Source organism: Pipistrellus kuhlii, unplaced genomic scaffold (assembly GCF_014108245.1).
Source record: "Pipistrellus kuhlii isolate mPipKuh1 unplaced genomic scaffold, mPipKuh1.p scaffold_m20_p_11, whole genome shotgun sequence".
NCBI lineage: Eukaryota > Metazoa > Chordata > Mammalia > Chiroptera > Vespertilionidae > Pipistrellus > Pipistrellus kuhlii.
This window is the reverse complement of record NW_023425416.1, coordinates 23,877,015-23,990,590: the sequence shown is the minus strand read 5'-3', so window position 1 is coordinate 23,990,590 and position 113,576 is coordinate 23,877,015. Positions and strand designations below refer to the sequence as shown.

Below are 113,576 nucleotides of genomic sequence, written 5' to 3'. Positions count from 1 at the left end.
ACCTTCTTGCAAGAATGGGCCTTCCTTCCCCTGACTGCAGGCACTGCCTTCGCTCAGGCCAGAGCCACCTTTCCGCCTTCGTTCCAGTCCCAAGCCGGGAGCCGCCTTTCCGCCTTCCCACCCTACCCAGCAGCAGGAGCAGTGCATGCAAATTAACTCACCATCTTTGTTGGGCTAATTTGCGTACTCCTGATTGGCTGGTGGGTGTCTCGGATTTGTATCTTTTTTATTAGTGTAGACCCTAATACTCCGGTATGGTGAGGATATAATCATACCTTAGGATGAGCATTGCCATTTTCAAGTTGTATGTTAGGCTTCTATCTGCTAGGCCTGGTGAAATCTCTGCAAATCAAAAGGTCAAAGAATCAAACTCATAGTTCAGAAAGAAATTTCTGTTCCACATTTTACACAGGTGTATTGATCTTTAAGTCCTGTACTTTTTAAATATGCAGTTTGCAAAGAACATCTGAGAAATTGAAGAAAGATTGTTATTTGTTTAATACCTTCCTAGGATTTAATGTGTGTGTTTTTATTAGTAGCTTTTTTTGTTTGTTTTAGTTCCAGCTTTTAGGAAAGCTAAGGTATTTAAAAGTAAAAAGCTGGAAATTTGTTTAGAATAACAAAATGAATTTACATGTGATAATACAAGTGACACAGGTATGTTTTATGTAGGTACCTACCTACCCACTTTATGTTTTATCCAAGTTTTCCCAAATCATAGCCACCATGAAACATCACTCAGTTTCGTAGGTGAGGAAACCTGGACAAATTTGTCATGTTCATTTCTGAAAGTTACATAAAGCTGAAATTGTTTAGCCTTAACAGTACTTTCCACTGAAGACTGAAATACTGGGTACAGTGAAGACATTGGCAAAATAATGGTTGAGGTTGGTATGACAGCTCAAGGGTCCCAAGTTTAAATTGTATGTATGTGTTCATTACTGAATATCGGGAGCTGCGAGTTTACTATTTCTTAAGGTTCAGGTGTGACGTCTCTGTACAACTGATAAAACTTAACTAAGCAGACAATTGTAGCTAAATTATTTCCTTTATTTTTTGCATTGCACAGACCACTGAGCTACCTTTATACAGTCAGTCCAGTAATTTAAATTCATATAGTGCTATGTGTATACAGTGATTTCATGGGCTCTCCCAACAGCCTTCATAGATCTTTGAGGAACATGCCAAATATTGGTCTAACTTTGGGTGAATAGACAAGTGATACTTACAGGGATATTAGTCACAACTGGGCCTTTATCGGATGTTCTGAGTGTTATTCCTTTATTTATACTAGGTTTTTCATCAACACTTAGGATGACATTGAGATGATTTTTTTTAAAAAAAACCACCTTTTCATTCAAAGGAAAGATCTGTGTGGATCTGCCCAGAATAAAACATTGGGAAGTAATGAGAAGTGGAGATGTGGATGTAAACTGGAATAGCATGAAGTATTTTTGAAGCTGATCTATACAGAACTTAGCTTTTATCCTGGTGCTACTGAGGAACCACTGATTCCTGCCCCCCCCCCCCCCCCCCCCCGCTTAAAGCATCACTGTGACATCATAGAAAGTCATCTTCACATCAGGTTCAGTTTGTCCTATGTGAGCTGCTCTTAAGTCTCCCTTTGAGCCTCAGGGATGTCCCGTGTTCTCTGGAAGAGTTGTGAGTAATTCAGGAAAATCTAGAATGGTTGCCTGGAGAAGACAGTATTTTTTAAAATATATTTTTATTGATTTTGGGGCCGGAGAGAGAGAGACAAATGATGAGAATCATCGATGGGCTGCCACCTGCATGCCCCCTACTGGGGGTTAAGCCTGCAACCCAGTCATATGCCCTGATCAGGAATCAAACCGTGACCTGGTTCATAGGTCAACGTTCAACCACTGAGCCACACCAGCCAGATAAAAATAGTATTTTAACCAGGTTCTGATGCGGCGATAGAAATTTGAAGGACTGATACAGAGACGAACGTTCCTTGTTGAAGCAAAGATAAAAGTGTAGCAGCTCATCAGGAGAAATAACATCTTTTTCTATTCTGGGACTTGACAACACTGATTTGAGATTTATTAATAAAACCAGTTGGTAGGCCCAGGATTCCAAACCTAGTCTCATTCAAAGGAACTCATTACATTCAGCCCAACAAAATTTAGTGCCAAACCTCCGTTCTAGGTTCCTACTCTCCAGAACACCTTATATCTCCTGAGTCTTTTATTGTCAAGGTAAATAGCCAGTTTTCAATCACTGCTTCTGAATCCTAGCTTTCACAACTGTCTAATAGATTGATCTCCACTGTATAGACTTACTGAGCTGTTTGAGTGGCCTAGCTTATATGATCTGCACTTCCTAGATTATATGCTGGTTTTGGATTTTTTATATCTCTCTCACCTCCAATAACTGTGCTAGATAGAGAAAGTGGACATCAATAGGATAAAAATGAACCATTATCTCACCAAGTATGCAAAAAACTGAATGATAAAGTTAAAAATTAAAATTGCAAATGCAGAAGAAAACAGTATCTTTGCAACCTTGGAGTAGGCAAGGATTAATGCACTAAACATTTTTTAAAAAGTAAAAAGACATTAAAAGTAAAAAGCCACAGACTAGGAGAAAATACAATATATTTTACAGAATATATAATAAAATACATAAAAAAGCAAAGAACTGAACAGTCTCTACAAAAATATAAGCAAAGACTTCCTACAAGTACCACAGATACTGAAAGGCTAATTTAAAAAGATGAAAAGTGCATGCCAATAAATGCAACAATTTAGATAAAGTGAATAAATTCCTTGAAACAGGCATCTGTGTGATGCATTCTCCTGCCATTAGTCTACTCTAGGGGTGTCGAACTCAATCAGAGAAGGGGCCAAAATCTAAAATCCAGCCTAAATCACGGGCCGAATGGTTTACTGAACAGTCATAAACTGTCATTATGATGGAAACACAGCGGAGTGCAGTGATGACAGCGCGGTGCGGGCCACATTGCAAGGCCTGGCGGGATGGATTTCGCCCGCGGGCCTTGTGTTTGACACATGTGGTCTACTCAGTGCCCTGCAGCTCCAGAATGCCAGTGAGCTGCCCTTGCTGGGGAAATCTCAGGAGGAAGGTTATGAGGTCACAGCCCCAAGCACTTCTTGGGAGATGAAACTAATACTCATCCCTCTCCTGTTCCACTATCCGTTCTAGATAGCCCTCGCTCCCAAGCCATGCTTTTATTGGTCTCAGTGGCACGTGGTGGCATGGTTCAGACTCTCATCTCTGAGGGGTCTGCATTCTGGTCACCATAACCTTCTCAGGAGTTTGCATCACTTGTCCAGTTACCATCAAAGTTGACGCCCAAGTGGATCTTCTGGGTCCCCCTCCTATTACTCCCTGGCCTCACTGTGCACCAGAAACCCTAACTTTCTCCTAATGACAGGGCATATTGCCCTTAAATTCATCTACTTAAAAGTGAAATTTCTTTTAAAATCAGGAACAAGTCAAGAAAAGTGTCATTACTACTTTTACTCAATATTGTACTTAACAATCCTAGCCAAAAATGATTAGAAAGAGGAAATTGCGCTATTGATTACCAATGTGGAAAACTCAAAAGAATCTATAGATAAATTATTAAAGTTAACATGTTTAACAATATTAGATATAAAGAAATGATTGTGCTTTATAGCAGCAATAAACTGTAAATTTTAAATAATACCATTTACAGTAGCAATAGCAAAAAATAACGATCTAAAGTCCAGAAAAATAAGAAGAAAATAATAAGACTCTTAGAAAACTATAAAAATTCCAAATAATTGGAGAGGTACAACATATAATGGATAGAAAAGTAATATTTAGAATACTAATTGCCTCCAGTGTAGACCTATGGACTCCATAAAATTAAAACTTAGCAGCATTTTTCTTGGAATTTAGTTAAAATAATTGCAAAATGTACATGATGAAACAGAATAACCTGGATGTGTCTAAAGAAGGATAAGGTAAGGTGACATTATTATGAAGTTAGACGAATTAAGATGTATGGTATTGGTAAAGGGATATATAACTAGAACAATGAAACATAAGACAGAACCCAGAAGCAGACATACACTTATGCAGAGACTTAACAGTGTCAGAGAGAGCATTGCAAATCAGAACTGGCTGGACCATCCAACAAGGTTTTCCATATGAATGATTAATGAGCTTGAATAGTCACATTTAATTGGTGGATGCCTTACACAATACTAAGAATCCATTTAAATGTGAGAGGCCAAACTTTTGCAATGTTAAGGAGAAAGTCTTTTTAAACTAATGGGAGAAGGAAGTTTTCTAAAGGAAGACACAGTGCATTTCATACAGGAAATGATTAATAAATTAGACTACATTAAACTTCATAATGCCTTTTCTTCAAAACACTTCAAAAGTAATGAAAAGATAATTCCAAAGCTAGGAGAATGTATTTAAAACATAAATATATAGCTGACAAGGTATAGTCTCAGAATATATAAAGAACTCCTGTAAGACAACCCAATAAAAACCTAGACGAAAGTCATAAATATTTCACAAGAGAATAAAACTTAATACACAATAATGTGAAAAAATGTTCATCTTGCAAATCAAAATCTTGACATCATTTTATGGCCATCAAAAAGGCAAAAATGAATAAATCCGACAATCTCAGATGTAGAACAAAGGAATTCTTATGCACTCCCAGCTGGGAGTGTAAAGAAGTATCGTATGACACTGGAAAATACTGTGCCTTATGTTATAAAGTTGAAGATGGCTATACCATATAAGCTGGCACTTCCACCCCAGGGTGGATACCCCTGAGGAACCTTGGCTCATATGTTCCAGGAGTCATGCACAGAAACGTCCATAGCAGCCTGGTTGCCATAGCAAAACACTGAAAACATTCTACGTGTCCAAGGACAGGAGATGGAGAAATTCACATCAGTGAAAATGAATGAACCATATGATCAACATGGCTCCGTCACAGGAATTTCGTTTTGGATGTTAAAAAAGGAAGTGGCAGAAGCATTTATAGAGAGTGACTGTTCGTATAAAGCTCTAAAACCTGCAAAAGTCAATACAATTTGTTTAGGCAATCATACAGGGGTTCAAATACTAAGGAAAAGCCAGGGGGTGATAAACGCAACATTCGGGAGGGAGGTTACCTCTGGCGGGAGAAAGGGGGTGAGGGAGGGTAAAGGAAGGCTGACCCGGGAGGCTTTGAAGCTCTTATTTTTTCAAGCAGCTGGTGGGTCAATTTTTTTTTTAATTTCTTTTTAGATATACTGCATAACAAATTACCCCAAAACTTAAGAATTTAAAGCGGCAAATCATGTACCGCATCTCACAGCTTCCGTGGGCCTGAGCCTCCACTTCAGGGTCTCACAGAGGCTGCGAGCTGTTGGCTGGGGCTGCGATGCACTCAAGGCCGAACGAGAGATCTGCCCTCAGCCGCCCTGGCGGGGTTGTCAGCCTCATTGTTGTTGCACTGAGGGCCCCGGGTCCCTGCAGTCTGCAGTCTGCAGCCTGGCGAATGCTCCATCGGAGGGAGTGGGTGAGTGAGGGGAAGCCAGAGCGCTTATAAAGGGATCTGGAGAGTGACAGCTCCAGACCTTGGCCGGATTCTATTCCTTAGAAGCGAGTCCCAGGACTAGCCCGCACTCAGGCTGGGGCGAGGGATGGGGACCCACACCAGCGTGTAGGAGGCAGGAATCACTGGCATCCCACCTAAAAGCTGCCCACCGCATGTATTTGCGGGCTCATGTGTTCTCTTATTCAATATTCCGAAACAAAAATCCCTCCGGTGGCTTCTCAGGGACTTCCGGATCAAGGTAGTTTCCTTACTGAGAAGTCTCTTCCATGGCCTGGCCTCTGCCCCGCAACCTCCCTGCCCCTCGGATCAGGACTTGACTTGCTCTCACAGGCCCTCGCTCTGGCTGGTCTCCACCCGCTTTCCAATAAGCATCCCCTCCTCCCAAAGCCATCTGTGCTCCCGGCCCTCGGTCCTCCCCTGCTGGCCCTGGGGCTGAGTGCTGCTGGCCTCACAGTAGCTGGGTGGCCTGGGCGTTTGCTCTGTTGAGCTCTGGGCGCTGCCTCCCCGATCTGCCTCCCAGGACCTTCCAGCCTGGCCTGTGGGGCTGCCCCGGAGGCGGGGCGGAGGGGGTGGAGGGTGGTGACGAGCAAGCAGCACAGCGGGGCATACGGAGCGGCTGTGAGGGCCTCCAGAAGGTTCAGGCGGAGTTTTGAAACCAAAGAGGTCCGTTTCAGAGCTTTCGAATTTCAGAGGAGGGATTGTGCATTCTCGCTACTTAGAACATCCAGCACTGTTGTAAGGAGGGACCTTTTTAAAGTTAAATTTTATATTTTGAAAAAATTTCAAATCCCAAAAGACTATTACAATTAGCTTCTACATATCATCTATTGTTAACTTGTTTTTTTTTGTGTGTGTGTGGGGAGGGGGTGTCTTTTTAATTAAGTTGATTGGGGTGACATTGGTTAACAGGAACATAGAGGTTTCAGGTGCATATTGTTAACTTGTTATCATCTTAACACATTGTTTTATTTTTCTTTCGGGGTGTGTGTGTGTGTGTGTGTGTGTGTGTGTGTGTGTGTGTGTTACAAAGAGTAATGGCCCCCGAGATGCCCAAATCCTAATCCCTGGCGCCTATAAATATGGTACATGACGTGGCAGGGGGAATTAAGGTTGCAGACAAACTTAAGGTTGCAAATCAGCTGAAGTATCCTGGCTTATCCAGGTGGGTCCAATGTAAGCACAAGAATCCTTGTAAATGAGAAAAAGGGAGACAGAAGAGTCAGAACCAAAGAAATGGCATCATGACAAAGACTCGACTGGCCATCCCAGGCTGTGAGGATGGAAGGGTGCCATGAGCCAAGGAATGTGAGGCGATTCCAGAGCTGGAAAAGGAAACAAACAAACAAAACAAAAAAACAACAACAACATAAACCCACCCCACATTCTCCCCCAGATGCTCCAAAAATGAATATAGTCCTGCAGACAGCTCGATTTCAGCCCAATAAGACCCATTTTTAAACTTCACTTCCAAAATGGAAAGATAATGAAATTGTGTTACTTAAAAGCCATTAAGTTTGTGGTAAATTGTTGAAGCAATCAAAGGAAACTAATACAGTGTGCATATTATATGCATATTCTCATTCAATTTTGTTTTAGTTTCGTTGTGTGGTTTTTTTTGTGTTTTTTTTCCAGTTAAGATTAAGTTTTAGAGATCAAGGGCATTCTCTTATAACACAGCAGTGCAATTAATCCCATTCAAGGAAAGCAGCATTGACAAGCACTGTGTTTTGAAGGACAGTGCCATGTCCAAATACCGCTGGAGGCTTCAGGCAAGTCCTTTGTAGCAAAAAGATCCGTCCGAATCACACGTGGCACTTTGTTGTCATGTCTCCTCCAATTGGGAGCAATTCTCAGCTTTTCACGCTCACGGCACTAATATTTGTCAGAGCACAGACCAGTTTTTTGGCAAAATGACCTGCAATTTGGTTTTGTCTTAGTTTGTACTCGTGAGTAGATGGAAGTTATGCAGTTTGGGAGGGAAGACCATAGTGATACTGTGTGGTCACACTGCATTTGAAGAGCTGATCATTCTACTCCTGAAACAGCTGGAGATGAGTACCCGTGCAACCCAACCCTTAATTTACATGAAAAACAGGGGGGAAATCTGCCCAACATCTTTCCACCTAAACATATTCCTAATTGAAAAGGCCTTAGGGCTCTAGCTGGTTTGGCTCAGTGGATCTCTATCCTGAAAGTTCCCAGGTTCGATTCCGGTAAAGGGCATGTACCTTGGTTATGGGCACATCCCCAGTAGGGGGTGTGCAGGAGACAGCTGATAGATGTTTCTCTCTCATTGATGTTTCTAACTTTCTAACCCTCTCTCTTCCTGTCTGTAAAAATCAAAAATATACATTTTTTTAAAGAAAAGAAAAGGAAAGGAAAGGTCAGGCCAGGCCTTGGGGACAGAATTAGCTTGAGGCTTACATAGAAATAAGATGTCCTGCCCCTTCAGAAGCCCTAGGGGGCACCCAGCAGCTGCTGTGGGGCTTGTCACCTCCTCTGACTCCCGGGTTCGGGTTCCGCAGCCGGCTCTTCCCCTCCTGAGCTGGGCCAGAGCCCTCGGAGCCTAGAAGCAGCATTCACCCCCAGAGGAGCACCCCCAGAAACTCATCACAGTCACCTTTTGGGAAAACATGGGAGATCCCCGAGGGCCTGATCAATTGCAGATGTTAAACTAGGGGTGTCGAACTCAATCAGAGAAGGGGCCAAAATCTAAAATCCAGCTTAAATCACGGGCCGAATGGTTTACTGAACAGTCATAAACTGTCATTGTGATGGAAACGCAGCGGAGTGCAGTGATGACAGTGCGGTGCGGGCCACATTGCAAGGCCTGGCGGGACGGATTTGGCCCGCGGGCCTTGTGTTTGACACATGTGTGTTAAACCATGGAGAGAGCCGAAAGAGCCGAAACCGGTTTGGCTCAATGGATGGAACACCAGTCTATGGACTGAAGGGTCCCAGGTTCGATTCTGGTCAAGGGCAAGTAGCTTGGTTGCGGGCACATCCCCAGTGGAGGGTGTGTGTGTGTGTGTGCAGGAGGCAGCTGATCGATGTTTCTCTTTCATCGATGTTTCTGACTCTCTATCCCTCTCTCTTCCTCTCTGTAAAAAAATCAATAAAATATATCTTTAAAAAAGTATGGAGAGAAGTAAACCATAGTCTTCTGGGATGACACAGGGCGAATGAAATGTAATTTGAGTAAATATATTCACCATTAAGTACTTGTCCTCCAAGGTACCAGTTGCTCCTCTTGTCTATGTGCCAACGTGGGCTGCATATTATGAGTTAACAGCATCATTTAGCCAGAATGAGATTATGAAGTTAAAAATAGCAGCTGGGTGCTCCCAGGCTCTCCGCCACACAGGGGACTAGTCTGCAAAATATTGACACTGTATCTTTAAAACAATTTGGTGCTGAGCCTAATTACAGTTGTGACAAATGCCCTCCTTTCTCTGTCTCGCCTCTCTCTTTTGGGGGGATGAGGTTTCGTGCTGACTCGAGTAGGCATTAGAGCAAATGCTCTGCTCTGTCACAGAGGAAATCAAGGACATAAAGTAATATCGTGTTTATTGGGGCAATTTCCTCTCTGTTCCTGGAGGGCTTCCCTTTAAAGCAACCGGGAGAGGAGCCGAGCCAATGGCTGCAGCAGGCCGGTACCAGCCGTATAACTGGGAATGTGTTCTCAGTCCACGGAAGCATGGGGTACATTCACCAGTTTTCTTGTTTATTCATTTATCAGAGGCCCGGTGCATGGAATTTGTAAACTGTTAGGGTCTTTGGGCCTTTCCCTGCTGCCAGCTGCCGGCCGGGGCCTTTCTTTGTTCTGCACTTCCCCCTTGGTGGTCAGCGCTCATCATGGTGAGCAATCGAACTCCCAGTCTCCCGGTCGAACTCCCAGGGGGACACTTTGCATATTAGCCTTTTGTATATATATAGATTGCTATTCAGTAAACGTTTACTGAGTTACAGAGCAATCCTGGCAGAGCTCCTGGAATTGACAACTTCCTTCAACAGTTCTTCACAGGGAGAGACCAGTAGAGTTGTACTCAGTTGTATTTGTGGGAGAGATGGAACTCCAAGGGGAGAGAGCTACTTTGCAAAGGACTTTGTGGGTAGAATCTCCATGTACAGTTTCAGCCCTGGAGTTCCAGGTTTGGGGACTCAGACAGGTTCAGAGGGCAGGAAGTCCAGCTCATTGTGCCACAGAACGAACGATGCCGGGATGGGCAGAGAACACCTGGCCCCCTGTGCAGTGGCGAGGAGGGCAAAGCTGCTCAAGCTGGTAAATTTCAAAGGGTGGCATAGACTCGCCATGGTTTCCTTGTTCAGACACATCAGTATTTCAGAACCCAACTCTGGCGCCTGCCCTGGGAACCTGAGCAAGCCATCCTCTCTTCTTTTCCCATCTGTAAGTGAGCATGGTGATGCCCACCCGAGCAGGGCGGCCCTGAGCATTACATTTGTTTTTTGTTTTTTTAATATATTTTTATTGATTTTGTACAGAGAGGAAGGAAGAGAGATAGAGAGTTAGAAACATCGATGAGAGAGAGTCATCGATCAGCTGCCTCTTGCACACCCTCTACTGGGGATATGCCCGCAACCAAGGTACATGCCCTTGACCAGAATCGAACCCAGGACTCTTCAGTCCCCAAGCTGACGCTCTATCCATTGAGCCAAACCGGTCTTGGCTGAGCATTACATTTGATAAACACGTGTGAGAAGGCCCATAAGGGCAGTATCCTTCGGGCCCTCCCTTTGCCCAGTCAGAGGGAGGCAACTGCACTTTCCTGGAAACCTTTGTCTGCCCGATCTATGCTTCAAGGAATTTCTGCCCGCCTGTCTCTGCTATTTCAAGGAAAAAGCAAAAACCTGTGTAAAGAAAGCATTTTTTTTTTTTTTTTTTTACTTTAAAATGAAAAATGGATGTGGAAACATGGAGAGGGACAGGTGGGAAAGTTGAGTGTCCACCCTGTGCAGATGGAGGGGAGGAGAGAAACCACCATGGAATTCACCATGCCCAAAGACCGGTGATGCCAATCTGGTGTTGATAGATGAACAAAAACACTGGCCGGGTGTTATTGGGGTTCCTTGTAGGAGGCGTATGAATTTTTGCGTTTTGTATTGATTCCGCTCATGTCGCCGTTCTTGGGAACTCCTTTTTTTTTTTTTTTTTTTATCAATCTTTATTGTTCATATTATTACAAAGGTTCCTCGTTTCTTCCCCCTTCCACCAGGTTGGGAACCCCTTTAATAGCGTTCCTCTTGCCGCTGGGTATCAGCCACTGGCTGGCTGCAGGACTGTGGGTCTAAAGGAGCTCCTGCTCATCCCTGTCCCATTCGGGCCGAGTGATTGATGGTTGGCAGAAATGGGCCACAGGGGCATGTTCTCTCTATCTCTGCGGCATCACTGGGTTATAATTCCACGTTATCCAGGAATGAATTAGCCAGCCCAGAGCCATGGGCAAGTGCCCTCAGAAAAATGTGCAGGCTGGCCGGGTGTCTGCTTACAAAGCAGAGAGCGGTGTGGGCGGTTATTCTCCCTCCTCCTTTGTTAGGTGGGAGGTCTGGAACGGAAGTGTCGAGGGCACCGCTCCTTTAGCTCAGTGATTGCCCAGCGTCTTCTGCTTCTCCGTCTGGCAAATGGGGACCAGGATGCCTGAGCCCAGCGTCGCCCTTGGCATCAGGAAGGAGCAGGAAGGAGAAGCACCACTCTCATTTTGGCGGCCGGCTTTGCTCTCCTGGAACTAACTGCACAAGTTCAAGTCTGCGTTTCCAAAGGTGTGCTCTGCCAGCAATTTTCAGTGAGGACACTGGGGGGCGCTTGGGAAGTTGCAGAAGTGCTCTTCGTGCTCAGGTTGACTGGAGGGGAGTCCTGGCAGGTGCGGGGTCCATTGAGGGGCGATCTCATGTAACTAAGCTGCCCTGCACCCCACTTGAATTCTCGGTGTCCTGCCAGTTGTTCATGTAGGTGAAAAACCTGTTTGCAATGAGCTCCTCCTAGAACTTTCTGTTTCACATGTAAACACAAAGTATTTGTATGTATGTGTGCACCCAAAGCATTTTTGTTTTATATTTACTCACAAATTATTTTTTGTGTGGTTTAATGTCACGTGTTCCAGAAATGCACCCACTGTGTAAACCAGGGTAAGGTGATGCTTTGTTTCCATAGGACTGAAACTTCGCTGAGGGCTGTTTGTTTGCCTTTTCAGAAAGTCACACCCCAAGGACAACACCACTCCTGTGTCTGAGTCACTACTAACCCCCCAGGGGGCCTGCATCGCAAGTGGTCACACGCACGGCGATGGTACGTGTAGGTGCTGGCATCTGACTGCTTTATTGTGTCTGCTGGTGTCATTGAGCCCCAGCATTTATATATTAAAATATACTTTTTTTTTTTTTTTTTTTTTACAAATTACTTCCATTTTTCCTTTATATTAGAATAATGATCTCGGAAGAATTTTGTATTGATTTGGATATATTACATGCGAATTGGAATCAGGATGATAAAGAGAGCCTTGCAAAATATTTATCACAAAAGAGAGAGTTTTATCAGGAAGGCTGAGAGCCTCCAAGGGAGGGCATCGGTGAAGAGGCAGAATCCCGTCCTGCCTGTGTTTGAGGTTGCCGTTTATAACAATGCGGATTAGACCCATCTGCCCTGAACGAAACACCCACATGAGGGCCTCACACTGCACAGAGATCTCTTTCTCTCCCATCAATGAAGCCCAAAGACAGATGTCAAAGAACCAAACTATGACATGTTAATGATAGTAGTAAGGAAGGCTCTGTCCAAAGGCGGCCACCACAACGGGGTCCTGTAGACGGGGAGAGAGATCAGGCTGCACGGATCACACAAGGACAAGGCAGCGAAGGGAGCAGGGTGCCGGTGGAGGCGCTCAGGGGGTAGAAAGTTCCTGAGGGCAGACATGGGGGGGAAGGGAGGGTTCTGGCTGACCTGGCCTCACAGGCTCTCGCTGAAGGCGGCCAGGGTGGTCTGGCATCGCCTGGAGGGTGGTGGAGGATGAGTAAGCCGATCCTGTGCCCAGGGCAGTCAGGTGCTGAGGGTGGGGGGTTTCTGGTGAAACTGATTTAGCAGGGTTCTTGCTAAAATTGGACAGTGCAGAGAGAAACGTGGAAACTCAAAAGTCAGGGCCTAGTTGAAAAGAGAGTTCAGGGGAGTCTGGTCAGATGTGATCAAGGAGAGAGAGTCTTGGCTATGGGCAGTCACCGGCATGGCCATTACTCTGCCATCAAGGACCCAGGCTCTTTCTGTCTGTCCCCTTGCTCTTAGTGCCTTCCATTTTTAAAGCTGTTTTTACAATTCAAGATGGCAGTGGAGTCCAATCATCTTGGCAGAAATGTAAGCAGGAAGCTAGGAATGAAAAGAGGGCAACGGGGTACTCTGCAGCTATTGTTCCCCGAGTGAGGAGCTTACCCAGAAGTCCCATCCAGCAACTTTGCTTACATCTCATTGGCTGCCCTGAACTGCAAGGGAGGCTGGGAAATTAATATTGGAGAAGTGGAGTGGCATTTAGCAATTTCAGTCACTGCTGCTGGCTGCTTTTGTTTTGTTTTGTTTTGTTTTGTTGTGTGTGTGTGTGTGTGTGTGTGTGTGTGTAAAATATGCTTTTATTGATTTCAGAGAGAGGAAGAGAGAGAGAAACATCAATGAGAGAGAGCCATCCATTGGCTGTCTCCTGCACTCCTCCATACTCAGGATCAAGCCTGCAACCCAGGCATGTATTATTTGAGATTGTAACAGTGCCCCCTTGCCCAGGCTTAGAGAGCTTCATCACTGTGAAGCCTCAGGTCCTCTTATATGATGTCCTTGTGTGGCCCATCCTCTTACTTATATGATGGCCTTAGGTGTGTGTTTTCTTTGCAGTCACACATGGAGGCACACCACATGTGGTGATGTTAAAATCGATCAGGGCTGAGGTCTCAGCGGATGTATCCCTCCTAAAACACCCTCCCCTCCCACCTCATGGTTTTAGCAGCGTTGATGATTGTGGCTTAGATCCATGATTTCCACCGGGGCTGAGTGACTTCGTGTCTTTGAACCTCATTTTCCTCCTCTGAACAGTGAGGACAGGAATGGTCCCAGCTCCTCCGGTGGTTGTGAGGCTTCTAACTGTTGGAAAGCCCCTCCCCAGAGCCCTCAGGAGCATCCTCTGCTCCTCCGCACACACAGCTCCGCAGAGCTCGGGGCCGCGGGGAGGAAGCGGCCGCTTTGTCTCAGACACCAGCTCGGAGCGCGGAGGAAGCAGGTCTCCAGGAAGCCGCCGCCTCACACCTGTCAGCTCTTGGCCAGAGGCTGGGCGGCGGGAAGGATGCGAAGACAGCTGGGCCTGGTTTTTCTGGGCTTCTCTCCACCGTCCTTTCCGGCAGGGCCAGCCAGAGGCCAACATCTTGAATGCAGGGAGGCGGCTCTGCAGCGTCTGCCTCCCCGGCCGCCCAGAAAAGATCGCGCCGGCGATTGTGGGCACGGGCTTGTCTGCCTCACTTCCACAGGGGAAGGGCCTGGGAAACCATGGTGTTGTTTTAAGCGTCCTTCCCCACCGAGAGGAACCAGGGCTCCGGGGCGGGGCCGGACACGGACAAGATAAGCCTGGGACACCTGCAAGGAAGGCAAGGAAGCTACGAGCCCGGTCCTGGGGGAGACGCAGAGGGCAGCGTCCAGGGCTCTCAGTGGCCGAAGAGGAGACACTTGTAAGGTGACCAGACATCCTGCTTTTGGCGGGACTGATTGGGACTTATATATATATATATATATATATATATATAATTGATTTTTTTACAGAGAGGAAGGGAGAGGGATAGAGAGTTAGAAACATTGATGAGAGAGGAACATCGACCAGCTGCCTTCTGCAGCCCCCCACTGGGGATGTGCCCGCAACCAAGGTACTTGCCCTTGACCAAAATCAAACCTGGGACCCTTCAGTTCGCAGGCTGAAGCTAGACAAATTGTTGGAAATTGGAACTATCCTGTCAAAAGCGGGACGTCTGCTCACCTTAACTTAGAGCATCAAAACGAATAATGATTATAACGTATTCAAATATTACATGTACTTGAACCCCCCCTTTAAATAATACGCGTTTAAAAACTGTGGGGGTTTTGTTTAAGTTTGATAGGAAATAAGTCATTGTCCTGGAAACAGGGAAATAAGAGGAAATAAAATGAAAATAAATAAACATTCCATTCTGTCTTTGCCAGATGGACTATATTTCAGAGATATCCAATAGTCAATGGGGAAAAGGGTATCTTTATGAAAGAATTATGGTTATAATAAGAGCAAAAATCATAACAATCAGAAAACCGCCATTTGTAACCCCTGTGGGAATCACGGATCTAAGCCACAATCATTGATGCTGCTAAAACCATGAGGTGGGAGGGGAGGGTGCTTTAGGAGGGATACATCGGGCTGAGACCTCAGCCCTGGTCAACTTTAACATCACCACATGTGACATGCCTCCACGTGTGATTGCATAGGAAACACACAGCACCGCGGTGAAGTGCTCTCGCCCAAGAGAAAGGAACCTGAATCAAACCGCATCTCCAGGTCTTCCTGTACTTTAGAGAACACACAAGGGATGGAGGGACATGGTAAGAAACACGGTGGCCTGGCCGGTGTGGCTCAGTGGTGGAGCATCCATTTCTGAACCAGGAGGTCACAGTTCGATTCCTGGTCAGGGCACATGCCCACGTTGCAGGCTTGATCCCCCTTGTGGGGTGTGCAGGAGGCAGCCGATCAATGATTCTCTTTCATCATTGATGTTTCTATCTCTCCCTCTCCCTTTCTTACTGAAATAAATAACAATATGTTAAAAACAAACAAACAAACAAAAAACACAAACACAACACTGTAAACATGCAATCCTTCAAGGCCAGACTGTTGGAAATTCTGCAGGATAAATTTCTGTTTCCCCAAGAAATAAATAATGTGGGTTAAGAATGACAGGGGCTATTACTATAGAGAAAAATAAACATAAATGGCATTTAGACACAGAAGCCGTATGCAAAAGGAGCATAAATTGGATTCTGATCAGAACAAACTGATTACAAAAAGACATTTTAAGACAATTGGGGAAACATGAGCATGGATTGGGTAGTGAATGATTTTAAGACTTTATCATAGTTTTGTTAGCTGTGATAATGGTATTGTGATAGTGTTGTTGTTGTTGTTTTTTAAAAGACCTTATCAGAGGGTGAAATGATAAGATGTCTAGAATTTCCTTTGGGAGAATCCAGGAAAAGTGGAAAGAGTGGATGGAGAGTAAATGGGATGGTTGAAAGAAGAGCGAGAACCCTGTCACGTTCGCCGCGAGCTGCAAGGGAGGCTGGGAAGTCTGGTCTCCCCGGGTGCCCATCCTCCGCCCGGGGGGCCCTCCAGTGACTAATCAGGACGGAGCATGGCTGAGCAAGACGTTCAGCTCCACCATCTGTGCGGGGAATTAAGGGGAAGCCAGCAGCAGAAGGAAACCAATGGATTTAATCAAAGCTGGGCATTGCTTTGCTCATAGACCTGAGACCCCGGGATTGGGTCTCACTCATCTCCTGCTCCGACTCCCGACGGCTCCGTCTCAGGAAGGCTCTGACTCCACACGTCCCTCACCTCTGAGGCCACCCACCCCTCCATCTGGCCAACGACAGAGGGGTCCTCGTTCCCAGGCGGCCACCCGGCCCCAGGACCAAGTCGCTTTGACTGACTTGAGTCACCTGCACCCTCCGGACCCAATCACTGCATCCTGGGGATCGAATATGGGGGAGCGGCCGAACCCCAGTGGGCTGTGAGTGGGGCAAGGGAACAGGCATGGCCTTTGCCAGGAGAAGGGGGGACTTCTCACTTCCTCACCTGTACGATGGAGACGATGCTGACTCCCCAGGAGCCCCGGGGGTCGGTGAAACCTGGCACTCAGTGGGACTGCTCTCCCCTCCCCGCTCCGGGATGGCTCTGCTTCTCTGCCTCCTGCCCCCTCCTGTCCTTCCTCCTCCTGGTCCCAGGGAGCCTCACGGTGGCAAAGCCTCAGGGAGGGTGACCCCTGGCAGAGCTGTGGGCCGCCTCCAGATGCGGGAGCCCGCAGTGCTTGAGAAGGGTCGTGCTGCAGCGCATCTGTGTGTGGTCCCAAAGTCTCTCCTTTTCAGAGCGATGATTGTAAACATCTGAAGGCACATTTTATTGTGGCGAGAATACCTCTAGTCTTCGGCATCTCGACCCATTTGTCCCCACTGAGAATTCCCCGGCTCGGCATAGCACGGGCTCGGGGAATGTGAGAGCTTTGTCTTCTGACCTTGGCCAGGCGTGGCGTGCAGGAGGCCGGGCGCTCGGGGCTCACCGTGGCGGAAACGTGGGCGGAGTGAGTGGGTCAGGACCGCGGGCGCCGGGAACGGGCCGCCTGCCTGACTTCCTGACGCGTAACCCAGTTTTCTGGTCTGCAAAGCGGGAGTTGGGATTTGGCTGTGAAAGTCGCATGGCCGCTCTCTTCACACACACACACACACACACACACCCCAGTCACGATGCTCGGAGGGGCAGCTCCTGTCTGTCTGAGGCAGCCAGCCGGCCCTGGTGGGGGCTGCCCCGTGCCTCTGCCTCCTTTGTGTGCCCCTTTGTTCGCCATCTGTCTGGCCGGAGGGTGCCGCCTGCCGTCTGAGCCCCACCTGCTCCCCTTCTCTCCCCCCCGCCCCCCACCCCTGGCCTGGGGGCTGTGCGGGGCCTCCCTCGGAACAATGCAGGGCCGCCTTCTGGGGGCCGGGGTCAGCCTCCCTTTGTGTCCGCCTGGCCGCCTCTCACTCTCACGGCCAAGCCCAGATGGGCCCGGGGTCCAGGCCCTCGCCAAGGATTCAAAGAGGGGCTTTGTGGGCGAGAATGTGGGGACAGAAGACAGGGCTGGCCCCCGGACTCTCCCCCTGTTCCCCTCAGGCCGTGGTCTCCTGCGCAAGGAGGGCTCTGAGTGTGGGGGGACGGATCAGGCCCAGAGGCACCAGGGTGTCCGTGTGTCTGAGAGCTTTATGCCAAGCCCATCCTGCCTCCTGTGAGGTAGTCTCCTTCTCCCTCCCATTTGTTAGAAAGTTCTCTCTCGTATAGTTTTTTTTTCTTCAATGACCGGGGTCTTATCTTTTTTCTTATCCAGCTTTACTGAGATATTGACCTATATGTAAGTTTAAGGTGTACTACGTGATGATCGGATACACATATATATTGCAAAATATTTGCCACAATTAGATTAGTGAATACTTCCATCCTCTCGCATAATTACCATTTTTTGTGTGTGGTGATAACATATATAGGATCTACTGTCTTAAAAACTATCAATTGTACAACACAGTATTTTTAATTGTAGTCACCATGCTATACATTAGATCCCCCAGAATTTATTCATCTTATTATCTGAGAATTTGTACCCTTTAACCAAAATCTTCCCCATGACCACCCCCCACACAGCCCCTGGTAACCACCATTCTACTATCTACTCTCTATTTCTGTCAGTTCAGCTTTTTTAGATTCCACATATAATTGAGATCATAAAGGATTTGTCTTTCTCTGTCTGACTTATTTTATTTAGCATATGTCCTCAAAGTCCATCCATGTTGCTACAAGTGGCAAGGTTGTCTTCTTTTCTTATGGCTGATTATATATATAATTGTTATATATGTTATATAATAATATATTGTTAATATATTAATACATTAATATACATAATAATATATATTATTAATACATAGTGCCCCCCAAAATGTGTACAGACTTTAACAGCTAAATTTTCACTCCTTTTCAGATTTAACTGATTTGAAATAATGGGTGTCGCCAAACTAAGCTTTGAACAAAGAAAATTTATCCCGAAGTGCCACTAGACTATTTTTAATGGGGATACATAAAAGAGAAAGTTTACAGTTCAAAACCCGCCACAGTCGACAAATGGAGGGCACACAAATACTGAACAAAATGATTCTTGCTGTTTGCAATTCCATTGCTTCAGTTATCAGCAGTGCCTGGGCCAGAACGGTTATCAGTCTGAAAACAGGCATTGACAAAAAGGATTAATCAGTTCTTTATAATCATCCCAAATGCGTTTATATATTTTTTTGGATTCTCTCTCCCTCTCTCTCTCTCTCTCCTCTCTCTCCCTCTCTCTCTCTCCTCTCTCTCTCTCCCTCTCTCTCTCTCTCTCTCCCCTCCCTCCCTCTCCCTCCCTCCCTCCCCCTCCCCCTCCCTCCCCCTCCCTCCCCCTCCCCCCCCCTCCCCCTCCCCCTCCCCCTTCCTCTCCCTCTCCCTCTCTCTCCTCCCCTCTCTCTCTTGGCCCAGTGCATGAAATTTGTGTGCTGGTAGGGTCCCTAGTGGCTGCCGGCTGCTAGCTGGGGCCTCCCTCTTGCCCCCCCTCCCCCATCAGCCCCATCCTCTAGCTGAACTTCAGGACAACCTCCTGGTCAAGGAGATAATCTGCATCCTACGCTTTTATTATGAAGGGTAGACATTTTCTTTCTCCATTTGCTGATGGACACTTAGGTTGTTTCCGGGTCTTGGCCATTGTAAACAGCACATGAACATGGCAGTGCCGACAGCTCTTTGAGATAGTGGTTTCATAGCTTTCAGATATGTTCCCAGAAGTGGAATTGCTAGATCTTATGTTAGTTCCATTTTTAATTGTTTTAAGGAGCCCCCGTACTGTTCTTCACAGTGGCCACACTGGTTTCCTCTCCCCAGCAGCGCCTAAGGGCCCCCTTTCCTTCTGTCCATCTTTTCTGGGTGAGAACAGGGAGAACGCCTGGGCCAAGGGTGTGTGATTATGATTAGGGAGCCAGGGGGAGGGAAGAGAAAAGGGGAAGCAGGAAAAATGGAGAAGAATAGTTGCAAATAACTGGGGGGAAATAGTTCCATTTTTATGTAGATACGTAACAGGAGGCTTCCACTGTGTAGGCTTTCATATTTCAAAATAAAGGAAGTGAGGACAGACACAAAGAAAAGCCACTGGTAAGCAGGTTTGTCTTCACTGAAAAAGAAATTAAATGAGCTCCTTATACAAGAACTTTATGTTCCTGTGCATTTGGTCATCACTAATAACTCTGAGAGGCGGTGGTGTTCTCACCGCGGAGCACGGGAAGGGAAGCTCAGAGGAGGTACAGGACTTGTCCAGTGTTACACAGCGGGCAAGTGGGAGGCCAGCTCAGACCTGAGTTTCTCTGGCTGCCAAGCCGGTTCAGCTCAGCACCCACCAGCCTCTGGTGAGACGGGGCACTCCGTGAGCAGGCGGCTCGCCTTGTTCGCTCCTTCTGACGGCCTGGCCGTGGCAAGGCCCCGGGTCTCCTCCCTGTGAAGAGAGGATGTTACTCACCCCATCACACAAGGCCCTGCTGAGGCTCAGGGAGACACCGGGGAGGCGTTTTAAAAGCCTGGAGCTGCCGTTCCCTGTACAGGTGCGGCTTGTGTCCTGAGCCATGAGCCCTGTGGTTTCACTTCGCTGACTGCATCCACAGGCCAGGCCCGCTCCGAGGTGGCTCAGGGAGCCCCCAGCAGAGAAGGGAGAAAGGCCGCCGCTCTGGCCGGAGAGCAGGTGCTGACTGTGATGGCTCCAGAGAGGAAGGCGTGAAGATGAGGAGGAGGCTGAACGGGCCACAGGCCAGGGCAGGAGGGATAAGGTGCATCCTAGGGGCAGGCCAGGAATTCCGGAGGCCTGGCAGCAGAAGGGGAAAACACACAGGAAAGAAAGGAAGAAAGAAAGAGAGAGAGAGAGAGAGAGAGAGAGAGAGAGAGAGAGAGAGAGAGAGAGAGAGAGAGAAGGAAGGAAGGAAGGAAGGAAGGAAGGAAGGAAGGAAGGAAGGAAGGAAGGAAGGAAGGAAGGAAGGCGAAAAGAGGAAGGAAGGGAGGGAGAGAGGGAGGGAAAGAGGGAGGAAAGGAGGGAAGGAGGGAGGGAGGGAGGAAGGGAGGGAGGGAGGAAGGGGGTGAGGAAGGAAGGACGGAAGGAAGGAAGGAAGGAAGGAAAGAAGGAAGGAAGGAAGGAAAGGGAAGGAAGGAAGGGAAGGAAGGAAGGAAGGAAGGAAATAAAGGGAAGGAAGGGAAGGAAGGAAGGAAGGAAGGAAGGAAGGAAGGAAGGAAGGAAGGAGGGGAGGGAGGGAGGGAGGGAGAGAGGGAGGGAAAGAGGGAGAGAAGAAGGGAAGGAGGGAGGGAGGGAGGGAGGGAGGAAGGAAGGAAGGAAGGAAGGAAGGAAGGAAGGAAGGAAGGAAGGAAGGAAGGAAAAAAAGAAGGAGGGAAGGAAGGAAGGGCTATAGAAAGAAAGCCATTTTAGCATCCTGACCTTCCAGTGACTTTGCACGTCCACATCCAAATGGACACACAAATCACCGGTGTCCGCATCCGGCTTCTGGTCCCATGCTTTCCCCAGCCCATACCCCCAAGAGCAAGGAAAACTGCCAAGACCCCACTTAAGTATAAAGTAGGGTGATTTATACTTCTATTAACATTCTGTATTTTTGTACATATACAAATTTTATTACCCATATTACCCATATTTTAAGCTGACTTATTTGTTTTCTTATTATTGAGCTGTGAGGGGTCTTCATAAATTCTGGAAACAAACCCTTATCAGATATGCATCTTGCACATATTTCTCCCCACGGAGGCTTGTCTTTTCATAATTTTAACAGTCTTCCAGAGAACAGGAACTTTTCATTTTGAGGAATTTACCAACTGTTCTTGTTAGGTCCATGTTTTTGTGTGTCCTTTCTAAGAAATCTTTGCCTAAATCTAAGGTCAGAAACATTTTTTTAAAGATTATTTTCCCTGCCCTAACCAGTTTGGCTCAGTGGATAGAGCATCTGCCTGCGGACTGAAGGGTCCCAGGTTCAATTCTGGTCAAGGGCACACTCCCCCACCCACTCTTCCATCCCACCCCAGCCTGGCCCTGGTCAGGGCTGGTGCAAGAGGCAACCAGTTGATATGTTTCTCTCACATCGATATTTCTCTCTGTCTTTCCCTTTCTCCTCCACTCTCTCTAAAAATCATTGGGAAAATATCCTCAGGTGAGAAATAAAAATAAAATAAATAAAATAAAATAAAAAGGATTGTTTTTTCCATTGAGTTAGCTTAGCACCTTTGTTGAAAATTAATTTACTCTTATGAATGGGTATATTTCTGGGCTCTATTCTGTTCCATTGATCTATATGTCTACTCATATGCCAATACCATACTAGTGAATATTGATTACTATAGCTTAAAAGTTATGAAACTAGATAATTTGAATCCTTTAACTTGTTCTTTTTTTCAAATGGATTATTGTAGATTTTTATTTATTTTTCCATATTACTTTTAGAATCAGCTTGTCAATGTCAAAAAGCCTCCTGGAACATTGATTGGGGTTGTGTTGAGTCTATATATCAATTGAGGGGAACTGACATCTTACTAATAAGTCTTCTGATTTATGAACATGGTATAGCTATCCATTAATTTAAGTCCTGTTTGATTTCTTTCAGACAAATCTTACACATACTAATAAGTCTTCTGATTTATGAACATGGTATAGCTATCCATTAATTTAAGTCCTGTTTGATTTCTTTCAGACAAATCTTACACATACTTTTAAAAAATTATCACCACATATATTGGTTTTTATAATCTTACTAGAGGCCCGGGGCACAAAATTCATGCATGGGTGGGATCCCTAGGCCAAGCCTAAGATCAGGGCCAATCAGGGACTTCCTGCTACTGTTCCATGCAACTTCCTGGTGGTCAGTGCATGCCATAGCCAGCAATCGAACTCCCGATAGAACTCCCAAGGGGATAATTTGCATATTAGGCTTTTATATGTATATGGATAAATGACACTTTAAAAAAAAATTTTTTAAAAATATATTTTATTGATTTTTTACAGAGAGGAAGGGAGAGAGATAGAGAGCTAGAAACGTCAATGAGAGAGAAACATCTACCAGTTGCCTCTTGCACACCCCCTACCGGGGATGTGCCCGCAACCAAGGTACATGCCCTTGACGGGAATCTAACCCGGGACCTTTCAGTCTGCAGACCGAGCTCTACCACTGAGCCAAACCGGTTTCGGCGATAAATGACACTTTTATAAATTTCAATTTATAATTGTACATTGAAAAGTATATAAAGCACAGTTGATTTTTGTATGTCGATTTTTTGTCCTCCGATATCAATAAACTCACCTAGTATTCTAAATAGCTTATTTTGTTGATTCTTTGAAACTTTTACCTAGATGATCATGTTTTGCTTGTAGAGAATTTCTTGTTGTTGTTGTTATTGTTAATTCTCACCCAAGGATATTTTTCCATTGGTTTTTAGAGAGAGTAGAAGGGGGTGGGAGGTTTGAAGAGAAATAACAATATGAAAGACACATTGATTGATTGCCTCTCCCACACACCTGGACCAGGGCCAGGAGTTGAACCTGCAACCCAAGTATGTACCCTTGACTGGGAATCGGATCAGAGACCCTTTGGTCTGCAGGCTGATACTCTAAACACTGAGAAAATCAGCCAGAACAGATAGTCATGTTGTTAACAAATACAACAGTTTCCTTCCTTCCTTCCTTCCTTCCTTCCTTCCTTCCTTCCTTCCTTCCTTTTTTTTCTTTCATTCATTCTTTCTTTCTTTCCTATTTAAATGTCTTTCATTTCTGTTTCTTGTCTCATTGCTCTTGCTAGGATCTCCAGTATGATGCTGGATAGAAATGATGAGAGTGAGCATTCTTGTCTACATATTGGGGAGAAATCCTTCAGTCTTTTACCAGTGAGTATGAGTTTAGCTGTAGGTGTTTAGTAGATACCCTTTTCTGGATGAAAAATTTTCCTTTACTGTCTTCTATTCCTAGTTTGCTGAGAGTTATCACAGATGAGAATTGAATTTTCTCAAAAGCTTTTTTGAGTGTTTATTAACATGATCATATAGCTATCTTTTTCATCTGTATTGTGAATTATATCGATTGGCTTCAGAATGTTGAGCCAATCTTGCATTCCTAGTATAAACCCCACTTGGTCAGGATATGTTATTTTCTTTAATATACTGTTAAATTAAATTCACTAAATTTTTAAAGGAATGTTTGCTTCTAAGTTCATATTGGTCTGTGGTTTTCTTTTCCTGCTGTGTCTTCAGCTTTGTTATCAGGGTAATGCCGGCCTCAGAATGAATTGGGAAGTATTTCATTCTTTCTTATTTTTTTTGGAAGAGTTTGTGTAGAATTATAGTATAAAATTATAATTACATCAGCTGCTTTAAAATCCTTATATTCTCATTTGAACATCTGAGCTATCTCAAGGTTAGTCTTTGTTGATTTTCTTTTTTCTTGTTTTTTAATCCTCACCCAAGGACACGCATAGAGAGAGAAACATCTATGTGAGAGAGAAACATCCTTCAGTTGCCTTCTGTACTTGCCTCAAGTGGGGATCGAACCCACAACCCAGATATAAGCCCTGACAGGGAATTCAGCCGGCAACCTTTCAGTGCACAGGATGATGCTCAAGCAAACGAACCACTTCAACCAGACTCGTTTTTTTTTTCCTTGATGATGGGTCCAGTTTTCCTAATCTTCATTTGTCAAACAGTTTTGGATTGTATCCCCAACATTGTGGCAATTATGTTGCTGAGATTCGAGATTCTGCTTTGTATATTTGCTTGTTTTCCTTTGCCAGCAATTACTTTCGTTGGGTTCCATCTGCAAATTCTTTCCCCTGGGGAGCAGCTCACATCTCGGTTCACTGCTTCGCTCCTCAACCCTGCTGCTCACCCCCTGCCCCAGGCGTGCACAGACGAAGGGCTACACAGAGGTCTGAGGAGAGACTTTGCACAAATGTGGGACTTTCTCTCTCTGGCCTGCTCCTTTCTAGGTTTCCCCTTCCCTTTCCAGTGGCCAAGGTTGTCCTGAACTCTGCCCTCTGCTTTCCCAGGTGAAAAATGCAGGATTTCTAGCAGGGGCTTAGCTGCCTTGTGTGGTGCTGAGTTAGATTTAGGCCAAGACTAAAAGCCTTGAACTTAAGTCATCTGAGTTTTTCAGTTTTTACAAATGTTGACTTTTGTCAGGAATCTGCCTTTGTTCATTCTTCTGTGTAATCAGGTCTCTCTCTCTCTCTCTCTCTCTCTCTCTCTCTCTCTCTCTCTCTCTCTCTCTCTCGGGGGTTACGTTTTGGGAGAAGTAAATTTACCCAAAGTTTATATTGGTTTCTCTGGGAGAGTCAGGTCTGTCAGCCATATTCTCAGTGGAAATCTCCTTTTATCTTTGTTTTGTCTATGTAGTTGCTCCTTTTAAATTTATGTTAAGCCTGTCTGGCATGTGTGACAAAATAATATCCAATATGAAATGGACATTTATTCTGTCGAGTTTAAACAGCCATGACATCAACAAAAATGTAAAATTACTAAAAGGAAGCCCACTGACACCTCTTCCCCTTCTCCATAAGGAAGTGTTCATTCTTCTTCTTCTTCTTCTTCTTCTTCTTCTTCTTCTTCTTCTTCTTCTTCTTCTTCTTTATGTTTTTATTGATTTTAGAGAGAACATGGGAGAGGGAGAGAGATATATTGTAGAAACATCAGTGATGAGAATTATTATCAGCTGACTCCTGGACGCCCCCTACTGGGGATGGAGCCCACAACCCAGGCATGTCCCCTGGCTGGGAATAGAACTGTGACCTCCTGTTCACAGGTTGATGTTCAACCACTGAGGCATGCCGGCTGGTCTAGAGAGTGTTCATTCTTTTTTTTTTTTTTTTTTTTACAATTTTTTAAATTAAATTATTGTCTGTGTACATATTTTAACATTGCCCCCCCTCCCATACATACCCTCCCTCCCCCGAGAGTGTTCATTCTTATGTGTTATAACAGGGCTGGGGAAGTCCTTTGCAGATTGTTAGCTCAAATTTTAAGGCTGTTGGGTGGGAAGACCGTGACAGGGCCTTGTTGGAAAAACAACGCCCCGCCCTCCCCTGCTTCCTCCCTAGTGGGTTCACTTCCTCAGGAAATATTTACGGAGCACCTAATACACGTGAACCCTGAACCCGGTGTTAGATGTCGGAGATACGATTATCAGCAATTTACTAAAGGGCCCAGACGTGGAAAAAAAAACCCTATTGGCATAGAATTTTAAACTGGGATTAGTGTCATGAGTAAAAGGCAAAGGGTGCTACGAAAGTGCACAGCAGGGAGTTTGGCCCAGCCCCAGAAGTCAGCGAAGGCTTCCCTCAGGAGCAAGAAATCATTGGGAGGAGGAATGAAAATTAAGTGTGTGTGTGTGTGTGTGTGTGTGTGTGCGCGCGCGCGCGCGCTAGTGGGGGTAGTTCCAGGCAGAAGGAACAGCATGTGCAAAGAGCCAGAGATGGGAGGGAGAACTACAAATCTGAAGAACTGAGAGCAGATGAGTGACCTAGAGCATTAACAGGGAGGGCAAGAAGCCCAAGATAGAGCCTGAGAGGGCAGGATCCTGAACATGCAACTTCGTAGTCCGGTTTAAGAATTTGTTTTTCATTCTCCTTCCCTTCCCTCTTCTTACCCCTTTGTTAAGCTGTGAGGAAAAGCTAGAGCAGGCCTTCCTTCCCCCGGCTGCTGGCACTGGCTTCCCTCTGGCACCCGGGGCCTGGGCTTCCCTCGCAGCCCTGGCTTCGTCCAGAAGGTTGTCTGGAAGGATGTCTGGTCTAATTAGCACATTATGCTTTTATTATTATAGATAACTCCTGGATTGTATTCAAAGAGAATTCAATGCCTTCACTATCCCTGCCTTACTCCATAGAGATAACCACGGTCAAGGTTTCCCATATGTGCTTCCAGAACTATTTCACAAATGCACACACATATGTAAGAATATACCACTTCTCCTAAAAAACAAACAAACAAACAAACAAACAAATAAATAAATAGGACACTAGTGTGTGGGGAAGGAGATGGGATTCTAAACAGTGTTTTGTACCTTCATTTGTTTTACTTGACAATGCACCAAGAGCCTTTTCCACTTCAGTGCAGTGGATGGCATTTTATATGACTCAATCCATACCAATGCATAATTTAAGTTTCTTCTATTTTTTGTTATTACGTGCCATGTGGCCAGGAACACCCTGATAAAGGCATGTTCGGGCACATGGGTGAGTAGATGTGTGGGGGGGAAAGTCTGCCTATTGTAATGCTGAGAGACATCGCCCCGTTGTCCCCCGAGATGTTTGTCCAGGCCCTTTGGCCGCAAGCATGGTCTAGAGGCCTAGCTCAGCATCCGGGCCTAGGAAGTGCCCAGCGCTGAACAGTGCATATTCACTTCCTGACACAAAGGCAAATGGCAAGTCTGAGGCCAATCAATATTTAATTATCTATCTTTACGATGTATCACTTTACAATGTCCTTATTCATAAAAAATGGATTCTATTCGAAAACAATCATTAGGTTATATATTTGGCTCATTTTGCAGGAATTCGCAAGTATGTGTAATGACTGTTGAGAAGCAGCCTGTCATAGATTAAATAGGCGATCATCAGAATTACTTATAGCCAAGTGATTTCAAAGGCAAAGTTTTAAAATTTTTTCAATATTTCACTATCAGCAAAAATTATGCTTAATACAAGATGCATGTGTTATCTTAATATATTTCATAGGCAGCATGGCTTCCAAGTCAGAGTGCCAGAAGTCTGCAAAGGTATTAAAATAGCTTTGATTGCTGAAACCAGTTTGGCTCAGAGGATAGAGCGCCAGCCTGCAGACAGAAGGATCCCAGGTTCGATTCTGGTCAAGGGCATGTACCTTGGTTGCAAGCACATCCCCAGAAGCAGGTGTGCAGGAGGCACCTGTTCGATGATTCTCTCTCATCGATGTTTCTAACTTTCTATCCCTCTCTCTTCCTCTCTGTGAAAAAATCAATAAAAAATATATATTTTTAAATAGCCTTGATTGTACAAACTCTGTGGGAAATTGCGTGGATCCTTACAACTTCATCAACATGTGTATCTTCAGAGCTTTAATATTGGTATATGCCAACATGGCAGGCAACCCTTTTGCTTGTCTCTTATTTATTTAATCACATGAGCAGTAGAACATATTTTTTTTTTTATGAATTCATAGGTCACTTTTCTCTCTTATTATAAACAAAATTTTTTTGTGATTTTGCTATTGGATGTTGATCACTTTCTATTAATTTGTTAAGTATATATAATGAGGAATAAAACTCTTTGTTGGTCATGTGGTATTATAAATAGTTCCCTCTAATTTGTTAGTTCTTTAGCTTGCTTTATGGCAATTTATATGCATTATTATTTTTTGCCTCTGAGAGTTTTATAGATTTTTTCCTACTTAAATTAATTTTTTTCCTTTATGACTTCCTGAAGGAAGTCCAAGAACAAAAGGAAGCTTTGCCTGGGTTTCAGCATGGAAGTGATATGGTCTGGCCGGTGTTGTAAGTGTGGCTGCTGTGTGGAGCACTGGAGACGGTCTTGGGAGGGCAAGATCAGGCACAGGGAGAATGGTTAACGTGTGAGAGGCAGCAGTAGCTTCGCCTGAAGAGGACACGGGAGGAAGCTATTAGGAGGCAAAACCCATGGAATTGGTGATGGGGAGGAAAGAAGAGAGAGAGGCATCAGGTGATCCCCAGATTCCTGGTTCTGACAATGAAATGGAATGGAACAGCCACTCTCTGCTATAGCAAACGCTAAAGGAGTTCAAATCACAGCTCTGCCACTTCCTAGCTACGTGACCTTGATCTTAACCTCTCTGCGCCTCTCTTTCCACACCTGTAGCACAGAGCCACCAGGGCCTACGTCAGCAAGTCATTGTGAGTTTTAGAATAGCCTCTACATGTCAGGGACTTGGCACAGAGGAAGTGCTTGGGAAATCTGAGTTCCTTCATCCTCGAACCACATGGTAGTTAATTAATGTAACAGAAAAATCTATTCCGTGTAGGCCTATAATTCATTGCCAAGTGAAATACCCTGAAACAAAGGCTCTTTGAATTCAGTGGAGGGCAGAACCATTCAGGCTGAGGTGGGTAGGGTAGATTCCTGGATGAAGAGGGAAGTGACTGGCATCCTCCAGGGATGGGCTCATTTTTTCAAATGCATCATGGGAGCCTTGGCCTTGGGTCCTTGTTTCCTGTACAACTGGTAAAAATAAAAATAAAGGCTTGGCACCTAAAATAGAAGTGGCACATGGACGACTGAACCGAGTTATTCAGTTACCTACCCACTGCTCAGATCCATGATACTGTTTGCCCTCGAAGTGCCAGTTCTCTCCATCCACCTGTCTCAATGGCCTTCCAGCCCGTTATGAGTGAATTGCCCTTCCTCCTGCATCAATCAGAGTCCACAGTCAATCACAAATCAAATGAGGACAGCTATATGTCTGCAATAAAGAAAATGCTAATGGGCAGAGATCTATCCACCTCAATTCTCCTAAAGCTGTGGTCGGCAAACAGCGGCTCGCGAGCCACATGCAGCTCTTTGGCTCCTTGAGTGTGGCTCTTCCACAAAATACCACGGCCTGGGCGAGTCTATGTTGAAGAAGTGGCATTAGAAGAAGTTTAAGGTTAAAAAAATGTGGCTCTCAAAAGAAATGTGAGTCGTTGTACTATTGATATTTGGCTCTGTTGACTAATGAGTTTACCGACCACTGTGACCTAACGCATTGCTTTGAACAAAATTGTTCAAGGAAATTTACCTGCAGGAGAGGATGTTAATAACAATCTCTAGCTATAGTAAATTGTGTAACTGTCCCCAAGTATCAGCTCCCTCTTCTGTAAGAGAATCACACATCCCTCCTCTGCAGGACTCTCTGTGGGCAGCAGCCGTTGGTTCTCGGGAAGGCCACGGGGCCTGCTCTGGCCAATGGAAGATGAGAGGATGCCATAGGCAACACATCTCCCGTCATCGCACATGTGTCAAACACAAGGCCCGCGGGCCAAATCCGTCCCGCCAGGCCTTGCAATGTGGCCCACACCGCGCTGTCATCACTGCACTCCGCTGCGTTTCCATCACAATGACAGTTTATGACTGTTCAGTAAACCATTCGGCCCGCGATTTAGGCTGGATTTTAGATTTTGGCCCCTTCTCTGATTGAGTTCGACACCCCTATCTCAGAGGCTGTGTGTGCCAGCCCGGGTCCCAGAATGAGAAAGCCACCCACAGCTGAGTCATGACAAATAGCCACAGCTGAGTCATGGCAAACAGCGTTCAGCAGAGCAAACACACCCGCAGATCCGTGAGCTAGAAATGTTCGATGTTTGTAAGCCACTGAGCTATGGAGGTTTTTGTTGTCACAGCACAAGCTGACTTGTACATCAACATCAGTTGAGCATGTGCTCTGTGCTAGCACTGTCCTGAGCATTTATCTGTGTTCCCTCATTTAATCTTCACATTTGTTGTGTAAGGTAGTGTTTCAGCACAGGTTTTCTATTATAAACATCAGAAAAGCACTCTGTGTCCAAAAGGAAGTGCAAAAGGAAGGCTTTTGCTTCCAGCCCAGACAGAACAACAGAATCTGGATGTTCCCTCCCACCTGAAAGAACTGAAATGCCAGATGAAATGTAGGGAACAACCGTTCTCCAGGTATTAGACAATAGGCAGGGAAGGACCGTTACCTCTAAGGGGTGGGAACAAACAGCTGGCCAGCTTACTGCCTAGAGAATTTCCAGGCCGTGGCACTGAAAAAGGGGGAAGCCAGGCAGAGCTTGGTCCCCTCCTTGATTTAGGAATATGGAGCTGAGAGCAAGGGGCAGGCCAAGGTGACAAAAATGTCCAGGAAAGGAAGAGGACCATGGAGATTTGCAAAGGGGCCCCTGAAGGATTCCGCTGAGTCAAGATCACAATGTGCATAAGAGGAAATGATCTTCCCTAGCTGATTTGGCTCAGTGGATAGAGTGTTGGCCTGCAGATTAAAGGGTCCCAGGTTCAATTCCTGTCAAGGACATGTACCTTGGTTGCGGACACATCCCTAGTAGGGAGTATGCAGGAGGCAGCTGATTGATATTTGTCTCTCATCGATGTTTTTAATTCTATCCCTCTTCCTTCCTCTCAGTGAAAAATCAATAAAATAAAATAAAATAAAATAAAATAAAATAAAATAAAAAAAGAGGATATGATCCAAGGCCTGGGAAATAACTACTAAGAAGGCCAGAGGGAATGATCCCTGAAGCTCCCTTAGAATGAAAAAACAGGATCTATTCCCACCAGCCAGTAGGACGTCAAACAGAATCCTCAAAAGGGTCTTGCTGCCCAGAGGGCAAAGATGAGCAGACATGCAAAGAAGCAGGCACACACAAAGCAAAGGGAGGAGAAAGATCAACCCATTGAAACCAACTCAGAAATGACACAGATAATAGAATTAGTAGACAAGGACATTTTAAAAATTATTATGACTGTGTTGCATACGTTCAAGATCCTAGAGGAAAGCTGCAAATGTTAAATATAGATGTGGGATATATATATATAAAGGCCCAATTTGAATTTCTAGAGACGAAAACTATCTGAGAAAGTATCTGAGATGAAAATACACTGTATGGGATTAACTGCCAATTAGCTATAGCAGAGGAAGGGCTAGTGAAGTTGAAGACATAAAAATAGGAACTGCTGAAAAGGAAGCCCAGAGATGAAACAGATGAAAAAAGCAAACCAAGGGACAATGAGCTGCAGCACAGCTTTGGGTGACCTATATGTGTGCAATTGGAGCCTCTGAAGGAAATGGAGGGAGCAGAGAAAATATCTGAAGAAATAATGGCAAAAAAAAAAAAAAAAAAAAATCCCCAGATGATGAAAACTATAAACCACAGATCTAAAGGGCTCAGCAAAACTCAAGCACAAGAAACATGAAGAAGCTGAGACCGGTTTGGCTCAATGGATAGAGTGTCGGCTTGGGGACTGAAGGGTTCTGGGTTCGATTCCGATCAAGGGCATGTACCTTGGTTGCAGGCATATCCCCAGTAGGGAGTGTGCAAGAGGCAGCTGATCAATGACTCTCTCTCATTGATGTTTCTAACTCTCTATCTCTCTCCCTTCCTCTCTGTACAAAATCAATAAAATATATTAAAAAAAGAAAGAAAGAAACATGAAGAAGACCACACCCAGACACATCATAATCAAATGGGTTGAAATGACTGATAAAGAAAAATGTTACAAGTAACCTGGAGGGAGGAGGGAACACATTACCTACAGAATAACAAAGCTGAGGGTGACTGTGGATTTTTGTTGTCAGAAACAATGGAAGCTAAAAAATAAGCATCAACATCTCTAAAGTGCTAAAAATCGGGGCGGGGGGTGGGGGATTCCATCAACCTAGATTTTTTTACCTAGAGAAAATATCTTTCATAAATGAAGGCAAATATGATTTTTTTTTCAGACATACAAAGGCTGAATAAGTCATCAGCAGCTGGCTGCTCTATAAGAAATGTTCCAAGGAGATTCTTCAGGCAGAGGGGAAATTATAGCAGATGGACATATGGATCTATGCAAAGGGATGAGAAGTATTTAAAAATGGTAACTATATAGGGAAATAGAGTGACTTTTAAATTATTATTTAAATAACTTGAAAAGATAATCAACAGTTTAGAGCATAAATTAAAATGTATTAAGGGGTTTGTAACATATGTAAAATGCATGACAGGAGTAAAATGTATGCCAACCATGCACAAAGGCCAAGAGAGGAGACATGAAATGCTCTTATACTCCATGTGATGCAGTATGTTACTTAAAGGTGGGATGTGTACTATAAACCGCAAAGCAACCACTAAAATAGCACAACAATGACTTACAGCCAATAAACCAGCAGAGGAAACAAAATAAAATTTTAAACACTAATCAAAAGTAAGAGAAAAAGAGAGGGGAAAAAACAAAACAAATACAAAACAAATAGCAAAAGGGTAGATTTAAAACCAAGCATATCAATAATCTCATTCAATGTAATAGTTTAAATGCCCCAATCAAAAGGCAGAGATTACCCAATCAGATAATAGAATCAAGTCACAACAATGTGCTACCTGGAAGAAATTCATTTTAAATATACTGTCCTATAGGCTACCTATACTATAGGCTACAAATAAAATGATGGGGAGAGATACATGAGGCTAATATTTTAAAATGAAGCTAGAGTGAATATAATAAAATAAAAACAAAGCGGGTTTCAGAAAAGTGAGTATTAGCAGGCACAAAGAAGGTCATTTCATACATAAAGGGACGTCACTCAAAGGTGACTGTACCAAAAACATGTGAAAGAAAAACTGATTTCAACATCCTTCTCTTAATAATTGACAGAACAGGTAGACAGGAAGTCATTAGAAGACTTGACTAACACAACTAATTTGACCTCATTGCTATTTCCAATTCACTCCACCCAACAACAAAATGCACATTCTTTTTAAGTACACCCAAAACATTTACAGAGATCAACTATGTTCTTTTAAAAAATATTTATTCATTGATTTCAGAGAGGAAGGAAGAGGGTGAGAGAGAGAGAAACATCAACAATGAGAGAGAATCACTAATTGGCTGCCTCCTACACACCCCCTTCTGGGAATCAAGCCCACAACCAGAACATGTGCCTTGACTGGGAATCAAACCGGGACTCCTGGTTCATAGCTCTTTGATCAACCACAGAGCCACACTGGACAGGCTAAGATCAACTATGTGCTGAGCCATAAAACAAATTTTAGTAAATTTAAAACTTCATGTCACACCAAGAATATTCTCTTGAGGACAACAGAATTAAATTAGAAATCAATACCAGAATGATTTCTGGAAAAATCTTCAAATATTTAGAAACAAAATAACAAAATTCTAAGCAACCTAGGAGTCAAAGGAGAATTTGAAGTCACAAAGCATTTTGAACTGAATGAAAAGGAAAAGCAACATAGCAAAATTTGTGGGATGCAGCCAAAACAGCCCTTAACAAGAAATCTGTAGCACTAAAATGCCTATATTAGACAAGAAAAGTGATCTCAAATCAATTATCTTAGCTTTCACCTTAAGAGACTAGAAAAGGAAAAGCAAATGGTTGCCAAAGTAAGCAGGAAAACAAAATGAACTTTTAGCAAAGATTAGAGTACATATCAATAACATAGAAAAAAAAAAGTCCAAAGAAATAAATAAAACCAAAAGGTGCTTCTTTGAAAAGATCAATAAAATTGATAAACTGCTAACCAGACTGAGCAGGCAAAAAAGAAAGAAAGGATCCAAATCACCAATATCGGAAATAAGAGGTGACAGACATCACCATGGATTGCACAAATATGAAAAATATAATAAGGAAATGCTATGGACAACCTAATGCTAATGTACCCAATAATAAGATAAAATGGATGCATTTCTTAAAAGATATAAATGAACGATAGCTCACTAAGAAAGAAACGGAGGGCCACATAACTCTATATCTATCCAAGAAGTTGAATTTCTATTTTAAAGAAAATGCCAGGGCCAGATTACTCCACTGATGAACTCTGTGAAACATTTAAGGAAGAAATAATACCAATTTTACACAAACTCTTCCAGAAAATAGAAAATAAAGATACACTTCTTAACTAATTCTTTTTTCTTCTTCTTTTTTTGTTAATCTTCACTGGAGGTTATTTTTTCCATTTATTTTTAGAGAGTGAAAGGAAAAGGGGGGGGGGGGCGGAGAGAGACAAACTTCGATGTGAGAGAGATACATCCATCAGTTGCCTGCAACCCAGGCAAGTGCCCTTGACTGTGAATTAAATCTGCGATCCTTCCTCCGAGGCTCCAGCCATCGAGAAACACTGGCCAGGGCTCTTAATTCATTCTTGAAGACCAAACCCAGGCAAAGATATTGCAAGAAAAGCACAGAACAATATCCTTTATGAATATAGATGCATAAGGAATCCAGTAAGGTATCTATCTATATATATAAAAGCCAAGTGACCAGAACAACTGGAACCACCAGAATGATCGATAGCTATGACATGCACTGCAGCAGCCAACCAGCCCGATCTGGACCCCAATCAGGACCCAACATCTTGTGGCCCCTCCCCCTAGCTACCCCTACCCCTGATCACCCCCCCGACCCCGATTTGAGGAGGGTTTGGCCAGCCAACCGCCTACATCTCCTCCCTGGGCCAACCCTGCCCCCAATTGCCCCCACTCCAATTGGGGGCAGGGCCAGCCAGCCAATGGCCCATGGCCCCTTCCCCCCAGCCAGTCTGGCCCTGATCAGTCCCAATTGGGGTTGGTGGCTGGCCCCCACTCATGCACGAATTCATGCACTGGGCCTCTAGTTAAAAGAATAAACATGACCAAATGGGACTTATCCCAGAAATGCAAAGCTAGCTCCACATGGAAAACTCAATCAATGTAATTCACTGTATGAACAAAAAGAAAGGAAATTGGGAAATCACAGAATGACTGGGAAGGCTGGAGAACCAGATCCAAAGAAAGGCAGGCAGGGACAATAAAATCAACAACAAATTCAGGGCAGCAGAACCACAGCTGGAATCACACCCCAAACCCAGTCTGTTTGAAGACAGATGCCATGCCCAGCTGATCACTGGGCAAAGGGGTGGGCACCCACTGCTAACACTGTCCCTGGGGTCTGAAGGTTGCTGTGGCCACCCCTCCCCCCATCAGAATAAATTCACCATCCTTTTTTGAATGCTTGCTTCCAGTTTTTTTTAATCCTCATCCTAGGATATTTTTTACTCATTGATGTTTTTAGAGAGAATGGAAGGGAAAAGGAGAGACAGAGAGAAACATGGATGCAAGAGAAACACGGAGACACATACTGGTTGCCTCCTGCATGCCATCTCAGGCCCAGGATGGAGCCCTAAATTGAGGTCTGTGTCCTGGATGTGATTTGAATCCACGACCCTTCAGTCCACAGGCTGACGTCCTAACCACTGAGCAACCGGCTAGGGCTGCTTCCAGCTTTGAAGACCCAAGAGGAAGGTTCTGATTGGCTGAGCGGTCGGGTAGCCTGGAAAAGGGACAGCAACAGAAAGGGTGCCTAGTTTGTGCAGATTGGGGTGTAGAAAAACATTAAATAACTCACAGAATCACCAGGACTATGGAAAAGGAGGTTCCGTACCGAGTTTTCGGGAACACATTTGTAACTCCACTGGCCTGGGCAGGGAGCTTCTACTACAGCTGAGATCAGAAAAGATCTGCCTCTACTTCCCCAGACGTACCAGCCAGAAGGGGCGGCCTAGGCCCCGCGTTTCCCCACGGAGCTCACTTCTTAAAACAGGCTGGGGTGTCTGCTTGGCAGAATCTAGATCACGCTGCATCCAGTAGCAAAGGAAGCTGGGAAATGAAGGGGAGTTGGGTGTTTGATTTCACACAAAAGCAAAATGTGAGAGGATTTTTGCAGGAGATCTGAGAGCCAGGACCAAGGGCTGGGCTTTTTGCCCATCACTGGGAAGTGACTCTGCTTCCTACCCAGATTCGTGTGGTGGGGACTTCCTCACACTTAAGAAGGTGGTTTGGCTGCTCTAAGTCCAAAAGTGATAGACGTCACTAGGAAAAGGCACTTTGCTAGTTCCAATGTACAGACCGGAAAGCTGAGCTCCCAGACATTTGATAGTTTATGTAAGATCACCACTTGCGGGACAACTCCATTTGGTGGATATTACCACCCATCCTGTATAATAAAAGCCCAATATGCAAATTGTCCCCTAGACCAGGCGTTGGACTGCTCGCTATGGCATGTGCTGACCACCAGGGGGTGGTGCGGAACAGGGTGGGCATTGACATGCTGCACCTCTTGCCGGCTACCTGGGGGCAGGGGTGGCGAGGATGGAGGTGAGGTGAGAATGTGGGGTGTCCACTTAGCTCGCTCTCACTCCCCCTGCCACCCTCCCCGTGACACCAGGGCTCACGTGCCAGGGTAGCCCCTGTGCTCAGATGCTGGACGCCTGCAAGGAGCCCGCCCCACACCCGTGCAGTGTCTTCTGGGTGAGCCGGGCCACAGCCACCTGGACCACAGGGACAGGTCAGGCTCCCCATGGGTTCGTGCAGGAGCCAGTCTGCAAGGCCAGCTGCAGGAGAGCATGCTGCTTGCCCAGCTTCTGTGCAGCACCACTGGGTGGCCCACGGCATCTCCACATGGGGACTTGGGTGTCATGACTCAGGTGGAGGGCATTCTTGGGTGGATACAGAATGTAGTCTTATCAGATTGGCTCCTTTCACTTACAACAAGCATTTAGGTCCATGTCTTTTTATGACTTGCTAGCTCGTTTCTTTTTAGTGCTGAATAATATTCCATTGTTTGCATGTGCCACAGTTTGTCCATTTGCCTGTTGAAGGACATTTTGGTCATGTCCAAGTCTTAACAATTATGAATAAAGTGGCTATATTCATCCACGTGCAGGATTTTGTGTAGACATCAATTTTCAACTCGTCTGGATACATACAAGGTGCCTGATTGCTGAATCAGATGGTAAGAGCATTTGAGTTTGTAAGAAACTGCCAAACTGTCTTTCCACGTGGCTGTACTAGTTTGCAAACCACCTGCAATGAACGAGACTTCCTGTTTCTTCACATTTTTGCCAGTGTTCAGTCCTGTCGGTGTTCTGGATCTTGGCCGTCCTAATAGGTATGTCGTGGTTGCTCACTGTTGTTTTAATTTGCATTTCCTGGCTGACATGTCATGTGGAGGAGGGAAGCCGTTTTCAGCATTTCATTTTGGTGGGCTGACCCGTGCTAGACAGTGAATCAACAATTCCACTCCTAAGAATAGACTTAAGAAAACATTAGCACAGATGTACTCGGGGAAATGTTCAAGAATGTTCACAGCAGAGCCGTCCACAATAGCCTCAAACCAAAATCAATCTAAACGCCCCTTGAGAGGAGCATGAAAAAATGAATTGCTGAGAAAGACGCTCTCCTTTCCCCAAATTTTAACCAGGCTCCCGTTTGAACAGACCTGTCTTTGCACTTTCCTCTCTCCTTCTAGAATCCAGTTTGAACAAGAATCCTGTCAGGTTAGTGGAAATCTACCATCCTTTGGCATCTGACCACCTTTGAGAGCTGAACAAAAATTCCTCATCCCTCACTCTGACCTGCTTCTTGCAAAAACCCTGTGAGATGAGGTTAGCCAGAATCCTCCCTTCCCTCTGATGTTTACTCTGAGTAATTTTCTATCCATGGACCCCCACCCTGCTCCTTGGCTATAAATTCCCACTTGTCCTCGTTGTGTTCAACATGGGGCCTGACTGCTCCCCTCAACTACAAAACCCCCTTGAATAGAGCGCTCCTTACCATCTTCAACATGTCACAAGTAATTTCTGAGCGTTCTGTTTGTCCACCTACTGAACCATTATAAGCCGTGACGATGAATGGGTTACAGATTCATGCATCAACATGCATGAGCCTTGTCAATTCCAAAAAGCAAGTACTAGAAAACAAGATGCACTATAATGTGTTTCAATAAAGCTTAAAAACATATAGGCACAACTAAATAAAAATGTTTAGGCATGTACATTTGCCTAACTTTTTATATATATGTATTTTTTCCACTCAAGGCTAATATATATACATATATATATGTATATATATGTATATATGTGTGTATATATATATGTGTGTATATATATATATATATATATATATATATATATATATAAATAATACAAGGAAGTTATAAACCTTAACAACCAGGGTAGCGGTTGTATGAGAAGGGAAGGCAAAAGATGGGCTAGGTAAGGAGATGCTATGAAGATGTAGGTGCCTGCAGTTGGATGGTGGGTGGGCTCATGGGTATTTATGATATTATAAATAAATACATAAATAATAAGGGCTGTGCAGAGGCTGAACCAAGGACTCCTGATTAATCCAAGTTTCAGCATTCAATGTATTAAATGAGAAGGAAGAGAGGAAGAGAGAAAGAGGGAAGGATGCCAGGAGAGCCAGTCTCCCTTCCTTCCCACCCTCTGCCTTGCCTTCCTGCCCCTCGGCCTTTTATTTACCCCATAGACACACATTAGATGTTCCCTGTGAGCCTGCTCCCAGGCGAGGTGCCGCCCCAGGAGCAGCGGGATGAATCAGAGTCAACATCTGCTGCAGGAGCCTGACAGTTCCTGAAGGCCTTGCCCGGTGTGACTCGGGTCCGGCCACAGAGTGGCGTGCCCCTGGCCCACCCAGGGCTACTTGGGAAGACGGTAGAGCTTTGGACTTAGACATGAGTAAGATGAAATGGTAGGTGGGGGTGAAGAGAAAAAGCCATAAAGATGAACAAAGACAGCTGTGCCCTAGAAATGCTTACATCTCGGGAGCAGGAGGGTTGAGCAGGACAAGAGGCAACAGCAACAGTGGGATTGGGAAGGAAGCACACTGAGCCAGGGTGTCAGTCTTCCTGGGACAGACCATGCACAGAGGCAGCTGGAGGGTGAATCAGCGCTGCCTGGGGAGTTCGCACCAGACAGAGAGGTCAGTGTGAGCAAAGGCCCGTGTCAGGGAGGAGCGTGGCTCACTGGCATTGCTGAAGGGGTCTCAGTGTGGCCTGGCCCCGAGCACGGCTTGAAGACCAGCACACAGGAGCCAAATTCAGCTGAGAATGGGGAAACCATCCTGTGGGCCCTGGGGCACTTCTGAGGGGAAGGGGGTGAGGGGAGAATTTAAGTTGATACAGACAGCTCTGTCCGTGGGGCAAAGGTGAGGAGGCTGCTGCAGCCCTGGAGAAGGACAGGATATCCTGCTGAGCTGTTAAGAGGAACGAGATCAGAGAGATGAGCACCTGATGGGCAATGCCACACTGTGGGCTGGGCTCAGAGGGAAGGAGGAATGGAGGGAGACGTGCAGACCTCACACGCCACATTCTGCTCCGTGACATTGCAAATATCTGGAGCAAGTGTCAAGCTCCAGGATGTTCAGAAGGGAGGATTTTCCTTGACTTCTGTTAAACCGCGGTTGATACTTGCCGGAAACCAGGGCTTCCATGTCTAAAACCTGGAAAGTAGACGGTAAACCAAGCCCTGTTGGGAGAAGAGACGAGCCATGGTGGGGTTCACAGCTTTGCATTATAAGCGGCAGTTCTGTTACCCTGACTGCATGGACCCCCAATGGACCTTCTGCTCCAGGCAGGACTTTTTTATTTTATCTTATTAATATATTTTATTGATTTTTTACCGAGAGGAAGGGAGAGAGATAGAGAGCTAGAAACGTCGATGAGAGAGAAACATCGACCAGCTGCCTCTTGCACACCCCCTACTGGGGATGTGCCTGCAACCAATGTACATGCCCTTGACCAGAATTGAACCTGGGACCTTTCAGTCCGCAGACGGATGCTCTACCACTGAGCCAAATCGGTTTCAGCTCTAGGCAGGACTTTGCCTCCACTCCGGAATTCCAAGGCTGCTGTAGATCTTGGTGAGAAGTAGACAGTAGACAACGACAAGAGAGAACCATGCTCAGGAGATTCTTCTGTCCTTGTTACAACGAGGAAGCTAAGACCCAAAGAATCTGAATTGAAATGTAAGCCCAGGACTGCCTGGCTATGTTGATGAAATATTGTGCTTCCTTTTGTGAGTGAGACTGGCTAGTTCTTCGAGGGTTTATTTTTTGAATCATCCTTGGACACGTAAGGCCATATTGCATTAATTATCTATTGCTACACAACAAATTATTCCAAAATCTAGCCGCTTAAGACAACAAACATGTATTCTCGTACAGTTTCTGTGGGTCAGGCATCTGGGTACAGCCCAGATGAGTATGTCTGACTCAAGGTTTCCTGTGAAATTACAGTCAAGGTGTCAGACAGGGCTGCGATCTCATATGAAGGCTCCGCTAGGGAGCAATCCAATGTCAAGTTCACTCACATGGTTGTTGGCCGCCCTCAGTCCCACACCACCTGGGCCTCTCCCCAAAGGCTGCCTCAGAACTTGGCGGCTGACTTCTCCCAGAGAGGTGATCCCAAAAGACAGCAATAGCAAGAATGAGAGAGAGAAGATGAGTGAAACAGAACCACAGGATTTGTTTTTAAAATATTTCAGAAAGGAAGGGAGAGGGAAAGAGAGAGAGAGAGAAACATAAATGATAAAAGAGAATCATTGATGGGCATGCAGGAGGGGATGGAGCTGGCAACCTGAGCATGTGCCCTGACCAAGAATCAAACCGTGACTTCCTGGTTAATAGGTCGACGCTTAACCACTGAGCAACACCAGGCAACCCACAGGTTTTTAATAACCTAATCTTGGAGGGACATCCCATCACTTCTATACTTCTATGGTGTTCTATTGCTGAGGATCAAGTCAATAAGGCCAGCCCACACCTAAGGGGAGGAGGCGTTACACAAGGGTGTGAAACTAAGAGTCGGGGATCACTGGGAGCCATCGCAGATGTTGCTCACTTCAATCTGGGTATCCTGGCAAGTTCTCTCCCCGGATATCCAGGGACCTGAGGTGCTGATGTGGACACTCACTTGTGCCTAAGGCACAGTCTCAGGTACAGGGCCCCTGAGGTGAGCCCATCTGGAGTCCCCAGCAGAGGGAAGAGGTAGTTTCTCACATGGTGACCATTGCGCCCTCCCCAACTAGTGCTTGAAGCTGTTGTAATGCTTTCTAGCAAGGAGGGGAAGCCATGGGCACACCCTCGTCCACCCTGTCAGCCGGATTGGGTTGGGTCCAGGGGGAGAAACCACCAGCTTAAAAGTCTTCTTTAAACGCTTCTTTGCTCCTGACCTTCTTTCCTCAGATGTTCTTTTCTTGTTCCTCAACCACCGCGCCCATTGGCCCCACAGTTGCTTGTCAAGTAGGTGCTCTGGGAGGAAGGACTGCCGAGGAGATCCCTGGAGAAACAGTAAGTGTGAGGGGAGTTCTGAACTGCCATTCGGGTCAGTTCAAGCCCATTTACTCAATATCTGTCCTGGGAGAGGTACAGGGATCCAGAGATATCAAGAACAGATACTTGCCCTCCTGGGGGTTCACAGTATTAGGAGGGAGACGGATGTACAAATGCAATAACAACACAGAATAAGTGCCATAAACACTTGATCAATACATTCTTTTTTTTTTTATTACTTGATTAAGGTATCACATATTTGTCCTCATACCCCCCATTCCCATCCCAAACCCCTCCCCATGCATGCCCCCACCCCCCTGTTGTCCATGACAACTGGTTAGGCTCATATGCATGCACACACGTCCTTTGGATGATCTCTCTCCCTTACCTTCTCACTCTCCCCTACCTTCCCTCTGAGGTCTGCCAGTCTGATCGATGCTGTTCTTGTTCATCAGTCTTTATTGTTCACCATGAGTGAGCTCACGTGATACTAGAAATACACTTATAAGAACCGAAAATGAGACAAGCAATAATGGTTATGCTGAGAGGCAAATGAATCAGTCTATAGTGAGTTTCTTTCTGGGCCAACAGTTCTTTTGAGTCCCAATTTCTATGTCAAACAGTTCCTTATGTGTACATGTCAGCCATGATATTTCAGATATGGATGGTGGACAAATGGTGGTAATGCAGGTCCGACCCTCTCTTGTTTGGTCCTGAGTCAATACATTCTTTTATCACCCCACCACGACTGCCCTGACTCAACACGCATCACCTCTGCTTGGGCTATTTCAGTAGCCTTCACGCTGGTTCCCTCCATCCATCCACTCTGATGCTGAGATCTTTCTAGAGTGCAAATCTGACAAAGTCACTCCCCTGGTTAACGGCTTCTCCAAATGGTCCTGGGGAAAGGCCAGACTCGGGATGGCCCCCAAGACCCCAGGCACTGTCTGTCCCCCCAGCTTCCTCTCGCCACTTTCTGCTCACATTCCAGGCATACCATAGACTCTGTGCTCTGGGAGGTGACCCAAATGACCACCCAGGAGCTCGTTTGTGTAGCCACCTCCACCACGAAGCACTCCCAGACTGCCCTTCCCAGTCTGGGAAAGGAGCCCCACAGCCCCATTGGTTGGATTGTCTTTACTTGTCTGTGTCCCAGGTGAGGGGGGAGCTCCGTAGCTAGGCTTTCTGGTACTTGGCACAGAGACAGCTGCGATGAGACAAAGGACTGCGGGATGGAACTGAAGTCAAGTCTGGGCGCACAGAAGATGGCCCCCCGAATGGGAACTTTCAGCTTTCCCCAAGGCAGCACAGATGCTGCTAGCAGCATCCCCTAGGCCTCCGCTCTGGCCACGCCATCTTCCTTATCTCTCCAGCTCCAACTCACAAAGCAGGGGGCCACCATCGTCTGAGCAGAGAAATCCACTTCCCAGCAGCTCCGGTGGGCGAGCCGGGAAGGCCCTGCGAAGCAAGTACAGTATGCAATTGAACTTCCAGAGATGAGAGTTGGAGCTTGATCTTTAAAAAAAATAAAAAAGTGTGGTCCTGTGTCTAGGTCAAGAGGATATTCAACCATTCTCTTTTCCCGGCTGCTCTTGCCCACGTGCGTCGGTTGGGTAAAGACACCCAAGCTTCCAGAATGGCGCAGGGTGTCTCCTCCCCCTCGGGGGTACCCACCCGGGCGGGCGCGCTTGAATGAATGGGGGAGGACCCGCGCGCATGAATGAATGAGTGCGTGAGTGAGGGAGTGAGCGGGCGGGTGAATGGCGACCTCGCCGCCGCCGGCTCTGCACCGGGGCGCGGGCTCCACTTCCCTCTCCCGCCAGCGGGTGGCCTCGGGAAGGTGGCGGCGGCGCCGGCAGCAGCGGCCCGGGCTGGGACGGGCGGGCCGGGGCGCGGGATGGTGGGGGAAGGGGCGTTCCCGGCGGCCGCGCCTTCCGCGGCTATTGGATTAGTGGCCTTCAGGGATGAGCTCAGCCGGATCGGCTTTCAGCTGCAGCCTCCGGGCCGGCCGGGAAGGCGGGGAGCGGGCGGCGGCGGCGGAGGGGGAGGCGGCGGCGGCTGCAGCATCCAGGGCTGGCCGCGGCGGCCGGCGCGCCCCGCGCACAAAGGCGCCCGGCCCCCGGGGAGGGCGATGAGCGCCCCGCAGTCCGCGGCCGGGGCCCAACGCCAGCCACCGCCGCTGCCCGCGCTCCGGGCGCCGGGGAAGACGCAGGGCGGCCGAGGCGCGGCCCGTGAGCCCTGAGCTCGGGACTCGCCGCCCTCCCTCCGCGTCGGGGCGCGGAGAGCTTTGGAGCAGCGGCTACAGCGAGGGCCTCGGCGCGCCCCCGGGATCCGCGCAGGAGGGCGCCTGCCCGCTCCTCGCCGACCGACCTCCCGCACCTTCCCGCGGCGTCCGAGCGCCAACTTCCCCAAGAACGCTCCAACTCCAGGCCACCCCGCCGGGCGGAGGGGGCGCTGCTGCCGGGCACCCGCCGGGAGGACGCACCCCTGGCCCCAGGGAGCCAGCCGGCGTCTCCGGGGGAAGCTGGGGCGGGCGCCTCCCTGGGAAGCCCAGACCTGCAGGCGGTCGCCCTCTCTTTTATGGTGAGTGTTCCTTCTCCAGCTTCTGGGGAGGGGCGCCCCGAGGCGCACGGGAGCCGGGAGCCGGGATCTGGCCGCGCGGACCGCGTGCGAGCCGGCACTCGCCGCAGCCGGCGCTCCTGGCCGCGGTCCCGCCCGGGTCCCCGGGAATTCCTCTCCGCCGTCGGCTGGAGTCGTCGGAGCTGGGAGCTGGGTGGTTTGCGCGCAGCCTTGGGGCGTTCGGGGCCAGCCCCTGGCACTGCAGGGTGGTAGCCTGCTACTTCTCTGAGTAATGGAGATGGCACAAAAAATTGTTCCCTCCCCCCAACCTCACCCCCTCCTTCGCGCCCCCCCCCCCCCCAGGTCACCCTGCCTGGGTTTGGGTCCATTCACTGGCTGCGTGACCTTGGGCAAGTCTCCAAACCTCGATTTTCTCCCCGGAGGATGGGGGTGATAACGGTAGTGCCCGTGTTTGGGGGTCCTGGCGGGATCTGCGCCCCTAACGCCTGCAGACCTGCGCCTGGCGCTCAAGAAGCCCTCCATCCAATGCTAACTGGCGTTATTATCGCGGTGTGGGCCCCAGCGTGCCACCCAACTTTCCGGAGCGGCAGCATCTCCCGCACGCAGTGGGCTCTGGTGAAGCGGGAGCTGTCGTCATTTATTATTTTTCTGCTGGACCCTGGGGTCGCGTGGCTGGCCGCCCGGCCTGAACGCTGTTGGGCGCCAGGTCCCGGCCTTGCTGCTTGGAGACAAACTTGCCGGCGCGGCTCTGGAGGGAGGGGGTCTCCGGCTCCGGAGTGGCGGGCAGGGGGTTGGGGTCTGGGGTCTGGGGTTTGGGAAGAAGGGAGGGAGGAGGCTGGAGCCAGGAGGGCTGCAAACGTGTGGGTCAGGTTAGCGCAGGAATAGTGGGTGCGGGGCGGGGGAAGAGGCTGCCCCCACCTCCCTGCACTCGGAGGTGCAGCAGGAGCTGTTACAGACTGGGAGGGAGAGCCGGGAGCCTCTGTACCCCTGTCACCAGGACGTGGGGGGCGGGGTGTGTGTGTGTGTGTGTGAGTTCAAATTCTGCCTCCACCACCCGCCTGTGGGATGACCTTGGGCAAGTACTGTGTTCTCTCCCAGCTCGATTACCTCCTCTGGAAGAGATTGGAGGTGGGGGTCAGAGCAGTTCTCTCCTCTCCAGGAATCTTCGTCCCTATCCTCCCCCACATCCCCTCCCCCGCCCCACCCCCCACCCCCGCGCTCCGATGAGCCTAAATCAGGAAGACTTAAAATGTGACGCTGAGCCTGGGATAAAACGCTATCAGAATTCAGGATCTGCCCACCCTCTTCTCTGCCAGTCCCTGCGCCGTGCACCTGGGCGAGAGGGGAGGATCAGGACACTGGACTTCCCCATTGTGGGGCCTCTGCCCTAGATCCTGCAGCTTCTGTCACTCAGGCTGACGGGGAATCCCTCCTCATCCTCCGAACCCTTCATTTATTTTAAGCGCTGATGATTACGGAGTTCTTAGAAAGACAAAGTGTCGGTGGTATAATATAAACACGCTTTACACAAGGGCATAGCTCTCTGATTGATTCTATTTATTTTTTTAAAAAGAGCGTTTTCTTGTTTCACTCATTTATGCATTCGTTGGTTGATTCTTCTATGTGCTCTGACTGAGGTTCGAACCCACTTTCCATCGCTAGCATACCAGGACGAGCTCTAGCCAACTGAGCTACCCAGCCAGGGCCCTGATTTCATTATTTTCCTCTTCCTTAAAAGTAGTAATACATGAGATGTAAGCTACATTTGGCAAACAACAAACAAAATTCAACTTGCCAGCTATTCCGCTTAAGCATCTTCCCAGTTTATATTTCTGTTTTATTTCTGAGACTGATGCAGGAGGGAGGCGGGTGCTGTGGAGGCGGCCGGCCTGCTTGGATGTGGGGTAGGGATTAGTGTGTGCCAGCCAGGCAGGAGGAGGTGGGAGGGCTCCCGGGACACCGGGGTATGGGGCGCCTGGGGAGTCTGCTGTGACTGGTCTGCAGTGGGCCATGCAGGGAGACTGGCTGGGGGGGAAATAAACAAGAATGATACTTTTATGCTACAAGCTCAGGGGTGCACCTTCTCCCTGGAGAAGCTCCCTGGAGAGTGGAAAGAAAAGGTGGGTTGGGAGCACAGATTGGAGCCCCGTAGCCCTGTAAGACCAGCACTGCAGACACCCAGGCCGGGGAAGTGGAAGGACAGTGAGGGAGGGAGCCTGAGAGATGGGGGGCCATGGCAGACACAGGGACGTGCAGAGAAGAACCTGGTATGCCAGAGAGGGTCAGGGCTGAGGCCAGCCCTGGTGTCTGGGCTCGGAGGTGCCCGTGGGTGCCTCCAGGTCTGACATCTGGAGAGGGTGGAGGCGTATGGTGAAAAGAAGCCAGCTGGCTTTAACAAAGGTCTTGTGAAGGAGCCCTAGTCCCGGGGGCCCCGAAGCTTCTAGGTCGCTGGGTGCTGAGGGGAGAAGGCAGGGCTGGAGACCCAGTTTGGGAGAATCTGCAAGGGCTGGAAATGCCCATCAAGCCAAGACACATGGAGAGAGAGAGAGAGAGAGAGAGAGAGAGAGAGAGAGAGAGAAAAGAGACTGAAGATGTGACCTAAGGGGCAGCCCGTTTGTGGGGCAAGCAAGGTGGGCTCTGGAGCCAGGAGGTGGCAGGAAGCCGCTGTGAGCCCTACTCCTTCGTGTGCTGTTGTGTTCAGAGGAAGAGGCCCACACTCGGCACCTGGCTGCTCCTGCTGCGGAATGTCATTTGGGGTGAGCCTGGAGCTCTGCCTTCTTCAGGGAAAAGTGAAGTTCCGTCCAGCGAGTTGGGCCACAGAGACATCTGACCTGTCAGCCACACACACAGTGCGATTTGCAAGTCACACAGGTTCATGGGGCCGAGTGGCTCCCTCCCCCCTGGTGCTGCCCCCTCCCCACCCCCCCCTCTGGTTCTCCCTGGCTCCCTGCTTCCTCACCATCCCCTTTTCCTCTCCAGTCTCCCCGCCCTGGTATCTCAAAAATGATCGCAGACACCCCTCAGGCTTACCAGAGGGACCTTCCGAAATCTCAGCAGATCCCTATTATGATCTAGATTAGGGGTGTCGAACTCAATCAGAGAAGGGGCCAAAATCTAAAATCCAGCCTAAATCGCGGGCCGAATGGTTTACTGAACAGTCATAAACTGTCATTGTGATGGAAACGCAGCGGAGTGCAGTGATGACAGCGCGGTGCGGGCCACATTGCAAGGCCTGGCGGGACGGATTTGGCCCGCGGGCCTTGTGTTTGACACACGTGATCTAGATAAAGTCTGAGGCATGAATAGGTTCGCTTTTCTTTCAGGCATCCGAGTTTTCGGACAACCGGCTATACCACTGGGGCAGAGGGCAGCCTGGGAGAGAACGGAGGGGCTGGGCATGAAGACGCTTGTGTTTTCTCCTTAGGAGTCTTCCCAAGAGGGTCGCATTATGCAGCACCTTCCCCCACCCCTGTCCTCCAGCTTTGCTCCAGCCTCAGCCTTGCTGGGCCTCCCAGCAGCCAGCTGTCCTGCACCTGCAGAGCCACCCATATGTGCCTGGGGCAGCCCTCTGGGCACAGGGGCGCTGCAGTGCGGACCAGGCCTGCCTGGAAGGTGTGTCTCTTTCAAATGACCTTGCGGAGCATTGCTGGCCTGCAAACCTCCTTCATCCCAGCGCCTGCTCCTCGTGTTGGCTGCCAGCCCGAGCTCCCGCCTTGGGGGCTCCTGGCTCAGTCACGCGTGGGAGGATTCCCATGGAAACCCCACACGAAGGAGAGGCCCGGGGGAAGCCTCATTGATTCCGCTCCAGAGAGACAGGCGTGAGACGGCCGCACCTGGGCCTGGACAGATGGCCCTCTTTGTGAGCTCCTAGGAAGGGAGGGCCTGCCTGGCCAGTGGCAGGGGGAGCTCTGTGCCTGTGGACAGAGGGGGCACGCTAATGGTCGCCTGGGAATAAAACCTGGGGGTCCTTTAGCTTATGCATCACTGGCAGGTTCCTGCTGAATGAGCCTCTTTTCATAAAACAGCTCGTCTGCTTCATGTGTGTACTAAGAAAAATCTCACAAAACCCCAGTCCACGGAGGCATCGTTGTCTCTTTACAGAGGCACAGGGATGAACATGAGGAGCCAAGACAGGGCTCCGGAGCTGGGTGCTCCCCATTCTCATCTCGGCGGAGTGCTTTGTGAGGCGGCAGGTGGCTTTTATTCATCTGTCCGGGCCTGGGTGCTGTGTAGACGGTCACCCACCACTCTCCCCGGGCCGGAGCCACGCCGGGTCCCAGGGACGCCAGTGAGAAGGCCCAGCCTCGCTGTGTGTTCCCGGCGGGTGGGAGGGAGGCAGCTAAGAAGACACCATGGCCTCTTGTGATTAGTCTGTGATGGAGACAGGGGCAGGGTTCTGAGAACAGCGGGACCCAGATGTGTGCAGTGTGGGGGTGAGCAGGGAGAGAGAAGGAGCAAGGGCAGCAGCATGTCAGGGCATGGGTGGGCAGATGGAGAAGGGGTTCACGGAGGAAGATGGGCTGGGGGAGCATTTGGGGAGGGTTAGGGTCAGGAGTCTGCACTTGTTCCGGTGGAGAGACGGGAGGATCTTAAGCAGGGAGCATGATGAGACTGGCGTTGCGTTGTGCGGGTGCTGGGGTATGTATCTGAAAGCAGCATGCAATGTATTAAAGGAACTCCAGGGGCATTCACCTGCACTGCTTATTACAGTTCTTGTCACTTTTCAGACCTGTAACCGGACGTCAGCTCTCCCTCGAGGGAAGGAAGTGATAGGGTCTCAGACTTCCTTTGGCCTCGGATCCAGGGAGGCATCATTGCTCTGCTTAAAAGAAGGGACGAAATCCACAGCCACCCACTACCTCAGCGAGTCTGAAGCCAAAGGCCACCCTGAGGGGAGCACTGCCCCCCCGTCATGGCCAGTTCCTGCAGCAGCCATGCCGCCTGGCAAACCCCCTGCCTGGGCGAGCCCAGCCAGACAGGGCCTTCCAGGAAGGGACTCCCGAGTCCTCGGCCTCTGAAGACCGAGTGTCACATTTTGCCAGCAGCTGAGGCTTCTTACGCGTTGCGCCATCGATGCTCCGTGTCTCCTCACTTCCCTATTGAACTGCCACACCCGCCAGGGTCCTGGGAAGGGTGATGGGCAGTCTGAGGTTCTGTTTTCTCGCTCTGCCACCATTGAAGTCCTGGGGCGGGTCCTTCCCCATGATGCCAGTAAGCACCCCCCTCCACACGTGGCAGAGGATGGTGCGTTTGCTCACACGCAGAGCAATGCCTACGGCGCCTCCATCCCATTCCCCGCCAAACCAAATGTCCTCAGCCAGGCGTGCAGGGGGGTGCTTACTGGCATTCGTTTGGTGGGGGATGGGATGGAGGCGCCGTAGGCATGGCTCAGTGTGCCCCCCCCAGGCTTCCGGACTCAGAGATAATGTGATTTCCATCAGGAAGTGAGCTCTCTGGTGTCTGCCGTGAGCCTGGCCCCGGGCCACGAGCTGTAGTGTAGACCGAAAGAGAAAGGTGACAAGCGCCCACTCCCTCTGGCTGGAGAGAGAGGGCAGGGATGGAGCCTGGTGTGGCCACTACCGTGTCCCCAGCTCTTAGCAGCACAGAGCCTGGCACGTGGCAGACATTCATAAGTGTCTGCTGAACAAACAGATGAGGACTGCAAGCAGGAGGGGTGCACCGCGGTGTCTAACAAACGGTGGCTACAGTCTGAGGTCAGCTGCCCAGAGGCTGCGTCGGTGGCAGAACGGGGCCCGGTGTTCCCACCTCACCTTGTGACTCTAAAGAGAGCGGACGATGAGACCTCCCTCAAGCCCAGCGTCGCCCCTCCACTCCCACACGTGTGCTCGGCCCTGTCTTCAAAGTACTGAGCCCGTATCTGTGCGAGGGGAGCGAGGAGGCCGGGTGAAGGCTCCCTGTCCGCAGAGGAGTGCCCCTCAAGGTAGAAAGATGCAGATGAGCAGGACCAGGGAGTCCTGGCTGGCCCAGGGTGGGGGGCAGGCACCTGGAGGCCGGGTGGCATGGGGCTGGCTTCTTGGGGGAGGTAGGGCTCACAGGCAGGACTAGGGGGAGGAGGAAGGATGGACTCAGGGCCCCACACGTCTGGACAAAGACATGAGGACTTACCTGTGACTCACCAGTTTAGGAGCTGGGACTCTGTCACTTCCTGTCTTCTAGCTCTGGCCTTGGCCCTGTCTTCAGCTGGTCATTGTTTCTTTTTTACATTAAAAAAAAAAAATTAATTCAGAGAGGAAGAGAGAGATAGAAACATCAATGATGAGAAAGAATCATTGACTGGCTGCCTCCTGCGCACCCCACACGGGGGATCGAGTCCGCAACGCGGGCATGTGCCCTGACCGGGAATCGAACCGTGACCTCCTGGTTCACAGGTCAATCAATGCTCAAGCACTGAGCTATGCCGGTGGGGCTGGTCATTTTCTTTCTTTCTTTCTTTCTTTCTTTCTTTCTTTCTTTCTTTCTTTCTTCCTTTCAAATACATTTTATTGATTTTTTACAGAGAGGAAGGGAGAGGGATAGAAAGTTAGAAACACTGATGATAGAGAAACATTGATTAACCGCCTCCTGCACACCTCCTACTGGGGATGTGCCCACAACCAAGGTACATGCCCTTGACCAGAATCGAACCTGGGACCTTTCAGTCTGCAGGCCGACGCTCTATCCACTGAGCCAAACTGGTTTTGGTGGTCATTCTGTTTCTTGATTCTGATCCTGACTGTTGCCCTTGAAGGTTGTTCTGTAGCTGAATCCTGGGGCTCAGCCACGGCTGTTTCTTTAGGGTGCGTTCAGATGGAGAGAGGGTCATGCTGGAGGACGTACACAGTTTAAAGCAGCACTTAATGTTCTCTTGGTGTCTCTCGGGTGCCCTGTGCCATTCCAGGCTTCACAGATGTCAACCATGATCCTTGCAAAGGCCGGCGAGGCGAGCACCTGGTCAGCCACACTTTTTGGATCCGTCTCAAGGAGGTTAACCCCTTGGCCAGGCCCAGTGGACAGGCAGGAATTCACCCCCTGCCTGTCCTTCCTTATATTGTGATGTCACTAGTTTTCCTCAGTGGGCACGAACACTCCGTCCTGGTCCCTGTCTGGGGGGAGGGGGGCAGCAAAGGGGGGCTGTCTGTTATAAGTCCCCCTTACCATGTCCCCAGTGTGGGCAGCCTTTGGGATCCCCGCCGGCCACTGACAGTGGCAGAGGCGTCGAGGCCCTGAGGCCAGGAGGGAGAGCACCTTGCCCTCCATGACCCCGCATGGGTCTCCTCTGTAGCTGCTGCTCTCAAACACCTTCAGGCCGTCTCTCCAACAGCAGCAGAGTGGGCACTTTCCCGTAGACATGTCCTGCGTGGGCATCATGGAGAGGCTCTGTTCTAACCGCGTGGAGGAGGATGGTGGAGCACAGGCTCGTCCGACTGGGGCCCTGGGGTCCACCCCCGCCCTGCCACTCGCTGGGAACCTCTCCCTGGGAGTCCGTTTCCTCTTCTGAGTGAAGGGGTACATGCCTCGTAGTTCCTGCGAACCAGCTGGCTTGCCACCTGGCACAGAGTGAGTACGTATCTTTTTTTCCCCCTAATATATTTTATTGATTTTTCACAGAGAGGAAGAGAGAGGGATAGAGTTAGAAACATCGATGAGAGAGAATCATTAATCAGCTGCCTCTTGCACACCTCCTACTGGGGATGTGCCCGCAACCAAGGTACATGCCCTTGACCGGAATTGAACCTGGGACTTTTCAGCCCGCAGGCCGACACTCTGTCCACTGAGTCAAACCGGTCTCGGCGAGTATGTATCTTTAAGGTTAGCGATGGGGAAGGAACAGGGAAGCAGAGGCAAGGGGGACTCCGGGTTCGGACTACGTAGGTGGGAGCAGCACTACGTAGGTGGCTTTACCTGTGTGACTTGGGTCAGGCTGCTTCCTCTTGGAGCCGAGTTTCCTGCTCTGTTAGAATGCCAGCAGAGGGGCCTTTAAGTGAATTACGAAAGTGGCAGATTCCAAGCCCTCTGACCTCCCACTTAGAGGCCCGTGGGCAGTCTGTGTGATCTTCCAGAGAGAACCCTGGGTGTGTGGGCTGGTCCAACCAATGGAGTCTCCACAACACGCCCTGTGCCTCTCACATGTTGTTATTATTATTATTATTATTTTTATCCTCACCTGAGGATATTTTCCCATTGGTTTCTAGAGAGAGTGGAAGAGAGAGGGAAAGACAGAGAGAAATGTCGATGTGACAGGAATTGATGTTGGTTGCCTCCTGCATGAGCCCTGACCAGGAGCCAGGGCCAGGGAGGAGCCTGCAACCGAGGTTCGTGTCCTTGATTGGAAGCAACCAGGAACCCCTTTAGTCCATAGGCCAACGCTCTATCCACTGAGCCAAACTGGCTAGGGCTCACATGTTATCATATTTCTCATAATTTAAATGAGTCTCAAGGACTGGACGAAACCCTTTGGGTTAAATGCCCCTCTCCCTCTCCCTTTCTCCCTTTCTTCTCTCTTTCCTCTTACTCCTTTCACCCATCCCTCGCCCTCCACAGTCATGAATGGTAGCAAACCGGACACAGCACCTTGTTTGTTGGACTTTGTCTGTCGGTTGGATCTTCCGTATCAGTACCTTCTTTTCTCCAGCTGCCTAGTTTTTTCTTATATGGATTTGCCATAATTTATAGTCTTATCATTTACAATCTTCAATGCAATAAAAAGCAGAACTTCTTGCAAAAAAATTTATCCCGTCTTCATTTGGGGTTCTCCCAATATTTTACTATGATAAGCAATTGTGTATTTATATATGTGACACACACAGTAATTTACATATACTTGTATTACATATAATAAATATTATACATACATGCTACATAGTACATATACACATATTATATGTATATATGAAGTTTTGCACATTTGAGAGCATATCTAAATAAATACTGGAAGTGGACTTGCTAGGTCAAGGGTGTGTGCATTTGTAATTCTGAGAGAAGGAGCTAATTTGCCATTCACTGAGGTTACACCATTTAACCTTCCATTTAGCAGTGCAGGAACCTGCCTGCTTCTCCAGGATAGTGTTGTCCAGCTTTTTGATCTTCACTAATACACCAAAAGGGCATTTCATTGTCGTTCTAACTAGTTTGTTTCTCTTTTCTTACACATTTGATAGGTCATCTTTTCAAAGAAGCTGTTTTTTATGTGTAAACTGTCTGTAGTATCCTGTCATTTTGTATTGGGGTTGGTCTTCTGGGACTCATGGGTAGGAGTTTGTCATATTTATGATTTGTGTTGCACATATCTCCCCATTTTAAAACAACAAACAAGTCTAACTTATTTTATGGGTGTTTTTTGCTATGCCATTTGGTTAGTTCACATTTTTATTTCATACGCATTTGTGTCTTCTGCTTTTCTCTTTTAAATGATTAAGTGGTTTACAAGGTTTATTATTTTATTTAATCATAAAGTCATGCATTTAAAGTATATTTAGGTCCTAACCGGTTTGGCCCAGTGGATAGAGCGTTGGCGTGGGGACTGAGTCGATTTTGGTCAAGGGCATGGTTGAGGACACATCCCCGGTAGGGGATGTGCAGGAGGAGGCAGCTGATCCATGTTTCTCTCTCATCGATGTTTTTAACTCTCTATCCCTCTCCCTTCCTCTTTGTAAAAAATCAATAACATATATTTAAAAATATAAAGTATATTTAGTAATATATGAACATGTTAATTATTAAATTCTAGGTGAAATAACCTGAATAAAGTCCCATGATGCCAATTTTAAAAAAGAAAACTTACTAATATTTTATGGACAAGAAAGGGATAAAATGAAATACATCCAAATACTAACAATGTTTATATCTGGTTAATGAGATAGAGTTGATTTCAAGTTTTTGTACATTTTTTTGGTATTATCTAAGATTTAGAAATTAATGTTTTTACTAAATAGACTTTATTTAGACTAGATTTAGATTGATAGAAAAACTAAGTAGATGGTACAGAGAGTCCTATATTCTCACACCCAGTGTCCCCTATTATTAACATCTTACATTAGTGTGCTACATTTATCACAACTAATGAACCAGTATTGATTATTGTTATAAACTAAAGGTCATACTTCATTCAGATTTCCTTAGTTTTTACCTAATGTCCTTTTTTGTTCCAGGATCTTATCCAGGACATCACATCATATTTGGTTGTTATGTCTTTCTCCTTAGGCTCCTTTTGGCTGTGACTGTCTTTAATGGCCTTGACAGTTTGGAGGAGGAGGAGTGGGGTATTTTGATGGAATTTGTCCCATGTTTCTCTCATGATTAGACTCAGGGGTTGTAGGAGGACAACCATAGAGGTAATGTGTTACTTCATTACATCATATCAAGGGTCCATACTAGTATTATCAACACGATAGATTAACAATATAGGTATAATCTAATAATAATATGATAACATAATATAGACTAAATGAGTAGATTAAGTGGTTCATATGTTTTATTGGGTTGGTTTTTGTGGTACTGTATTCCCCGCCCCACCAAAGAACCAGTGCTCAGATTGTTTGATTAGTTCTATTTTTTCCTATCTTATTTTGCTTCATTCATGTATTCTTATGCTTTTTTATTTGCTAGTATAAGTAAAACAGGCATAATGGCCTCTGAGCACCAATTTGGGTGAGATCCCCCAGATTCTAATACATGGAATATTTCTTATTATTCTTATTCTCTAGGTATTCTGCAACTTCTATCTAGATCTCTCTTTTTAAAATCTGGGTTTTGTAAAAGAGAGTTTTTTTTGTTTGTTTACTGTCATTTTACTTACTGTTCATACCGTAGTCACATTTAAATTGGCAAAACTGCTCCATGACAGAGAGGACACACAGAAAAACAAGGGGTGGTTTTCGTAAAGCTTGAGAAACACCGCAGTGACACAGGGCTGGCTGCAGCCTCCTGCCCACAGCGCCGAGGGGTGCGAGCGGTGGGAAAGGAGGTGCTCCGGCAATAGCTGGCCTGCTGCTGCGAGCCTGAGACCACGGCTGCCTCCTGAGGGGAATTCCCTGATGTGCCTGGTAAGCCGGTCATTTGTAAGTAACAGATATAAACAGAGTAGGGAGACTAAAGGAGAGTTTTTTAAAAAGGTTCCATGTGGTAGAGTTTTGTAATCCATAATTTTGTGATCCAAAATTTTGTGATTAATTTCTAGGTTTGCTTCTACTTTATCAGATTCTGTATTACTTCATCCTTTTTATTTGTGGTCTATTTGTGGTCTAAAATATGGAAAAATTTTTCAAAGTATACATCCATTACAACTATCTTATTAATAATGCAATTTTGTTTTTTCTGACTTTACCTGATATGGTCTCTTGATCCTCACGAGCTGAAAGAGGTGAATGAAAATCACCTGCCTCGCTGGGACCGGTTTGGCTCAGTGGATAGAGTGTCGGCCTGCAGACTGAAAGGTCCCAGGTTCGATTCCGGTCAAGGGCATGTACCTTGGTTGCGGGCACATCCCCAGTGGGGGGTGTGCAAGAGGCAGCTGGTCCATGTTTCTCTCTCATCGACGTTTCTAACTCTCTGTCCCTCTCAATTCCTCTCTGTGTAAAATCAATAAAATATATTTTTTAAAAAAAGAAAGAAAGAAAATCACCTGCCTCTGCAGTGTATCTGTCGGTTCTTCCTAGTGTTTCCCATTGCTTTTGCTCCGAATTTTGGTGCTGTCATTTCAATTGTGGGTCATATTCGTTATTATTATTATTATTATTATTATTATTATTATTTTTATTTTGAGAACTGAAGTTTAGAGGAAGGGAGAAGGATAGAGAGAAACATTAATGAGAGAGAAACAACCATCAGTTGCCTCATGCACAGCCCCTATTGGGGATGTGCCCGCAACCAAGATACATGCCCTTGACCAGAATTGAACCTGGGACCCTTCAGTCTGCAGGCCAACGCTCTATCCACTGAGCCAAACCGGTTAGGGCCATATTTGTTATCATTATAAAGTGTTCTTCTTTGTCTTATTTGGAACCATTTATCCTGAATTCAACTTTACTTGACTATGTTAAGGCAATAGTGCCTGTTTAATTTGAGGAGCACACACCCGGTATATATTTGCTCTTCCTTTATTTTCGGAATTGTCAAATCACTTTGCTTTGGGGATGTCTCTGGTAGGAAGCATCCTGTTGAGGATTTTGTCTTGTTCCCCGATCTTAAGATCCTTTCTTTTTAGTAGTTTTATGTCTTTTTGCTTTCATTGCTTTTTAAAACAAACCCTTGCATGGTATTATTTTATTTTGTGTTGTGTTCCTTCTAAGAACTGGAAGGTCTGTATTTTTAGTTCTTCTGGAGGGAGCCTTTAGAACTACATAAAATGCATTAAAATATTTTAAAAGACTAGACTAGTTGTCTCCCTTTTGAAAAAGTGATCATAAAATTAGTTTACAAATGTGATCATGATTTTCATGTGCTTTGTGCAGCTTTTTTTCTGGCGAGTTTTCTTGGTTTGCCTTTCCCGCCTCCCCCCCCCCCCCCCCCCCCCCCAATTCTCCTCCTCCTTAATTTCTCCTCTAGCATATTGGACTGTATTGTGTGCTGCTTGCTCTTGGAAAGGGGCGAACCTTCTCAGATCAGCATTTGTAGGGGATGCAAGTAGAGGAGGCTCATGGGAGTATTCCAGGACAGCAGGGTCGCTCTCAGGTTCATGGTAACTGTTCACAGGACCGTGGCAGTGATTTCTTTTAGCTTCTACCCAGACAGCAGAGACCTGCTGCTATAGCCTTCCCCCCATTCACGCCCCTCTCCTGCTCTGCCTCACCAACACACTGCTCCCTGTGAAGATGGCTGGTCTGTGGTTCCCTGTTAGCCCTGTCCTCCTCCTCCCTCCTCACCCCTCCCCCCCCCACCTCAAACCGACTTTCCCATGAGACCCCACCCCATAAGGTGGTTGGCCTTATGTTCGCGTCCATGTTCCTGGGTGGCCTGGGTGTCACAGGAGCTCCCATGGCCAGGGCACACGCCCTGTTCCCATTTTTCCTGGTTAGGAACCTTTGTTTTGTTGTTTTGTTTTGTTTCCTTCAGGGAGTATCATCCCAGAGCGATCAGGCAGCTTTATCCGAGCGTCACAGCCACAGGTGGCTTGTGTGGGTGCTTTCTCACACCTCCTTGGATCCTCACCGCGTTTGGCAGCCCTTCATACTGCTTCTGGCAGCCTCTCCTTAGAAGTTGTGGTTCAGGTTAACAAATGTGCTCCAGTTTTGCCGAAGATAGAATTTGCATTCCTGCGTCTCTTCCTCTTTTGTCGTGGGTGATTTGGGAGATCCAAAGGCGCATTTTTATCCTGCTAACTTAGAACTGTCAAGGGTTGTGAGTTTTTCCTTGCTCTGTGTACTGGTATTCCTCCAGATTCAACACTAGCCAGAGCGGTCTGGTTGGCGTCTGCGCGAGCCGGAGCTGGGGTCTGACCATAGATAGGAAAGGACATGGGAGTTGAGAATGAAGTAGGAGGGTTCAAGGAGAAGCCCAAGGCATCTCTGCCTGTGCTGTGTGGCCGCAGGCGTCCCTCCCTTGCACTCTGGCTGGGAGTCCTGCCGCTGTTTGGGTGGAAGGCCCGTGGGGCAAGGGATAAAACACACCTGTCTCCTGGCCTGCCTCAGGGGAGGATTTTCTGAGCCCAGTAGCTCTCAGGCCAGCGTGGGGAGGGCACAGGCCCCTTCCCTGGACAGGCTGCAGGGCTCAGCTCCCCATCTCAACTCACACCAGGGCCCATTCAAGCACCGGGGTCTGGCTGGTCTCCTAGTGATGGTGGCCAAGTCCCCATCCCTAAAACTAGGATCCTGCCTCACAGGAGGTTTCCCAGAGTGAATGGCAGGGGTTATCTGCCCAAAGAAAGAGCTTGCCCCTCCAAAGAGAAAGCATTCTCCTGGGATGCCCAGCGGATAGACCCAGAGAGGGAAGCCTGCCCACAAGGTCTCAGGCTCCCATGCCACCTGGAGGGAAGCATTTTATCTCCATTTTATAGATGAGGAAACTGGAGTCTCAGAGAGATGGAGGGATTTGGATGCAGTTCTGTTTGGGTCCAGAGCCTGGACACCAGCTCCCTTATACCCCCGCTTCCTGCTCGTCTTCCCATGGAGACCCTACCCCATCCTCAGATGGCTGCCTTGTGTCCATCTCCATGTCCCTGGGTGATCGTGCTAGGTCCTCGCCCTGTGTCTTTACTTCTCAACACTGTTCTTTATTTTTTATTTATTTTTATTTTTAAAAATATATTTTGTTGCTTTTTTTTACGGAGAGAAAGGGAGAGGGATAGAGAGCCGGAAACATCGATGAGAGAGAAACATCAGTCAGCCGCCTCCTGCACACCTCCCACTGGGGATGTGCCCACAACCAAGGTACATGCCCTTGACCGGAACCGAACCTGGGACCCTTCAGTCCAGAGGCCGACGTTCTATCCACTGAGCCAAACCGGTTAGGGCTTGACTGTTCTTTAGATGCTATGTAAGCTCCCCAGGCCAGCCAGCGACAGGAGACGAGGGGCCATCGCCTCTGTGTCTCCGGCCCCCATGTCTTAGGCAGCTGTGCTCCTCTCCAGCCTCAGTGGTCTTGGACAAGTCACTTACGTCTCCGGGTTTAGTCCACATTTCCAAAAAAATAAAAAATGACCTGGGACTGCTCCAAGGACAGACCATGGACGCTGAAGCCAGGGCCTGCGTTTGAGTCCTGGCTCAGCAGCCCCTTCTTAGCCGTAGGACTTCGGTGAATTACTTACCCTGCCTCTTTTAATTTTCTCATCTCTAATTTGGGAGTCATGTATATGTCATGGGGTGGTTTAAGGATTAAATAAACTAATACATGTAAATCATTTTTAGAACAGTGTCTGGCATACGGCACGTATTAGGTAAGCGCCAGATGCATGAATTATTATGAAAGCATGGTGAAGGGCTCAGCCAAGGCATGGGCGTCCATGCCATCGATGCTGCTGTGATAACACCTATGCCCTCTGCTTCCTTCCAGGAGCTTGGGCCCCTGCCCCAGCCCGGCAGAGGCTGTGGAGGTGGTAGACCGTCCGGCAGCCTGGTGGTGCCCAGGCCCCCGGCCCATCCCTGGCAGCGGGGCACGGCAGCTCCCACGAGGTAGCAGCAGCGGCGGCCTGAGCTTGAGCCCCTCCTGGGAGTGAACCATGGGCCAGAAACTGTCGGGGAGCCTCAAGTCGGTGGAGGTGCGCGAGCCGGCGGCGCTGCGGCCGGCCAACAAGCGGGAGCTGCGCGGGGCGGAGCCGGAGCGGCCGGCGCGGCTGGACCAGCTGCTGGACATGCCGGCGGCCGGGCCGGCGGCGCAGCTGCGGCACGCGTGGAACCCCGAGGACCGCTCGCTCAACGTGTTCGTCAAGGACGACGACCGGCTGACCTTCCACCGGCACCCGGTGGCGCAGAGCACGGACGGCATCCGCGGCAAGGTGGGCCACGCGCGCGGGCTGCACGCCTGGCAGATCCGCTGGCCGGCGCGGCAGCGCGGCACGCACGCGGTGGTGGGCGTGGCCACGGCGCGCGCGCCGCTGCACTCGGTGGGCTACACGGCGCTGGTGGGCAGCGACGCCGAGTCGTGGGGCTGGGACCTGGGCCGCAGCCGCCTCCTGCACGACGGCAAGAACCGGCCCGGCGTGGCCTACCCGGCCTTCCTGGGGCCCGAGGAGGCCTTCGCGCTGCCGGACTCGCTGCTCGTGGTGCTGGACATGGACGAGGGCACGCTCAGCTTCGTGGTGGACGGCCAGTACCTGGGCGTGGCCTTCCGCGGCCTCAAGGGCAAGAAGCTGTACCCGGTGGTGAGCGCCGTGTGGGGCCACTGTGAGGTCACCATGCGCTACATCAACGGCCTGGACCGTAAGTGCATCCCAGGGTCGGCCTGGCTCCGGGGTTGGGGGGTGTAGGGGAGGAGGGGGTCGGCGAGGGAGGCTGGACGCAGGTGAGAGGCCCTGCCCGCCATCCATCCGCACCTGGGGTGACCCTGCCGTGGTATGCGGAGTGTGGTGAGGACGTGGACGCTGCGGACACGCGGTTGGGTTTGAGTCTTATCTCTCCTTGGCTGGCTTTGTTAGCCTGCGCAGTGCCTCAGTTTCCCCACTGTTTGTAATTATGGCTAGGGCTGCTGTGTTCTGAAGATCAAATGAGATAATACCATAGGTGAAGTCATTAGTAGAGTGATTGGCACCTAATAAGGGCTTAATATATATATATATATATATATATATATATATATATATATATATTTGATTTTTTACAGAGAGGAGGGAGAATTAAAGAGATAGAGAGAATTAGAGAGATAGAGAGATAAACATTTGACCAGCTGCCTCCTGCACAATTCCTACTGGGGATGTGCCCGAAACCAAGGTACATGCCCTTGACCGGAATTGAACCTGGGACCTTTCAGTCTGCAGGCCGAGGCTCTATCCATTGAGCCAAACTGGTTTCAGCCTAATAAGGTTTTGAGTGTGGATGCTGACTTTGAATCCTCAGGCCTGCATAAAGGTTATGCAAAAACGAGGTCTCCCCGTGTGCCCGGCCTCCTGCTCACAGCAGAAGGGGAGCGACCAGTTAGAAAGCACAGTCCCTGTACTTAAGCGCCTTGCACGGAAGTTACTAATAAATAATAAGATCACAGCTATCATTTATTGGCAACCTGCTGTAGGCAGGGCTAAACACCCCGATTCCGGCTCTTCCTGGTGACCTGTCTGTTAAAGGGGACAGTTGCCTCTGCTCTCTGGCCGATCAGCGCCTCAGCGGGAAGGAGAGCTGCCCATTGTGGAATCTTCTCGTGTTTCAAGGGGACCCAGAAACCTAGATTTTGTGTGAGCTACCCCCGTCTTAAAGTTGGTCGCTGCTGAAAACAGCACGTGGGCCAACAAAACACCCTTGCAGGCTGCAGACGAGCCTGTAGGCTGCTGGGCTTGACTCCTAACAGTTCTAAGGTCTCCCTGCATTGAACATACAGTCATCCCGCGAGGCCGCAGTCCCAAAAATGGTGCCTGGTTTTAGGGTGGAGTCACCCCTGGAGGCAGGGTGGCCTCTGCGCAGAGGGGCACAAGGATGTCTGTCCCGTAACAATGCAGGATCTTGTGGGCTCGCACACTCCTTGTCCAATCAGAGGTCCCGCCGCACCCGATAAAGCTCACAGCCCTCGTATACGCACAGAGGTGGGTGCTGAACGCCAGCATTTCACTTTTACTCATTTTACATGGGAGCCATAACTGTCCCCATTTTAGCGATGAGACACTGAATGGTGGGGCTACAGAGAGCTGGTACCAGGTCTCCCCGGGTGTGCCAGCCTCTGGAGCCCGCTCTTTTTTTCACGCTTCCCCCCCCCTCCCTCCCTAAGTTGAGGGATTGAGGGTAACACTCAAGAAAAGCCAAGAGCAAGGTTTTACTCAAGTAAGATTTATACTTACCTGCAGGGCGGGTTAGTGTTCGAGGGTTTCAGGCCAACACACGTATGCTCAGCTCTCTGGTATAACCCGTGGCATTCTTGCTCGCATTTTGTTTTTCTAGTCGCCGGACTGAGATTGCCGTTGAATGGCACAGTGTTGTTCCGTTTGTTCTGATTAACGGGTTAAATCCGGGAGCAGACGAGTGTGTCCTGGGAAGGCTGGTTTAGTCATCCCAGTGCCTTGTGGAGAATGCCGGGCCATGGGGACCGGGCACACGTCAGGGCTGAGGAAAACGACACCAACAACACTCTGCTAAAATCAGAATTGAGAAACGTGCTTGCCAGAATTAATCCCTGGGCTAGACAGGTGGGCCTGGTATACGGCTCTTGAGTCTGATCTGCCTTATTTCCAACTGCATCCTTAACTGTGTCTTTGGAAAAGTGGCTGCCTCCTTGTGTCTTTGGTGCGACAGTCACTCCAATGCCTTGCGACTCATTTCACTCATCCGTAAATTGGGACAGTATCAGATCCTTTGCATAGCTACGGTGAGATCTGGTGTGGGGGCACCAATTATATAGTAGCTGTGATGAAAGGCTGGCATTGACACCCTGTGGGAGCTACCTGAGCCAACAGCTGGCCCCCTCCCCTTCTCCCCCCCCCCCTCCCTGAGGTGGGCCTCTTCCTGGGCATTGATTCACACTTGGGTATCACCTGGGGCTTGGTTTTCAGGTTCAAAGCTAAGGTGCTAGCAAGGTTGCAGCCAGCGGCTCTCCCACACACAATAGGATTGGAGCAATCTAGCCACGGGGTCCTCCTCGGTGTGCTGCTGGGGGCGGGGGTCTGCGTGGGGAAGAACAGTGAACTCCTGGATCCTTCAGGTGGCTAAAGAAACTCGAGACTGAAGTTTGGAGTGTCCCATCCTCCACCCTGGCAGTGATTTTTCCCCTGGGTGGGCTGAAGCTGGAATGCCCATCCAGGACTCCAGGGGAGTCCAGGGTGCCATGGACGTGAGCCCATGGCATCTCCCATTCGGTGACAAGATTGGCTGGTCTGCTGTGCCACTGGCCTGCCCCCCAGATAGGGGTCCTGTTCTCTGACTCAGGAAGGGTCTGCCTGCAGAAAGAGGAGGTCAGCTTCTCCGGGCTTCTGAAGGCCCATGATCAGTGTGACAAGACCTGACTATAGGATGGGCCGTAGCACAGGCTGCAGTGGAGTCTGGCAGGAGCTACTTGGGAAGGGACTCTGCGATGCCTATAGTTGGCGACCTGGGCTGAAGTCCACCTGTGGGACACTGGGCAGCGGGAAGGGTTTGGCCCTAGGGAGTCTCTGGGCAGGGACCCCAAGGTGGGATTCTGTGCATGAGAATTCTGAGTCCACAGCGGTCGTGGAATGATGGCGGGTCCCCAAACCCAGACCCTCCTGGGACCTGGCCACAGTTAGAGACAGGCTCCAGAGCAGAGGTCATGGGGCTGAACTCTGCCCGGGGCCTCCCAGAGCCCAGCGCCCTCCAGGAGGCCAGGGGCAACGATCACCTCCTCTCTCCGAACCCATTGTTCTCCTTTGTAAAGCTCGCCAGCACAGAGCAGGCAGGCACAGAGCCATCCGTGCTCCCTGCTTGGATTAACTAGGTGAGCTGGGCCCGGTCCTGGGGTTCGCTTATGGATGAAAACAGAAATGGCCTTGGTAGAGGCTCCTCCTCCTCTAATGTGATTAAAGTAAGCTATCCCATTTCCTCAATTTCTGAATATTTATGACCGTAAAAGCAAGACTTAGAAAGCGCTAACTGCATTTAACTCTGAAGCATGTGTTCATTGAGGGAAGAGCTCCCGGAAGTGCTCTCTCCGTTGCAAATGCGGGGGAAGCCGCTCAGCACCTGGGGTTTGCTCTAAAGAGCTGCAGGCCTCCCGGAGTGAGCTGAGAACGGAAGCGAGGCCAAGCGAACGGGCAAGCTGTCTCCAGGCGACGACGGGGTCCAGGGTCCAAATAATGACAGCAGCAATAACGGATACGTATATACCCTGTTTCCCCGAAAATAAGACAGTGTCTTATATTAATTTTTTCTCCCAAAGTTGCGCTAAGTCTTATTTTCAGGGGATGTCTTATCTTTCCATGCGCTAGGTCTTATTTTCGGAGGATGTCTTATTTTCGGGGAGACACGGTAATAACAGCAAAAACTAATACAGTGCTTAGTCTGTGCTGGACTGCATTCTAAGCACTTTACAGATTCTAACTCAGTCCTGGTGACAACTCTGTGAGCTTAATACCTGTATTACCATCTTCATTTTATGATGAAGAATTGAGGCGCAGAGAGCTTGAGTCAGTTGCTCACACAGCTAGGAACTGAGGGACGCAGGATTCACACTGGCAGACTGGGCCAGTGGGTCCCTCGTGGAGCTGTTTGCAGACAAGGCAGGAAGAGAACGGACCGAAGAAGTTGCTTCCCCCGTCCAGATGCAGCAAAGGGCAGGACCCTTTCCTTTAGCTGTGAGTTCCGGGGAGGTCCTGAGAGGCTGTCCCTGTGCTTCCTCCTCCCTCCCAGCACCCAAAGCTCTTGGCTCAGCGTAGAGCTCCTCTGGGTGCTCCAAACAGCCCCAGCAGTGGCCACGAATCAGGCACGCTTTGATTGCTAACGGGATACTGTCGCTGAAAATGTCCCGACTGCTGTGAGGTTTGGCCCCTGGGATAGGCCAGGCCTTTGGAATCCGCTCTGGGCTGGTTTCAGGATTCGCTCCTGGGCTCATGCTCCTGGCTCCTCCTCCATGCTGGCTGCCAGGAGGGCTGACACACCGGCTTTGTCTCCCGTCTTGGAGTTCTTGGGTGGTGAGTGGTATGTGAGTGACACAGGAAGTGGAGAGGAGCCACAGATGGAGACAAGCAGGCTTGGAGTCCTGGGCAGTTTTGATTTGAGGGTCATAGTAATTTAATTATACCTTTTAAAAGATACCACCCATGTTCTGTGCCTTAGGCCAAGTGTTGCGCTCATTTTATTCTTTTGTCGTGTGTGTGTGTGTGTGTGTGTGTGTGTGTGTGTGTGACACAATAAACCTTGAGGCAAGGTGACTGTTATCATCCCCATTTTACAAAAGGAAACTGATTCTTGGAAAGTGAAGAATTTGCCCAAGTAGCAGAGCTATACTTAAACCCAGGTCATAACCGCTCCCGGGCCCGCCCCGCGGCCTGGGCCAGCCCTGCCTCCATTCCGCCCACAGCTCAGGGCCTGGTTCCACGGAGCAGGTGCCGGTGTCCTGGGCTGACTCTCTGAGGATGGAGAGTGGGCACCGTGGGATCTGACTGGCAGAGAGACTTGTCTGCCTGCATCGAGCCGGGGAAATTGTGTTTCCAGACGCAGTTCCTAGATGGTTTAATTGATCTGCCAACAACTATTTATTGGCGCGATGGCTCAGCAGAGGAGGCTGGCGGCCAGCCAGGGTTCCCGGAATTGATGAGGGCCAGAGAGAGCTGTCTTCCAGGATGGCCACAAGGACATCATGCCCTCGCCAGAGCTTCCCTCCCGGTCTGCGCTGAACTCCTGACCTTCCTGCTCAGCTCCCCGGTGTCTCCCGAGTGGCACGGTCCTCACAGCCCTGCTGACGTCTGGACTCAGCTCCTCTTCCCTCCTCACCGGAGCCAGGCCTGGGCTCCCCCTCACCCCCTGCCCTGTGATGCTGCCCGAATCCAGCCTGCCCCCCAGCCCTCAGCCAGGGCTCTGTCCCCTGCACCCTCCGTTCAGCACTGAGCTCTTCCCCTGGTCGCCCTGTTCCCTCACTCCCATGTGGGTCTGCCTTCTTCTCCCCAGTCGGAGATAAAGCTGCTTAGGGCACAGAGGGTGTGACTTGGGAGGCATATGTGGGAAAGTGGACAGAGAAGGATTTAGAAATAGGATGCATTTACCCCTCAGAGGGAAACCGTGTGCATGGCGGCACGTTTAAACCCTACCCAAGGGTAGCCAGTGAAGTACCCCCACACCACCACAACTCCCCACTCCTCTCCCTGATGGCAGCCACAGTTAGCAGTCTCTCGTGTGTCCTGCCAGGATTGTATGACACGGACATTTTACACAAGTGTGATCATGCTGCACACATGGCTCTGCCTCTCACTTCCCCTCTTCATATCTATCTTGGTGATTATTTAATGTAATTTGCATGGAGCTGCTCCCTTCTTTGTTAACAGCTACTTGGGTGTCTGTGGTATGGCTTTATCGTAATTTAATTATTCCATCCCCTAGTTTTGGACATGAGACAGTTTCCAGACTTTGAGAATAGACTTTTGATCTTGATTTGAATTCCATGTCTTACCCCCTTCTGCCAAATCAGCACCCCGGAGCCTTAGTTTTACCACCTGTGCAATGGAAATAATGATGCGTACCTTGCAGAGTTGCTGAGGGTCTTAAAACCGATGCAGAACTGAAGCTTCTCCAGCATTGCCAATTGGAGCGTGCCCAGTGCCGAGCTCATCGCGGGCACCCGAGGAATGCTTGTGAATGAGTCCGTTTCTAGCTCAAAATACAGTAGAATAGCATGACTTTGTTATTAAGGAGGGTTTAAGCTCGTGGTTGATCTCAGACCCTTGGAGCTGCATAATCCAGTCAGTCCTCACATCAGGTGGATGTCGGCAGATAGGACTCCTGTGCCCTGACATGCCCAGAGGAGGTCACACTATGTGTGTTCTGCTGCTGTTAGTGCTATGGCTGCTCCTGCTGAAAGTGGCAGTTCTTCGAAGTGGAGACTGTATCCTTCCTGGCCAACCCCCACAGCATCCCTTAGTACAGTGTTTCCCAAAGTGTGGTACGCATACCCTCAGGGGTACGGGAAGAGTTTGGTGGGGGTACGCGTTGCACCAGAGTTTGGTGGGGATATGCACTGCACCGTGCTTAGCTGCGCCTAATTCTACGTTCTCATGAGTACGAGGGGTACTCAGCGTTACGAAAATTATAGAAGGGGTACACATATGTCAAAAGTTTGGGAAGCACTGCTTAGTACGTAGTAGGTGCTCAATAAATGCACGTTCAGGCACTGGCCTCCTGTCCCCTGAACAACTAGCTCTCTCTCCTGCAGTGCAGCAAGGCCTGAGCCAGGCTGGCTGGAGTAGAGGGGGCCTGGCAATCAGCTGCCGCCTCCGCCTTAAAGACCTGCCTCCTAAGTGGCCAATTCCCACCTTGACTTGCATGCCATGCCGGGCACACCTGTCCCCACACCCAGGCCAAGCGGACGCAGCATGACGGGCCCTGCAGTTCAACTCAGGTCTTGCCATTCCAGTACAACATGACTAGGCTGGTGCCTGATAAATAGTAGGTGTTGAAAAAGGTGGGTTTAAAAAAACGCCCGTTTTGACTTTCAGAGCTCCCATCGATTGTAAAATTACTTAGCATTATTAAATGCGGGAACAATTATCGTTATTAAATTTGGGTCCACCTTGTGAAATGTGAGGGATTTCACACCGGGGAGCATGTTGGTCTGGGCGGTTTTTGACCCTTTAGTGGATATGGTGGGAATGCCGTCTGAGGTTCACAGGCCACTGTGGACGTGTTACCAGTGAGCTGACAGTGTGTCGCCTTCACTCTGAGCCGTGTTAAAGGATCCAGCTGGGCTCCAGTGTTTTGTAGCTCCCAGGGGTGACTTCCCTGGTGAGGGTGTCAGCCTTCTCTCTCCTACCTGCAAAGTGAGTGTGGTGGTGGGACTCACCCCTAGGCCTGTCACCAGTGCTTCTCAAGCCTCAGGGTGCCTTGGAGTCAGCCGTGGGGTTGGGGAGGGGGAGTGTGCGGGGGGAGGTCTTGTTACGTGCAGACTTGGACTTAGGAAAGCAGTGTCTGCATTTCATCAGCTCCTAGGTGATGCCCATGATGCTGCCCGGTGAAGGTGGGCAGAGGACCAGGCCAGCACACTCTGGGTGACCCCCAGTCCCACGTTCCACCCGCCAAACCCCACTCTGATCCTGCAGCCACGTTAGCCAGCTTATCCCTTGGTCTGTGCTGACCTCTTTGTTGGAAAGGGCCTCTTCCCTGTTCCAGCGAGGCCAGCATCGCCGAGCCCGGCTCTGCCACGGTCCCTCCTGGCCCGCTGATGTGAGGGCGATCCCCGTGCCTTCGGCATCCGCTCCCTTCCCCGCCCAGCCCACTGCCCTCATGTTCCCGTCCTCTCCACAGCCACGTGACTCAGCCCGTGTGTCCTGGAACCCAGGTCCTCACCGCTGCCAGCCAAGGTCAACACACGCCAATCCACACCATTATCCACGGGTTTCCCACGAGGGCCGCTTTGTTTGGGAAGGGATTATCGCCAAGAGAAACGGCTCTTTGTTAAATATCACTGATTGAGCGCGTACAAAAGGCCAGACACCGCTCGGGGCTGCGGGCATCGTCCGATGGAAACCTCCGCCAGCCAGGGCACATGCTGGCACGCCCCGTCCGCACACGAGCTCCCCTGTCGCCCCGCAGAGGAGGGGGAGAAGGAGCCGCCCTCCCACTTCACACGCACGGACACTGAGGCCGAGGGCGGGGAAGAGGCCGCTCACACTGGCACGCGCTGGGGGGGCAGCCACCTGCAGACTGGCACCCAGGCCTCAAGCCCCAGTGCCCATGTCCCCAACCTCCACACCACGCTGGTCCCAGCGCCGGTTTACTGAAGCTGGCATTGGCGGGTCCCAGCGCCGGTTTACTGAAGCTGGCATTGGCGGGTCCCAGCGCCGGTTTACTGAAGCTGGCATTGGCAGGTCCCAGCGCCGGTTTACTGAAGCTGGCATTGGCGGGTCCCAGCGCCGGTTTACTGAAGCTGGCATTGGCGGGTCCCAGCGCCGGTTTACTGAAGCTGGCATTGGCGGGTCCCAGCGCCGGTTTACTGAAGCTGGCATTGGCGGGTCCCAGCGCCGGTTTACTGAAGCTGGCATTGGCGGGTCCCAGCGCCCGTTTACTGAAGCTGGCATTGGCGGGTCCCACTGAAACACCCTTCAGTACAGTACAGTACAGTACAGTACAGACAGACAGCCAGGGCGCGTGCGTCCTCACCCGCTCGGAACGGGTGCTGACACTGAGCGGGTGCTGCTTGGGAAAGCCGGGGCTGGAGCCTAAACGATTGGAAGACGCGTGGCCCGCCGGAGAGGTGGCAAACGCCGGGGGCCGGGAAGCCCAGGGATCCTCCCAGTCTCGTCCCTCGGACGGGGCGAGGGGGCGGTTAGCGTGAGTTACGGCCCGGCCCAGACACTAATAAGGCTGCTCGTCTGCGGCCTTCCATAACTCAAGCGAAGGCTGTGCCGTTTAATAGCCCTTCCCCGTCCGCTCTTCCAGGACGGCGCGCTCCTCAGTGATTTATGTGCCCGGGATGAAATGAAGCCGAGGCAGCGTGAGCTTGGAAAATACTGCCGTGCCGGCTCCCCACTTTTTTATCTTTGCCGGCGGTGGCGGCGGTGGCGGCGGCGGCCGCCGCTTCTATAAATAGAGCTGCCGGCCCTACTCTGTGACCCGACCGACCGCTGGGAGCTCCGATGGGCACGGGCTTCCCCTGTCGCCGGCCCCTGAGACCACCCTGGATGGGGCACCTGCTGCCTGCCCCTCTTCTCTCCCACCTCCAAGGCCAGTGACCCCACTGGGGTGCAGCCAGGGGCCAGAGCTGCCAGCAGAGACACGGTCATCTCGGCTTAGAACCGTCTAAGGCACATGTGTCAAACACAAGGCCCGAGGGCCAAATCCGTCCCGCCAGGCCTTGCAATGTGGCCCGCACCGCGCTGTCATCACTGCACTCCGCTGCGTTTCCATCACAATGACAGTTTATGACTGTTCAGTAAACCATTCGGCCCGCGATTTAGGCTGGATTTTAGATTTTGGCCCCTTCTCTGATTGAGTTCGACACCCTTAGACTCTAAGGGGAAGCGTGTGAGTCGAGCCATGGGGAGCCTCAGCCACGTTCCGGATGTTGGCCTACTTGCTGATGTTGATGTTTCTCCCTCACAGTGCATTCCGCCAGGACGTCCCTGGGGGAAAGCGGGGTGCTTCTGGTGTTTACTCAGGAGGGTGACCGCTCTCGGCCTGGTGCCTGGGCCTCACTAGGAGGGGCAGGCGGGGTCCCACGGGCGGATGGCGGGGCCAGAATCACGGCTGAGGGGCACTCCCGGTGCTCACCCCGAGGCCAGGCGCCAAGAATGGGGCCGGGATGTTTGGTTGGGGCCCCTTTGGAAGGCCACATCCCAGAAGACTCAGGAAAGGGGGTGAGTGTAAGGTTGTCTGAGGATTGGGGTAGGCCCAGGAAGGGGAGTGTGCCCAGGCACCCCATTGCTGCCTCAGCTGCACGTCTGTTCCATGGATCTCTCCCCCACCCCCACCCCCACCCCCACCCCCACCCCCAAATGTTTCTGACCTCTCCTGTACTGTTTTTTTTTTTTTTAAGTATTTTTTATTGATTTTTTTACCTAGAGGAAGGGAGAGAGAAAGAGAGCTAGAAACGTCGATGAGAGAGAAACATCGACCAGCTGCCTCTTGCACACCCCCTACCGGGGATGTGCCCGCAACCAAGGTACATGCCCTTGACCGGAATCGAACCTGGGACCTTTCAGTCCACAGACTGATGCTCTACCACTGAGCCAAACCGGTTTCGGCTCTCCTGTATTTTTTTTCTCTTCCCTCATAATGTGGGCGCCCTTGGGCTTTAGGTCAAGGTGGCCCCGACCCCAGCCCTGCGCCCTGAGGGCTCCCTCCTCGCTGTTGGCCGCACGGTGTAGTCCCAGGTCCTGTTTAAAGTCCTGGGAGCCGCTGATGGGCCCAGTGCTTCTCCGGTTCAGCCAGAGGTTCCCCTCCTCTGACCGGCTGCCGCTGGGCTGGGTCCTGCCTGCTGGTCACCCTAGCACACCTGCCTCTGTATCAGCATCCCTCAGGGAGAATGCGAAAGACACAGATGTTGGCTGTCTCCCACCTAATCAGTGGGCCTTGGAGTGTGAGTGTGTGAGTGTGTGTGTGTGTGTGTCACCAGCTTCCCAGCTGATCATGTCATCGATCCAGCACCAGCCAGAAGTTGGCTGATTGGCATACCTGGCTGGGAGGAGACTGCTGGGTGGGTGGGTGCAAGGTCGTGTAGGGAGGGGTGTGCGTGGGGCGAGCAGTGATGTCCCGATTCCCAGGGCCTGCTTGTGGGGAGTGCTCCCCGGGCAGCAGGGCTCAGGAGCCCCGTCTGGATTGGGTCAGGCCGGGGGCCTGAGGCCCGTGCTGGCAGCTCCGGTGCCAAGGAGAGAGACACCCCCTCCGTGTGGCCTGTGTCAGTGCTGGGTGCTGAGTTAGGAAAGGCTGTCTGCCCCTTCGTTTCCTCCTGGAGCATCCCCGAGGGGGCCTCAGGAGGGACAGAAGCAAGGCCCAAAGTCAGTCCCTCGGCCAGGGTCCTGGGACCCCTGTGCTCCTGCGTGTGCCACCTCTGTGCCCTCCCCCGAGACGGCGTAGGTGCAGTCGGGAGCCCCCAAGTGGCTGCATTTCCCCCGCCGGCGAGGGCTAACCTGCCCCTTTGCCCTTGTGTCCCGGCACCTGGCGTGGGGTGGGCTCTCAGTCATCGTCTATTGGCCGAATGGCCGGGTAGCTAAGTCCACACAGCAGATGACCAAGCCCCCACCTCTGGGTGGAGGGCGGGCCTGGGGGGAGAGCACCCTCCCACAGCCTGGGCACAGCACCGGAAGCGTGTGCACGCTTCTCACTGAACCTCGGGGAAGGGACTCCTTCCTGAGAAGGTTCCCGTGAGCTAGAAACCGATTTGATCTGCGTGTAAAGGAGCCATTGCTTCTTCCACAGCCGCACGGGGTCCTGCATAGGCAGCTGCCCTGCTGTGGGCGGGGACGGTGACGTCAGCCACTCATCCTGTCGCTCGGCGTTGGGGAAGGGCCCGCCTGTGCCGCCCGGGCCAGGAGCCACGGCCACGGCCACGGCAGGAGGGGCTTCCCACCCGTCCTCCGGGCACTCGGTGGCTAGTTTCTGAGCACCTCCTCTGTGCCAGCCACCGGCCATGCTGCGATGACTATTCTGGGGGAGAGACAGACAGAAAACAAACAAAAAAACCAATGCCCTGGTAAAGTTAGATCTAGTTCAGGGTGACTGAAGAGAACAGAACTGGAGGACATGATGCAGGTTGTGGCTAAACCACTGCCGTGGCCCCTTTCTGGGGAGGGGGCATGTGTGTGAGACCTGCGTGAGCGCCGTGGGAAGATGCGGGGAGAGCGAGCCGGCGGGGAGCAGCCTGCACGTGGCCACCGGGGCGGCCAGCAGGGTTACCGTGTTAGGAAAGTCACAGACAGCCTTATTCTAAAGAAGCAATAGATGAGGTTTCTTTTCCACGGGGACACGTCCCCGGCTTACAGAGGACGCATTTGGGGGACTTTGGGGAGGTGGGTATTGTCACTTCCGTTTGCACATGAGCTGGTTTGGGGGCCGTGCCCGGGTCGCCCCGCGGGTGGGAGAGCTGATTGGAAGCCCGCAGTTTGTTTTTACGCCTTGTCATTGTGCTGGAAGCAGAACTCTCGGTGTGTGTATGTGAAGCGCAGAGTTCCTTGGGTCTGCCAACAGCCACCCGGCAGTGCAGCCTGGAGAAGGGCCGGAGCGGGAGGGGGTCCCCTGTGGTCTTGAGGAGTCCCCTCCCATGCTGTTCTTTTGTAGCTGTTGTTTGTTTGTTCCTTTGTTTAAATATATCTTTATTGATCTCAGAGAGGAAGGGAGAGGGAGAGACAGAAACATCAATGATGAGAGAGAACCACCAACCCTCCCCACAATACACACCGCCCACCGAGGACCAAGCCCACAACCCCGGCACATGTCTGGGCCAGGAATTGAACCGTGACCTCCCAGGTCAAAGGTCAATGCTCAACCACTGAGCCACCCACTGTCCACCATGTTATGGCTTCTCCACATCTGGCTGTACCCTGGAAGGGGACACCAGGCTGGGTTCTGCTCAAGCGGGCTCTGCCCTCCCTTCTGCCCCCTGGCATGGCGGAGTCCCAAGGCTCGGACAGGCCTCTGCTGGCCTGGGCGCATGTCACCTCCCGGCTGGGCAGGCCACCCGGCAGGGACGTGGTGGTTTGAGGGCTTTTGTTTCCCTTTTGACTGGCATGGGCAGCCTTCCTTGGCTCTTCAAGGCGTTTTGCCAAAGTGGGTTGTTCAGATGTGTGATGGTCGAAAAAGCACTCTCTGCCTGAACTAATTGGATTTTACCCCAAGTCTGATTTGGGATGGAACAGAGGGAGGAAAAGAGAGAAGTCCTAGGAGGAGGCAGAGCACTGGCCACCAGCTGGATGGCCTTGGGTAAGCCACCTCCCCTCTCTGTGCCTCTGTTTCCCCATCAGAAGAAGGACAAGATGGCCTGGAGGAGTCGCCGTTAGTCATTGGTGTCACATATTGAGAAACGGTCTGCTTACCTGATCTAGGGGAACGACAAACACTTGACATGCTGCGCTGCCCAATACAGTAGCCATGTGGCTATTTACAGTTAAGTTTAAATTAATTAAAATTAAGCTAAGCCCGGCTGGTGTGGCTCAGTGGTTGAGCGTCAATCTATGAACCAGGAGGTGATGGTTCGATTATGCGTCAGGGCACATGGCCAGGTTTCAGGCTCAGTCCCCAGTGTGGGGCATGAAGGAGGCGACTGATCAATGACTCTCTTATCATTGATGTTTCTAGGTCTCTCTCCCTCTTTCTTCCTCTCTGAAATCAATAAAAATATTTTTAAAAATTCAGCTCTTCAGTTGCACTAGCCCACATTCAAGTGCTCCCCAGCCACAGGCCCCCAGCATGAGGGGGTGGGGGTGGGAGGAAGATGCAGTGCAGATGCCCGGGCAACCTTACAGAAGGCCGGAGTCCCTGGGTGGGGAGAGCCACGAGGAGGGCAATGACAAGAGGAATGCCAGGAATTCGGAGGAGGGGGATGGGCGGGGTGGGGGGCGGGGAGCTGCAGGGGCCAGGAGCCCTGCTGGAGGGAGAGGCAGCCTGTGGAGGAGACAATAGCCCAGAACACCCTGGTTCGGGTCCCGGAGCAGCAACACCCTTCCTGGGTCCTTGGGTGAGGCCCTGAGCCCATGGGTCTCTGTCTCCCCTGGTGAAAGGGGAGGAACAAGAAAGAGGGTTGTTATGGAGACGGACTAGATCAGGCCCTTGCAAGCCCTTTGCACATGGTACGGTCCGGATCATGTAAGAGGCTGTGGGTGATGCGTGTTGACTTGTCATCGTGGACTGTCCGCAGGGGCCCTGGGGTTCCCTCCCTTCTCTCCACGTGGGCAGCAGGCCCTTTGGGGAAGGCGACGAGTGTGTTCCTCCCGTGTCCCCCGCAGCCCTGAGCACGCAGGCGGCTTCCCGTCCGTGCTGTGGAGCCGCCGAGGGGCAGAGGGGCGCTGGCGGCCGCCTGTGGGGCCACGCTGGCTCTCTGCTTTCCCCCCGAGCCCACCGCCTTCCGCCAGCGCGTCCTCACGCTCCTCCCTCCCTGCCCCTGACACATTGTGCGTCTGGCTGGGCCTGGTTGTCATTTTCTGAACCCTTGGCCCATCTCAGGCTCCGACCCCCCGGCCCCGCTGGTGCATGTAAACAAATCAAGGGCAGAGGTCAGAGGCCAGAGCTGGGCTTCGCCAGCACCTCATAGGGGTGTGCGCCTGGCAGGAAGGAGCCCGTGTCCAGTTTCGTGATTCGGGCCCGTCCCCGCTGAAATAGGTAGGCTTTCACCTGCATTCCTAGGTGACATTTCTGGCTGACTTGTTGGTGATGGATTGCCGGCTGCACACCAGCCATGGTTGGGTTCATTGCTCAGCTCCGGCTCTGGTGTTTCATGAAGTCCCCACCACAGACCTGCAGAACAGAGAGGGCAGTTTGAATGCCTCGAGGTCCATCTTTCCCATCCAAAATGAGTGTGCTTCCTAACAAAACTGTCAGTGAAGAAAAGTCAGAGGAACCATTTGTTGAACATCTCCCTGCCCCCAACGAAGGGCTTTGCATATGCATATGCAATCCCATTAAGCCCTTTTGAGTGGTTTGTATTAATATATCCCCATTTCATGGATGAAGTCATCGAGGCTGTGAGAGGTTGCAGGGCCAGAACTAGGGTTGGGACCGGAGTCTGTCTGATTCCCAGGTCCCAAGTCTCCCTTCCTTGGGCCTGGTGTCTCCCCTCTGCTGACGAGCTGCACCAGGTCTTTATGCCCCTGAGATGCTTACAGACCTGCTCTCCTTGCTCAGTCTTGGCGTGATGATCTGAACTTCTCTTGATGAGGGTTTAAGGCCAGGTTTTGCCGAGCCGTTTGACCTGGGCCGGCCACGGCACTCCCCTGAGACCCAGGCGCCTTCCCCAGACAGTGGGGCCACCGTACATATCCTGTCCAAGGAGCTAGGCGCAGCCCCAGGCACATGGCTTCCCGGCCTCTGTGGGGGGCCCGTGGGAACCGTGTTCCGTCGTTTCTGAGAGGAGACGCTTGTCCCCATGCTACCCAGTCCCACCACCCCTAGGAGAACCCTGGTGGTAGCCTCTCTCAGTCCCAGACCATGTCCAGGAGGAGACACAGGAGAGGCATCAGCTCCTCCTGGCCCCAGTTCTACGTCTGCTGCCAGGAGAAAGGCCATCGCTGGCTCTGCCCCAGGGAGGAGGGTCTGAGCTGTGCTTTTCTCTGGGCTGGCCTGCGGGGATGTGCCCGGGTGCGGGCTCCCTCCCCGGGCCCAGCCGGCCCTGTAGCCCGCAGGCCAGCACCCCCGTCTGAGCAGGCAGGTCTCACCCCACACTTTTGCTTGTGCTGTGCCCCCTGCCCGAGGCCAGACCCACTCCTCCATCTGCCTGAAGCGATCCTTCCTCAAGGCTCAGAGAGATGCCAACTTCGTTTTAGAAGTCCTTTTCGATCATCTCGGTCCATGTTGACAGCTCTGCTCTGAGCTGCCGGAGCACCTTAGGGTGGATGGAGGCGATTGGGGGGTTTTAAACCCAGAAAGGAGGAAGGCACGGCCACCTTGTTAGTGACCGGTCCCCCGACAGCTCTCTCTGTGGCTCCTCCTCGTCGGTCCTGGTGGCCCGAGGAGGGGGAAGGCTCTGAGGTTAGGCAGAGGGCCGGGGTTTGAATCCCAGCTCCGCCCTTCCAGGCTGTGGGGATCTCTGCGCCCTCGCTGTGGTGTCATCAGCTGTAAAACGTGGCTCAGAATGGCCGCGCTGGAGGGTGACAGAGAGAGGCCAGGGGGCCCGTCAGGGTGACAGGCCCTGTGCACGCCTCCCGCAGGGCCTCCCTGCGTGGAGCTCCTGTGGGTCCGTGTCTCCTCCCAGATCGCAGCCCGAGCTGCAGCCCTGGGTGTGGCGCCCCACCAAGACTTCTCGGCTTTCTCAGGACTCGCTTTTGCAGTGTTTCCCTATTAAAAGCAACCTGAGGCATTCTGAGGCCGAGAGCGAAAAGCATGGTGCTTGCTCAGCTTCGGAGGGGCCCCTGCCTGGCCCCCTCGCCTCCTCCCCCACACCCCTGCCCTGGCCTCTTGGTGCCCTCCCCCATGCCGCCTGGGCGGCCACACAGGCCTATAAATCAAACCTGTCCCCAGAGACCTCTGACCCAAACCAGATGGCTACACAACGCCAGCGGAGCAAGCTCAGTTTCCAACAATGCTTGACCCCCCCATCCCCTGCCCGACCCCGGGCTCATTTAGACAGCTGCCCTGTCAATCACCACCAATTGGTGATCCAGCAGCTGGGGGCCACGACCTCTCAGAGATGCCTGGGGACTCTCTTTGGAGACATTCCGTTAAGCCGTAGAAAGACCTCCTGAGGGTTTTATGGTGTCTGATTTCTGTGCCACAGGCAGGAGCCTGGCCCCATAGCCCAAGCTGGTGAGCTCTATGCTCCTGTCTACCCCCTCTTCCTCCAGGGAGCCTTCCCTGGCTACAGCTGCTGCTGGAGCTCTTGGGGCCTGGAATGTGTGACTCCTCCCGACACTCATTCATACGTTATCCATTCTTCCTACGGACATTCACAGAGCTTCCTCCGTCTGGGCCCGGGGAAGCGTGGGCACTGCCCTTGCTACCAGGAGCTTCCCAAGAGAGCTCCGGTTATAGATGATGACGGGAGAGGGCAATGGGGCGACAGCTGAGCAGGAGACGCAGAGCATCGTGAAGACTCCGGGGGGTAGGTGCACTATAACCTGGTAAGCCAAGCAGCTTCCCCCGGAGCCTTCCCACGTGAGCTGAGCCTTAAAGGAGGAGTGGTGTTTGCCAACTAGAGGAGGGGAGAGCGTGTTTCAGACAAAGGAACAGCATGTAACAGGTACAGGCTTGGGGTGGGGAGCAGCTTGATAGTTTCAGGAGCCTGCAGATTGGACAGCGTGCTGGAAGTGCACATGGGGGGGGGGGGGTAAGTGGGTGTTGGAGGGGATATCAGTGTAAGTTTGCTCGGACTTGATACAACCCAAAATCCCTAATATTGTACATGCTTAAATAGAATAGAGGTTCGTTTCTCATTTAAGACTGGCCTGGAAGCGGGCAGTTCAGGGATATTGTGGGACCCCATGAGGTGTCCCAGACTCTTTCCGCCTGCAGCTCTACTTTCCCAACTTGTGACTTCCATTCCTAAAGGTGCCTCATAGTCCGGAATGGCTGCCAGAGCTCCAGCCCTTGCATCCACATTCCAGGCAGCAGGATGAAAGCAGAGCTGAGGGAGGGCACACTGTCTCCCTTTAAAATGATGTCTCAGAAATACTATGTTATGTTTCTGCTTACGGCTAATTGGCCAAAAGGTTATCACATACCACAATTAGCTGCAAGGAAGCTGAGGCAGGTAGTCAGTCCTAAGTGCTGCCTAGAGTACTGCTCTACAGAAGATCCCGAGGCTTCACCTGGCTTCTGTGGGAAAGAACATTGAGCACAGTGAACGGTGCCTTCCTCCTTTGTGAGCACGGAGCCAGCAGCATGAGCTCGGAGTGTTGGCCATGCCAGTCTACAGCCAGAAGATCCTCCCTCCAGGGGTTTCCAAGGTGTTGGGTACAGTTCCTGCGAACAGTGTTAGGCACACGGCCAGCCACCCCGCAAGCCCCAGCACCCAGCTGAATCCTAGGCGAAGGGTTTCGTGGTGTTCTGCCGTCTGATCCTGTTCCTGACCTGTGGCCTCCTTAATGTGTCCCTGGCCCTTCTGCCAGTCCGGAGTCCGCAGAGCAGTCCATGTGGTTAAGGCGTGGACTGGAAGGACAAGAAAGAAAGACAGCGTCACCAAGGTAGCTGCAGCCGCAGCTCCCAAGGAGAGCTTTCCCAGAATGCAATAATGCAGAAAGAATTTGAGGAAAGTCCTGAGCCATTTTATTTTCACAGCTGGAAATGTATTGTCTCCTGGTTTAATTTCACACCTGCTGTGAGACAGGACTCGTACTTTGTGCCTTGAGGGGTTGTTAAGAGGATCACAGGAAACGAGAGAGGGCAAAGCAGGGATGAGACACAGAAGGGAGCTCTGACCTCCCGCTGCCTGGGTTCCAGTCCTGGCTGTGCTGCTGATTGCTGTGTGACCTTGTGTGTGCTACCAAACCTCTCTGTTCCTTTGTGTCCTTATCTGTGAAAAGGGATAATAACCGTACCTACCTTGTAGGGCTATTGCAAGGCTCTCCCACGTGGTAATACACATAAAGAGCTTGGGACCCAGCGTCTGGTGTGTGCATGTAACAGGTATTGGCTCTGCAGAGCAGGGGCCTGGGACCAGGAAGGCCTGGGCTAGGGTTCTAGGATCCTCTAGGACCTGGTTGCTGCATTTGTAAGACAGGAATAGTTATGTCCCGCCTTGCAGAGTGAGGGTGAGGACAGAGGGACTGCAGAGTGACACCCAGGACACGCCCCCTACGTCAGCACTGTGGGGAAGGTTATAATGGTGATGCCGTGCCCCAGGCTTCCCTAGTCGAGCCTTTACCTGATAAGAACGCCCTGGGGAAACCGAGGCATGGGGACTTGCCCAAGATCACCCAGCCGGTGAAAAACAAAGCTGGGATCTGACCTCAGCTGACCCGGAGCTTGTGAGTCCTGAGTGGGGACGCCGGTGCTGCAGCAGAGCAGACCCGGGTTTGGGAGGGAGAGGGCCGAGGGTGGAGGCGGCCAGAGCTCTGGGGACAGCTGCCCCGAGGTGGCACCGCGCCGAGGACCGGACTTTGAGCTCTCGTGGCCAAATCCTGCCTCCAAGGAGGACTGTCCTCCCCACGGGGCTCATGGGAGAGGCCTGTGGTCGGTCGTGTGGCTGCGGTGAGGGTGTCAGACGCAGAGGCTGCCAGGGCGGGGCTGAGGCAGGCATGGAGCTCACAGCTGCAGGTTTTGGACCTCAGGCTGCCATGGCTGCGGGAGCCACGGGAGGGGCTGGAGGAGCTGACGAAGCCACGTCTGCAGCGGATGCCAGTTCGTGGAGGGTGGGAGGCGCCGTGCACTTGGTGCAGACAAGTCTGGAGGAGCGGGAGGCAGGCAGGCCACGCAGGGAGGTGACCCAGGAGGAGGGACCCAGCAGGAGGCACAAAGTCCAGGGTGTGCTGGCGAAGCCCCCAGTTGTTGGGGCCCCAGCCCCGTCAGGCAGCGTGGCCGCTGCTTTGCACCCACCATCTTGTGTCCTGGGAGCGGGCGTGATGTCCCCGTCGTCCAGATGAGGAGGCGGACGCTCCAGCGGTGGCCCGGAGCCGAGTGCCTTCAGGCCTCAGGGCCCTGCACGCCCCGTGCCCCCAGGGCTGACCTGGGGGGCCGGGCGGGGGCCGGGGAGGCAGAGGAGGGGGACCGTGAGTGTCTCCAGCCGCAACCCGAGGAGCTGCTGTCCCTTCTGCAGAGGGGGCTGCGGGTGGGGTACTTCTGTGCTTACCACCTCAGAGAGAGACTTTTCTAAGGAAGCCAGTGTTTGGTTGTGCTCAGCGAGCAGGAAAATGGAAGTGACCTTGGAGCGAGGCTGTAAGGCCCCAGTGGCCACTTAGGCAGCACCGCGTGTCCCGGCGGGGACCCTGGCGGCAGCGACGAGTGCGCCGTGCGCCGTGGTGGGGAGCCGGCCGCGGGGCCTCCATGCTCCCGGAGTCCCCGCCGGACCCCAGCCTCCTCCCCAGATCCGCCTCGGAACCCGTCCCGCGCCTGCCCATCACTCCCGGCCGGCAGAGGCGGCCGGCACCGGCCTCCAGGGAAGGTGTCGCCGGTGTCTGCGGGGACACAAAGGGCACAGAGCCAATCCTGCTGCCCACAAATTCCCTCGGCCAAACCATGCCGCGCGGAGGCTGTGTCCGAGCAGGTGACCGAGGGCTGTTTCGAGGTGGCAGGGAAGAGGTGACCGCTGGGCTGGGCTTCCTTGTGCTGAATGCCCTTCCCAAACCAGCCCACACGGAGGGGTCACTGTGAAAAGCCCAAGGGTCTCCCCACCCCTCTTTCCCAGCAGATTCCTGGGAACCGCATCCCCTCGCTCCCCCCCTCTTCCCCCACCCCCAAGCCCCCACCCCATGTTTCAGAGCCGCTGTGGTGGATGGACAGTCCCAGCCCGCTGTTCCCGCACTATGGTGGCGTCTGCTCCCTCCAGGACGTTCCCTTGGGGGTACCCCTCAGCCCCCTGCGGGGTGGGGCTCAGTGGCTAAGTGCCCGTCCTCCCCAGCCTCCAGTGGGACAGTCTGAGGCGCATCCTACACAGCTGGCCAGAGGGTCCCACGGAAATGAGCCCCAGACACCCGCAGTGTCGACCCATCAACGCACCCTCTCTTGTCCCACTCCCTCCCCTGTTTTACTCTCCCCGTTCCCTCATCTTTATTTCCTGAGATCACCTGCCCCCCCAAACTACCTCCACCCAAAGCCTCGTCTCAGGAGAACCCCAGTAAGACACGCCCGCGGTCACCAATGGCTTGCAGAGCCCCTCAGACCCGCTCCAGGCTTACACAGGCACATCTGCATCCGCCTCTAACACTGATTGCTTGATTCACATCTTGTTCCCTCTATGCTTGTCTTATTCTATCCACACAATAAATTCACCGAGTAAGCAGGGGAAAAAAAAAAAAAAAAAGCCATAAACGGGTCCACACGATGCTTACCCTTCTGAAACCTCATCCTTCATGCTGAATGTCGGGTGCCAGTCGGCGCACCAAGGAGCCCTTCCAGATGGCTCGCTTCCTGCCGCACCCCCCGAGGATCGGGCTAACCCCAGCTAGAGGTACGGTCCTCAAGGGAGGGGGCGGTGAGGACCCTTGTCATCGTCCAGCAGGCCAGGATTTAACTGTCCAAACACGGGCCAAGCCTTCTCCACCTCTCCCCCCGCCCCCAGACCTGGGCTGGTGTTTTGGCTGCAGAGATGGGCTGCCAGGGTCCAGCTCATACATCCACCTCAGAAAAGGGACAGAGAGCACCAGGGGACACAGATCTCAGTGAAGGACAGCTCTGCAGAGGAAGGGACCTCTGCCCGGAGGTACAGCCCGAAGGAGCAAGGCAGGCCCTGGGGCAGTTTGAGCAAAGGCTGGGGTGTGGCAGAGGGCAGGGGGAGGGCATGGAGGACATGAGTGGATATGGTGTTTCTGCCCACTCAGCCTACCATTGTCCCTGACTGCTTCTCTTATTGGAGACTTGCACAAACCTGTGTCTGCCTGCAGCCTCAGGGTCAGGAACCAGGTGAGATGATGGACAGTTGGACACACTTAGTCGGAAGCTGTGGCCTTATTCTTTGGAGAATTTGCCAAAAGCCAGTTATCGTTGAAAAACCAATTTTCAGAGATTTCACAGAAATCTTGCCGGGACGTGTGGGTGTTGACAGCTCTGTCCCTCATTAGCTGGTGATCTTGAGAAGGTCACTGTGGAGCCTCCTTTGGAATTGCTTTTCGTTGCTTCCTTAAAGCAGCTGGTCAGACCTCGGTGTGTCTCCCTGTGAGGAGTGGGAATCCTCTTGGGGGATGCTGGCCACCTCCCCCTTTTCTGCTTCTGCCCCCCTTCAGTCCACTTAGAAATGTAGGGAAATATGAAGCAGAACAGGTCTCATTCATGTCCTCTCTTCTCTTTCTTTCATTCTCTTCTCCCCCAACCCCTCCTCTCTCCTCTACCTCCCAGATTGGAAATATACATTAGGGTCAGCACAGAATTTAAACCCCAAATCTACCACCGTATGACCCTAGACAAGTAACTTTTTAAATTCATGTATTCTGCACATATTAATTGAGCATCTATTATGCGCCAAGCACTATTGCATACACAGCAGGGACAAAACAGACAAAAATCCTTGTCCTTAGGAAGGAGTTAGCAGGTGGAGGTAGATAACCAGTCAATACACAGATAATAAGACGTTAGCTAATGGTAAGAGCTGTAGAGAAAAATAAAGTCCCGAAGGGGCTAGAGTGAGTTGGAAGAAGCTGGAATTTGCAGATTTAAATAAAGTGTTGAGGAAGGCTTTGTTGAGAAAGTGCACTTGAAAGGAGAGGGAACCAGTAAGGCGGGTGTATCTGGAAAGAGCTATCCAGACAGAAGTCACAGCGAAGGCAGAGGCCCTGAGGCTAGTGGAACCCATGGGCGAAGCCACCGAGGAACTGAGCCTGGGGGTGGGCAGGTCAAGTATGACACCTGGCTTTCTCTCTGAGTGACATGAAGAGCCTGTGGGTCCGGGAAGAGGGGTGAAGACTTGCCTCGGGTTTTAGCAGGGTCGCGTTAACTGTGGTCTTGGGAGTAAGTTGTAAAGGAGCAGGGAGGCCGGTTAGGAGGCCGTTTTCACAGCGGTGGCTTGGATCACGGCAGCAGTCACCGTGATGAGAAGTAGCTGGTTGCTAGATGTATTCTGAAAGACCAGCAGGATCTGCCTTGGCCGGGGAGAGAAAGAGAAGAGTCTGTGAGTCAAGGATGACCTTCAGACTTGTATACATGCAATATAAGTACAACCAATGGACATGGAACTCTGGGGAGGGAGGGGATGTGTGGGAGGGAGGGAGGGGGGAAAAATCAATAAAATATGTAAAATAAATAAATAAATAAATAAATAAAAGTAAAAAAAAAAAAAAAAAAAAAAAAAAGGAGGACCTTCAGGTTTGGGGCCCAACAACAGGTTAATGGAGGTGCCATTAGCCGAGATGGGCAGGACTGGTGGTGCTGGGAACTTGACCTCGGATCTGTGAAGGCTGACATGGCCATCGGGCATGCAAGAGGAGGTGCTGCGTAGGCAGTTGGGTGAGAAGTGCCGAGGAGAGGGGCAGCACCCGAAGGATCTTGACAACCATGATACAATCCCTGAGGCACGGTAATGCTTAGAAACCAAGCCTCAGTTTCTCCTTCTAAAATGGGGATTAAAAAACCGTAACACCTTCCTAAGGGCTGTGGAGATTATGTGAGATAGTACATAATAAGACACAGAGGGAGATACCATAAACACCAGTTGTTGGTAAGGATAGAAATTATTGTCTCAACAAACATAGCGCCTCTTACTTACAAGTGCTTTTCAACGTCTACATCTACTTGCTGTTATTTTTCACCATCAGAAGTGTCCTGAGCAGCCCTGGCTGGGTGGCTCAGCGGGCTGGAGCATCGTCCCACACAACAAAAGGTTGGGGGTTCATTTCCCGGTCACAGCTCATATACCTCAGTTGTGTGTTTGATCTTGGTTGGGGTGCATATGGGAGGCAACCCATTTATGTTTCTCTCTCAGCATGCTTATTCTGCTAGACCCGTGGTTGGCCAACCAAGGCTCTCGAGCCACATGCGGCCTCTTTGGCCCCTGGAGTGTGGCTCTTCCACAAAATACCACGGCCTGGGCGAGTCTATTTAGAAGAAGTTTAAGTTTAAAAATTTTGGCTCTCAAAAGAAATTTCAATCGTTGTCCTGTTGGTATTTGGCTCTGTGGACTGATGAGTTCGCCAACCACTGTGCTAGACCAACTGAGGTGCAACTTAACACATCAGAGCGTTTGGTCTCAGGTCACACAGGGGGCCCCGGGAGGTTAAGCGGGGCGCTAGGCCCCCAGTGGACCGGTCACAGCTGCAGAAACTTCCGCTGCTCCAGAGCCGCCTGAGCACCCTGCCTGCCGCCGGCGAGGGGCTGTGCCAGCTGCCAGGCCCGGTGGTGCTTCCCTGCCCCCTCCTCCCACACCGGTGTTTGTCACACACACAGAGATACATGTTTATGCGCATCTCAGCCTCTGCAAGAGGCTCAGGCGGAAGCCCAGGCCGTCCCTACCAGCGGGGCGTGAGGAGCCGTGTGCCCCCTCCCCAGCTTCCCGGAGCCGGAGCCAGGCCTCGCCGAACTCCTGATTCCACGTAACCCTCCTTGCAGTTCCCTCTTCCGGGAAGTGGGTACCAGCAGGGTCGATGTTTCCCCGCCAGGAGGCCAGGAGGCTCTGGGGGGGGGGGGTGTCCAGCCCCCCAGGTGCCCAGCACACAGCCCGCGTGAAACAAATGCCGCCCTGGCCCGGCCGGCTCCCTTTGTTTGGTGGTAGCTGGGCATGCTCGCTCTATTCCTAGGACAGGATTTGCGGCAGCCTTGCTTGGGGGCAGGTCGGGGCACGGTAGTTACTGTGCCTGGACGCGGCTCCATCCTCCTCTGGCTCCGCGGCAGCCCTCTCCATGCCGCCCCGGCATCGCCAGCCCTCCTCCCTCCACCGGGGCCTGGCTGGCCCTGCACCTCCAGCCTGGCGCTGTGGGGGAAGGGACCACGGCAGAGGGGCGGAGGGCCTTGGCACAGACGTGTGCGGGGTGCCAGGTGTGAGGGTGATGTGGCAGCCCCCCCGCACCCCCGGAGAGGGCGGCGTCTGCAGGCGGCGGAGTCTGCGGAGGGCATGTTCAGGAAGGGATTTCCGGGCTGCTCCGAGGCGGAAAATTTGAGACCGTAAGCTCCTCAACAGCTGTGTCCTCTGTATTGTTTGGGCCTCTGCCTGGAGCGCCATGGCTACGGGGTGAATACAAATGCATAATGGAAGAGGCTGTCCCGGGGCCCAGAACAGACTATTCATTCCCCGCTCCCCCACCTGCTCCCTTCGCGCTCCCCCGGGGCTCTGCTGGGACTTGATGTTGTCAAAACTCATATAAATCCTCCTGTCATCTGGCTCCGCTGTCAGCGGGCCCCAGACGGTTCCACCGCGCTCTGTGCGAGGAGAGGCGGGGAGGGCCTGCCCCAGCTTCCCGGGAAGCAGTTGGGACCCGGAGAACCGGGACGGCTGGGGACGCGGCGTGCCCTGCCCCCTGGAACATGTTAGGTAATCTGCCCCGTGCTTCCTGCAGCAGCGGCTGGGCCTCTTCTCACCCCACGTGTTCTCTGAGGCAGAAAGCGCAGCCACAGAGAAACGCACTGCGAGCGGGACAATGGGGCTAAAGAGCATGGAGCTGGTGCTGCGGGCAGAGGGACTCCCCAAAAGAAAAAGGACCGGGAGCCAGCCGAAACCGGTTTGGCTCAGTGGATAGAGCATTGGCCTGCGGACTGAAGGGTCCCAGGTTCGATTCTGGTCAAGGGCATGTACCTTGGTTGCAGGCACATCCCCAGTAGGGGACATGCAGGAGGCAGCTGATAGATGTTTCTCTCTCATGGATGTTTCTAACTCTTTATCCCTCTCTCTTGGTCTCTGTAAAAAAAAAAATCAATAAAATATAAGAAAGAAAGAAAGAAAGAAAGAAAGAAAGAAAGAAAGAAAGAAAGAAAGAAAGGAAGGAAGGAAGGAAGGAAGGAAGGAAGGAAGAAAGAGAAAGAAGGAAAGAAAGAACGAAAAAAGGAAGGAAGGAAGGAAGGAAGGAAGGAAGGAAGGAAGGAAGGGAGGAAGGGAGGAAGGGAGGAAAGGAGGGGACCAGATGAGGCATCATTTGAGATCTGGGGTCCAAAGTGGGGAGCAATGATGAGGAGATGCCTGTGAACCGGTCGGGGCTGAGTCCAGGCCTGGGTCCAGGAAGCTGGGAGCCCATGGATGGAGCAGACACAGCCCCCAAGCCAGAGCTTCCTCTAAGCTCCCCGGGGAAGGGGAGCCAAAGCTGGGACGTGGTGACCACCCAGGGCCACAGGGGGAAGCAATGAAAGAGGCGAACGGAGAGCGGGTGATATAGTGACCAGGAAGAGGCAGATTGGATGGTGGACAGCCAGGGCGCTCTAACACAGGTTCTGGTGGGATCCCGCTTCCTGTTCTCTGGACCCCCTGCTTCTTTGGAGGCTCCTGGTAGTTTTAGCCAACTGGGCAGCCAGCTCACACAGCCAGTCTCAGGGAGCTTGTAACTCTCCTTCGCTGCGCACACCGCCAGGCCTGCTCTCCCCGCCTGCCAGCTGGATTTATGTCCGGGGTCGTAAAAGAGGGCTTTGCAGGCATTACCGGTGGGTTCCGTCTTTCTGCATTATGGCAGATTTCCTGGAGTATGGAGGCTCCTTGGTTTTCTAACTCCATACCCTGTATTATCTCCTTTTTAGCTTGTGCTGCTTAACATGTTAAAATATACACCATCCTGCACTGATTATCATGAAGGTATAATTGAGGGTTGGATTGTGCTAAGTTGCAATTGACTTCTTGATGTCATGCTCTTTTATTTGGAGTGGGTAGTGAATTAAACATGTATTAATTTTGCAGACTTGCCCCTGCCTCAGTCATTTTTGAACCAGTACATTCAGGCCAGGTCTCCAACATTTTCCGAGGCCCTTAAACAATTGTGTCGTCCAGAGCCTTGTGCCAGGCATGTCCCAGCATCCCCCGCACTCCTAGTCAGCGGCACCCGCATCCTGGCTGGCCTTCCTGCCTCTGGGCCTCCTGTCTCGGCATCTTTGGTCCGTGACTTCCAGCTTCGTCCCTCTCAGACACCATTTCTTCTGGCTCCATCCTTTCCTAACCATCCTTTTCTGTGCTGTGGCCGGAACCAGGCCAGGCCACTCGGCCTGCACGGGCGGGCTGGTGGGGGGACCTCGCCATCACCAGCTTCCAGCCCCACGTGGCCTAGCGTCCCTCTGTCCTCACACAGGCCATCCCTGAAGTCAGGCCGGGCCTTTGTTGGCCCTTGAACCCATCGTCTCCATTGTCCCTGCCCGGACTCCCCCCGAGAATGGGAAGCGCCGCGGTAATCCCGCCCTGGGTTTTCGAACGGCAGAGACCCAGTTCCCGGGGCTGCCCACGCTTCTCTCCAGAGGCGCACGCCTCCCACAGCTCCCGTCTCCCGTGGGAATGGCTCCTGAGGCCTCTCCCCTTCGACTTTCCGACTTTCCGCTCGTCTCTCTCTGAGGAGGAGGCGGGCCCCGTCTGTTAAGTGAGGAGGGGTGGGCTCAGAGGTCTGGAGGTAGTGCTATTTGGGAGGAGGGACCCGATGGAGAGCTGGGATGTAGCTGATGCCACAGGACAGAAGGCCTCTGATCGGGTGGCAGTGTGGTAATAATCAACAGTTAATGCCGAAACCGGTTTGGCTCAGTGGATAGAGTGTCTGGCCTGCAGGCTGAAAGGTCCCAGGTTCGATTCCGGTCAAGGGCATGCATGTACCTTGGTTGTGGGTACATCCCCAGTAGGGGGTGTGCAGGAGGCAGCTGATTGATGTTTCTCTCTCACTGGTGTTTCTAACTCTCTATCCCTCTCCCTTCCTCTCTGTAAAAATCAATAACATATTTTTTATAATAATAATAACCAATAGTTAAAATCGTTGTAAAATAGAAAATAGTAACATATTGTTGATAATAATAGTGACTTCCAATGAGCATCCACTGTCCTGGGACCCTGTTCTGAGCACGTTACGCCCCTCACCTTAATTCTCACAGGAGTCACGTGAACTAAAAATAGGCGTCTGGGACCACACAGGCTGGGAAGAGGGCCCAGGGCCGTCTGGTTCTCACATCGGCGCCCCTTCCCCTCCATCAGACCGTTAGCTTACGGAGGAGCAGGTACTCGCCGAGTCTGGGAGAAGCAGCATTCCTCTGCTCCGTCCGTCTCTAGTCTAGACCATCACCAAGTGGTTTTAATTACGGCCGCGCTCTGATCGAAACGCTGTTTTCATAGCCGGCCGGACAGTTCCCGGCGCGTTGCGTTTTATTTTTAGTAATTTTCCCATTTCTTCTCATGTGTGTGTGTGTGCTTTTCCAGGTAAACTTAATCACCTTGGTAAAGTGCCCCCAAGACCCCCTCGGTGTTTAATTGGGATCGTACTGCATTTACAGATTATGCTGTGGGATAATGGGTGGTTCTGAGTTATTCAGTACTCCACCCGAAAGCATAAAATATGCCTTTCCATTATGCAGGTTTTCTGTTACGCGCCTTCATATGATTTCAGTTTTTGCTCTTACGAGTCTCACAGGTCCCTCGGCATGTTTATTCCTCGGCATGCCATCTTTGCTGCTGTTGTGGGGAGAATCCTATCCCCCGTTGTACCCCCGGCCTCGTTATCCGCCCGGAGGGCAGCCGCTGGTGTTGGGTTGCCAGTAATTTTCTGCCTCAGCGCACGCTCATTTCTCCGGTAGGTTCCCCTCGGAGTCTCCTGGGTGGCCTGGGTCTGCAGTCATCGTCTGCCCATGAGGACAGTGCTGCCTGCTTTCTCCTCCCTAATTGTCTGCCCAGGACTTCCAGAACAGTGATAAGTGGTGGTGGCGTAATGTAATTTTTAATGACTAAATCCTGTGTCACCATTTGGTAATGTCATAATCTAATTAGCCCGCCTCCCTTTTGTGCATCTGGGCTATTTGCGGTTTTCCCCTTTTACAAACAGCATTGCCACGGATGCGCTTGCCTTTGCCGGCTGCCCCCGCTCCTTACCTCAGCACGGCAGGCTGCCGGGGGTAGAATAACGGGTACCAAATGCCAACGGATTTCCCCGACATGGTTTCTCCAGTTAGTTAAGGTGACATGTCTGTTTGACTGTCTGGGGCCCTGGGAAGGGGGTACCAAAGGTTTGGCTAATGCCTTGCAGCATCTCAGGACTGGGGGCCCTTCCTTCGGGGGGTTTATATTGCGTGAGCTTGGTTGTTGGTCTTGTTGGGAAGGTATTTTATTGTGAACTCAGCTTTAATTACGAACAAGAGACCGTGGCGTCAGAATGGGCTGGTGCTGAAGTTGAGCCTGGCCTCCTGGGCTCACCTTAGCTGAACGCCTGTCACCATAGCCCATGGGTATCTCCTTCGGAGAACCCCCTTGGTTAGAGGCCACTGTAAACCACACAACCATCAGGTATGCGCCCAGGCCCAGGCCCAGGCCCAGAAGCCACACGTCCTGTGGCTCCGATGGCTCTGCCTCTCTGTGCCTCCTTCTGCACATGTCTCTCTCTCTATGCCGTGCTTCTCTAGGCGTGTCCTTGGGGATCCTGTCCTCCCAGCTACACAGTAGTCACGGCCGGGCCACGTCTTATTCTTCCACAGTAGCCCTCACCTTTCCTTTCAGAGAGTAAACAGAGTATTATGGGTTGAATTGTGTTCCCCTAAAATTCATATGTTGAAATCCTAACCTCCAGTACCTCAGAATATGGCCTTATTTGGAAATAAGATGAAATAACATGTAGTAAGTTAAGGTGAGGTCGTTAGAGGGGGCTCTGATCCAATACGATGACTGTCCTTATGAGAAGCGGAGATGGGGACACAGAGGCACGGACACTGGGAGAACCCCGTGTGAAGGCAGAGGTCAGGGTGAGGTGTCTGCAGGCTAAGGACCGCCAGAGACTGCCAGCAAGCCCCACCCACCCCCAGAGCAAGGGGAGAGCACAGAACAGGCTCCCTCCCAGTTGGAGGAACCAACCCTCCCGGCACCTTGATCTTAGACTTGCAGCCTCCAGAACTGGAGACAGAGCATTGCTGTTGCTTAGGCCTCCCTGTTTGTGGTGCTTTGACATGGCAGCGCCAGCTGACCGGGACAGAGGGTAAAGGCTCATGTGCTCAACAATAGAAAGCCATGGCCCCAGAGTGTGTGCTCAGAATGACCCGTCAGGATGGCAGGGACAGGCGAGGCCAGGCGTGAGGAGGGGCCTGAGGGAAGAGAGTCTGTAGACCGGGCACCCTCGGATCCCACGCAGGTAATGCAGCTTCCTTCCCTGGGACCCATCGTGTTTCTTCCTTTCTTTTTTCTTTTTTTTTTTTTTAAATTTCTTTATTGATTAAGGTATCACATATTTGTCCTCAACCCCCCCCATTCCAATCCACCACCCCAGCCCCACTCATGCTCCCACCCCCTATTGTCCTGGACCACTGGTTAGGCTCATATGTGTGCACACAAGTCCTTTGGTTGATCTCTCCCTTTTATCCCCACCCTCCCTCTGAGGTCCAACAGTCTGACCCATGGCTCCTGATCTCTGGGTGTGTTCTTGTTCATCAGTCTACGTTGTTCACCATTTCCCCTAGATGAGGGAGATCATGTCCTGCTGGAAATATAAGAATCGAAAATGAGACAAGCAATAATGGTTATGCTGAAAGGCATATGAATCAGTCTGTAGTGAGTTTCTTTCTGGGCCAACCCTTTCTTTAAAAAAAATAAAATATATATATTATTGATTTCAGAGAGGAAGGGAGAGGGAGAGAGAGAAACATTAGTGATGAGAGGGAATCATTGATCAGCTGCCTCCTGCACACCCCACACTGGGGATCAGGCCTGCAGCTTAGGCATGAGGCCTAACTGGGAATTGAACCGTGACCTCCTGGTTCGTAGGTCATTGCTCAGCCTCTGAACCACACCAGCCAGGGCCACTGTGCTTGTTTCTTCAGGGAGGCAGAGGGCTGGCTTCTCAGGACACCCGCAGCTCTGCCATTCAGACCTTCCGAGGCCTGGGGTGCAGGAGGTCCCTGTGGAGAAGGGGGGACTTTAGAGCCCAGTGCCGCCCCCTGGAGACTGCCACACCTCAGCAAGCCAGCCCTGCGTGCCGGAGGGCCGCTGCCGTCCAGCTGGGAGGCTGGGGAGGCCCCACTGAAGGCTCCAGGTCTGCCTGGACCCGAGGCTGGAAACCTTGTTTTCCCGGCAGCACTTCATCTGGAGCTCAGAGGGCCTCTGCCCCCCGCCTCCCTCTGCAGCTGGGCAGAGGCTTTGGGGCTGGCCACCGGAGGTAAAGCCCAGCTCTGCCGCAGCTCATTCTGCAACCTCAGCCGAGCCAGTCACACTCGCTGAGCCTCCCGCTTCTCATCCGTAAAACGGAGGTAACTCCCACCTATCCAGGTTCTCCTGGGGATTGAATGATGTAACGGATGTGACTGCCCAGCATGGTGCTGGCACACAGATGCGGTCACGGCCAGGCAGCTCTGATGGACGCCACGGTCCTTCCCACCTGACGAATGTTTCCCCCTTCCCTCGGCCGAACGGCAGTGGCAGGAGGCGGGCTGCGGACGCATGCCCCTCTTAAATTAATCATAACGGGACCTGCATGTTCCTCTCCACTCCCCAGCCTCGCTCACCGGAGACGTTTCAGGATTTCCCGGGAGCCTCTCGGAGGGATGCCTGTGAAGTCGATGAGCTCCGTTGCAGGCAGGCCCCCGCTCGAGGGCTGCCCCCGGGACGGCTTCTCCGCCGCACGCCCAGTGCCCTCCCCAGTGAGCAGCGCAGGGGCTCCCGATCCCCAATTCTAATGGCTTGTTTGTTTGAATGATTCCTTCACTCCTCCATCGAAGAGCAGGAAGCACTTAGGCAGGAAAGATGTACCTTGCAGAAAAGGCAAGAAACCAGAGTGACGAGAGGGCCGAGGTCCCAGAGGCAGCTCGCCATGGCTGGTGCTGGAGAGGAAGGCGTGGTGACTGATTCACTGAGTGAAACGGCACTGACCGTGCACTGTGTGCCCGGCTCTGTGCTAGGGGCTAAAGACAAGGCAGCGAGCAAGGCGGCCGGGAACCCAGCCCGGAGAACTCACCGCTGAGCAGGGAGACACGTTCCAACCAATCCCGGGAATTCCCCGCTGGTCACATGGTGCGGGTGGCACACTGGGGAGGCAGGGGGTGTTGGGACAGTGCGTGGAGAGGCTGTGGTCTTCTTGGGAGTCGGAGAAGGCAAATCTAGGGAACCTCTATGCTTAGAGGAGGAATTGCCTAGCAAGGTGTCTGTCGTGGGGGGGCAGGAGTGAGGAAGAAGGGATTCCAGGCAGAAGGAATGGCCTGTGCAAAGGCCCTGCGGTGAGAAGGAGTCTTGTCCAACCGAAGAACTGAAATATAATAGCAGGTGGCACACATGGAGGGGGGCAGGGAACAAAGCCGGGGAGGCAGATGTGGTCTCACGAAGGTTGGAGGAAGCCAGCAGGAAGTAAAGCTTTGTGTGTATAAGAAGTTTGAGTGAGGGTGAGATTACAAGCGCATTAACAGTGCTCACGGCCAGGTGCCAAAGTGAGACGCCTCCTGGTCAAGGTGGCTGCCCGAGGGAAGAAGCATCACCGGGAGGAGGACTCTGCTTGGCAGGACTCATCGAGCCTCAGGGCAGCCAGGCTACCCCACCTGCCGGTCAGAGGCTACCCCTCAGCCTCCCCCTCCCCCCAGGGCTCCAGGCCCTTTCTTCCTGCCGTCCCTGAATGCTGATTGGCTCTGCAGTCACCATGCCCAGCTCTTTGTCCAGCCCCTCAGTTCCCAGGCCTTAAAAGAGGATTTACTGCAGCCCAAACCAGCCATAGTAACTTGCAAGAAATGGGTCCTAAGTAGGCATGCGATTCTGCGTGCTACGTAAAGTTGTTGTTGGACATCTCTCATTTCCCGAGAACCAGAGGTCAGACTACTTGCAATGAGGCTTTAGCAATCCCCACCCATCCCAAAGGTGCATCCTCTGGAGACGGCAGCTGCCAGCACCCTGGAGCCATGGCCCTCTGAGGCAGCGATGAGGCTGAACCAGCTCCATTGCAGGCTCAGGAGGCCCCGCTTTGACGACAGAATTCATTCCAAAGCAACAACTGGTAACGAATGGTGCTGTCGGGTGAGCCACGCCCTGACCCTGACCACGCATTGCCCAAAACCAGTCATCTGGATCTTGTTGCAGAGCCAGGCGGGGTCGCACACAGGGTGGGGACCGTGGGGCCTACTCATCACCCCAAGGACCCATCAGCACAGAAAGCTATTTGGCACCTCAGCTCCACACACCCCGAGAATGAATGAAGATATTCACTCAGGGCCTTGAAAGGAACCCAGTTTCTGTTTTGAAGTTCAGAAAGTACCTCCAACACTATTTACTGTTCATCTTCTACACCCTACTTGAGTTTACGTGAGTGTGGCCATCTTCCTCCCACTGCTTTCGCCGAATAGAAACAGCAAACGAGAGTGGGGGCCGGGGGTGGGGGGGGGAGACCGGAGGCCAGCACACCAGCTGCAGCCCTGCAGCAGGGACCACTGTCCCACACAGAGGGCACAGGTCAGCGACAGCACGCCCGCGCTCTGCAGGCACAGCAGTCGGGGCTGTCCATTAAGGCACATCAGCCTGGGCCGGGGGTCGGCAAACTCATTAGTCAACAGAGCCAAATATCAACAGTACAACGATTGAAATTTCTTTTGAGAGCCGAAAACCGACTTCTGCGCATGGGCCATGAAATTTCAATCGGACTGTACGTGTGCGCCCGCACGTGGTATTTTGTGGAAGAGCCACACTCAAGGGGCCAAAGAGCCACATGTGGCTGGCAGGCCGCAGTTTGCCCGCCACTGGTCTGGGCCATTTGGAAAAGGGACACGCAGCCCCCACCACAGGAACCAGGCAGAACACAGTCAGTACCCAAAGTGGCATTGCCCTTTCCAATCCTGAATCTTCGAAAATGGATTCCATTATGGGTAGGGTGATTGGTTTAAGATGAGGGCACAGCCCTAGGTGGCTTAGCGCAGTGGATAGAGCGTCAGCCTGCCAACTCAAGGGTCCCAGGTTCAATTCCGGCCTAGGGCACATGCCTGGGTTGCAGGCTGGATCCCCAGTGGGAGTGGTGCAGGAGGCAGCCGATCAATGATTCTCTCTCATCATTGATGTTTCTCTCTCTCTCTCTCCTTCTCCCCTTTTCTCTGAAATCATAAAAAAATATTTAAAAAAAGATGAGGACATAGTATCATTTCACAATATAAACAGATATCAAGATCACTCTGGTGTACCTTAAATGTACATGGTTTTATATGTCAATAAAACTGGAAAAAAATTAAATTAAAAACAAAAGATGAGGGCATAAAGCATTTTAGAAAAAATTTCACCCAAAGAGATCAAACTAAAAGTGGGTTATACTTAACAGGATAATTTTCCAGAAAAAAAGTCACTGATGTTGAATAAGCTCTTTCTCAACGTTTCAGATAAATGAGGTGTCAGTGAAATCAGTAACCTCAGCATCAATCAAAAGGCACCCCAAGGAGGGTGTGATTGATTATGTAACGAGGGGCACAGGCAGTGGGGGCCGTCAGCTCATGGAAGGGTATGCGCCTGCGTGCTCAGAGTCACCGAGGGCTGGGCTGAGGAGGACCTGGGGCGGGGCAGGGAGGGGTAGGACCGGGCTCCACGGAAGGCCGGGGGGGGGGGGGGGGGGGGGGGGGGGGATATGGTGCTGTTCCTGGTCTGAGGAATGGCAGGAGCAATGGCAGGGAGGCCGGGAAGCACTTGAGTCTGGCAAGAAGGAAGTTTGTGGGTGGATCCCTGCAGGGGCCAGACTGTGACCCGGATGGATGCCCCACACACGTCTCCCGGGCGGCTGTGCTGACCAGTCCACAGACGCCTCTCTGAGGGCCTCCCGGGCGCGCCCAGGAGGCTCCCTCTGCAGGGCCGGTGACCGGGCTGTCCTGGCAGCGCGGGCCCTGGAAGTGCGGGGGAGGAGAGGGCCCGGTGCGGCTCCGGGCCCCGTGGGCTGCGCGCAGCTGGCCCGTGTCAGGCGGGCATCGGCGTCTGCAGACCTCGCTGCCCAGATCCAGGCAGGGCCGCCCGTCACAAGCGAGCCTTTGTGGCCCCGGCCTACGAAACCAGCCAAATATTTTCCCTGTCATTTTATGAGGTGCTAGCTCTGCCCATTCAAGCTGGGGAAAATAAAGCGTCACATAATTTGTTCCGTTAGAGTCGAGGAGGTTTGAAGTCGAGGGAATTCTGTGCCCCTGGAGAGGCCCGTCAGCCTGAGGCGGGGGGGTGGTGTTCCCAGGGTCCCCCCTCTGGAGGAGATGTGGGCAGCATCCAAGCCGGGGCAGATTTTACAGATGCAGAGAGCGAGGCCCTGAGCCTGGAGAGGCAGCCCGGGAAAGAGTGCGAAATGAGGAGACCCGGTTCCCTGAGAGTCTTTAGCACTTCCAGGGGCCTGCTAGCCTCCGGTTCGCAGGTGAGGCGGGCCCGGGAGCTCACAGAGAAAGGGGAGGAGGAGTTCTCCAGCAGAACCTACAAGGCAGAGAGGATTCTGGCCGGGGTGCGAGGTGGGGAGCTTTGTGGGGCCAGCAAGTGGGCAGCCATGGGCGCGCTGTGATTTACGGCTTCCCAGTGAGTTCCCAGACCCCTTCTTACTGCCGACGGCCTATCACTGAGAAATAGAACCGCTTCCCTTTGCCTCTGGTAATGTGTCCTTTATGGAGCAGTTGCTTATACTACTTCACTAGGTACCACACTTATTTCTTCACCCAAGATGCATTGGACATCTCCTATGTGCCAGTCCCTGCCTAAAGGATGTAACCCTGACATTCTCCTTCACAACAGCCCTATATCGAGTGTCAGTGAACCCATTGGTACAGGCGGGTAAGTTGAGCTCCTAGAGAAATAGCTTGACAAAGACATCTAATCCTGCATTCACGCCCTCATAGGCAGGGTTAGAAAGAGGCAAATAATTAGGAAAGAGACCGTGTAAATAACCCCAATTATAAATCTTTGATTTATCTCCAAAGTTATATTTAAATAAATCATAATTTTGTATATAAATTATCTTTTGAGATGAATAAAGATCCATTTTCTTAAAAGGCAATCCTTGGCCACAACCTCAATCCCACACCGCGTGCAGTGACTCCACATCGCCACCTGGTGGCAGAGCTTCTGCATAGCAAGGGAGAGAGAGATTGAAAAGAGAAACGCAGTCTTAACCAGAGGACTACTGTGGGCGCCCGGAGGGAATCCATGTTGGAAGTGAGAATCCGGGACGCTGGTCTGTCCTCTGCCCTAGACTGGCCACACTGCCAGTATGCCAGGCACTTCAGCTCTCTGAGTGAGTGGCAGACCCTGAGCTCCCTTCTAACCAAACACCCCCTGACTCTGTTGTCATTCTTAGGCTGCATTGAGCTTCCCACACCAGGGTGACTCCACCAGGAATTACTTCTGATCAGACTTCAAGAACTCAAGTCCAGGGTCTAGAGAACGTCCTAGCACAGAGGGGTGGTTTATTACATGTATTCTCTTTGTAAGAAACAGGAAATCTTACCCAAAATGCCTACGTTGATAAAGGGGATGCATGGAATTTTTTCACTAACTAGTCCTGGGGCGAATCTGGCTTGAGCCTCACCTGTATCCAGGATTCAAACACTATTGTCAGGATCTGGTTTTTCTCTCTCTCTGCATTTCTCAGCTTTCTCGTCCTTTGTGTCTCGTGGTGCCTGAAGGGTACCTAATAGGGCCATAGGTTCCCATACTGTCAACCTACAGGAAAATAAAGACTGTTTCCACACTGATCCCTAGATCTCCCCTCCCACAGAGCGCCACGCAGAAGGCCCTCTGACACCCATTGAGGATGGGACCCCCAGGGTCTACTTTCTCAGGCCCAGCGTGACCATGAGGAGCCCTGGGCCTATCCCTTCCCTTCTCAGCCATGAGGAGTAAGCATGCTTGCAGCAGCCGCATCCAGCACAAGTTCTAGACTGCATTCTGATTGGGCCCACTTGGGTGACATAACCCACCCTGACTGTGGCCGCCGGATTGGGAAGTGCTGATTGGCTCAGCCCTGGTCACAGGCTCTCCCAGAGCTGAGTTGGGGCAGTCTCTGGGATAAACACCCTCCCCAAGGGAAGTAAAAGAGGAAAGGATGCTGAAAGTGAAACCGTCAGAAATCCATTAGTAACTAACGTAAGGGTTAATAGAGTGAAAGTTTACAAGTGATTGATCTTTTGGATCAATCAGGGTGATAAGACTGTCCTGATTACAGCGTCACTTTATTGGGTCTGGAAAGTTCATTCGGTAGCAGAGGGAGGGGGTTGGGTGTCATCTGTGTCCTGTCCTCCCCACACGCCATCCCCAGGGGGCAGTCTGGCTGCAGACACACTTCAATAGTGACCTCAATTCAGAGTCCTGGAAGAAGAGAGATTTTTCTTAGGTTTCTGGGTTTACCCATGGGTGTGTGTCTTACACGTAAATCTCATCCTATAACCACTGGTGCCTCCTTCATTCCCTCCTCTGGTCTCTGACCTTCACTTGGGATTTTGTTTATCTAGAGTGGACTTCTCTGGCTGTTTGGCCCTGCTTGGGTTGATATTTAAAATTCCAGGCAGATTGTCCAAATGGGCAGGGCCTTAGGGACTCTGGTCCAAGCCCCTCATGCTGCGGGCGGGGACCAGCAAGGGTCAAGGTCTTGCCGAGGTCCCACAGCCTGGCAGCCCCTTCCCATGGGCGCCTCATCACCATGGGATTCCCGAGCTGGCCGGCAGGAAGGCTGCCCAGGTGAAGGCCCAGAAGGTACCTCTGTGGCGAACGAACAACCCACAAAATGCATTATCCATCGGGCGGAGCGGTAGGGCGGGCCCCTCATTGCGTGCGTCCATTGCTGGGTGCAGCCCTTCCTCCTAGTATTTAGCTCGGGCGAAAGTTAAAAATGGATTTCCCCAGCATATCCAAATGAGGCTGAGGCAGCAGGTGGTATGAGAGCAGAGACTTGAATTTCAGCGGGTGCACTGCAAGGGAATCATCTGGAATGGATGCTCTGTGGTTGTGGTCCTTTGGGGGTGCGGAGCGTTGTACCGAGCAGCACTAGGACCCGGTGAACACCCTGGAGTCCCACCGGGGCCCGCCTCAGATTGCTTCCCGTTTATTGGGGGAGCCACACAATGAGCTGAGCACTAATAAAGCGCCATGGGGGGAGGGGGGAGGGAGGGAAGGAGGAGGGCAGTGGAGAGAGTGACAGGTGTTTGGGGCGGCTGTGGCACCAGGGAAGTGGTCCCAGAAGGAGGGATATTGGAGTTTGGTCTAAAGATGTTACTAGACGGAAAAGGCCAGAAAAGGCATTTCTGGGGCGGGTACAGCCTGTGCAAAGGCACGGAGGCTTCCAGACACATGGCCGAGCTCAGGAGACCGCAAGAAGCTAAGGAGCACATGGACAGAGAGTCTCGGCAAAGAGATCAGTTCATGGAAGGGTGACCCGTTGGTGTTTATTCGTACATTAAAACCTGGGCCTTTTGAAGTCCAGTATTTGTTAAATTTAGGTTGCATTGATGTGAAATACATTCATAAGCTTAATTAAAGCACGGCAGTGACAAGTCTCCTGCCCACCCAGTTCCCAGCCACCCCGTCCAGAGACAGCAGATGCTGTCAGATTCTCGTGTTTTCTTCTCAGATATTTTCTGCAAACACACCCACGGCAGCATTCCCTCACTTTCCACGTCTTGGGGGTGACTCAGAACACGGAGGGCTTCTCCGTTCTCTGCAGAGGTGGGGTCCAGTGGTCCAGCCCCAGCTGTGCATGAAGAGCTTAGAGACCCTCCCGACCTGGCCCCTCCTTTTACAGCGGAATAGACCAGAGGCCCCGAGAAGGCGGGAGCCCGCCAAGGCCTCCTAGCTGGTCAGTGACCAAGCCAGGACTCAAGCTCGGATCTGCTGCCTCTCACATCTGCCCAGGGCCCGCCGGGCGCCCTGCCTTGCCTCGGTAGCCTGTGGTTGGGAAAGGAGATGGGTGAGGCTGCCATTTTTTGCAGCCGCTACAGGCTGCAGTCTGCTCATCCGCCCGCCTCTTGATGTGATCCCAGACTTCACGGGAACCTTTACCAGTGATCCCCCCCTCCCCTCCTCCTCTTTCCTCCTCCTCAGCTTCCTCCTCCCCACCTTTGCCCTGTGTCTAACCTCAGCCCCATCCCTATCCCAGCAACTGGTCACTATGACAACGAGGGCCTTCCAGGTATTTTATTTGGAGCCCTAATTAAGCAGGGCAGACTATAGGCTGGGAGCCTGCGGGGAAGTGTTTTATGGCCTGTGAGAGCCCAGGTGCTATTTATAGCTCCCTAATCAGTGTTGCTAAATGGGGTCTTAATGCAAGTTCTGTGGCAACCGAAGGTTTTCATCTCTGAGAGTCTCCTCCCTGGAGCCTCCCTCCCCCCTCTGTCCGCCTGCGCGGCCCCCGCCTAGCAGCCTTAGGAAACGGGCCTCCTCTGTGCGCAGCAGCTGTGTGCAGGCTGCCTGGCCCTCCCCACAGTGGGCCCTTTGCGGTCCCGCCTTTGGGGATATTCGGACCAGGCTGTCACATCCTGGGATCCTCAGGTTTGGGATTGTGTCCCCAACCTCCCACCATCTTTCTCGGCCTCTTCATCAAAACCAGAGTGACATGAGGGGCGTGAATGACTGAATGCATAGGCAAGCATTCACATTTTTGTGGATGTTGGAAAATCCTTTCCACTAATACCGCGTGGGCCAACAAGCAGTTTCACACATTGAAACAGAGCAGCTTAACTACCCTGTTTCCCCGAAAATAAGACAGTGTCTTATATTAATTTTTGCTCCCAAAGATGCACTAGGTGTTATTTTCAGGGCATGTCTTATTTTTCCATGAAGAAGAATACGGTACACATTTGTTGTTAAATGAAAATAAAGAAAATTTATTACCTGTATACGGTACGGTAAATTAATTTTCATTCTGAGACAGAGCCTGGGGGGGGGGGGGGCTTATTTTCGGGGGATGCCTTATATTTCACTCAGAAGGAAACCTGTAAGTAGGTCTTATTTTTGGAGGATGTTTTCTTTTCGGGGAAACACGGTATAACCCCCTTTCCTTACAGCTGGGAAATTCTGGCTGAGAATGGGAGAGGGAATTAACTCATGTCTGTTGCCAGGCGCTAGTTAATGTTGGAGCTTCACATGTGCCCCCTCGCTCAGTCTTCACGTGACTTGTGTTATAGAGAAAGAGCCTGTGACAGTCAGCATAGGCCAGGTCTTGCTGCAGTAACAGACAAGCCCCAAATGGCACTAGCTTCAAACAACGTTTGTTTCTGCCCTTGCTGCGTGCCTGTTGCTGATCAGCAGAAGGCCCGATTGTGCAAGGTTTGTGTCCGCGTTTTAGGTCCAGGGCAGGAGGAGCAGGCCCCCGTGGTCACTAATGGAAAATGAAAGGCAGTTCTACGCCTACTGGCTCCTAAATTTCCAGTTGAAGTGACACACGTCACTTCCACCGACATTTCTCCCGCCAAATTCGGTCTTGTGGCCACACCTACCTTCCAGTGAGCGAGGAAGGTAAGCTGATCCTGTGCCCGGTGTGTGAGAGCTGGGATATTTGAGAAGAGTTCTAATGACCTCCACGGAAGCTGAGGGCCTCTGGGGTGAAGATTTGCCCAAATCCCACAGCTCCTAAGCAGCAGAGCAGGGATTAGGACGCTCAGCTGTTCCCCACAGAAATCCATGCTCTTTTCCCGGGTAAGGATGTGGTTATAGACACGGGCTCTGAAAACGGATTCTGGCTTGAATCCCATCTGCTACGTAGGCAAGTCACTTAACCCAGTGGTCGGCAAACTCATTAGTCAACAGAGTCAACTATCAACAGCACAACAATTGAAATTTCTTTTGAGAGCCAAATTTTTTAAACTTAAACTTCTAGTGCCATATCTTCAAAATAGACTCGCCCAGGCCATGGTATTCTGTGGAAGAGCCACACTTAAGGGGCCAAAGAGCCACATGTGGCTCTCGAGCCGCAGTTTGCCGACCACAGACTTAACCTGTCAGTGTCGTCCATCTGTAAAATGACGGTTCTTTGTGCAGGACCGTGTTCTGAAAACCAAAACTTTATTCCTAAGTTTGAGCCAAACTCATTTGGCAGCCGCAGTCAACCTGAACTGGTGTAACGCTATTTATAGTCATTTCTTATTTCACTCGATATGAATATTCATGGGTTTCACTACAGAAATAGGAAGGTGTTTGATTGCACTGCCTTGGACCACTGGGATGTTATACAACATATATATATATGGCGTATGCAGCCAAATTGCTAAGCCCCAAGGCTTTGGATAAGGGACTCTGGCTCTGTAGCTTCTCTCATGGGCTTGTAGTGAGAATGGAGGGAAATAATGTGTCAGGGATTTGGGGTCCAGGGCCCAGCATGTAGTACGTGGCTACCCGAGGTTCCCAGCTTGGACTGATGAGGCAGGAGAGAGGCGTGGGCTGGGGAGAGATTGCCACAAGAGCGGAGTCCGATGCATGAGAAAGCGGAATGCTCCGGTTTGCACCTGACTGAAATCAGCATCTCTCTCTGTTTCCTGGTCAGTGCGGGTTTCTTAGGGCCTCAGACATCCGTGAGTGTGTTTGTGGAATGACTCTCTCACTGCCAACAGGATGCTTGTGAAGGTCCTCGGAAAAGACAGCATGCTCTGTAAACCTCAGTTGTTCTCACACGATTAGTTTAAAAGCAAGAGGGGGGGGGGGCGCTGCCCAGGCTGGATGCTGGGAACCGCCCCCGGGAGCCCTCAGCGCGAGAGGGGTCTTTGCACAGAGTTACGGGGATCGCAGCTAGAGTTGGCCACAGTGAGCAGGTGCCTGGATCTGGGGGAGCCGTGCCTCTGTGGTTGGATCAGAGCTTCTGGCAGATTCTGAGGTTGAGCTGCCCCCAAGTGGGACGGCAGTTGCCGACTCGCCATAAAGGTGGCAGGTGAGATTCACTCCGGAATCGAAGTGGCAGTGGCAGCCCAAGGCTGTGTCTCGGCCTGGGAATATTTTATTTGGCCACACTAAATTAAAATACCCTGGACAGCCCATACAAATCTTTGATTCCTGGCTTTTTTTTTTTTTTTTTTTTTTTTTTTTTGAGGACATCTATAACACGGGCCCACCTTCCTGCTTGGAGCTGAGGCGGCCCCTTTTGCATGTCCTGTGGGGACCACAGGCCCACCCTCTCCCTTTGCCCACTGCTCACACCTGCTCCTTGTAGTTACTTAGGTGGCCTGCCCAGGCCCTAGGCATTGGAGTCTGCAGCCTCTGGTCTAAAGTCCAAACGTATTTGTGATGACTAGAAGTTATTTTCATTCATGCACTGGTCATTAACTTTTAAAAAAATATTTTGTTATTGATTTCAGAGAGGAAGGGAGAGGGAGAGAGAGCTGGAAACATCAATGATGAGAGAGAATCATTGTTTGGCTGCCTCCTGCACAATCTCTCCGCGCGCCCCCCCCCCCCCCCCCCCCACACACACACACGCACACACACTGGGGATCAAGCCCACAACTCTGACATGTGCCCTGACTGGGACTCGAACCGTGACCTCCCAGTTCATAGACCAATGCTCAACCACTGAGCTACACCAGCCGTGCTGATCATTAACTTTTTTAAAGGTCTCCTAAAACAAGGAACTCTTGGCCTTGAAACTAGAAGTGGAACTAGATCAGCAGTTCCCAAGTTGGCCAGCTGTTTCTCTGTGGCGTGGCTCTTTCCACGCTGAAAAGCCTGTATCTGCCGACCTCCTCAGTCACCTCTTCTCAGGGGGCACGCTCCCCCTCCCCCGGAGCGCTCCCTGAGCACAGCTCCTCTTTCCCTGAAGCTGCTCTGCTGAGAAAACCTGGCGGGCTCCGTCCAGGAACCCCGTTCACTTATCAGTTTTGCTTAACTTCAGAGAAACGAGCTCCCAGCACCCTCCTCTGGGCCTGGTCTGAGCTCGCACTTGGAAAGGTCAAACAAACACAATAAATCCATTAGAAAGCCTTCGTATGAAGCCCCAGGGGCTCGTGCTGCGTAGCAAGAGGCTGACCTGGTGACCTTCCCCAAGTGGAAGGAAGCGTGCCTGACCTTGGCCCTGTGCCCGGCAGCCCCGATGGGTGGGGTGCGAGTGAGGGCTGCGTTAGCCACGGAGCCTGGTGGTGGCCTGGAGGGAGAAGACCCCTCACACCGTCTGCATGGGCTTCCTCCTCCTCTCCAAACTCTCCGGGCCAAATGCCCGTCAGGACCGGGTGGGCAGGACGACCCAGTAGTCACTGCCCCCCACTGGGCAGGGTCCTTCGTCGGGGCCGCTCACGGCTGACCTGCCAGCCCAGGGCAGGGCTTTGCTGGGTCAGGGGCCTCCGTACACAGAGGTGAACAGCACGTGGAGCCAGGCTGAGGGGCAGGGGCTGGGGCACCGGGACCGAGCGACAGACGAGTGGGGCTGGGGAAGCTTTCCTCTGGGGCGACGGTCCCTCCGCAGTCTGGCAACGGAGGGTGGGTCCTGAGCCAGGCTGCCCAGGTCCCAGTCTCCTCTTTACCCCTTCAGTGTGGTCATGGAGAGACTTACCTCCTCGTGCCCCGGGTCCTCAGTCTGTACAGCACGTGGGAGGTGCTGTCTTAAGTCCTTGCTGCCACTCTTGCCATTATAACCTGTTACTATCGCCCAGGGGCCCAGTGAGACCACCAGCGTGGACTCTGAAAATATGCCAATGTTTGTGGGTTTCTTCCTGCTCTTGCTTCTGATGAAAAGATGGGAAGGAGCACCCTGTACCGGAGCGGAGGCTGACGGGCAGGGCTGGAGCTGGGACCCCACAGAACAGGCCTCGGACCCGGCTCCCTGACCCACTGCTCTGCCCCCCTCGGGCCTCTGGGCGGAGTCACCTGAGGCTGTGGACACAGAGGCGTTCCTGCCTGGTGTCCTGCCCTCAGCTCCGCACCAGCTGCCTCTGCGTTCACCTGGTCCTGAAGGACCGACTGCGCCGGAACAGCAGTTGTCATGTCCTGATCGCCCCCTGTGCCGGGTGGGGACCACACCTCTGAAGTTCCTGCTTGCTTTTCTTTTGCTTGTTTCCTTATTGAAGTTCCACAGTTAGACGTGTGTCTAAACCATGCCGTGCTTAGTTCTAATTGTTCTAGAATTTCCCAGCAGGTCTATTCCTGTGCCAATACCACACTGTGCTCATTGCCGTGGGTTTAAGTAGGTCTTGCTCTCTGGTAGGCAAGTCCTGGGGGCCCACACCCCTTCTTCTTCTTCTTCTTCAGAAGGGGATGCGCCAGGAGGAATGGGGGGCCCATCCCTGAGGGTCTGCCCCGGGTGGGACGAGCACCCACTGTCTGCAGGGCTGTGTGCTCCCGCCCCTGCCTCCCGGGTCCCACGTGCTTCCTGCAGCATCCATACGGAGCCAGGCTGTCCCCGTGGCCGCAGAGGCAGAGCAACTTGTCCCGCGGTGCAGGGTGCGCGCCCCCTCGAGGCCCCTCCTTGAGCTTCTCCTGTGACGAGGAGCTGCCCTCGTCCAGCCACCGCGTAGCCAGCGGGATGGGCTCCAAACTGAAAACAGCCGGATTTTCTGGGAAACGTTTCCGCTGAGTCAGGAGCACCTTCCACCAGACGGAGGGACTGGCGCAGTGTTTCTCATTCTGCCCGCGGCCGGGACCTTGCCGCCTCCGTGGAGACGGGGCTCACTGGAGCCGCCGCCCCTCTCCCAGCCCCGGCCCCATGGTGTCAAGGCAGAGCCACAAGGGCTGGCTGGCAAGGACAAGAGCCAGTCGCTGCCTGTGGCAGCCCGAAGTCTCCACACCAGCCGCTGGGCAGGATTCCACAGCACCTGGGGGCAGTCAGGGGTCTGTCGCTGGTCAGGGGCAGGGAAACCACATTTCCTGAACTGGAAATAAGGTGATGACGTCTGAACAACGACGGGATGTTTCCAGCTGGGGTTGTTCCACAGCCTTCTCCCGCACCACCTCCTCCAGGAAGCCCACCCGGCCTGTGCCACATACTTGGGAGCCACAACCCTGGGTCTCTAAGGCTCAGCTTGTAGGGAGCAGCTATAGGATTAAGCCTCGGGCTGACCTGGGGCAGGGCCACAAACAAGTCCCAGCCTGGAGGGCAGAGCTCTCCTAGCATAATTAAGCCTGACCTTGTAGGCCTCACTAATTCCTTCCTAAGCAGCTGTGGGAGGTACAGCAAGTGTTGCCAAAACAAGAACATTTGTGTACACGTTAATCTACCCTTGTTTTAATGAGACTATAAAATGAAGCATTCGGCTTGCAGGCTGGACTTCTCTGGGTCCTCATCCACGCATGGGAGATCCACTCTGCCTGTCTTCTTTAATCCTTCACCACCTCTCCTCAGGTTCACCCTTGGCGGTGTTGGGGCAGCAGATATAAATAATTCTCTCTTTTCCATGACCAGCACAGCTGCAGAGAGGACAGGAGTCCTGAGAAGGGGTGACGGGGGATTGAGAAAATGAAAGAGATAGCTACAAAGACAGTAGGGAAAGCTGGTACCGGGTGGGACAGCTGTCCTCTGATGGAGAGACAGGGACCCAGAGCCGATATAGCGCATTTATTTTATACAGGAAGATACTGGGAAGTTTTACTAAAGTTTAAGATAAAGAAAATATATGCATTCTTGTGGGTGGGCCCAGATAATTGTGTTTGTTCCTGGTGCCCGACTGGATGTAGATAATGAAATTCACCCCCCAGACCTGAGCTAAAGGTCAGACTGACAACATACCTGCCTGTGGCAAGGTATGTTTCCAGGGCATGGCTCTGCCAGGCGCCACTGGAATCAGCTAACATTTATATCACTGGCTTGCCATCTACTTTTCATGGACATGTTGACCTAATCTGTGATTTCTGCTCTGCCGAGTGTCAGCTGGTGGCCAGGACCCTGCCTGTTTTCTGCCGAGCCACTTGCCGCACTACAGCACTGTAGTCCTGGGAAGGCAGGCAGGCCGCTCTGCCAGCTGATGGCCTAGGCTGGCCTGAACCAGGGCCGCCAGCTGTGTGGCAGGTTTGAGGAGAGGAGGCCCGGAAACGGAACCAAATAGAGATAACCTGAACTCAAGGGGCTGCTGTTCCCACTTTGTCCAGGCCCCAGCCCTGTGCTCCCAGCCACTCACTGGCCACCCCATCATGCCTACCTGCTCCAGGCCCTGTGTCTCTGGGAATAGTGTGTTGTTCTCCTGGGTGAAGAGGGAAAGTGGAGAAATGGAATGCTGATGGATTGAGCAAAAAAAGAGGGCTCTGAAGTCTCAAGGTTTCAGTGATAGGAAATAGGGTCACGGTGGGGGTGGCTGGATCCGGTGGTCAGAGACTAAAGCACTAGAAAGGGCATTTGGGGGTGATGTTGACGTCCGTGTGTGGCCCAGAGAGAGGGTCACTGCGGTGGGGAGGAGGGTGTCTGGAGGATGTGGCAGTCCACAGCCAGGAGACTGTGGAGGAGTCTGTCCAGAGGTGGAGGCGGGTATGGTGGAGAGGGGGCCTGGCAAACGGGGATCAGAGGTCAGTAGGCAGCAGCAGCGAGGAGAGGGAGAGGACTGAGCCGAGTGGTGTGAGCTGTGGAGGGGCTGGGATTTCTCACAAGCGGATGGAGGCGGCTTGTGTGGGGCAAAGGGAAGCAAGGAGTCCGGCCCCACCTCCCTCAGGAGCCCGCCTGGCACGTGCCACAAGCGCGGGAGCCGCAGCCTGGGGGCACAGACAGCCCCAGAGAAGGCGGAAGGGAGAAGGAAGGGCAGCGGAGTCCTGGGAGGGAGTGTGCGGTTCCGTTGAGGTGGGAGGTGGAGGCGCTGTCAGAGACGTGGAGGTGCAGTGGGCACAGTGGGAGATGTGAGTGGTGGGGAAGCCGAGGGCGGGGCCAGGTGAGGAGGCACAGAGTGGTGGGGGGGAGGGGGAGGAAAGGGTGGGCAGGAGGGCTTTAGAGAAATGAAGGCCACTGTGAGGAGGCTCTTCCAAGCATCAAGGCCTAATGGATCTTCCCATCATTCAGCGACCGTCCTTCTCTCAGTTCCACTGACTCTCCCCTTTCTCGGCCTTTGCTACAGGAGCTTGGGGCTTCTCGGGGCCCCTTTGGTGGGAGCCGTGCTCACCCCTGGGGTGTAGGGCTACCTGTCCTCTGCTCGGTATCTCCACCCTCCGGTCCCATCCCGACATCTAGCCCTCCAACTGCCTTTTCTGCTTCACAGCATCGTTCTCAGGGCCTTCACACACACACACACACACACACACACACACACACGCACGCGTGCACACACACACACGCACACGCACACACATCTCTTCTGTAGGTTCAGGGACAGTCTGGGTGGGAGGGGCACAGCTCCCCCAGTTCAGGGGGCATTTTCCAGCAATCCCTGTCCTGGGTTCTGCCCTTTTGGAGATCCCCGTGTGATCTTGACTTGCTCACTCTCAATCCCTGGGATAAATGAGGCCCCACCTGGGCGCTGGGGTCCACCTGGGCCAATGACGCCGGTCGGCACAGCATTCATCTAAGATGCTGCTGTGTCCCACCTGTCGTCACCACCCTCTTTCCTCGGGAAATGGGGAGGCTTGTTAAGGGAAAACTCCGAATGCTTTCTAGGCGTGAGCCGAGTCTCTGTTGGCCACGCCAGGGCCAACAGGCACAGGGATGCTGTAGCAGAGAGGTGAGCGGACAATGATACACGTGTCCGTTTGTGTAGGTACCTTTGTGGCTTGACACCTGCCAGGTGCAGGCCGAGGGCAGAGGAGCCAAGTCACTGGGGAGGAGGAAGCACTTGATTTGGGTCCTGAAAGAGGAGGCAGGCCCGGCAGGCCGCGCAGGGCCGGAGTTCCAGCCGAGGGAGCTGCAGGAGAGGCCCAGAGGCCAGCGGGCAATTCCGTCCTCGGACACCGAAGCCACGGGCTGTGGATAAGTGACCAGCGATGTGTCTGACCCATAGAGTATGCGTGCGTGCCCACATGTGTGTCTTCTCGTTTCTCTTCCTGAAAGCAACACCAGTGCCCGGTCTACTTAAGTTTCGACTTCAGGGCCATTGCTCAAACCTTCCTCTACCTGCTGATCATTGTCTTCAACTGTTGCAGAAGAATTGCACCTCCTGACCTTAAAATGTTGATATTTTTTCCAAACTATAAACGCAGGGGTGGAGACAGGGTGGGGACTCGTGTCTTAGATCTCCCCACTGCGTGCAGAGGAGACTAGGAGGGGCCCAGGGAAGCAGCCGAAGCTATCGGTCCCAGTACTCAGACCCTGTGCCCAGATCTCCTCGTTCCTGTCACAGTCATCGACCATCACAGCGCGACAGCCAACGCCCCCGTTTTACCGCCTGCACAACAGAGCCCTGGGAAGTAACGGGGCTTCCTCGGGGCCGTGCAAGGGGTAGTGATGGGGAATCATGGGAAATACAGGACACCGGAGGACTTTGGAAATGATCGCCTGGTGATATTTTTAACACAGAACCAGACATCCAGCGCCGGCTCCAATAAATCTTCAACCGGAGCATAGCATCGTCAACAATTAGCATGATGTACCGAGGCGTCTGTGAGTCACAACAAGCAAATTATGACTATTTTTAAATGTACTTCCTAGGCTCGTGGCATGAAATAAGAGACTGCCTTTCAGGGAAGGAGCATGCTCTGTCTTGCCATCGTCACAATGCACGATGGGGGCCTCAGCTCTCCCCACTCCACGGAGGAGGAGAACGTGGCTCCAGGAAAGGGAGCCAGCCCGCTGGCCACTGGTGGTAGGAGCGGGAGCCAGGACCCCAAGCCAGCCCCCCTCTTCCTACCTTGTCCTCCCTGGCTTGTGTTGTTTCCACACTCAACCGGCAGGGAGCTGAACGAAGCTCTGGGCGCAGGGACTCAGTGTTTTACTGTGAAATATTTTTTTAAGGTGAAATTTATGAGTAATTTTTTAAAAAATATATATTTATTGATTTTTTACAGAGATGAAGGAAGAGAGATAGAGAGTTAGAAACATTGATAAGAGAGAGACATCGACCAGCTGCCTCCTGCACACCCCCTACTGGGGATGTACCCTCAACCAAGGTACATGCCCTTGACCGGAATCGAACCTGGGACCCTTGAGTCCGCAGGCCAATGCTCTATCCACTGAGCCAAACTGGTTTCGGCTGTGAAATTATTCTTGACATTTATTCAGAAAGTGTACTCATCTCAGGTGAGTAAGCTTGATGGTTTTTACAAATGGAATGCACTGGTACAGGCAGGAATCAAATCAAGGGGAGCAATACCAGCCCCTCAGGAGCTCCATGGTGCCGTGCCCCATTCCAGCCACTGCTCTCCCCACGTACCCCTGCCTGACGTCATCCCTCTGTGTGTCTGGACTTGGTACAGATAAAGTCACACAAAATGTACTTTTCTTTCATTCATACTTAAGTGCGAGAGATTCGTCCATATTTTTGCATGCATTTGTGGTTCCTTCATTTTCATGGCAGGTTAGTATTTGACTCTGTGAAGATACACATTTATGTTGACATCCCACAGTTGGTGGATGGTAAAGTTGTTGTTTGCAGTTGGTTACCTCCATGAGTATCCTTGTATGTGCATTTGGGTGAGCATGTGTACACCCGGTAGTAAAATTGCAGGCCATAGGGTTCAGCTTTAGGAGATGCCTCCAGTTTTCCCAAGTGGGTATGCCAGTGTATCCATAGCATTATGAGAATTCCTGTTGCTCCACATCCTCACCAACACTTGCTATTGTCTTGTTCTAGTTTTTAGCCATCCTGGTTGGCATCTCGGAGAGTCACAGTATAGCGTTAATTTGTATGTCTCAGGAAGTAGAACGCATTTTCATATATTTATTGGCCATTTGGATATTCATTTTTGCAAACAATGGTTCTTTTTTAATTTTATCTTTAGTCAGAAAGCTTTCTGAGAATGCCTCTCATCCCTTTGTTGATCATTTTGTTAACGGAAGAAACATTCAGACCTGTGAGGCATTTTTTTTCTGAGTTTATCTGAGCCAGACTGTCGACAATTGCCAGGAAGCAGAATCTCAGTGGACTGAGATAATGCTCCGGAGATTGGCAGTTTAGCACCTTGTTTTTCACATTACAGTCTAAAGAGGAGACATAAGTGGGTTACACAAAATCCACTGGTGATGGTTTAGGGAGGCGGGAGAAAGCAAAGTGGGGAAACCTCTGGGATTGGATAAAAAGTAAAAATGGTAGACACTTCTTTTACTTAGCTGGGCGCAGGGTAGTTAACAGATGACAATGAGGGGATTTGTGGTCTCCACAGAGCAGTGCCTGTGCTTTTGAGGGGCCCAGATAAAGGAAAATCACTTTGACATTCCAAGCTCCCATAGATAGAAAAAGACAATAGGCCCAGTTGAAGTAAAGATTAACCTTTATCAGGGGAAACTCCGGCCAAGGACATGACCACTCACCATACATTGCTTTTTAATTTTAAAAGTTTTCATTTCAGACCCTCCTTTGTGGTACTTCAGGTCTCTAAGTCCGCAAGGCCGCCAGGCAGGCCTTCCCCGAGCCAGTCGGATTAGCATGTGGCCCCTTCCGCCCACCATTTCTAAACCTTGGTATCTGACAGCTCCGGGGAGTTCCAAAGCCACGGTGGGTGAGGCGGAGGAGCCGGAGGGGCGCCCGGCGATGCTGGTGCCTTCCTCCAAGCTGGGAGCTCCTCAGCGGCGCCAGGGCTTTCTCTGTGCACTGAGGGTGGTCGTGCCTTGCAGTCATGGGAATTAGGAGCGGGGATTGATATTTCACACCGAGAGCTAAAGAGGTGCTCTGAACTGCAGCCCCCCTTGCTCTCTGCCTTTGGAGTCTGGGCTCTGGATTGATTCCGGTGATTGCGGAGGAGTGAAGATAAAAGGCCACCTTCCCTCCCATGCAGCTCCTCGTTAGGCAGGGAACACACACGGAGCCGAGCGCGCTGATAAGGCTGCGCATTGGGGGGTGGGGGTGGGGGGCGCTGAGGACCTAGGATGTGCCTAGAGCATTAACGTGATGCAGAAAGCTTTTAAGCTCGGACAACGATTATCAAACTTTAACAGCTTAATTTCTTCCCCTGATATAAAATGCAAGCCCATCTCCCATCAGAAGAGGAACTGCTTGTCTGCCAGCCGGAGTCTATCCTGTAGCAGTCCTCCCCAGCTCTGCCTCACCAGGGCAACCAAACCAAGGCCTGGGCCTGAGGGAGAGAGTAAACGCCAGGCTTGGAGGTTACGGAACCTCCCATGAGCTGAGCACTGAGCTAAGTTCTTTACACTTTCTAACTCATTTAACTCTCACCACACGCCTCCCGACCGTTAAAACATGCCCTGTTCTCGGTGAGCTTACAGGGCATGAGAGCTGCCGGTCAGAGCAATCTGTTTCAGTAGCTTCCAGCAGCCACGGAGGAGATAACCACAAAGGAGGACGGGTTGGGAGAAGGTGCGAGATGGCCGGAGCAGCAAGTCGTCAGTCCATTTATTTAACCGGTGATGGCTGGGTCATCCCGGCAACAGGCTCAGCGGGGGCCTGGCACAGATGAGTCAGGGTCACATCCTTTAGGAAGTTAACAATCACTAACTCATCGTTAAGTGAATGAAACGGAAAAATCCTTGCTGTTTGTCTGAATGGGAGGGAGAGGGCACGTCCGGTCGGGGTGGTACTCGCTGCCAACAGACCCAGAGCAGAGACTGACGCTTCCCGAGCTCCCACTGCATTCATTCTGTAGCCCGGGCGAGGCACTGTGCACCGGTCACCTCCTTCCATCCCCGCCGCAAACCTGCGAACTGTTGCTCCGCTTTACAGATGGGCCGGCGGGCAGGTGGGTGGTGCAGAGCGGGCAGGTGGGCGGTGCACAGCGGGCAGGTGGGCGGTGCACAGCGGGCAGGTGGGGAGGACCGGTGGGGAGAAGGTGCGAGAAGGCACTGGCGAGACTCTAACCGGCTCCCCTCTCTTGCAGCCGAGCCCCTGCCGCTGATGGACCTGTGCCGGAGATCCATCCGCCTCGCCCTGGGCCGCCAGCGCCTGCAGGACATCGGCTCCCTGCCTCTGCCTCCGGCTCTCAAAAGCTACCTGCAGTACCAGTGAGCGGCGCTGGGGGCGCTGGTGGGCAGCCGTGGGCCGCGGGGCCCGGCCGCCCCTTCCGCGGGCGCACAGAACATTCACAGGAAGGCGTCTTTCTCACCCCGGTCCCCCCAGAACTTTGTTCTCTGAAAGGCCAGTACTACGCGTTCCCGACTTTGAAAAATGAATGTCTGTTGCCAACAGTATTTGCTGCCTGAGAAGCAGCTCTCCCCGAGTCCCGCCGCCTCCGCCCTGGAAGCCGCCAAGCCCCCCGGGAGGAGGCCGGCCCGCCCGCCCGCCCGCTGGACTCCGCAGCCACCGGATCGGATCGTATTGATCCGAGAGCCTGTTTCCATATTCAAGAGAATGAATAAAACATTGGGGCAGGAGACTCTCTGTGGTGTGCCCGGAGCAGACAGACAGGGCCAGCTGGGGGAGAAGCTGCCCCTGAATAATGAATGATGACAGCAGCCACTGCGTCCCCTCCGGACCCTCGCCCCTGGCAGGGCAGCCGGATACGCTAGGACTTTGCCCTTTGGAAAGGGATGCCCCGAGGCAGAGCTGGCAAGTGGCCCGAGCAGTGTTTAGCCGCCTTCTGGCTTACCTCTGAAAGTCGTTTACTTACCCCTGTCAACTGCCTTCCTGCCCCACACCCACCCACTGCACCCCTCACCCCCCTTTGCCCCAGGCACCTCTTATTCAGGGAAGCTGAGTCTCACACGAATTCACCCCAGGGACAGAGTGTTTATTATTATGTTACGTAGCAGGTGCATTGTAAGAGAGGAGTATGAGGAGTGAGGGCAGTTACTTAGTCCAAAGGTGCTAATGGGGAGGTTGGGGGCATTGCGACCCCCTGGTGGATGATGCCCAGGGGTCTCTAGGCAACCATCCACTCAGGATGCAGCCCGGTTGCCACAAAGCTTTATCTGAGCAAATTATTTTTTCACTTTAGGAGACTTGTACGAGCTTGTCTGTTTCAAAGGTGTGTGTGTGTGACGTGCTGTTTATTTATCAGCGTGGGGCCCGCGGGGGCAGCCCTGTACCTGGAAGGGCGGACGTGGGAGGCACCTTCTTCGCCTGCCCCAAGCCTGGCCTTCTCCTCCCGGAAGGATGCTGCTGCTGCTGAGACCGCCTCCTCTGGGCACATCTCGCGAGCGTTTCCGACGCTCCCTGCCCAGACTCCTTTTTAACTGGAAATTGTCCCAGCAGTGGAATCTCAGAGCCCCAGATGGCACTGCCGCCCCCACTTTAATGTGAATTTGACTGATGAATGAGGAACGTTTCTAATAAAGTGTGTCATTCAGTCCTCCCGCTGTTTATTCATGCTTCTGTCAACCTGGCTGGTCTTCCCCAGACACTCAGAGGCAGGAATGTGATTCCTTCTCCCTGCTGTTCTCGTCTCTGCTGTCTTGTCCCCACTTGAGCCCAAACTCTAGCCATTTGGCAAAGGCCTGCCCTGGAGGAGAACTGTGCCCGGGTCCCGGGTCCATGGGAAGCTGGCTGTGCTGGTGGAAGAACAGGGCAAGCTCCCGAGGCCAGGGCTGTGGTGTCCGAAGGGCAGCTCTGCAGGGCACACAGGGCCCAGCAGGGCAAACCCTGTGAGACCACCATGTCACAGTAGGCCCAATGGTGGGGCTGGGTGTGACTTTGGAAGTGCACCTCGTCGCCAAGGAGCCGTGCCGATTGCCGAAGGGTTCGGGTGTGGCTTAGCCAGGCTCCAGGCCGGAAGCAGCCAATGGAGACTGAGGGACGGGGCAGGACTGGCACAACTTCCACTCGGCCGTACGGCCCACCAACACGCACTGTGCCAAGAGGATGAAGACCGAGGACCCAGCAGTGATGCAGACACGCTCCATCCCCAGGGCAGACACACTGCAGCCTGGTAAAATGAGAGGGAGCTCACAAGGGCCTGCGTGGAAGGCTTCCTGGAGGAAGAGGCACCCTCCACACCTCCTGCTTTAGGGAAGACCCCTTAGGTGAGGGCAGACCCAAACAACCAGCCATGCTGCACGCCGCCAGGGGCCGTATTCTCCCCCACTTCTGACCTGGGCTGGAGGCTGCACTCAGCCTCCGGGGGGGGGGGGGGGGGGGGGGGGGGCCCTTCCTTTAGGTTTGTGGGAAGCAGCTGCCTGCAGAGGCCTGGCCTCAGGCTTAGGGGGCCAGAGCCCTGGTGTGAGTCCCATAGCACAGCATCAGGACACCCCATCGTCAGCCTCTCTCCTGGGCTTCACCTGCCTGGCTCTGGGTCAAGGCTTCGGAGTTGGACCAGCGGTCACCAACCTTTCGGACCTCGTGGACCACCAGTGATCTGTGGACCACGGGTTGGCAACCGCTGCTCTAGACTATAACCATAACACACACCAGAGGGTAATGAATACACACACACACACACTCCCCAACCCTGGGAGGGTTCAGGGGAGTCTGCTAGCTGTGGACTTGACTGTGATGTACCTCACAGCCTTAGACACCGAGAAGCCCACAGTCCCCTGGGTCTCTGCCTGAACAGCACAGTTGTCTGTGTCTCTGGTTAAACAGTGAACTCCCACAGACAAGGACAAGGATTCCTGGGTCCTTTTTCAGGAGTGGCCGATGGGGTCAGACAAGCCCGCGTGCACATTAAAATCCCACAAGGACATTTGTAAAAGGTCCCAGTGCCCAGGCCCTTCCCCAGACCAATGAAAGGCGGTCCCCGGGGGCGGGGCCTGCCGCGGGAGCTCCCCAGGTGATCCTAATGCGCAGCCCCGCGGGAGGAGCCGCCGCTTAATTGAGT

General features: G+C 51.7%; 1 protein-coding gene across 1 annotated transcript; it reads left to right on the top strand.

The window, feature by feature from the left end:
* Positions 1–43,225: 43,225 nt before the first annotated feature.
* SPSB4 (splA/ryanodine receptor domain and SOCS box containing 4) lies at positions 43,226–112,114 on the top strand. The gene is made up of 3 exons (XM_036431282.2): positions 43,226–43,835; positions 58,818–59,683; positions 110,703–112,114. The coding sequence occupies exons 2-3, from the start codon at positions 58,984–58,986 to the stop codon at positions 110,828–110,830; spliced, it is 828 nt and encodes a 275-aa protein (XP_036287175.1). The 5' UTR covers positions 43,226–43,835; positions 58,818–58,983; the 3' UTR covers positions 110,831–112,114.
* The last annotated feature ends 1,462 nt before the right edge of the window (positions 112,115–113,576 follow it).

What these genes read in the sequence shown, in the direction of transcription:
- SPSB4 (XM_036431282.2), top strand. Translation starts at nt 58,984, where the DNA reads ATGGGCCAGAAACTGTCGGGGAGCCTCAAGTCGGTGGAGGTGCGCGAG. An exon ending in CTACATCAACGGCCTGGACC is followed by an intron (nt 59,684 to 110,702) that starts GTAAGTGCATCC and finishes CCTCTCTTGCAG; the next exon opens with CCGAGCCCCTGCCGCTGATG.